This window comes from Grampus griseus (genome assembly GCF_964374135.1).
Source record: "Grampus griseus genome assembly, chromosome: 14".
NCBI classification, from domain to species: domain Eukaryota; kingdom Metazoa; phylum Chordata; class Mammalia; order Artiodactyla; family Delphinidae; genus Grampus; species Grampus griseus.
This window is the reverse complement of record NC_139008.1, coordinates 77,057,505-77,200,488: the sequence shown is the minus strand read 5'-3', so window position 1 is coordinate 77,200,488 and position 142,984 is coordinate 77,057,505. Positions and strand designations below refer to the sequence as shown.

Sequence of the window (142,984 nt, the reverse complement as noted above, 5' to 3'; positions counted from 1 at the left end):
CAGGGCTGGCCCCATTGCTCACATCCAGAGGCCAGGCAAATTGTATGTAGTGGTCTTTCCCAGGCCATTCCATTCCAGGTAGGAGACTGGAAGAATCTTCTCCAGAAAATCTGGCTAGACTCAGAGGAATCACCTAAAGATATTTTAACATCAGGGGGGTTCCCAACTGACACTGACAGTTCAGTGTCAACAGCCCACTTCCCAATATATACAATGATCAGCTTCTTGGTCCCCTACTCTTAAATATGAGCAGAAAATCAAGAAATATCAGACATCTGAGCGTACCCTCTTAAATGAAAAATCGAGAACAAAGCAAATAGAGAAAAGTAACTAAAGAAAACAGACAATGCAGGAAGGAAAAAAAAAACTAAAAAAAAAAAATCAAAAACAACTTTTCAGAGAGTTACCCTGAAGCAAGAACAAGATGCTATTAAAAATAGGAATATTTTGAGAACAAAGAGGGCTTCTTGGAAATTAAAAGCAGAGATATTAAAAATTTAATAAAAGAGATGGAAGATAAATGTGAGAGTTTGTCTCAGAAAGTAGGACAAAAAGACAAAGATAGAAAATAGGAGAGAAAAGATACATTGTTTCAGGGACTGGTCTAAAAAATCCCACATTTGAAAAATAGGCATTTTATCGAGAAAGAAGAGAAACAGGGTGGGGTGGGGGAATCATCAATAAAATAATTCACAAAAATTCTCCAAAACTAAAGGACATGTGTTTCCAGATTGAAAGTGTTTACTGAGTGCCCAGCATGCTGGAGAAAAATAGGTCCATAGCAAGGCACATCATTGTGAAATTTTGAAATACCAAGAACTAATTTGTGAAGAGAAGGAGAAATAGGTCACTTCAAAGTATCAAGAGCAGAATAACTTTGGACTTCTCCACCAAAATTCAGACATAAGAAGGTAGTGGATTAATGCCTTCAAAATTCTGAGGGAAAATGATTTCCAACATAGAATTCTATACCCAGCCAAACAATCATCAAGGGAGCAGATAGAATAAAACCATTTTCAGATATGGGAAGTTGAAAATTTTCTACTTCCCACACACCCTTTCTCAGGGACTTACTGGAGGCTGAACTTTTTGGCTACACCAAAAAGGGTGTGTGTTTGTGGTGAGACAAGGAAGAACAAGACACAGGAAACAGAAACACAGCACAGGGGAGAAGCAGGTGGAATCCCCAGATGATGGTGAACGGACATCCTAGGATGACAGCTGTGCACCAGAGTCGGTAACAGGTTAGATTCCAGCAGGTCTGAAGACTCCAGGGAGATTTCTTTAAGAAGGTGAACACATAGAGTTTCTGAGGCATTAGAAGGAGTTGAGAGGATACTTGCACCACTGGCACAGAGTTTGGAGTTGATAACAAATACTGAGAAAATTAGGTCAGCTTGGGTGGGGTCAGAGAACAAGACAATAATCAACTTTAAAAAAAAAACAAAAGTGGGACTCCCCTGGTGGCACAGTGGTTAAGAATCTGCCTGCCAATGCAGGGGACACGGGTTCGAGCCCTGGTCCGGGAAGATCCCACATGTCATGGAGCAACTAAGCCCAGGTGCCACAACTACTGAGCCTGCGCTCTAGAGCCCGTGCTCCACAAGTGAAGCCACTGCAATGAGAAGCCCACACACTGCAACGAAGAGTAGCCCACGCTCGCCGCAACTGGAGAAAGCCTGCGTGCAGCAGCAAAGACCCAATGCAGCAAAAAACAAAATAAATAAATAAACTAAAAAAACAAAACCAAACAAACAATATAAAAAACAAAAACGCTGTGGGGAAAAGCAAAAGGACATCATAGTTTACCATGGTGCTCAGTGGTGAATGTCACAATTATGTAATTAGTAAATATTGATCTCGCCAAAATTACCATATACCTATCATGAGAGGATGGGGGAGTGGGAAGGGCATATACATATGTGCTGGGGCCAAGTGTAGGGAAGGAAAGAGAGCAGATCCCTCAGATCCTAGAGAGGGAAAGCAGTTCTGAAAACTGAAAAATTTAGAAGTGGCAATCAATAGAAGCATGTTATTTAGAGACATGGAATTAAATATAAAAAATTTAGCTTAAAGTAGTTGAAGTCATTGCCTTTGGGGAGGGGGAAATGGGAGGAAGAAGTGAAGTGGGGACTTCTGCTTTTAGAATATTTGACTTTTCAATTCATGTATAACCTTGATAAAATAAAATCTAAAACCAAAAAATAAAAAAGGACAGGCATACCAGATATTAAAATGTTATTTTGATAATGGCTGTCTCTGCATTGTGGACCATGGATAATTTCCCCCCTTTTTCTTACTTGTCATTATTTTAATAATTTTTGTCTGCAAATAACATATGGCATGAAGTGAGAAAAAAAATATTTTTTAAAGGGAGAAAGAAAAAAAGGTCTGCCCAGAGGCAGCCTGGAAACCAGTGTTTCCATCTGTCACCAGGTCTCAAAGTGAGGAGAGTGAAAAGGATACAAAGGTGACGCGGGGCGGGCAGGGAAGGAAGAATTGACAGAGCTTGGTGACTCACAGAATAGGGAGGTGAGGCAGTGTCACAGAGAGAAATATCAAAATAACCATGGCCTTGACTTCCTGTTTTTAAATAAATATGACAAGCTGGCATATTTCTAGTTTGTGAAAGATGACTGAATGTTCCTAGTCACAGCACGGTGTCAAAGGGTGTTACTTACGAATACATTTTATGCTTCTACTTTTACTCACCTGCTATTTACTTTACATAGCAGTCCAAGTGATCCTGTTTAAGCATTCATCAGATCACATTACTCTTTTGCTCAAAACCATCCCATGGCCCCTCATTTTCCTGTGAACAAAACCCAAAGTCCTCTTAGTTATCTACAGTGCCCAGTTTGGTCTGCCTCTTGCCGCTGCAGCGGTCTCTGACCTTCTCTTGTACCTTTTCCTCTGCACCCCAACTCAGTGGGCTTCAACTCATTGAATGTGGCAAGCTCATCCCCAGCTCAGCACCTTTGCACAGGCTGATCCTTCATTTCCCTTCCTCTAGATATTTATATAGTACCTCCTAGTCATAATTCAGGTTCCATCACAAGTGTCACTTCCTCAGAGGGGCCTTCAGGAACCACTCTGCCTGCTTACCCCAGCCAGCTACTATCTCTTGCAACATTTTACTTTCTTGTCTTCAATGCACATATCACCATGTGAAATTATCCTGGTTTTCTCTTTTTAAAGTGTTTTAAAATTATTGTTGAGATATAATTCATTTAACATAAAATTCAGCATTCAAAAGCATACAATTCAATGGCTTTTAATCTATTTATTATGTTGTACAACCATCACCACTGTCTGATTCCCAAACGTTTCCATCACCCCAACAAGAAACCCTGTACCTGTTAGCAGTCACTCTCCCCTGCCCCCATCCCTGGCAGTAGAAACCAACCTACTTTCTGTCTCTATGGATTAACTATTCTGAACATTTCATATAAATAGAATCATATACGTGGCCTTTTTGTGTCTGCCTTCTTTCACTTATCATAATATTCTGTTTCTTATAAAAATTTGCTTCCTTATTATCTATCATCCCCTTTAGACCCTCAGAAGCTCTAATACCTAGAATAGTGCCAGTATACGTCATTAAATATGGATTAAGCACCTATTAGGTGTTATGCACACAGTAGCACAAAAAATCCTCTCCAAGGAAACTCTCTCTAATCTTTATTTTTTCCTAAGTAGTCTTCAAGTCTTCCCTCATGCATCCCCAAGGAGGGTGATGGGCCAAGACTTAGTAGGCTGGTTTGGGGAAGTCTCCCCATTCTTGGCCCAGCAGACACGATCCAGCTCTCTCCAGAAAGGGACACCTCACACCAGCACAGAGGCCCCAACCAAGACTGAAACAAAAGATAAGTCCCAACTGAGCACCAGTTACTAAGGGGTTTCCCTGTCCCTTTGGTTCTTATTCAAGACAAATCTGTGTGACAGTTAAGATAGTCACCTTAAATAAAAAGTGGAAGGGACCATGGGACAAGGAATACGGGAAGCATCTAACTGCACAGAGAATAGCCTCCATGACCAAAAAGCAAGGAAATCAGGACCTCAGTCCTACAACCACAAGGAACTGAATTCTGCCAACAACCTAAATGAGCCTGGAAGTGGATTCTTCCCAGAGCCTCCAGATAAGGATTTAGACAGGCTGCTGTCTAGACTTCAGCCTGTGAGACCCTGAGCATGGAACACAGCAGAGCCTGCATGGACTTAGGACCTAAGAACTCTGAGCTGGATGTAGTTTAAAAGACAAAAAAGGGCTTCCCTGGTGGCACAGTGGTTGAGAGTCCGCCTGCCGATGCAGGGGACACGGGTTCGTGCCCTGGTCCGGGAAGATCCCACATGCCGCAGAGCGGCTGCGCCCGTGAGCCATGGCCGCTGAGCCTGTGCGTCTGGAGCCTGTGCTCTGCAACGGGAGAGGCCACAACAGTGAGAGGCCCGCGTACCACAAAAAAAAAAAAAAAAAAAAGATATTCACCTTGCTGCCTGCAGTTTGCCACTAAATGCAGGCTTACTCTCAGGACCCCAGGGCTGGTTGGATCACTTGGGCCAGCTGGTAGACCGAGAGGCCGGTTAGAATAGGAGTTAAGAAACCAGATGCTGGAGTCAAATTTCCAGAGTCCAAACCCCAGCACCGCCACTTACTACCTCTGTCACCTGGGGCAAGTTACCCTCCCTGTGCCTCAGTTTCCCCAGAATGTATTTCAGAGTATTATTTTTAGATTAAATGAACTAATATTCATGAAGTCTTAGAATGATGCCAGGTACATATTTAGATGTTTCTCAAATTAAAATAACCCCTCCCCAGATAATATATGTATTCCTAATGGGGCAACTGCTTCCAAGTGATGCTGCACTCCTTTTTTTGCTTCTCCTGGGTTGGAAATACTGGTTGTTGTGACATCTAACCACAGTTTTGTTTTTTGTTTGTTTGTTTGTTTTTAACTTCATTTAAAGACCAAAAGGGTAATTCCTCTCTGTTTCCTAATAGGAGAAAAGTAGAAACATTCCAATTATTCGTTAATGGAAGAGTAAATGCAGACACTGAAAATGACTCACATGTATGGATATTAACTTAGGAAAGGGCCTGTGCTCTGCCTTGGTGATGTAGTATAGTGGTTAAGGTCATGGACCTTGAAGGCAGACCACCTATGTCTGAATCCCAGCTTGACTACCTATGGCTGTATGATGCTGGCTAAAACACTTAACCTCTCTGGGTCTCAGTTTCCTTATCTGTAAGGTAGGGTTAATAATAGTGCTTATCATATAGAGAACTATTGTTAGGATAAAATGAAGTAATACACCGAGAGCAACTAGCACAAGCATTGTAAGTATTCATTAAGCCTTAGCTGTTACTGTTTAATTTAAAAAAAAAAAAGCACAAATGGACTTTAGGATTTAAACATTTCTATGCATTGAAAAAATCCGAGATAATTTATAAACTGCTCTAAAATTATAACTGTTTTTCACTCTCTTCTTCATGCTTTTCTGTATTGTCTGAAAAAAATTTTTCATAATAATAAGCCTATTATTACATACTACTTTTGTAACCAGAAAAAAAAATTTTAAGTTAATTCCATTTGGGGGTGGGGGAATTAATAAACAACTCCACCCTCCACTGCAGAGGCAATCAATGAGTTATTTGTCTGTCCTTGCCTTTTGTGTTTGAGGACTGTTTTTCCTGGGAAATTCTTGCTAGAACACGAAGTTACCCTTGTTTGCTTAACTTTTCTCTCTGTGAATCAGCCTGTTAAAGGCTGGGTGGGTTCTCCTTCCCCCTGTCTGACTTTGTTGCAGGGGAGGAGGTACTGACTCACAAAACCCCTGGTTCATCTGGCCATTTACTTCACTCACAGTCATTCAACAGAGTTGGGAAACAAACATGGCCCATCCAATCAACAGAATTCCATCGTTCGTCTCAAAGATCGAGACAGATTCATATCTATTACCCTGGAAAGATGTTTGTGATCACACCACTCAATGAAAATAAACAAACCAACTACAGAATGATATTTATTCAACAAGTAGGTATTGAATTCTTAGCCAGTCTGTTCAAGGCACTAGGGACACAGCAGTGGTGAGCGGAGAAAAACCCCTGCCCTGGTAGAGCAGAAATTCTGGAAGAAGAGAAAGAGAGAACAAGAAAACAAAGTTAATTTAGGTAATGAAAATTGCTATGATGCTGAAACAGGAGGGAAAGGGGCAGGGCACAACCTTTAAAAGAATAACAGCCTGAGGACAGGACATAAACTGATTAGAACCAAACAGGTCCAAGATGGCAGATGAATCAACTTCCACTAGACCTTGAGCCTCAGTATATGCTCATTGCAACACATCAGCAAGCGAAATGATACACCCACGGGCGCCATGACAGTTCCAAGGCCAACCATAAAGGTCAGAAAGTGGGCAGTGACCCAATTCCTGGGAATCTCCACCCCCTTCCCCAAAATAGCTGGAATAATCCTCCCACTCATTAGCCTGTGAAATTACCCACCCCTATAAAAACTGACAACCCCATACTCTGGTGCCACTCTCGCCTTCTGAGATGGCCCACGCTCTGTCTGTGGAGTGTGTTTCTCTCTAAATAAATCCACTTCTTATCTATCACTTTGTCTCTCACTGAATTTTTTCTGTGATGAGACATCAAGAACCTGAGCTTCATTAAGTCCTGAAAAGAGGCGTGTGATCTCAATTAAAAGACTGTGGGTTTTGGCTGGGTTCGAGTCCCAGCGTGTGGGTTCAAGTCCCAATCTGACGTCCACTGTTTTAATGCAAGAGAGTGGGAGGGAGGCGGAGCTACTTAGATGGGGTGGTCATGGAGGGCCTCTCTATGGAGGTGGTGTTTGAATTGAAAACATAGTGTGATTCCACTTTTGTAAAACATATTCCTCTATGTGTGTATATATGTCTGTTTACTATAAGCATAGAGGAAAAGTCCAGAGAGATACTCATCAGAATATTTCCGCTTTTAACTCCAGATATTTCTGGAGTTCTATTCTATGCATTGGCCTGGGAAAAATTCTCAAGACACTAAGCTGATTCAGGCAGGTATGGTCCAGCCCTCAGAGGACTATCTCCTTTTCTGATTCCCCACATAAGCCAAACCGGGCTGGACTCCAAACTCATCACTGCAAGTAACAGAACCTCAAACTAGTTTAAAGGAGAATTTATTGGCTCACATAAGGAAAAGTCCAGCGATATAATTGGTTCAGGCTTGGCTGTATTCAGGAGCTCAACAGTGTCAACAGGCCTGTGTCTCTCTTCATCTCCCATCTCTGCTTTCCCTTCTGTTGGCTTCACTCTCAGGCAGGCTCTTCCCATGAGGTGACCAAGACATCTTCAGCTTCTGTCCTCCCAGCTCAGCGATCCTAGGGAGAGAAGAGCACCCCTTTCCCTGGCAACACCAGCAGAGTATTAGAGCTACCTGTCATTGGTTCACTTTGGATCACATGCTTTCCCTGAGCCAGTCACAATGACTTGAGGGATGCAGGAATCCAGGTGAGGATAAGGCATCTGCTCCCGGAGACAAAAGGGAGTCTCCCTCACCTGGACCACATCTACTGAGGAGGGGAAAGGACCACCCAAGCTGCTACTGGGAAGGCCAAAAAAAAAACAATGCATGATTAACTTTTTGCCACACAGTAATGACACGGGATAGGAACACTTACCACTTCCATTTTACAGAGTAGATTTGAAGCTTAGCAGCTTTCATAAGACCACACAGCTAAGAAGTGGAGGAACTGGTGTTTAATCAAAGTCTGTCTAATGCCAAAGCCCCCAAATGATGATCATGATGTTGATAATTATTGTAATAAGAACTACTATTAGTTGAGCACCTACGGAGTGCTAGGTTTTGCAAGCACGATCTCATTTCATTCCCCCTGCAACCCTTTGAGGCAGGTGTAATGGACAGTTGTAGTTGACTCCTTGATATCCATTCTAGCTCAGCCACAGGCCTGGGACCCAATTAATGTAAGGCAATCATGGGAATTGCATCCCCTTGCCAGAGATTGGTTTGGGAATGGGCATGTGACCCAAGTCTGGCCAATGAGAAGTGAGGAGACGTTTGCCGGAGGCTTCTTGGAAAGTTGTTCCTCACTTTCAGGAGAGGGTCTGGAAGTGACCCTCTTTTCCTACCGGACATGAAAGAGAATGCCTGTAGCCCTGATAGCTCTTGACAGTCATCCTACGATGACAAGGAGAACCAGCCTTAGGCAGAAACCAATACTGTAGATGGAAGAACAGAGAGACGGAAAGAACCTGAGTCCTTGATGATATCATTAGGTTGCTAGAACTACCTCTGTCCTACAGTTGGCCTGACCTGGACATCCTGTGAGGGAAGCAGGATAGCCTGTTCTAGTTAAGCCAATTTGTGTTTTATTGGTTCCTTTTTTCTAGCAAAAGGCATGCTAATGGACTTAGAATGGATTTTTAAATCTTTATTTCACGGATGGGGAAACTGAAGCTCAGAGAGATCAAGTGAGTTGCTCAAGGTCACACAGCAAGCCAGGCTTTAATCCAGGGTTTGTATGATTCCGGACTCATTTCACAGTGTGGTTTCCCCACAGTAGTAGCCGTCCTCCTGCTAGATATTTTTTGAGCACCATGACGCTGGATCCTCCTAACTACCCTGTGAAATAAGTGCTTTTATTATCCCCATTTTGCAGATCAGAAACATTCACAAGGGAGGGGACGTTGTTTAGCAGAGAGGCTTTTGGATCTGAGGCTTTCCTTTCAAGTTTATGATTCAGAGCCAAGGGCAGATAATAGTCAAGTGGAGTGGGATTGGGGAGTAAGGAAATCCTGAAGGTTGCAAAATGCTAGGATCTTATTTCAGCACTGCTGAAGTATTGAGCCAGGAGGATTGGGAAATAGAACCCCAGAAACTCATTTGTCCTCTCAGGATTGGCTCTTAATTAATTTTAAATTTGGGTTAAAAAAATTCATGTAGGGAATACATCACCACTTTAGAAAAAAATTGGAAACATAGGCAGATAGTAAGATAACATAATTTTAAAATCTTACCAATACTCCAGCTGTATAATTGTTGACAATTATGCTTAATCCCTTCATGCCTCTATTTCCTCTGGGGAGTCAGGAAAGCCGTTCTGAGGTGGTGGCATTTGAGCCAAGGCAAGAAGGATGAGATGGAGCCACCACTGGAAGAGTGTTCCTGGCAGAGGGAATAGCATATGCAAAGGCCCTGAGGTGGGAGTGAAGATGGCTGACGGAAGGGATGGGACGATGGCCAGTGGGGTTCATGAGAAACAAGGGAAGGGGGAGTCGAAGGAGATGAGGTCAGGGAGGTAGACTAGAGTCAGATCACAAGAGGGGGAAATGGTTTTGGGGACAGGGAGCTGCTCATGTGCCCAAAACACAGATGATCAGCCAGTAATCCAAGCAGAAGTTTTATTACTTAGCATCCGGCTTCTAAGAGGAAGGGCAGGTGAGAGACACTACCAGGTAGTCAGTACATTTTTACCAAGTGGCTACTCTGTGCCAGGCCCTGCCTGGAGTTCTGGCTTCCAGGAACATTTGCTTTGAAGATCAGAAATTCAGGGGCAGCCAAGTCTATAAAGAGTCATTTTTCCAAAGAGGACACCTGACTAGCCAACAAATGGATGGCAAGAGCCTCAAGGTCCCTCCAAAGCAGGCAATGCAGGTTAAAACATTTAGAGACATTTCACAGCTGTGGACTGGCAACAATTTGAAAATCAAAACCCAGCAAACTGTAGAGGAGTGGTTAACAGCTCAGGCTCTGGAACCAGCTTCCTCGGGTTGGTACCATGCGCTGCCATTCCTAGCTGGGTGATTTGGGACTAGTTACTTCACCTCTCTGTGCCTCCGTTTCTCTATCTGTTGAATGGGGATGAGAATCGTCTTTAACTCAAAGTTTCTTAGGAGGGTTACATGAGCTATTTCATGTTAAATGTTGAGAAAGGTACTTGGCACAGACTTAGCGCCATATGTGATGGTGGTATTATTATTGGTGAGGAAGTGGGAAACAGAAACTTTCATAGACAGCAGTTTGGCATTTGAAAGGCATGCACCCTGTGACCAGCAATCCCACTTCCAGGTATTCACTGTAGAGAAGCTCTCACACCTGTAAGGATGGATAGCTTCACCCATAATAGACCAAAAGTGATATCGACAGTATAGGTGTCAGCAGGTGAGTGGATATAACAAACTGTGACATATCCCCAGAAAGGAATATCAGTGAGCAGCAAAAATGAATAAACTAGATCTAAAGAGGTCTTAAAAATATAATGTTGAATGAGAAAAGAAACTTTCAGAAGTAAACTCTTAGTATGATACCATTTATGTAAATATTAAAGTCACAAAACAACATTATATGTATAGTAATACCAGAGGTGATATTGAAATATGACCTGGGCACCAACTGATCAGAGCATAGGCTGACCATGTGGGCCTCAGTGGGTGGTCCAGAAATGGCTTCTCCATGCTCACTAGCACCTCCCAGCCTCCCCACCCCTGTTCCGTCCATTCTATTGCTTGTTAGCTGTATGATGTCAGGCAAGTTGATTAATCTCTCTGGGCATCCGCTTTTTCATCTGCAACAGGGGAACAATAGTTGCAAAAGCTAATACATACACAGTTCCCCGTGTGCCAAACCCTCATTATAATCCTCATAGTAACCGTTTGTGGTAAATTCTATTATTACTCCCATTGTGTATAAATGGAAACTGAGGCATAGAGAGGCAGAGAAACTTATGGTCATGGTCCGTAGAACTTAACCTATTGGATTATTGCAAATATATAGTAAATAATACATGTTAAGAGCTTAGGAAAAGGTTTAGTACTGAATAAGTGCTCAGTAAACATTAACAGTTATTTTTATGTCACTGCCCTGCTCAAAAGTCTTCAGTGGTTCACCATTGCCCCTAGGAGACAGTTTGAACTCCTCAACATGGGCTACAAGGTCATGGCCTTTTCCCTTCCCACCCCTCTATCTCGTTCCCCTGTTTCCCCCTGTTCTCTATTCTCCAATCAACTTTCCTTCTCTCAATTCCACCCATACCCCTCACCTTCCCTCCCACTGGGCCTTTGCACATTCTTTCCCTTTGCCTGAAATGCTGCTTCCTCCTGCTCTTATTTTACCTGGTTAGCCTCTAAACACCTTCACAGTCATATACAGTGACACCTCTTTCAGGAGACCCTGTAGGAATGGGTTAGGTCCTCCTGGTCTGTGTTCTCATAACTTTGAAAACATGTCCCTTAAGTAATGCTTCTCCCTCCTGGAATTAATTCTTTAGTGTTGGTCTGCCTCTCTCAACAGTGAGCTCTTGGGAAGCAGGGAACTCCTCTGACTTTATCACTGTTGGTGGCCTGTGGCAGGCATTACAGTCTGGCTCACTCAACACTTGTCCCAATCCCCTTGTAATGTGGCTTCTTGTACTGTAACAGCTAGAAAATGAAAAACTAGATTTCCCAGACTTCTTTGAAGCAGGAGTGATTCATGTGGTCCAGTCTCCCCTGGTAAGCCTTAGAGGCAAAAATAAGCTGTGGGGATGCCAAGTGGTAGAATCTTCTGGCAAGCACAACGGTGGAGATATCTGGTCCTTCTAGGGAATAATAGTGGAGTTCTAGCTGCCAGCCCCTAGCTCCCTAAGTCCTGAGCACGTAGCAGAGGCAGCAGAGATGTTTCTGTTGGAATAGTTCAGCAGTGAAGTTTTTTATTTCTCCTGGCTTTGATGCTCCTGGCTACAGTGGGGTTATTTAGCAACTGTGGTACCACCTAATACCTTTAAGAAATCCCTTGTTCCTTAAGCTAGCTCTAGTTGATTCTGTTGTTTGCAATTTAAAATGCCTTGTGCACGCACTCAATAAATATCGGTTGAATGAGTGAATGAATGATGACCTCTTAGGAACCTCCCTGTTCCCACTGCTTTTATCCCCAAGTGGTAACATCACAAGTCCTAGACGGTTATCTTTCTTTCAAAGGTCAGGGACAGGAAGATGACGTGGAATGTCTTATCACTGGCAGGCCTTGTAGATGAAAGAGAGTCCTAGGAAGGAACTGGGGCTATCTCCTAGGGCTGCCAGGGGAGCTGGCTGGGGCCTCGGAATGACTGGGCTTGGAGAAAGGATGTTGTGTGAGGGAGAGGGAGTGGGCAGGGTGGGTCACCGAGCTGTCCCGGGGCCATCAGGGCAGGGGTTCTCTTATTGGGGCCCACCATACATCAGTGCATGTACTGCCTTTCAGCTGAAAAGCACGTTGGAGAAATATAGTTATGAGCCAAAGATTTTCTAAGAAAGCTTAAACTGCATGTCAGCCAGAGCACTTTTGGCTGTGAGTGACAGAAAAACCGATCTTAGGAGATGCTTTGGTTGGGTTCCTGCAGAAGCAGATCTGAGATAAGGATTTGTGAGCAAGTAGTTCATTTGGGAGATGATCCTGGGAAGCGCTGATGAAGGAAGTGGTAAGTGAGACGGGGAAGGGAAAGAAGCCAATATAAGGGGAGTCACTGAGCAGGCAGTCACTTTAGGCGGCTGAGGCTCAACCCCATCATGGGACTCTGGGACACAGAGTAGAACACAATTCAGAACTGCCCACTCAGTGGGCAAGGGAGTCGGGGTATTTACCCACCGACTCCTGTCAGTCATTGGGGAGGGTGACCCCCCCCAGCATTCTCAGTTTGTTTGTACTAAATGCTCATGGGGGGCAAAGCCCTCAGACAGAGAGCACAGAGGCTGGGAATTGGAAGCCATTGAGTATCAAAACAATGATTGCCAAGGGGGTATGGGCAGAGGATCAACATCATCTGCTACAGTGACTTAAGCCAAAAAAAAAAAAAAAAAAAAAGAACATTTAGCTCATGGAGAATAGCATGTCCCAGGACATGCCGGCTTCATGTACAGCTAAATTCAGGGGCTCGTAAGTTATCAGGACTCAGTCTCTCTCTTACTCTCTCAATAGTGGCCACCTTTGAGCTTCAGGCTCTCTTCATACTGGTCTAGCCCAGCAGAAAGTAAGCAATGCTTTCCCAACGACTCCAGGAAAAACCTGAGGGTTGACTCATCGGTCCACCTGGGGCCCATGCCTATCCCTGAACCAGTCCCTGTGGGCAGAGGGATGAGGTATTGAGTGCCTGCTTTAGGGCATTTGTACTCCCTTGGAGCCGAGGATGGAATTAGCTCCATCTGTTTCATATGGACAGGGCGTAAGGAAGGGGCCTCCCGGGGAAGTCGGGGAAGGATGGGGAATTGGATACCGAGTAGATAAAGCCAAGAGGACAGATGTAGTCCAAGCTCTCCATGTGTAGATGAGAAGCAGCACCCCAGACAGGGGAAGGGACTTGCCCAAGGTCATTCAGTTAGGCAACAGCAACCTAGCTTCCTGTCTTAACCCAGCATCTTTCCACCAGGAGCCCGTGGCCTCTCAGTAAATCGGGTTGGCTTATCCAGTGCAAACCCTTTATATCCTCCCATCCTAGCTGCTTCTCTCGATCCATGAGAGCCGTGTGTGACTGTAACACATATCTCCCTGCTTTTATTAAATAAATATTTAATCCGTCATTTCCCAGGCAGAGAAACTGAGCGTTTTTAAAAAATGGTGTTAATTCAGGGGTTAGCAAGCTTTTTCTGTAAAGGGTCAAATAGTAAATCTTTTAGACTTTGTAGGCCACGTAAGTCCTCTTTTGCATATTCCTCTCCTCCTCCTCCTTCTCTTTTTTCTTCTCTGCCTATTCCTTCTCATTTCTTCAGCCCTTTAAAAATGTTAAAACCATTTTCAGCTGCAAGGGCCAACAGGCCACAGTTTGCCAATTCCCAGTATAATGAAAGAACAAAAGACTTGGTGTCCCAGGGCTTCCCTGGTGGCGCAGCCTGCCGATGCAGGGGACACGGGTTCGTGCCCTGGTCCGGGAAGATCCCACATGCCACGGAGCGGCTGGGCCCGTGAGCCATGGCTGCTGAGCCTGCGCGTCCGGAGCCTGTGCTCTGCAACGGGAGAGGCCTCGGCGGTGAGAGGCCCGCGTACTGCAAAAAAAAAAAAAGACTTGGTGTCCCAGAGGGTGGACTTTGGTGCTGATTTAGAGCAAATCACTTTGGCTCTGAGCCTCAGCCCCTCAACCATGAAGGAGAGACCATACTCCCTCTCTCTTGATGCTGATCTAAGAAATAAAGATTATGAACAGAAGATACTATATTATATTAAAGTACAAACTAGAGACCCCAAATAACCATGGCTTAACAAGGGAGAAGTTGTTTTTGTAATTGAGATAAAATACACATAATGCAAAATTCACCATTTTAACCACTCAAAAATGTATACTTCAGTGAAGAGAGCAGTTTTTAATTTCTTTTTTAAATCTATGTTGGATCTGAGGGGGTATGAGTGCTCCAGGGCCAGGATGGCTCCATGGGGTGGGGCCTAGGCTCCTACCTTGTTGCTCCTCCATCCCTAGAGAGGCATCCTTTCCACATGGTCCAAGACGGCTCCCCAACACCATGTCTGTCATTTCAGCCAGCTGGAAGGAAACAGTGAAGGGAAGAGCATTGCCCATTCCTTGTGAAGGTCACGACGCAGAAGTGGGTCCAGGGGATATGTAGCAGAGGAGCTTTCCATTAGCTACAACTTAGTCGCATGACTCCACCTTGCTGCAAAGAAGCCTGGGATATGTGGTAAAGCTGTGGGAAGCTGTGTGTCCAGCTAAGAGTCAGGTGTTCTCTTACTAGGGAAGAGGGGAAGGAACAGATATTGGGGGGAATCATTCATAATCTTTGCCCAAAGCATCTGGCTCAGAGAGGCTCTACAACTGCTATTGTTGTTGTCTCTTCTTTGAAAAACTCAGTAGGTGTATTTGAAAGATATACCTAAATACTGGATACTGATATCACCCTGCATTGGATTTTGGAATCAATACAGTAAGGTTTAAGTCTCTGTTTTCATGGCTATGTGATCTCTCCGAATCCTGTTTTCATCAGTCAAGCAGGGATAAAGGCATATTATTCATGCAGGGGCTGGGAAAATCAATGAGCGTAAAGCTCATGCACAATGTCCAGCCCAAAGGGGGTGCTCAGTAAAGGGTCATTTTATTGATAAGAAATGTGTATGATAGGTAAGAACATGATCTCAGAGATCAAACAGACCTGGGTTCAAATGTAGACTCTTCTACTTCCTAGCTGGGCAAACTATTTAACCTGGCTGTGCCTCAGTGCTCTCATCTGTGAAATGGGAGCGGTAACAGCTCCAGCCCACTAGATGGGTTTCAGGCTCCAAGGAATTGCTGGCACATTGAAACCAGCAGCGAGGTGAGTTATTATTAGGTCCCCTTTCCCAGTTTGAGCTTGTGGAGGAAGAGGCAGGGTCAAACGCTGTTGCTGCAAACCTAATGTTGTGCAAAGAAGTCATACATGAAAGAATTAATGCTGTATTGTGCCAACACACAGAGTTCAAAACAGGTAAAAATAACCATTGGTGTTGGAAATCAGGGTAATGGTTACCATTCAGGGTGGCAATAGAGGCTGGAAGGAGGCTTCTAGGGGACTGGACAATTTCTGTTCCTTGGTCTGGAGGCTAGTTACCCTAGTGTGTTGCCTCTGTGAAAACGTATTGAGCTGTCACTTGTGTATGTGCACTTTTCTGTATGTATGTTACACTTCAATAAAAATTTCCCTCTAAAAGATAGTTGTAGTGTATTAGAAAGCCAGCAGTGGCTGAGGGGCCAAAAGGCACAGGTCGGGGCATCCTTCCTTGCCAGCCACCACAGTTTCTGTTTCAGCTCGAGGTACAGGCGTCAGCTTCCCCTCCAAATGCTCAGCTTGGCATCTACCACTGGAGCCTCTGGCCACAAAGTTCCCCTTTCCCTGTGATGTGGCCTGATTACCACATCTGGGTCCAGTCTGGTGCCAGCCAGCCTGACTGCCCATGTTATCAGCTCCTGGACCTTGGGAGAGACTTGTTTAGACAGGGGAACTTCCATAAGTCACTGGAACAGCAGCCTCATTTCATTGATCTTACAGCTGGGATTAGAGCTGTTCAATCTTCATTTCATTAATCCAGACACTATGTATGTAGCTCTTGACAAGGTTTGTGGTTGGTACAAAGATGTTTCATTCATTCATACAATAAATATTAATTAAGCACCTACGAGGCACTGTGCTGGGTACTGGGGATGCCTCTGTGTAGAAAACAGACATGGTCTCTGTTTACCTGGAGCTGACTTATTAGTGGAGGGAGATAGACAATAAATAAACAAATAAATATATAGTATGTTAGATGGTGATGGGTGCTATGGAGATGGAGATGGAGACAGAGATGGAGACACAGAGTGTAAGACAAGTTTGGGGACGGGGTTTGCAATTTTTAACAGTGTTCAGGGAATGCCTCCCTGAGAAGGTGACATTTAAGCAAAGACTTGAAGAAGAGGGAGTGGGCCAGGTGAGGATGGAAGGAAAGAATGTTCCAGCCAGAAAGGAGAGTAGGGAGCTGAGGTCAGAGAAATTGCAGGGAACCAGATCCTCTGCCTTGGGGGTCAGGGTAAGGATTTTGACTTTTACTCCAAGTGAGAAGGAAGCCATGGGGGGATTTGAGCAGAGAAGGGAGATGATCTGATTCTACCATAATGTTGGCTGCTGTTTTCAGAGTAAGTTATTGAGAAAAAAGGTGAAAGCAAGGAGACCGGTGAGGAGGCTGCTGCAATAATCTGGGTGAGAGATGATAGTAGCTTGGCCCGAGATGGTATCAACAGAGGAGTATGGATTCTGGATGTATTTTGAAAGTAGTGCCAAAAAAATTGCTGATGATTGGATGTAGGAGGCAGTGAGAGACAGAAAGGAATCCAAGATGGTGCTCACATTTTTGGCCTGAGCAAATAGAGGGATGAAGGAGACATTAACTAAGATGGTTAGAAACATGTTGGGGCAGTTTGGGTGGGGAGAAATTCAGGAGCTGGATTTGGGGCATACCCATTTTGAGATGGCTGTCAGATCTCTAAGTGGATATGTGGAAGGGGCAGATGGAGATCTGGGCCTGAGGTTCAGGACAGAGGTCTGGGCTGAAGCCATCCATTCAGGGAAGTCAGTGTTTAGATAGTATTTCAAGGCAGGAGAATAGATTGGAGAAGGTATCCAAGGACTAAGCTGTGGGGCACATCCAACACGGTCAAGGTCAGAGAGACAGGGAGAAAACCAGCAAAGGAATTGAACAGGAGCAACCATCATTAAAATAAAATTGATTCACCATTATTAAAATAATAACTACCCTTGGAAAAGATTGTATCAAGGTGGAATGCACTCCAAGATAAATTTTTACAAAAAATAAACAAATCCGGGCTTCCCTGGAGGTGCGGTGGTTGGGAGTCCGCCTGCCGATGCAGGGGACACGGGTTCGTGCCCTGGTCCGGGAGTATCCCACATGCCGCGGAGCGGCTGGACCCATGAGCCATGGCTGCTGAGCCTGTGCGTCCGGAGCCTCTGCTCCGCAACGGGAGAGGCCACAATAGTGAGAGGCCCGCGTACCACAAAAAAAAAAAAAAAAAAAAGAAAAAGAAAAAGAAAAAAATATACTAGTAATCAATAAATATATTCCCATGAAGAAAGAGAAGATGATAAAACAAAGGTGTCAAAATATTAAAAATTGGTGAATCTGGGGCTTCCCTGGTGGCGCAGTGGTTGAGAGACTTCCTGCCGATGCAGGGGACGCGGGTTCGTGCCCCGGTCCGGGAAGATCCCACATGCCGCGGAGCGGCTAGGCCCATGAGCCATGGCCGCTGAGCCTGCGCGTCCGGAGCCTGTGCTCTGCAACAGGAGAGGCCACAACAGTGAGAGGCCCGCGTACCGCAAAAAAAAAAAAAAAAAATTGGTGAATCTGGGTAAAGGGCGTACTGGAATTCTCTGAATTATTCTTACAGCATTTCTATAAATTTGAAACTGTCTTGTAACCCGTAATTGTGGTTGCGTCTTGGGTGGAAAAAGGAACATGGAGGAAGGAGCCCCACTTTTTCACCCTTCTGTAGTTTTTGGAAGTATTACCTGGTTAAATAAATAACTAAAAAGTGAAAAGTAACCAAAGTTCATTTATTAGACACATGTTCTAGGCACTGTGTTACTACTTACATGCTCCAGACCATTCTCATTTATTCCTCTCAACTATGCCCATTGCACAGAGGAGAAAATTTAGTCTCCAAGAAAGGAGGTGATTCACCCAAAGCAGAACTCAGAACCAGGAGTTAACCCAGGTCAGTCTCATCTCAGAGGCGTGAGTTTGGCAGGATCTTCATTGTTTAAAGGAAGAAAAAAAAAGCATCTGGCTCTTACTGTGTGGGTGTGGATTGTCCATTGTGAAGATTAATAAGGGGTGTAGCCATTTGACCAATTAGTCATTCAACAAACATTTATTGAAAAATCTTTATTGGGCTCAAATGCAGATTGACTATGATTTACGAGTACTGGGAGGTATTAGGAGTTCTAGAGTGTTCTGGGGTGAGTGAGGGGCAGCCAGGGTGCAATCGGGAAGTATTTCTGTGTAAACTGCCTAAAGAGATTCCAGAGGAAGGGGTCTTGACTCTCCAAGTATCCAGTAATTTGAGGTGAGTTATTTTTTTTCCTTGTCAATAAATATTTTCTTACCTATTTCATATTTATAGATTGTGTTCTTTTTCTAAAATTACATGAACTTCAAAACCCATAACCACTAAGAATCGAAGAGGGATCTCACAGTCTGGAGGAGTTGAGCAGTTACAACACAGTGGCAGGTGCACTGCTGGGGGAAGTAGAGGTACAGTAAGTAGCCCTGATCCAGTCACTCAGAAGTGCCCAGGCTGTCCTTCCCATTTCCTCACAGTTGCCCCCAAACTCCTGTTTGACCAGCAATTGATATTTTTATCATCTACTTTCTTGCTGTCCCAAAAGTGACACGGGTAACTGGCGATGGCTCTGTAGCATGTGTGTGATAGTATCAGATAATATAATGAATACTTGTCTGCTAGGCACCCCCCAGTCTGAATTTACTGAATTCATCTCATTTAAGCCTCAGAACAGTCCTATGAGGGACACACTATTATTATCTCCATTTTACAGACGAAGACATTGAGGCATGGAAAGGTTAAGTACTTTGCCCAGGTCACAGTGGCATGTGGAGGAAACAGGAATCAAACTTGGGCAGTGTAGTGTTGCCCAATACTGTGGGCATCTGCGGCTCATACCCGCCCAGAATCCCAACTTTCCTTTGGGGATTCACCCACTTCCACTTTGGACCATGTGGTTTGGGTGAAACTGACTATGCCCCTTGGCTCTGGGGTAGGTCATGTCATCAGTCCTGGCCCATCAAAGCTAGCCACGGTGATTAATTCAAAGGCGACCACAACCAGGTCAATGGGAACCCTCCCTCAAACCTTTATTAAAACTAGGTGAAAAACGTACTCCCCAGGGTGGTGGGGATGGTAAGAGAGAAGCAGCCTAGAGCTACTGAGACCTTCTTTGTCACCTGCTTGAGAAGGAAGGCAGTACAGGCGAATCTGAGCATGACAAAGCCCCACTGACATTGCTTGAGTCCTGGATCCAACCATACCTGAAATGCCTGTGGGCTTTTCCATGAAGTGAGCTAATATATTCTGTCCCCCTCCCCCCTTTTGTTGGCTCAGTTAAGCACATAGTAGGAGCAGATGTTCAAACAGCAGTTGTGGTTGCTGTCATAGTCACAGGTCCATCCCCTTACTTCTTTTTTAAAACTTTCTTTAACAGCTTTATTGAGATATAATTCACATACCACTTAATTCACCCATTTAAGGTGTCCAGTTCAATGGTGTTTAATATATTCAGAGCCATGCTGCCATCTCCATAATTTTAGAATATTTTTATCACCGTAAAAAGAAATCTCGTATCCATTATTAGTCACTACCCATTTCCCTCCAATCCCCCACACCACCCCAGACCTAGGCAACCAGTAATCTAACTTCTGTTTCTATACATTTGCCTATTCTAGACATTTCATATAAACGAAATCATATACTATGTGCTCCTTTGGGTCTTTCCCTTAGCACATTTTCAGGGTTCATCCATGCTGTAGCATGTGCCATTACTTCATTCCTTTTTATTGCTGAGTAAGATTCCCTTGTAAGGGTATACCACATTTTTTTTTCACATCTTTATTGGAGTATAATTGCTTTACAATGATGTGTTAGTTTCTGCTGTATAACAAAGTGAATCAGCTATACATATACATATATCCCCATATCTCTTCCCTCTTGCGTCTCCCTCCCTCCCACCCTCCCAATCCCATCCCTCTAGGTGGTCACAAAGCACTGAGCTGATCTCCCTGTGCTATGCAGCTGCTTCCCACTAGCTATCTATTTTACATTTGGTAGTGTATATATGTCCATGCCAATCTCTCACTTCGTCCCAGCTTACCTTTCCCCCTCCCCGTGTCCTCAAGTCCATTCTCTAATAGGTCTGCGTCTTTATTCCTCTGCTGCCCCTAGGTTCTTCATGACCTTTTTTTTTAGATTCCATATATAGGTGTTAGCATATGGTATTTGTTTTTCTCTTTCTGACTTACTTCACTGTGTATGACAGATTCTAGGTCCATCCACCTCACTACAAATAACTCAATTTCGTTTCCTTTTATGGCTGAGTAATATTCCATTGTATATATGTGCCACATCTTCTTTATCCATTCATCTGTCGATGGACACTTAGGTTGCTTCCATGTCCTGGCTATTGTAAATAGAGCTGCGATGAACATCGTGGTACATGACTCTTTTTGAATTATGGTTTTCTCAGGATATATGCCCAGTAGTGGGATTTCTGGGTTGTATGGTAGTTCTATTTTTAGTTTTTTAAGGAACCTCCATACTGTTCTCCATAGTGGCTGTATCAATTTACATTTCCACCAACAGTGCAAGAGGGTTCCCTTTTCTCCACACCCTCTCCAGCATTTATTGTTTGTAGACTTTTTGATGATGGCCATTCTGACTGGTGTGAGGTGATATCTCATTGTAGTTTTGATTTGCATTTCTCTAATGATTAGTGATGTTGAGCATTCTTTCATGTGTTTGTTGGCAATCTGTATATCTTCTTTGGAGAAATGTCTATTTAAGTCTTCTGCCCATTTTTGGATTGGGTTGTTTGTTTTTTTGATATTGAGCTACCTGAGCTACTTGTAAATTTTGGAGATTAATCCTTTGTCAGTTGCTTCATTTGCAAATATTTTCTCCCATTCTGAGGGTTGTCTTTTGGTCTTGTTTATGGTTTCCTTTGCTGTGCAAAAGCTTTTAAGTTTCATTAGGTCCCATTTGTTTATTTTTGTTTTTATTTGCATTTCTCTAGGAGGTGGATCTAAAAGGACCTTGCTGTGATTTATGTCATAGAGCGTTCTGCCTATGTTTTCCTCTAAGAGTTTTATAGTGTCTGGCCTTACATTTAGATCTTTAATCCATTTTGAGTTTATTTTTGTGTATGGTGTTAGGGAGTGTTCTAATTTCATTCTTTTACATGTAGCTGTCCAGTTTTCCCAGCACCACTTATTGAAGAGGCTGTCTTTCCTCCATTGTATATTCTTGCCTCCTTTATCAAAAATAAGTTGACCATACGTGGTGGGTTTATCTCTGGGCTTTCTATCTTTTTCCATTGATCTATATTTCTGTTTTTGTGCCAGTACCATACTGTCTTGATTACTGTAGCTTTGTAGTATAGTCTGAAGCCAGGGAGCCTGATTCCTCCAGCTCCGTTTTTCTTTCTCAAGATTGCATTGGCTGTTTGGAGTCTGTTGTGTTTCCATACAAATTGTGAAATTTTTTGTTCTAGTTCTGTGAAAAAGGTATATCACGTTTTATTTATCCATTCATCAGTTGTTGAGCATTTGGGTTGCTTCTACTCTTGGCTATAATAATAATGCTGCTATGAACCTATGTGTACATGTTTTTGTGTGGATGTGTGTTTTCTTTTCTTGGGTATATTCCTGGGAGTGGAATGACTGGGTGATATGGTAATGCTATGTTTAACCTTTATTATTATTATTATTAGTTTTTATTGGAGTACAGTTGCTTTACAATGTTGTGTTAGTTTCTGCAGTACAGCAAAAAGAATCAGTTATACATGTACATATAGCCACTCTTTTTTAGATTCCCTTCCCATTTAGGTCACCACAGAGCACTGAGTAGAGTTCCCTGCGCTATACAGTAGGTTCTCATTAGTTATCCATTTTATATAAGGTAGTGTATATATGTCAATCCCAATTTATTCCATCCCCCTTTCCCCCCTTGGTAACCATAAATTTGTTTTCTACATTTGTGACTCTATTTCTGCTTTGCAGATAAGTTCATCTGTGCCATTTTTCTAGATTCCACATATAAGTGATATTATACAATATTTGTCTTTCTCTTTCTGACTTACTTCACTCTGTATGACAATCTCTAGGTCCATCCGTGTTGCTGCAAATGGCATTACTTCCTTCTTTTTACATGTTTAACATTTTGAGGAACTGCCAAACTGGTTTTTTGAAAATGGCTGTACCATTTAACATTCCCACCTGCAATGTATGAGCCCCCCTACCCCACCTTACTTTTGCTGTGTAACTCTGGCAAATTGTTTCAATTCTCTGGGCCTCAGTTTTCCATATTTGAAATGGGAACACACCGTTGTGGGGATTAAAAAGAGATCATGCATATGAGATTTAGGGCAAATCTCTTAAGTTCTGAGCCTCAGTTCTCATCTGTGAAATGGGATAGCAAAAGCATTTCCTTCATAGGGTTTTTCTGAGGAGGAAAGGAGACAGCTGCTAGAGAACAGGACATAATCAATAAAAGGTGGCTGTACCCCTAGTTAGAATGTGATTCCCTCTTTCCAGTTGAGCAAATCTCTCCTGCACATCTGTGTGCTATGCACCGGACTGTATATGTATCAATGCTCCCTTGATTTTCTTTCTTTTTTTTTAAATTAATTAATTAATTTGTTTGTTTGTTTTTATTTTTGGCTGCGTTGGGTCTTCGTTGCTGTGCGTGGGCTTGCTCTAGTTGCAGTGAGCAGGGGCTACTCTTCGTTGCGGTGCGCGGGCTTCTCATTGCGGTGGCTTCTCTTGTTGAGGAGCACGGGCTCTAGGCATGCGGGCTTCAGTAGTTGTGGCACCCAGGCTCAGTAGTTGTGGTGCATGGGCTTAGTTGCTCCGCGGCATGTGGGATCTTCCTGGGCCAGGGCTCGAACCCGTGTCCCCTGCACTGGCAGGCGGATTCTTAACCACTGAGCCACCAGGGAAGCCCCTCCCTTGATTTTCAAGTTGGAATTCCTTTGTCTTGTGCAACCCTGGAAGATTTGTGGGCTAATCATTGATAATCGGCTGACATTCAGGAACCCACAGAGTGTTTCAGTGGGGTGACATGATCTGCTGATGAATGACACATCCCCTTAGATATAGAAACTGCCAAGCTTGAAGCAGGAAAGTGTGAAAACCCCATGACTGAGTCATGATCCCTGGAGTGGGATGGGGGTGGGGAGGTGGGGGAAGGAGTGGGAGGGGGCTGGATAAAATCGCTGTTCCCTAAAGGCATCCGGTCTTTCTCTCTGATCTCATCTCTTCCTCTCCCTCCTCCTACAGTACCCATCAGTCAGAGTAAACCCCTCACATTTTCTGGAACAAGGAGTGCTCTCCAGACCTTCGTACACGCTGTTCCCTCTGCCAGGAGCACCCTTTCTGCTCCTTACCTCCCTGTCACCTATCATAGTCCAGTTCATCCTTGAGTTTTCAGATTGGAGGTCAACTTCTCCAGGAAGCTTTCTGCAGTGGGGATCTTTTATCTTGCCTATGCAACGTTTGTTTCCTCTGGATCAGAAAACAGCATCTCAATTTTCCTTTGGGGAGCCACTGCCTCCCCAGCTTTTATCCATGGGGTTCAGATATGGGCCCCTGGCTCCACGGGTGAGCCTGGCCAATGAGCATATCCCATTCCCCTGGCCACAGTGATTGGCTCCTCGATGGGCACGTCATTCCAGGGAGGCCAATGAGACTCACTGGAGTTTTGTTGGAATTTTTGGGAGAGAGGATCTCCCTTCCCAGTGGGGTTGCCAGTTACAAGAATTAAGCAAGCTTGGAGTTGCTTGTGGCCATCTTTGGCACCAGGTGCAGAAAGCCTGTCTGAAAGCAAATCCAAAACAGAGGAAAGCAGAGCTGAAAGGTGGAGAGAGAGATGAAAGGAGAGACAGAGACATGTATTTTTTGATATTGTTCCAGTCCCTGGAGTCATGCCTCAAGGCAGTTTTACATCTTGATTTCTTATAACTTAGTAAGTCATCCTCTCCCACTTTTATTTCACTAGTTTGGTGGGTATTCTCTCACTTGCAACATAAATACACCTGACTAATACTCCCTGATTCCATACACACCCTTGAGCTGGGATGGATACCCTTTCTGGGCTCTCCCACAGCTCTGTTCCCTCCATTTTCATTGCATTTAATAGATTGTAGTATAATGATCTCTTTGTTCGGTTGTATCCCCCACGAGACGCAAGGAGCAGTTGTGCCTTGTTTACTGCGGTATCTCTAGGACCTAGCCACACCCAGCACATAATAGCACCTCAATAGATTCAATTTTCATTCCTTTTTTAAAAAATTACAGACTAATTCATAGAAGCATATATACACACACACAAAATGATTCTATAATTTTCTATGGGTCTGTATGGAAATGCACAAAAAAAGTTTGGAAAGCTACCACCCATGCATCATGGTGTAAGTTACCTCGCATCACGGTGGTCACAGGGCGAATGTGCTTATGTATCACTCATTATTAAAAATTAACTAAAGATGAAGCTTAACAAACAAAAGCGGCACAGGCTCTTTGTAATAACGAATGCAATCAATTCAAAAGTGTATAGTTAAAAAAAAAAAGTGTATAGTTAAAAGTGAGAGTTACCTAGCCTGTCCCAATTAATATCTGTTGAATTCAGGAATAAATGTCACAACTATAAATAGTTGATGAATGAATGATTAAATAAGCAAACAGTTCCGTCCAGAGAGACCTCAATTCAAGGTGACCTCCCTGTCGCCGCCCCCCGCCCAGCCCCTAAGAGGCCAGCTGGTTTCCCTGAAAGTCTGGGCCTTGGGCCAAGGTTTTAATTCTTTCTGGACTGGGCCCCCGTCTGGGAGTCCTTTTTCCCTGGAGCCTTGTAGAATGACTCACAGGGTTTTTTGTGGACAGAATCCCCTAGTGACCAGAGGGTCAGCTCCTATTCTTCAAGCAGGTGGGCTCTGAGTAGACTTCCCAAGGGCTGGGTTGGTGAAGGACAGGGGGTTCCTGAGTAACTGTGTGACCAGTGGCTGAGTGATGTTCCCTAGGAAACAGCCCCCAGTAGACAGTCCCCAGTTGTAACAGGCTGTGTGGAGAGACTGACAGCCCAGACAGTGGGCCCGAGGTCCAGTCCTGCCAGTTGACTTGTGGTGGGACCTTTCCCGTCCATGAAGTGAGGGAGGTATGCGGTGGACACTGGTGGTTGCCTAGCTAGTAACAGTCCTGCGCCTTCTTTCCTGCTCACAGACCCTCAGTGCGGGCGGTGGGGGAAGGGACTGGATTGCCATGTGTTTAAGGGGAAGGTTGGGCCTCTCCTTGTCCCCAATCCCCAATGTTTCTGTGTCCAAGTGAGTATGCACACACACATGTATCTTCGTGTACACACACACACACACGCACACACACACATGCACACACATGAATCTTAAATAGTCCAAGTGAATCATTTTAAGGCCGTAACATAGTAATGGGTTTAGCATGTCATAACACCTTCGGTGTGGTTTTGGACAAGTCACTTATTCTCTTTGTGCCTCAGTTTCTTCTTTAAAATGGGAAGAGTTCTTACTTTCCTATGTTTGTTGTGGGCCTTAAAATGAAGCCAGCTAAAGGGCCCAACGTCCAGCAGGAGTTAGAGTTAACAGTTCTTAGACAAACACTGTTGGCTTAATTCCCCGTTTGAGGACTTTTTGTTCTTTTCATAGGTGACAGCTAGTGACGATGACTTTATTAACTCCATTTGCTAGTCCTACTTGGAATATGTATGAATTATTATGTTAAAGGCGCATTTTGTTCAATGAGCAAGGTGATCTCATAACATTGGGGGTGTGAATGAGGAGAAATCTCTAAGGACAGAGGATGTAGGCGGTGAAATATGGAGATTTACTTGTGTCTGGAAATTGCTGATGTCTGGAAAGCCATCCTGTGGGAAATATGGAATGCTGGCCCCTTCTCTACAGGTCCAGATGCAGCGGGGCCTCTGTTAACAAGAATTTTATCAGTTGAAGAATTTGGGAAACCGTGGTTTTAGAGATTCATTCTAATCCCCGATTTTACCCTTTACCATCTGGGCAAGTCATCCTATTTCCATAAGCCCTGGATTCCTCATCTGTAAAATGGTAATGATATAACCAACCTCAGTGGTTTGTAGTAAGAGTTAACAGTGGTTCCCAGCTGGGGGTGATTTTGTCCCCCAGAGGACATGTGGCTGTTTAGAGACATTTTTGGTTGTCATAACTGGATTGGTGAAAGGAGGGTGCCACCGGCATCTAGTTGAGTAGAGGCCAGGGATGCTACTAAACGTCCTACGGTGCACAGTATAGCATCCACTACAGATAATTATCTGGTCCCAAATGTCAACAGTGCTGAGGCTGAGAAGCTCCAGGTTAAGTCTGTTAATGGGCCTACAGAGGGTGTAGGCCAAGAAGACTTTTTTAATTGCCTTAGGACAAACAAAGCTGCCCAGTAAAGCAGAGTTAAGTGCAGGGTGTAGATAAGGTTGGAGAGCCAGAGAGAGCTCCATTGTTCTGTGTGAGCTGTGGTGGGGAGAGTGGCAGCGGTGCCAGAATCTCTGTGTGTGACCCACTGGGAGAAGCCAACTGGCTGCCAGGGGTTGCCAGGGCCTTTACTCCAAGCTGCATTGTGTGGCGAGTTTGAGGTTTTTACATAGATGGTATCTACAGCTCAATGAAAGTGACTCTGTTTTCTGAAGTGGCTTGTTGTTACATTTTATATAATATTAAGAAAATATCAATGGTCCATATCAGTGGTTCTCAACCAGGAGTGATTTTTGTCTCCTGGAGGCCTTTGGCAATGCCTGGAGACAATTCTGATTGTCACAACAGTGGAGGAGGCTGCTGGCGTGTAGTGGGCGGAAGCCAGGGATGCTGCTAAACGTCCTGCAGCACAGAGGACAGTCCCTTCCTCCCTGCAAAGAATTATTTGGCCCCAAATGTCAATAGTGTGGATATTGAGAAACCCTGGGTTATATCAGGCTGTTGTTGGTATTGTGTATTGGGGTCTAAAAGCCACCCCAGCTGTTAGAGGATGGGGGAGGGCAGGTGTGATGGAGTGGAAATGATAAATTCTGTTTGGACAGGTCAGGTAGTTCCTGAGATCATTTGGGAGCCAGAGGGGGACCCTAGGGGGTATCTCACAGAGTGCTTCTTGAGTGTTTCTTTTTCATGCCATGTCCTCTGCCCTCTGCTGACCACAAGGACATCTTAGAGAGAGTTCATCTCAGCTCTGGAGAAATGTCTGGTCAGTTGAATGACAGGCACTAAGGATTTTGAGGGTACAGAAGGAAGAGCCCTGGGCTGGGAGTTCAAGTCCTGACTTTGTTTCAGTGAGACCAGCAAGAGCGTCTCTCCTGTCGAGCTCTGCAAGCCCTGGACTCTCAGGGGCTGAGATGATAGGGAAACAAGATGGCGGGGACACGGGGAACTTGGGAGGAGGATGGGCACCACTGGGGTTCCCAGGACACAGGACACAGTTGAGGACCAGGGAGGTCCAATAGTTAGGACTTAGTGTAAGCAGATGCAGGGCAGGGCAGAGGCCTAGCCACCTTTTAGCCAGAGAGGAAGCAATGAAGGGAAAGAGAAGGTTGTCAGGGGGAGGAGGTGGTGCAGAGGATACACCTCTCGAACTGGGTTAAGGTCTCAAGTCACATAGGGGTGGCTGCAGTTCCTGAAGTGGGTTTTAACACTGTGTCGCCAGAACCCCCTCAGTCCTAGGCAAACTGGGACAGTTGGGCACCCTGTTCAAGCTGCCCATTCCCAGTCCTCCTCCCTCTTGCCTTCCTCTACTAGAGAAGCCAGGAAGCTAAATATTTCATTTTCCTAGCCACCTTCTGGCCAGCGGAGACCATGAGACACAGTTCAGGCCAACCAGAAGTAAGCTGAAGTCCACTGGGAAGGCTTTCCTTCCGGAAAACAAAGACAAAGCCTTGCCAGGACAGGACGTTTGGACTTTCTCTTTCTTTTAGTAGCAAAATCCCTGAATTTTAGCCGGGTGGCCAAAGACTGCATTTCCCAGAACCCCTTGCAGATAGGAATGTCTGTGTGACTATGTCCTGGCCAATGGGATGTGAACAAAAGTGACATGCACAAACTGTGCTGAAGTTCCAACGTGCACTCTGATTGGACTAATTGAGGTCATGGCCTGTCTCAGAACCAATCACTGTCACTCAAGGGAGGCAATGCTTTGATTGTCCAGGACTGGTCACTTGTCTCTTGGGGTAGGGACAGTCTCACCTGAACCTCAGGGACTAGACATGGGGGAGGGGAAGTTCCCCAAAGAAATACTGGGTGCTGTGAGCAAACGATAGGGGGATGAATGCTGGACAGGCGAGGGGAATTGTTTTCTGTGTAGAATTCCTGTTCTAGGCCATATATCTCCCCTACGTGCCCAGGGGCTCTGGACTTCTTGGCACTGCTGTGCCAAGAAGGGTCCAAGCTGCCCTTTTGTCCAGATCACGAAAGGAGAACTAAGGCACTGACTTAGGAGACCATCAAAACCACGAAGCAGACTTTGTGGATTGCTTTATTCCCCTTCTTCCTTGCCAACAGAACCTAATTTTGTTGTTGAAGAGCAACATGCCAGGTCCAGAGAATGAATTCTGATTGGTCTAAGCCAGCCATAGCAATCCTGTCTCCCTTTGTCTTAGTCCCGGGGTAAGCTTGGGACCCAGTCCTGGCCAATGAGGCAGCAGGGAAAGTCTGCTGAGGGCTTCTGGGAAGGATTTTCCTTCTTGTTAAAAGAAAGAGAAGTTTTGTCCCCCAACCCCTTTTCTTTCACAGGTGTCTTGTTATAGCCTTTGGGTGTTGTTGTGACATTTGGAGCTGTAGCAGTCATTCTGAGACCATGAGAGAAAGACCAAGGGAATCCTCCAGAAGCTGACTCACTGCTCTAATACTGAGATGCTGAACTATCCAACCCTGAAACATTCCACCTGCCGGTTTATTGTTACCTGAGATTAAAAATGTCCTCATCATTTAAGGCCCTCTTAACTGAGTATACAGTTATCTTCAGCCCAAAGCACCCTAATGGATCTACCTTCAGCCTATAAATTTTAAGGCAAGGAGGTGGCCACTCCTCAGAGACTATTTGGTTCTAAAGCTGGTCAGGCCTCTCCTATTTTGCTCTCTGAATGTTCTATTATGAAGCTCTTGCACGTGATAAACATTAATAATTCAGGTTTCCCTCGTGGCTCAGTGGTTAAGAATCTGCCTGCCAATGCAGGGGACATGGGTTAAAGCCCTGGTCCAGGAAGATCCCACATGCTGCAGAGCAACAAAGCCCACGCGCCACAACTACTGAGCCTGCGCTCTACAGCCTGTGAGCCACAACTACTGAGCCCACGTGCCACAACTACTGAAGCCCACGGGCCTAGAGCCCGTGCTCCGCAACAAGAGAAGCCACCGCAATGAGAAGCCTGCATACCACAATGAAGAGTAGCCCCCGCTCGCTGCAACTAGAGAAAGCCCGCGCGCAGCAACAAAGACCCAATGCAGCCAGAAGTAAATGAATAAATAAATTTTTTTTTAAAAAAAACATTACTAACTCATCGGGACTCTCCCACCATGGACTGAGTATTGTACCTTCCTTGTAAGTCTCAAAGTTGCCTGAAGCTCTTTACAAGCATTCACAACACAGAGAGTAAGAGTGGGCTGGCCTGGGAGTCTGGTCTCTAACATTTTAATTTTTGTTTCTAATTTTTGAATTTGTTAATAATATCAAACCTACAGGAAAGTTAGTTGAATAAAAATAGAACAAAGTATATCTAGATACCCTTTACCCCAATGCACTTATTGTTAATATTTCTATAATTTCTTTATCATTTGTGTTCTCTCTCTTTCTGTCTCTGTGTTTACATAATTTTTTGAACCTTTTGATTGTAAGTCACATATATCATGGCCCCTCACCACTAAGTATTTCCTAAGAATAGGAATATTACCTTACATAAACCCAGTGCAGTTATCAACCTCAGTACCTTTAACATTGATAACGTTTTAATTTGTGTTCCAATTTTGTTAATTAATTGATCCAATAATGTCCTTAAGTTTTTTTTCTCTTCCAGTATAGGGAGGGTCCAGTTTAGGGTGACATATTGCATTTAGTTGTCATGTCTATTTAGTCTCCTTTAATCTGGAACACTTCACAGCCTTTGTCTTTTGTGACATTGACATTTTTCAGTAATACTTTGGTCTTTTTTTTTAAAACAATGTTTCTCATTTTGGATTTGTCCAATACTTCCTCATGATCAGACTCAGATTATGCATTCTCAACCTGGCCTTTAATTTTGATTCTAATAAAATCTGGCCATATGATCCTAAGCAAGTTATACCTCCTCTTTGAGCCTCAGTTCCCCTAAATGTAATAAAAAAGGGTTGATTAGAACCCCCTCCTAGGATTCTACTATCATTTTTCATATGACACCAACCCTGTAAATTCTTTCCTTCTTTTCTTCTAAAAGGAAAAAAATGAATAAAAGGAATTGATAAGAGAAGTATATAGCCACTGACAATTTGGGATTCATTCACTCAATAGATAGTTATTGTTCACCCATATTGACCAGGACTCTTTCAACTGGAAGGTACAGAAACTTAACTCATACTGGCTTGAACTACAAACAGAAGAAGCCCAGAGGAAGGTTTAGCTTCAGATAAAGGTGGGTACAGGTGATCAAGTGATGTCACATGGCGTCTGTGCCTCTCCCTTTCTTCATCCTGCTTTCTTTTCTGTTGACTTCATTCTCTGGCAGGCCCTCTCCTCATTGTGGGGAGCTGATCACCAGCAGCTCCAGGCTTGCAAACAACCAGCTCAGTAGCAGTAGTGGAAACGTTGCTTCTGCTTTCCCGTTGTTCTAGCATAAATCCTGGGGCGGGCTGTCATTGGCGAGGACTGGGTCAGGTGCCCATGCCTGAACCAATCACTGTGGATGGGAAAGTAGAATTATCTGGACGGGGGCCTGGATCATGTCTCCACCCAAAAGCCAGAAGATGGTGTCTGCCCTGGACTGTGTATCAATCAGCGGAGCAGAGCAGAGTCACTGTCAGTGACTATCCCATAGGATAAGGGATTTATTATAGGAAGTAGGTCCCCTACAATTGTGGGAGGAGTGGGGAAGTGAAGGCTTGGAAGAGAACTCAGCGGATCAAAATAACAGTCATCAATCAAATTGAGAGGCTAAGGCAGCTTTTGGTCAGCAGGGCCAGCAGTTAGGAAAAAGAGCTGGAAGTGGCATAGTGGAGAGCAAGAACAAGTCCACCAGTCATGAAAACAGACAATTACAATCTAGTTTGATAAGTGTTTTAACAGAGGAAAGCATAAGGTGCAATGGTACCCTAAGGGTTTACTGAATCCTGTCTAGAAATCAAGGAAGTCTTCCTGGAAGAGACAGCATTTGAGCTGCGACATGAAGAATAAAGAGAGGGCCACATGAAATGGGGGAAAGTAGAAGAATTAGCACATGCAAAAGGCTAGAGCCAAGATAGGATATTAAAGAACTAAAAGTAACTTAGTCTGGCTGGGGCCTAAATATGAAGTGAGGAGGGTCAGGGGTGATGCCAGGAGGACAGCAGGGGCCAGATTGCAGGTCCTTACAATGAGAATTTTGAACTCCTAAGAGCAATGGTGAGTCGTGGGAGGATTTGAAGCAACAGAGAAGTAACTGTCATATTTAGGCGCTGGCAATTTGGAGACGGGTGGATTTTCTAAACATCGTTCCAGGAAAAGTCCAAATACCTCAGCTGGAACTCTGAGCTCTGTACCTTCAAGGGTTTGCTAGGTTTGGTTTCCTTCCTTGCAATTTGGGCAATAGGGCAGGGGTCCCCAACCAGCAGGCCGTAGACCAGTACCGGTTGGTGGCCTGTTAGGAACAGGGCCGCACAGCAGGAGGTGAGCGGCAGGCGAGTGAAGCTTCATCTGTATTTACAGCTGCTCCCCATCGCTCGCATTACCGCCTGAGCTCTGCCTCCAGTCAGATCAGTGGCGGCATTAGATTCTCATAGGAGCACGAACCCTACTGTGAACTGCCCATGCCGTGCAAGGGATCTAGGTTACGTGCTCTTTATGAGAATCTAATGCCTGATGATCTGAGGTGGAGCTGAGGTGGTGATGCTAGTGCTGGGGAGTGGATGCAAATACAGATTATCATTAGCAGAGAGGTTTGACTGCACCGAGACCATAATAAATCAACTGCTTGCAGACTCATCTAAACCCTATCAGCGGGACTTCCCTGGTGGTGCAGCGGTTGAGAATCTGCCTGCTAATGCAGGGGACACGGGTTCAGTCCCTGGTCTGGGAAGATCCCACATGCCACGGAGCAGCTAAGCCCGTGCGCCACAGCTACTGAGCCTGTGCTCTAGAGTCCGTGAGCCACAACTACTGAGCCTGTGCGCCACAACTACTAAAGCCCGTGTGCCTAGAGCCCGTGCTCCACAACGAGAGAAGCCACCGCAATGAGAAGCCCGCGCACCGCAACAAACAGTAGCCCCTGCTCGCCACAACTAGAGAAAGCCCACGCGCAGCAACGAAGACCCAACACAGCCAAAAATAAATAAATAAAATTAAAAAAAAAAAAAAAAACCTGTCAGTGAGTGGCAAGGAAAACAAGCTCAGGGCTCCCACTGATTCTGCATAATGGTGAGTTGTATAATTATTTACTGTATATTACAATGTAATAATAATAGAAATGCACGATAAATGTAATGTGCATTTAAATGTAAGTGCACATTAAATGTAATGAGCTTGAATCATCCCGAAACCATCTCCCCACCCCGCCCCTCCCTGGTCCGTGGAACAATTGTCTTCCACCAAACCGGTCCCTGACACCAGAAATGTTGAGGACCGCTGCAATAGGGCATTGGGAAGGTGACTGCATTGGTTATGATATTTTCAACTGTAAGTGACAGCATGCCTGACTCATAGTGGCTTAAGCAAAGAAAAAATGTTGTTACCTTTTATAACAAAATGTCTGGAGGTTGGCAGCTCCAAAGATGTTGCAGTGGCTTGATGGTGTTCTCAGGGACCCAGGCTCTTCTCATCTTTCTTCTCTGTCATCTCCAGCAGTTGGCTTTAGTTCTCAGACATATCACCCATGACAGCTGCTTCCAGTGCCCCACATCATGTGATCACAAGACACTGATCAAAGCAGGAAGGAAGGGGCAGGGGCAAAAGGCTCTCACTTCCTGAAGTTCTATGTTATTAATGAAGTTAATCCCCAGATTTCCCCTGACCTTCCATTGGGGTGAAGAGCTGGATCATGTGCCCATCCTGGACCAATCATTGCTGAAGGGGAATAGGATTACTGCTCTTACTTAAGATGAATCATGATTTATCAGCTGGGGTTGGAGAACAACCTATCTTTCAGAGATCAAGGGATTTCTGCCTCTTAGCTGAGCCCCAAATCAAGGTTCTTTGGTGAGGGAAGATGTAGAAGTGGAATGGGAATGCCTGTGGGGTAGCAAAGCGTGGTGTGTCCGTTCGGGTGCTCTGTGAAGCAGATGCTAAAGTGGAGTTAGGAATGCAAGAGGTTTATAGTGGGTGGGAGGAGTGTTATACTTATGAAAGATAAAACATGGGAGAAAGCAGAATTGATCAAGGGAGCTTCAGACTTCAATACAGATCTGACAAAGTCTTCATCAACAATGTGGGGAGCTCCAGAGCAAAGGCCGTTGGTTAGAGGAGCCCCATGTTGGGCGGAAATGGCTGGCCCAAGTTCCCCACTATACTCAGTCATTGCCTGGGGGCTACTCAGGAAGAGGCTGGCCTTGGCTTGAAGTTTAGACAGATCCCAAAGATGCTGCAGCTGGAGGCTGTCAGCTAACTGCACTCTTCACAGGAGAATAGCAAATTCTTTCTTGAAGTGGTGCCCCTCCAGGACTGTTGTAGGGCGCCCAGCATCTGGCCTGGCTGTGTCCAAGGAAGTCAACTTTGAGGTGACAAATCTATTTCTGCCCAGATCAGCGTCAGCCTTTACAGAAGAAGTGAGAACAATTGAGAGATTAGGCTCAGTTCAGAAATTGAGTTTCATTTTCAGACAACATTTTTTCCCACACATAGGCTATTTTCATTATAGTAAAATTAGAAATTGCACATATGCACAAAGAAGACAAAAGTCAGTTGTAATTCTTGCACCATTGATGAGGATGATATTAACAAGATAATAACAGCTAACATTTATGGAGTAAGGATTATGTGCCAGGCGCTGTGATAAACAATTCATATTCATCACTTCATTTAATCCCAACTCTGCTGCTTGAGTGAGTTGCTTAGCCACTCTGTGCCTCAGTGTGCTCATCTGCCTAATGGGGATATATGATAATATCAACCACATGGGGTTGTTCTGTGGATTCAACGAAGTTAATCCATGTGAAGTGCTTGGAACATGACCTGGCTCAAAAAATGCTCAATAAATATTAGCTGTTATTTTCATTACAAATCCTCATTCTTTTATCCACAATTCTGAATTTTTTTAAGTTATGAAAACCAACAGTTTCCCAAAAGTCTGGTGCCAAAGCTCATCTGGGAACAAACCCTGATGATCTGAGGTTATGTGTAGGCTTGTTGAACCCACTTAGTGTGAGTTTTCATGTGTCTCATATCAATGAGTTTGATTACTTTTCTGAAATGTAAAAATTTCTAAATTTTGAAACACTGATTTCTGATAATGGATTGTAGTCTTGTGCTTTCAATCCTCGTGACAACTCTGTGAGGTGGGTACTAGTAATATCCTTGTTTTATTTTATTTTATTTTTATTTATTTATTTTTTGGGGGGGTGGTGTGCGCAGCATGGCTTACAGGATCTTAGTTCCCTGACCAGGGATCGAACCCGTGCCCCCTGCAGTGGAAGCGTGGAGTCCTAACCGCTGAACCACCAGGGAAGTCCCAATATCCTCATTATACAGACGAGGAAGCTGAGGGTCAGGGTCATTATGTGCATTGCCCAACCCTCCTGGCTAGTAGGTGAAACAGTGAGATTTGAACACAGACAGACTGACTCCAGAACTTCTGTTTGGGGGAAATTTTTTTTTTTTATAGTTTCCTTTACTGCAAGACTTTCCAGAGGCTTTAATCTGCTAACATGCTCTATAAATCTCCAGGAGGGGCCTACAGAAAGTGGCAATCCCCAAACTTATAGACGTCAAGGTCACTTTTTCACAGGGGATTTCCCAGTGCTAACACTGAGAACACTGAGGGAGTCCCCTCGGAGCAGATAAGGAACCTGGGCTGACCAGGATCATCAAGGGGCCAAAGCAAGTGAACATGGGCAAGCAGGGAATCCTCGGCAACTCCCACCCTGTCACCAATTGACTGTGTGTGACCTTGAAAAAAAATCCTACTTCCTGACTTGTAAAACAGATGAGGGTTTTGTCCAGTCTTTGAAGGAGAGGAGGCAGACTAATGCATCTGAAGTATACATTCAAAAAGAACTTCAAGGAGGTGCAGCTCATTCCAGCCTCCTGGAAATCCTTTGAAACACTAGGCGGGGCTGGTTGAACTGCTCAGTGGCAGGAAAGCAGGCAGGAGAAATTCCGAGCGTCCCTCGAGCTCTGCAGTGCTGAGTCCCAGATCACCTTCCAACCCCTTAACAACTGAATTTGTCAACATTTCTGTTTTGGCTGTCCTACCAGCCTCTCTCAGATTATATCGGTAAGGACCAGGCTTGCCAGATTAAATTTATTTATTTCATGCCTTTAAAAGAAATGTAAAACTCAATTGTTCCACTGGCTTTTGAAGTTTTATTTTCTAGTTTTTGAAATGGTAAAAAGCTGACCTGAGATAAACAAAATTTAAGCAGAATGAAAATATCCAGAAAAAGTAAGTCTTCCTCTCATCCTCTTCCTACTGCCTCCTGCCCCCTTCCCAAGAGCCATTCATTGCCACCACTTTTACGTATCTCCTTCCATGTAAACTTGAGACATACACAAGCATATATTGTTTTATCTATTGAGATGCTTTGGGCTGCAAAACACCCAACCTACAAACATATGATTTACTTATAAGACGTCTGGATGTAGAAACATTTTAAAGTTGGTTCATTTAAGGGACCAATGATATCATCAAGGGTCCAGGTTCTTTCCTTCTTACTGCTTAGGCCTTGGCAGTATGACCTCTGGCCCTGCACCTTTGAGTCTTGATACTGGGTGAGTCAGAATGTGGGCAGCCAGAATATTCTGGAAGCCACTCCTATGCCAGGACAGCAGGCAGTATTTTCACTATGCATGGAAGAGCTTGTGAGTTCCGTGATCACATCCACTGAACCCAGACTGAATGTATCCCCAGTTCAGCTTCTCTTTAGCTGGTCCCCCCCAGTGCCTGTGCTTCCCCAGTGCCACCTGATGCCAGGGCAGGAAATGGGAGGAGGTGGAGAGACAGCGGTCTTGATGATTACAGTTAAAATTCCTTACTTTGCAGATGTTACAGAACCACAGGACCCTGTGGACACATTGAAAGGGCTGTGCGGCTGAGGGACCCTGAACTTTTCCTTCATTCTCTTCATGGTAGAGCTACCTCTAGATTTATAGGAAAGCCAGACAGGACTGAGTGATGGATTGGATGTAAAAAGTGAATGAAAGGCAAAAGTTGAGAGTGATTCTAATGAGCTTCTTAGCTTGAGCAACCAGATGTTCAGTAAGGGAGAAGTAGGTTTTAGAGGGTCAGAAATCAAAAGTTCAATTCTGACCGTATAATGTTTGAAATTTCTATTAGACATCAATAAGTAACAGTTGCACACATGTGACAGGCCTTTATTGTCTCCAGACTTCTTGATAAGTAAATCATACATTTGTAGGTTATTATTTTGTACTTGCAGCCAAAAACATCCCAGCAGATACAATATATGCATATATATATGTGTGTGTATATGTATATTAGGTATAGGTATACATATATACATCTAAATATATATACATCAATCTATTTCTTTCTCTCTCTCAAATTTACCTGGAAGGTGTTATATGAACCTAGGAACAGTGCATGCATTCTGGGGATGGGGAAGCTGGGGGCAGCAGGATGGACACGGGAGAGAGCTGAGAGACTTACTTCTCCTGCTTGAACAAGGTAATGGAGGCTCAGATGTAACTTGCCTGAGGTCTCACAGCAAGTGGGTGACAGAGCTGCCATTTGAAATGAGCTTGGCCTGTCCCTGGAGTCCAAGCTCTTTCTATGCTGACAGACTCACTCTGTTTTTTTGGCCATGCCTCGTGGCATGTGGGATCTTAGTTCCACTGCCGGGGATCGAACCTGCGTCCCTGCAGTGGAAGCACGGAGTCTTAACCACTGGACTGCCAGGGAAGTCCAGACTCACTCTTAATGGAAACGGAAGTGAGTGGCTTCAGGACACATGCTGGTCTTCTCACCTGCCTCTCCCAGGGCTGGCTCCTTCGTATGTCTCACTCTGGCACCTCCTGCGGTTGAACATCAGTAACTGACTGCCTGAGAGGATTCCTGTCTGTGACCAGGAAAGGCTTTGTGCTCTCTTCTCCCCTCTTTTATGGAAACCACAAAGCCTGTGGCTACAGATGCAAGTGAAAATAATCCTGGAAGGCACCCAGACTACACACCTTCCCCAAATGGATGAATTTCTCCTGCCTTCCTTTACTTAAGGATTAGAGCTGCTTGGGATTCTGGTTGGAGAGGTCTAACATCAGTTCTACCACTGCTGGTGGAGCTGTGTGTCCTTGGGCAAGTTACTTATCTTCTCTGTGCCTCAGTTTCCTCATCTGCAAAATGACACTGAAAATAGTAGCTACCTCATAGGATTGTTGTAAGGGTTCACTGAGTCAGCAGATGTATTATAAATTGCATGGTTCTCCGCCTACCTGGGTCACCATTAGTCCACCTACATCTCTCCTGCCTCACCTACTCCCGTCCCCTACAGGGCCTTAGCACATGCTGTTCCCTCTGCCTGCAATGCTTTTCCCTTTCCTCTTTGCCTAATTAATGGCTATTTGTCCTTCAGATCCTCCAACATTTGACCATAACCTTCTTGAGGGCAGGATCATTTTTGCCCTCCACTGTGGTCCCAACACTCAGGACACACGTATTTGGCATATAGTCAGCATTCATTAAATATTTGTTCAGAGAGTGAGTAAATGACTAAACGAATAAATGAGGCAAATGATCTGTTAATGCTAATTCAGTCAACAAATGTTCGGTAAATGGGGAAAATAGGTACCTACCTCATTGTGTCACTGTGAGGATTAACAACATTTTGCATGGGACTTCCCTACTGGTTCAGTGGGTAAGACTTCGCCTTCTAATGCAGGGGGTGCGGGCTCGATCCCTGGTCAGGGAGCTAAGATCCCACATGCCTTGTGGCCAAAAAACCAAAACATAAAATAGAAGCAATATTGTAACAAATTCAATAAAGACTTTAAAAATGGTCCACATCAAAAAAACTTAAAAAAAATAGTTAGGCATTTAAAGTACCTAGAGTGATGCCTGGTAGTGGTGCCGAAGAAGGATTACTAGTAGCACTGTTTTGTATTGTTGTCATGATTATTATTTCCTGCAGGTGTTCTTGTGACTTCCTGGTGGGATCAGGCTCTCTTGGCCCTGTTCTGATTGGATGCTCCTCTGGGGACCCTGTGGAGCTCCACCGCAACAGCTGGGTCCACTTGTCCATCCAGGCAGCTTCATCCATTCCCCAGAGGCAAGAATTTGTCCTGTCCTAAGGAAACACAGTCTTGGTTTCCACACTGCTTCTGCAACTTGGCTTCAATCTCTTTGTACATCACCTCATCGGGATACAGAGCATCATGGACACATCATGTGGTACCTGCCCAGTCCATTGGTGACCTCTCTCTTTGAAACAGGTGTGGGCACCTCAGGAAGCCATGCTTACAACTACACGACGCTGTCCTCCAGCCAGAGTTGACTGGATAAAGATGGGTGCCTGATTACATGAGCCAATCAGATCCTTTCTCCTGTGAATCTGGGATTATGACCTAGTGACTTTTGTGGGTAGTTGTTTAAAGGAAGGGGTCGTGCACTCAGTTGCTGTGAGGCAGCCATGTTTGGTCATGGGCTTGGGGAAGAGGAGGAGAGAGAGAGGGGGAAAAGGGAAACAGAGGTCAAGGAATCTGTGGGCAGGGTGATAAAGGGATGCAGAATATTGCTCCCACAATTCCTGGTGGTTTTTCAGATGCTATTTCCAGAAATATCTGAAGCTACTGCTCTTCCTGCCCTTGTGTTCGATATGATAACAGTGGTTCTAACATAAGGATAGCTGGGTGATGTAGTGGACACCTATTGTCTTAGCTTTTCAGGTCTTGATATTCCCCCTTCTTCCAGAAATAGCACCTTGATTTTCCCAGGGGAACTACCCCCCTTTTACTTCCTGTCCATGGTGTTCAGCAAAGCTGATTCCATCTTCACCTGACTCTAAGCTGGCCCCGTCATAGCATTTTATCCCCTGAGGGTGATAAGTGGTTCATAAATGGACACATGACCCAGTTAGAACTGATGAGGACTCCATTCTGGGAGTGAGAAGACAGTGAGAAGACAGACTCTATTGGTCCTGTGGTTGCTGAGAGGGCTGGAGCCACTGGTGCCATATTGTTCCCAGGAGGAGAGGCTCACTGCTGAGGTGGAGAGAATGTACCTGGACCATCATTTAAGCCTTAGATCCAGCTGTGCCTGAAGCTGGCACTCATCCTGGTCTTTTAAATTAAGTGAGCCAAATGACTTCTCTTTTTGCTTAACCCAATTTTAGTTGGTTTCTTCTGTCACTTACAAAGGAAATGCTCCTCTCTAATACTCCACACAGTAAGCTCCTCCTTTTCACTTGAGCTAGTTTGAGTGGGTTCTGTTACTTACGATCTAAAGATGTTGGACTAAGATTAGGATTGAGTTTCTATTCTGATGACCATGCTTCTACTCCTTTCCCAGTGACTGTTGGTTCTTTTTCCTTTCTCTTTTGAGAACCTGCCTGGGAAAAAGAGAAGTGGGAACGCCCATTCATCAAATGATTACAATTTTAATGGTAACTCTGAAGAAGGGATTGTAATCAGCCAGAAGTGAGCTGAGGATCAATGAAGGCAAGGCTGTACAGATGAGGAAGCTGAAGCTCAAACAGGTGAAGTGACTTGCCCCAAATTAGCCACGTAGTAAATCACTGATCGGGGATTTGAACCCTGATCTATATGACTTCAAAGCCTGGCCTTTAACCACCACCTGTTGCTGCTCAGCAACAAGAACACGCCCATGTACCACCACCTGCCAACATTATATGCATGGAAAGTCTCCAGGTTTATGCTCTTTGACCTGCAAATCCCATGTCAAAGTTCTATTTTAAGAACTGAAGATATGCTTCACAACTGAGAGTTGTGAGTGAAAACTGGAGACAACCTAAATGTCCCCAAATGGGGATTCGATCAAGTATGATATAATAAATTATGCTAGGGGGCTTCCCTGGTGGTGCAATGGTTGGGAGTCCGCCTGCCGATGCAGGGGACACGGGTTCGTGCCCCGGCCCGGGAAGATCCCACATGCCGCGGAGTGGCTGGGCCCGTGAGCCATGGCTGCTGAGCCTGAGCGTCTGGAGCCTGTGCTCCGCAACGGGAGAGGCCACAACAGTGAGAGGCCCGCATACCGCAAAAAAAATAAAAAAATAAATAAATAAATAAATTATGCTAGGAAAAGCTATATTTACATATATTACAGGGTTATGGTTAAGGTCATAGGCTCTGGAATCAGACCTTCTTGAGTTCAGATCCTAACTCTGCTGTTTACTAACCATACACTCTTAGTTAATTTACTTGATCGCTATGAGCTTCACTTTCCTCTTCTATAAAATGGGTATAATAATAGTCCCCACCACAGAGCATTCTCAGGAAAGATTAAATGAGTTAAAACAGAGACTGCCTAGAAATATCACTGAGCGTAAGTAAATGTGGGCTCTGGAACTAGACTCTCTGGGTGAGGGTTCTAGCCCTGCTGTTTACTTAACCTCTCTTCTTTCCCCATCTGTAAAATGGGCCTAAGGATAGGAATATTGTGAAAAGTGAACACATACATACAAGTAAAGTGCTTTGGACAAGGCCTGGCGTATAGCAAGGACTTAATAAATGTTAGCTGTCCTGTGGGGCAGGGTCCTGGCTCCTCCTCAACGGATATACATAACAATGTGGTACATATCTCTGAGTTCTACAGGAACTAAGGCCCCCACCCAGGTGGAGGATGGTAGCTGCAGGCTGAGCACAAGCACTGGACCCCAGATTGGTTGGAACCAGAAGGCTGATGATTGAGATTCCTGGAACACCGCCCTGTTTCTTCACCACCAACCAATCAGAGGAAGGTCACACACCCTGCAGACCTCCCCTCAGATTTTGCCTATAAACACCGTTCCCTGAGAAACCATCGGGGAGTTCAGGTCTTTTGAGCACAAGCCACCTGTACTCCTTGCATGGTCCTTGCAATAAACCTTTCTCTGCTCTAAAAAAATTTTTTTGAAAAATAAATGTTAGCTATTATTATTTTACCTGTTAAAGTCTTACAGAGTCACCTGTATCTACTTTTTACAAATTCTATGTGTTACTCTCAATATGATAATTGCTAATGTTCTGGAGCACTTATATGTGCCAGATACTGTGTTAAACTCTGTCCTAAGCCCACTGCCTGTTTGTTTGTTTGTTTTCCTAGATGGGCAATTCATATTTTGTTTCTCCAGTGACATATTTATAGTTGAATATATATTAAAGGCCTCCTTGCACACCAAAGCCAGGTCCTTTGGGTGGACCTCACCTGTTTTTGTATGCCCATAGAGCTCAGATTTGTTTTTTACATTTTTTAATGGTTTAAAAAAATCAAAAACTGGGAGTTACCTGGTGCCCTAGTGGTTAGGATTCCAGACTTTCACTGCTCTGGCCCAGGTTCAATCCCTGACTGGTTAACTGAGATCCTGCAAGCCACTAGGTGAGGCCAAAAAAAAAAACAAAAAAAAAATCAAAATTCGGTACCACATGAAAATTATATGAAACTCAAATTTCAGTGTACAAAAATAAAGTTTTGTTGGCGCACAGCCGTACCCATTTGTTTTTTTGTTGTCTGTGGATGCTTTGGCCTCTGATGGCAGAGCTGAGCAGTTGTGGCAGAGACTGTATGGCCCTCAGAGCTTAAGATATTTACTAAGTGACTTTTCCTAAAAGTTTTGTGGACCTCTGTCTTATTTGAGTCTTATAATGTTTTTATCCCCTTTGTACTAATCCCATTTTAATCTACTATCCCATTTTTATTCCCTTTCTATTAAGGAGAAGAACGAGAGGTTATGCCACGCCCAGGGTTATGCAGCAGGAAAAGCTCGTCTTGGAACACAGGTATCCTAGCTTCTGAGTTCTGGGCCTGCCCATTGGCCTAGAATCCTCCTCGTTAGCTGTGCCTGAGACTCACCCTGGGGAACCCCCAGCCTGTGGCCCATCATCCTGGTTACAGCAGAGGCTGGTCCAGCATGAGAGACTGCAGTGTCTCCTCAGATGGCCTCACGGGGCACCTCGCCAGGCCCTTTTTCCCTCTGGAGCTCGGCCTAGCTCACACAGGCTGCTCTGTGAGGCTGTGGGCAGGAGACCTCTCTTGCGAGCTGTGTGCAGTTACCCCAGTGACATTCAATTGTTCCTAGGGGAGGAGGCCCATTTTTGGCAGCTCCTAGACCTGGATTCCAGGAAGTTCTGCCCGACTCATTTTCTGTTTGTTTCCAATCAGCAAGTCGGCCTGTATCACTTTCCACTGGGTTGCGTAAGTCCGCCTGCCGCTCTCACTCTCTCTCTTGCTGTCATCTTTATTTATGCCACTCTGAGCTCACTGCCGGTCAGGGAGGAATACCTGGGGCCTATACGGGGAGGGGACAAGATGCAGGGTGCCTCAGCAGGAGTTTATTGCTGCCCAGATAAACCCAAATGGCAGCTTGACCGAGCCCCAACATTTCCAGGGATGCATGTCTTACCCTAGACAGAGGAACCCAGGCTCTCAGCCCTGAGAAGAGATCCCTGAGGTGGCAGCTCAGCCCTGCAGGTGAAGAACCCATGTCTGTGTGTACACTGATATAGCCCCTCTACCCTCTGCATGGTAGTGTGGCAGGAGCTTAGAAAACTCCAGGTTGAACACACAACCCCAGAGGCAACTGTCCAAGTACAGATTCTAGCTCTGCCACTCATTGGCTGTGTGACTTTGGGCAAATTACTGAGCTTCTCTGTGCCTCAGTTGCTATATCTGTACTATGGAGATAATAATAAAACCTCCCTTATTAGACTGTAATAAGAATTGAATCAGTTAATACATGTAGAGGACTTAGTACTATGCCTTGCACATAATAAAGGCTCAATAAATGTAAGTGATTTTACTATAATTACAATAATAATAATTATTGCTATTCACCAGAGAGAAAAGTTCCTATTTGTGCCCAAGGAGATATGAACAGTAACATTTATTGAAGCACTGTTTTTAATAATGGTAAATTGAAAGCCATCTAAGTACCTCTCAGTAGAGAATGGCTAAACAAATCATGGTACACCCACACTGTGGATTTCTGTGCAGCAGTTAAAAAGAAAGGGGCAGATTAATATGGCCTGAGGTGTTTTCACTTCCAAAATATAGCATTCAGTGACAAAAAGCAAGAAGCTGAAGGATTTACAGACTTGAACACTGATGTAAAACACAAAAATGCAAAGCAGTGTGTGAGTAATATATATATGTAAATGCACACGGAACAATGTCTGGGACAGCACCGTCTGATACGGTTGTCACTAGCCTCACATAGCTATTTACATTTAAAGGTAAAAGTTTACTTATTTATTTTTGAATTTTACTTATTTATTTAAGTGTAAACGTTTATTTAAAATTAAATAAACAATTCAGTTTCTCAGTGGCATCAGTCACACGTCAAGGGCTCAGTAGTCACATGTGGCTAGTGGCTAGTGTATTGGACAGTGCAGATACAGCCTACCTCCATTACTGTAGAACGTTCTATCGGATGGTACTGGTCTAAATGGTTGAAAAAGCCAAACTGATAATAATGGTTAACTTGGCATGGAGGGGGCAAGGATGGCAGGGTATCATTTATTCTTTTAACAGGTATCTACTGAGCACTAACTCTGTGCCAGGCACAGAGTGGTCCTTACACAGGGACCACGGTTATGAGTAAATCACTGAACTCCCTGCCCTCTTGGAGTTTTCGTTCCAGTGGGTGGTATGTCAAGTGGAAACTGGTGCTTTGGTGAAAAATAGAGCAGGCTCGTGGATAAAGAATGTTGGCAGGTGGCACAGGGTGGTCATTAAAGACATGTTTTACATTCACCTGCATTTTTTAAAAAGGAGGAGACTGCCTTACTTGTGTAATTAAAAACTGATAAAAGGAAACAAAAGTACCTCAGCCCTGGAGAGAGGAAACCTGGGTTCCTGCCCCAGTTCTGTCCCTAACCCTTGTGCCCTGTGCCTAGTGGTTTCAGCTTTCTGGTCCCCCAGTTCTGTATCTCGATGTGCATTAGATGAGGGCTCTGAGGCCCCATCAACCCCTCCATCCTGTGGTTGGATGTTTGCACGAGTCTCTTCATCTGTCCAGGAAGCCCATGGATCACTGGTGTCCTTTGGAAGTGTTAACATGTAAAGACTCTGCACGAACCTGTTGCAAGAATCATAACAAACCAAGGAGGAAAAGGACAGAGAAGAGGAGGAGGACAGGATGGCGGAGTGGGGGAGAGACAGGAAAGTGGGGAGACCTCCTGCCGTCAGCAGAGGCTTGGATTTTCAGCAAACTCAGCCTGAGAGCTGCTTCTGCATAGCCAGGTTAAATTAACACAGAGTTCTTATTATAGTAGTGCAGACAGACACTTTATAATCATAGCTAATGTTTATTGAGATTGATCATGCTGCAGGCACACTTTACGTGGATTAACTCCTTTAATCCTCACTACAGCTCTATGGAGGTCAGTACAGTTTATCAACCGCATTTTACAGATGAAAAACCTGAGGTTCCAACAAACTAAATAACACCCGATTGTTAGGTGGAGAGGGATGGACTTCAACCCCAGAGGTCTTATCCACCATGCTTCAGCTCTTGTGGCTTATAGTCAACTAGAACATGAAAGAGAAGTAAAGGCTTTTGCTTGTTGAAAGCAGTCCATGCGTGTGTTCTGGGGGCATAGACCAAATGGGGATTAATTCTGATTGAGGGTGTTGGGTCTTCTTACTTCTGCCCTTGCTAGCCACTCCCCAAAAGCTAAAGGAATCTTAAGTCAGATCCTGTCCCTCTGCACAAAATCTCCCACGGCTCCCAGCTCATTCAGAGTAAAAGCCTTTCTTTGATCAGCAAGGCCTTCTGTGATGGCCCCCACCCATGTTACCTCTGACCTCGGTCCTCCTGCACCCCCCCCCCCCCGCAGCCCACTCCAGCCACACTGGCTGCCTCCCTGCTGTTCCACCTGGCAGGGTGTGTAGGCGTATTTAGCCTCAGAGAGTGGGAAAGGGAGGGGAGGTTTTCAGGGAAAAGGGGTGTGTGTTGGGGGAGAGAGGGGGGCAGGGCTCATGCAAGGGACATAAAGAAAACCAGTGACGTCCATGTTCCTGAGAAAAGAGACTGAGTGGAAAAAGGTGGAGGAGGAATGACAGGTGCCCAGAGATCAGTTCATGCAGGTCTTGGCAAATGTTAAGAATATTTGGATTCTCTCTTGAGGGCAATGGGGAGCTATGGAAAAAGGTTTGAGCAGAGGAAGGACACATTTGAATTTGCTTTTCCCCAGTTCACTCAGTCCTTCCTGGGGGCACGTTGCTGCTCATGGTTGGCTACAGGTGACCCTCAGTTTCACCTCCATCAGTAACTCAAACAATATATATATTTTAAAATTGTGTCTTTTTCCCCCTTGAGGAATGTGTTTGTGTACGTGTCAATTGTTTATTTTATTTTTTTAGTGCAGTTTTAGGTTTACAACAAAATTGAAAGGAAGGTACAGAGATTTCCACATAACCTCCCCCCTCCACCGTGCATAACCTTGCCCATTGTCAATATCACTCACCAGAATGGTACATTTTTTTAAAATCAAAGATGAACCTACATGGACACATCATAATCACCCAAAGTCTACAGTTTACCTTAGCCTTGTATGTTCACTCTTGTACATTCCATGACTTTGGAGAAATGTGTAATGACCTATATACACCATCATAATATCATAAAGATTATTTTCACTGCTCTAAAACTCCTCTGCACTCCGCCTATTCATCTTTCCCCCTGCCCCCATCCCTGGCAACTACTGATCCTTATCTTGTCTCCATAGTTTTGCCTTTTCCAGAATGTCATATAACTGAGATCATACAGTATGCAGTCCTTTCAGATTTGTTTCTTTCACTTAGTAATATGCATTTAAGTTTTCCGTTTTTGGGCTTTTATGACTAATGCTGCTATGACCACTCATGTACAAATTTTTGTGTGGACGCATATTTTCATATATTTTTTGTGTATACCTCAGAGTAAAACTTCTGGGTTATGTGGTAACTCTATGTTTAACTGCTTGAGGAACTACCAGATTGTTTTCCAAAGTGGCTGCGCCATTCTGCATTCCCACCAGCAGTGTATGAGGGTTCCAGTTTTTTGATACCTTTTTATACTTTTTGTTTTTTTCAGTCACACAACCATATGAACATATAGAGAAAGAGGTGAAGAAAGGTGAGGATAGGGTGACCAGAGGGGGTTAGAGAGGATGGCTGGTTGGTACCTGATCCTTCTGGGTCTGTAGGCCTCAGTGAGGTGTTGACTTTTATTATTATTTCAGGGCATGGCTCTTGGAAGTTTTTAAGCAGGGAAGAAGCATAAACTGATTTGCATGTGTGTGTATATGTATGTGCACTTTCATTGTTTCAACATTTAATTCCTAAATGAGTAATGAATGATTCATATGGTTCCCTCCCCCTGCAACAGGTAATTACTATTTTATTTTTGTATGTGTTCATTTAGAGTATCTTTTTTTTTTTTTTTTTGCCATACTCGGGCCTCTCACTGCTGTGGCCTCTCCCGTTGCGGAGCACAGGCTCCAAACGCGCAGGCTCAGCAGCCATGGCTCACGGGCCCAGCCACTCCGCGGCATGTGGGATCTTCCCAGACCGGGGCACGAACCTGTGTCCCCTGCATCAGCAGGCGGACTCCCAACCACTGCGCCACCAGGGAAGCCCCATTTAGAGTATCTTTTTGAATACATGTGCAAATACAAACATACAGTCTTGTTTTCCTACAGTTTTTATACAAGGTAGGTATCATCACACTTATTTTTTCCCATAACAATGTATTTTAGAGACTTTTCCATATCAGTACATAGAGAGCTTCATCATTCTTTTTTTTTTTTAACTGCTGCGTCGTATTCTGTTATTTGATGGATCACAGTTTACTTTATTAGTCTCCTCTCAATGGACAATGGGTTTTTGTTTCCTTTTTTTTTTTTTTCTATTATGGCCCATGTTTTTGTTAAATAATTTCATACAAATGTCATCTTTCACATATGCAGGGTTATTTGTAGGACAAATTCCTAGAAATGAACTTGCTGGATCAAAATGTATATGCATTTATCATTTTGATAGATTTTGCCAAATTGTCCTTCAGAGAGGTTGGGCCAATTTATACCCCAGCAGGAATTGAAGGTTCCTGTTGCCTCAAACTCTTATCACTCAGCATGTTATCAAGCTTCTGGAACTTTGCCAAAGTGATAGATGGACCATGGAGATTCCTATAGTTTTAACTTGCATTTCTTAGAATGAGAGAGGCTAAGCAGCTTTTCATATGTTTAACAGCCATTCGAATTTCCTTTTCTATGAACTGTATGTTTATATTCTTTGTTCGTTTTTCTATTGGGTTTTGTCCATTTTTCTTATCTGTCTCTATGAGCTCTTCTTACATGAGGGAGAGTAGCTCTTTGTGGGATGAGTTGCAAGAATTTTTCTCTGGCTTGTCATTTGTGTGGTTTTTTTTGTTTGTTGTTTTTTGTTGGCCACTTTGGGTCTTCATTGCTGCGCATGGGCTTTCTCTAGTTGAGGCGAGTATGGGGGGCTACCCTTCATTGTGGTGCACAGACCTCTCATTGAGGTGGCTTCTCTTGTTGCGGACCACGGGCTCTAGGCGTGTGGGCTTCAGTAGTTGTGGCACGCGGGCTAAGTAGTTGTGGCTTGCGGGCTCTAGAGCGCAGGCTCAGTAGTTGTGGTGCACGGGCTTAGTTGCTCCGTGGCATGTGGGATCTTCCCAGACCAGGGATCGAACCCGTGTCCCCTGCATTGGCAGGGGGATTCTTAACCACTGAGCCACCAGGGATGTCCTGTCATTTGTGGGTTTTCTCTCTCTCTCTCTCTCTTTTTTTGCCGTAAGTTTTTATTTTAACATAGTCAGATTTATCAGTCCTTTATGGCTTCTGGTCATTGAATCATAATTAGAAAGCCCTCTTTCATATTTTCTTTTAGTATTTATAGTTTCATTGTTTATATGTTTTAAATTCAGCCTAATGTTATCCCCCTGTATGTCTCATTTTGTAGCTTGCTGTTCTCTCACATTATTGATATATAGAGAAGCTTTAGTTCATTCATTTTAACTGTTGCATGGTATGCCATCATGTGACAAATAAAACCAGTTTTTCCCCCGTTCCCCTAATAATGGTTTTAGGTTGCCTGTAATTTTTCACTGTTACACTCTATGCTGCAATCAACACCCTTGTATATATCCCCTTATGCTCACTTGCCAGAATTTCTTTGGAGTACATATCTAGAAGTAGAATTTCTGTCAATCTCTGGATGTAAAACAGTATCTGATTCTGGTTTTAGTTTGTATTTCCCTGATTAATCCTGACACTGGGCACCTTTCCATATGTTTACGGGTTACTTCTTCTCACAGAAATGCCTTTTAAAACCCTCTAGTCCTTTTTCATTGGGGTGATTGTCTTTTGTCTTATTGATCTGTAAGAGTTCTTTATAAATTCTGGATATAATCTCTTTGTTATATTGGTTGTGAGTATCTTCTCTGGCTTGTCCTTGTCTTTTCCCTTTGCGAGGTCTTTTGTCATTGAGGGATATTCAATTTTGATGTAGTCCAATTGGTTAATCTTGTCCTTTATACTTTGTGCTTTTCGTGCTTGGTTTAGGAAATCCTTTTCTCTCCAAGGTCATAAAGATATTCTTCTGTGTGTTCTTTAATCATTTTAGAGTTAGAGGGAAAAAATTTCTTTTGAAATCGAAATGATGCCAAAGGAGACTGAGGTGCTTTTATGTTCATTGAAGGCGGGGTATGGGTTCAGAAAATGGAAGAACAGAGCTCTAACCTCTGCCCATCCTGTGGCCTCTAGCTCAGGGCAATATTACATTTGCTGTCGTATGGGCTGATTGATTATAGCCGGGCTCTGGGATGTTTAGACCCTAGACTCAGACGTTCTCTCACTGCCTTTGGTCAACATTCCTGATTCCTGCCTGTGACCCTGGGGCTTAGCTGCCACCACAGCTCCTTCCTCTGACCCCCATTACTCTGCTGGGAGTCATGCTGCGGGCTCAGAGGATGGGAGGGGGAGAAGCAGACACAGCTGTTTTTCCTTCCTGATACCATGACAATATCTGATTGCTCCAGGCACATGCCACAACATAATGTCCTTGGCTCACTGGCTTTCCCTGTTGCGGACATGGGCAGCCTTTCCTCCAATCAGTGGGTGATATTTGGAGCCCTGTCCGTCCCTTGGGAGTTGGGATATTTTCTTACCCCAGCAGAGAATGAACTGAGCCCAGCTCTGGAATGTCAGCGTTCTGCTCAGGAGCTGGGCTGGTAGGGGCAGCAAGTGGCTTGGAGATGAGAGTCCTCTAACCTTCCCACGGGAACGTTCCAGCAACTTCTCCATCTAGGGTCATTTTAGGATATTCCTGGGCCTCTGGCATTGTTACTTTGTAAGGCTGCATCCACATCATATTAAGCATAACAAAATGCATCCCCATGGCTCAGTAGATACAGTTAGATGCAATCGTGTGAGTTCAGAGGTAGATGACTAGCTGACCTAACATTATATTTTGTAGATGTTTTTATTAAACTTAGACTAATTTCAATTTTTGCAGTTTCCTTTTTATATTTTGGAGTCAGTATTGGTCTCAAACATCTTTATGTGCACTTGAAGCATTTAGAGACTCTGGGCTCTGGCCTTTGGGGTCCATTGATAGAACTGCCCATCCCACAGCTTTCCTTTGTAAGATCAGATTTGCCAAGCCCACTACAGCCCACAGAATTCCCAAGCACTTGCCAAGCACTCTCCTGTGTATTAAGTAATGAACTGCTTCCAAATCCTCTTCCTGTATGTAACATCGAGGGACATTTGTAGGGATTCTTTGTCTTCTCAGCAGAATCAAGGAGTGTTTGCTGGACTCCCTTCATCTGTGTAAAATCTTGGAATGTGTTCCGAACCCTCTCCTACATATAAAATCACGAGATATTTGCAGACTGCCCCTCCTCTGTGTGAAATCAAGGAATATTTACAGAATACCCTCCTATCTGTAGTATCATTAACTGCACACAGAGTTTCCTACGTTTGGTACCGTGGAATCTTTACAGAGCATTCCTGTTCTCAGTAGAATCAGGGAAATGAACACCCTCTTCTGAGTAGAATCATTAATTGTTTGTAGATCCCTCTCCAGGATCACCAACTGTTTGCAAAACACCTTGGAAAATCAAGGAAGACTCACACAGCCCTTTTTTATCTATAGAATTATGTAATATTTGTAAGTCTCTTCCTAGGTATAAAATCATAAAATGTTTACAGAGCACTCCCTGAGTATAGAATTTTAGGGTGTTTGATCAACTTTTCCTTCCTGTATATAGAATTATGAACTATTTTTGAGGAACACTCTTATATGTACAGAATCATGGAATGTTTGCAGAACCCCTTTTTGTGGCTTAAATCTTGTACTGTTTGCAGGACACCTGCTTCTATAAAATCATTGAATGTTTGCAGAGCCTCTTTGCTTATCATTATGGAATGTCTACAGAGCTTCCTCGTCTGTATAGACCCAAGGAATGTTAGCTGAACCCACTTCTTTTTTTTTTGGCTGTGTTGCGTCTTTGTTGCTGTGTGTGGGCTTTCTCTAGTTGTGGCGAGTGGGGGCTACTCTGTGTTGTGGTGCACGGGCTTCTTATTGCGGAGGCTTCTCTTGTTGTGGAGCATGGGCTCTAGGCATGCGGGCTTCAGTAGTTGCAGCACGTGGGCTCAGTAGTTGCAGCACATGGGCCCTAGAGTGCATGGGCTTCAGTAGTTGCAGTGCATGGGCTCAGTAGTTGCGGCGCGCGGTCTTCAGTAGTTGTGGCTCATGGCCTCTAGAGTGCAGGCTCAGTAGTTGTGGTACACGGGCTTAGTTGCTCTGTGGCATGTGGGATCTTCCTGGACCAGGGATTGAACCCGTGTCCCCTGCATTGTCAGGCGGATTCTTAACCACTGTGCCACGAGGGAAGCCCTGAACCCCCTTCTTCTGTGTAGAGTCATGGAATGTTGACTGAGCCCTGTACGGTGTAGAATCATGGAATGTTACTAAGCACACTCCTCAGTATAGAACCTGAAATACTTATTCTCTATCCCCACTTACATGTTGGAGAGAAGTAAGTGATACAAATGGTCATGGCCAGGTCATGGAGGGTCTTGAAGGTCAAATGAAGATTATGCTTTCTTCTATAAGCTATAGAGAGCCACCAAAGTTTTTGATAAGAAGAGTGACATGATGAAAATTATGTGCCAGGAAGTTTAATATACTGAAGGAAGTAAATGGGATAAGCTGAAGGGTGGTAGCTTAAAAAGTAATTTTTCAAAACAAAGTAAAAATTAAGGTACTGATGGATTTTACTAAGTGCAATAATCTGTAGTAAATACTTTGATACAACAGAGACTCATTCTCTAGTGCAGGGGTTAGCAAACTACAACTCATGGGCCAAATCTGGCCTACTGCCTATCTTTGAAAATAAAGTTTTATTGGAACACAGCTGCATGTCTATGGCTGTTTTTGTGCTACACTAGCAGAATTAGGTGGTTGTGACAGAGATTGTATGGCCTGCAAAACTAAAAATAGTTGCTATTTGGCCCTTTACAAAAGAAGTTTACTTACCCATGCTCTAGTGGGAAAAGAAATACCTTGAAACATTTTTTAATGATTGGACTTTGAGGGGGAATTTTTTTGTTTTCTTACAGTAGACTCAGATGAATTCATAAACATTTTATTCATGCATTCGTTTAACCAATATTTGCCAAATATCTACCATGTGCCAGGCCTTGATTTAGGCACAAAGGGTGCAAAGATGAAAAAGAGACATTTTCTTGCCCTCAAGGAAATGTATAATCCAGCCATAACTGACGCATAACTTATATATTAAAAAAAACCAGCTGTGTGACTTTGGGCAAGTTCCTTAATCCTTCTACACTTCAGTTTCTTCATCTGTGAATGAGGGTGGTGATAATACCTCCCTCAAGATGTTGCTGTAAGCCTTAAGTAAAACGCTTAGAACAGTGCCTGATGCAGCGTAAGTGCTATTTAATTGCTTGTTTTATTATGTACACATGTGAAAATACACCCATATGTATGTACGTACACATAAAGCAGTGTAATTGGTGCTCTCACAGAGGTGTCTACGATTATTCTACATCAGAGAATTTTATGTCAGGATGTAGTTCAGGAAATAGAAACCACTCCAGGTACTTTAGTCAAAACAGGATTTGATACAGGATTTAGGTGCTTGCAAAGTCACCAGAAGGGGTGGAAGAGTGATCGGAGTGACCATTCTGGACTTTTCTCTCTCTTTTTTTTTTTTTTTTTTGGCCATGCTGTGTGGCATGTGGGATCTTAGTTCCTTGATCAGGAATCAAAACCGAGCCCCCTGCAGTGGAAGTGCAGAGTCCTAACCAGTGGACTGCCAGGGAAGTCCCCATTTTGGACTTTTGATGTTAAGGTTCCTCCACTTTAAGGTTCCTTCTGGTCATGCTTAAGTCACCAAACTGCTGCTGCTCCTGCCATCACCACTGCCACATCCTCCTGCCTCACACCCTTCAAACTGGGGACTAGACGGAGGACTCCACTGCCAGTGCTCCTCCCATCTTCCAGGACTGGCTGGTCAGGGGCCACAGCCACAGGAAGAGGACCACTGCCTCCCTCCCACCCTTCAGATCTCATGCAAATGCATCTAGTTGACAGAACTTAATTTACCACTGGCCTCCTTGCTGCAAGGGAGCCTGGGGAATGTCATTTTAAGCTTTTGAGCCTCTTCCAGTAGAAGGAGAGTGAAATGGAGGTCAAGAGCACCCATCTGAGTATCCAGACCAAGAATTCTGGGAGATATCACACTGGGGAAAAATATTTGAGCTGGGTCTTAAAGGATGAAGAGAAATGAGAACCCAGGGTTTCCAGGTAGCAGAAACAGAGTATGTAAAGTCATGAAAGCATAAAAAAAGCTTGGTATGGTCCACAAACGTCTATTGTTTTTGCCTACCCAGCATCTATTCCACTGGAGTAACTGCACCTTGGTCTCCCTTTGGGGAGTCAGCCTTTCCACTATCAGTCAGGTAGTTCATATGAAGTTCCTCTTGCCCCCTGGCTCTGGGTGTAGGCATGTGACCAGGTCCAGCCAATCAGCACACTCCATTCCCTTAGTCCCTGATTGGTTCAGGGATGGCCATGTGACTGAAACCAAGCCAATGAGACTTGATCATGAACACTTTTTTTTTTTTTTTTTTTTTGCGGTACGCTGGCCACTCAGTGTTGTGGCCTTTCCCGTTGTGGAGCACAGGCTCTGGACGCGCAGGCTCAGCCGCCATGGCTGACGGGCCCAGCCGCTCCGCGGCATGTGGGATCCTCCCGGACTGGGGCAGGAACCCACGTCCCCTGCATCGGCAGGCAGACTCTCAACCACTGCGCCACCAGGGAAGCCCTGAACACTCTTTTTTTGGCAGGGATTCCTTAGGTGTGGGGACCACCTCCTTAGGGGGAGCAGGTGAATCTGATGAAGCCAACCCAAAGGAAAGCAGAGCTAAGATATGGAGAGAAATTGCCTGCTGATATTACATGAGCCCTTGGACTCAGCTATGCCTGAAGCCATGTAACCTTGCTTCAGGCCATTATAGTCATTTAAGGCAATAAATTTCATTTTTGTTTAAGCCAGTTTGAGTTGAAAGTCCTAACTAATACGTTATGTCAAGAGAGTAGTTTACTAGTACGAGAGCCACTACACTAAAGACTTTACAGCAGCATTATTCATAGCAGTCTCCAGCTAAAAACTGCACAAATGCCTGGTAACAGTTGACCGGAAAATAAAATGTGGTATAGTCACACGATGGAATACTATGCAGCAGTTAAAATGAGTGACTTACAACTCCACTCCTCAATATGACTGAATCTCACAAACATAATGCTGAACAAAAGAAGTCAGACATAAAAGAATATATGATTCTATTTGTACAAAGTGAGTGCCAGTGATGTGCTGCTTCTTTATGTGAGTGCTTGTTAAATGGGTATATTCAGTTCTAAATATTCAGTGAGCTATACACTTGTGATATGTGTATGTTTCTGTATGTTATACTTCAATTAAAAATAAAACAAAACAGAAAAAGTTCAGCAGGTAGAAAACTTGGTGTGTGTGTGGGGGGGTGGGGGGTGGGGCGGAAAGAATGGCAGGCTAGGACTAGATGGATCCAGGACTCAAGTTATGTCATCAGGACTCGATTTCTCTTTGTTGCTTGCATCAGTTTCTTTCCATGTGCCGGCTTCATCCCCAGGCTCCACACGTGGATAAAATGGCTGCCATTGCGTCAGCCTCACAACCTTTCATATTTATATCTAGCATGAAAGAGAAAGTTGGCTTCTCCAAAAGCACAAATTTAAATGTTTGAGAATTGAGTCTCATTGGCTCTGACTGGTCTACCCAACCCTGAATCAATTACTATTACCAGAGGAATACAATGTTCTGACTCGCCAGGCTGGCTCACCTAACAAGTCTGGAGGCAGAAATGGAGTCAACAACCTCAGAGAACCCCACAGACTGAAAGCAGAGGAGGAGGAAATTGGAACTATTGCAGAAGTGAGTGGAAGTTAAATATCTAAAAAAGTCCAATAAATATCTGGTACCTATACTTCTTCTCCTCCTCCTCTTCTTTCTTTTCTTAGCATTTTGAAAAATGCCTGGCACCCACTTTGGTAGATATAAATACTTGCTGAATGAGAGAATCACTTCCATCAGTTGATACTCCCTAGGAGCCACCTGGTCATGCCCTAGGCCTTCCTGTCCAGGATAGAAAAGATAGTGTCAGAATTTAGAAAAGGGATATAAATCAGTCTTTTGACTGCAAAGCCATAGGTCTCTGTAGAATCAATGCTCTTGAAGGTCTTTTGCTAACTTTTTATGCCAGTTCCTCATATCTTACTCTCTTTCTTCGGAGGGGCTTCGTGGCAGAGAGACAGAGGCCTGGAAAAGTCTCATCATTAGCAGCCACGGTTGAGGCAGGAAGTCCTTGTTCACTGCTGCAGAGAGTGTAAATTGGCACACTCATTTCAGAGAACAATTGGGAAACAGTCAGTTAAACAGAAGATGTGCATATCCTACTGCTCAGCAAATGCACTCTTGTATGTTTGTGCTCTGGAGAAACTTTTGCCCTGGTGCGCAGGATATATACAGAAGAGCACTGTTGTAGGTACTATTGCTGCGTAGCAAACCACCCCAGACTTAGCGGTGTAAACAAGAGCCATTTTATTATGCTCATGGATTTGGAAAGGGCACAGTGAGGACTGCTTGCCTGGGGCTTCAGCTAGGAAGGGTTGAAGGTGGAGGATGACTTGACAGCTGGGGGCTAGACTGTTTAAAGGTTTGCTGTCTCACGTGTCTGGTGATTGATGCTGGCTGTCAGCTGGGACCTCTGCTGGGGCCTTGACCAGAGCACCTGGACGTGGCCTCTCCATGTGGCCTGGGCTTCCTCACAGTGTGGTGGCTAAAGGCTCTTAAGGTGGATGGTCCAACCAACAAGTCAGAAGCTGCATTTCCTCAGAAGTTGTGCATTGGCATTTCCACTACTTTTTATTGGCTATAAGTGATTCACAATCCCACCAGGTTCAAAGGGAGAGGAATTAAAGTAAGTTCCAGAAGAACATGGGAATGGGAAATATTGTTGAGGCCATCTTTGTAAATGACATTCTGCAAGAGATGTTCATTGCAGCAACGTTTTTACTGGGCCACCATCCCTCATCCAAACCCCTTTGGGGCCAGATATGTTTTGAAATTAAAAAAAAAAAGTCTCAGAATTTTGAAAGGTAACATGGTACATACACTGAATATTTATATAACACCCCTTGAGAGGAATGGGTCACCCTGTAAGTAAAAATCTAAATATTTTCTCAGTGGAACATATGATTATTCATATTAAGTATGATAAAGATTATAGATAGCTTTCTGTCTATTGAGGTCAAGTTTTGCCACCAAAGAAGTTCAGGTCAGGTCAGGTCGTAACTGACAAATAAATTATGAAAAAGCATTTAGGTTTCAGATTTTTTAGATTTTGAATTGTGGCTAAGGATCTATGGACCAGTAATAGAAAAAAAAAAAAGAAACAAATTAACATCATCAAGAAATGAATAAACCTCAGTTACATGTTTCATTGCGGCTATACCTTATAAAAATATATTGAGGGAAAGCATGACGCACGCATATGCGTCATGAAAGCATATATTCATGACGCAAGAGTATATTTGTGATCAGTTAGGATAAGCCAGGTTATGTTGTAGTAAAATAAACAGTAAAATCAGATGCTTAAAACCAAGTTTTATTTCTTGCTCATGCTATATGTTCATCACTGGCCTGATGGGCTCGGGGGAATTTTCTCCTCCCTTTGGGACTCAGCTGGTGGGGCAGCTGCTCTGTGGAACATTGATGGTCACGTGGTAGAGGGATAAGAGGACACACCGGCTCTTAAAGCTTCTGCTCTGAGCCTCAGTTTCCTCTGAAAGGACTGCCTGGCTGGAGTTTACCAGGGTGAACGTCACAGTCAATACTCAGTCAACAGGAGTTTCTGGCACCAGAAGTAATCAATGCCAAGTCTCCTGGGGCCTGGAAAGCAGTTATGAAATGTCAACGACATTTATCTACTCACTGCCTCTGGGAGTTTGAATTCAGATAGTCACTGCTTTGTAATATTATCACAATACTGGTGATTGGCATTTATGGATTGTGCAATGGCTTCCTCGGGGCAGGTGCCTGGAACAGGAGAGTTTGAGGGGTTGGGGAGGGCATAGTGTTATTTCTGACTTACTTCAGGCTCTGGATCCTTTTCTTCGCGTGTTTTACTTGGGCTAGTCTGTAATTGAGTGTTGACAAGCATGTGAGGCCCAATTCATGCTCTCTTGGAATTTCTCAAGGGACCACCCCCCCACACACACACCTTTCTTTAGGCCACTCCTCTCCTCTAAAGCCTTCAAGGGCTCCCTATGGCCCACAGGAGAAAGTGTAAGAATAGGACAGCTCCCATTGATTGAGCGCCTGCTACATGCCAGGCACTTTATAGGTACTATCTCTAGTCCTCACAGCAACCCCAGGAGGAAAAACTATGATCCACATTTTACAGATGTGGAAATGGAGGCTCAGAGAGGTGAAATGACTTGCCAAGGTCACAGAGCGAGAGTGAGGAAGAGGCAGGACTGGTTGGTCATCAGATCTTTCTGACTCTGGGGCCCCTACTGAACTATAGGGTTAAGGCCCCTCTGATCTCACCCCATCCCTTTTCCTTTTCCTTGGAGTCACCAGCTGCTCCAGGCAGGCTGGCCTCCTCTCACTGCCCCTCGAGCAAGCATGTCTCACCTCCCTTTCAAAGGCCATCTAAAATCTCACAGGACACTTCCCCAGACTGCTGATCATATGAGTCTTGCCCTCATCGCCCTGTACCACAGTTACTCACTTTCCTGTCAGTCCTGCCAGTGGGCTGCAGGCACCTCCTCTCGGTCACCTCTGCATTTGCCATGCCCAGATGTGCTCAATGCACATCTGCTATTCATTCAGCATTCCTTCAATAATTACTGAGCACCTGCTGTATGCCAGGCACACTGCTAGATGCAAGGATTCAGCAGAGAATGAAACAGAATCCCTGACTGCATGGAGCTTATGTTCGATACAGGAGACAGAAAAGGAATAAATAAACACATACATGTATAATATAATGTCAGGGATGAAAAGTGACGTTGGTCTCATGCACAAAGGCAGAGGCATCTCTTCCCTCAGCTTCCAGAGCCCTCTGTTTCCTTGGCAGAGGCATAATTTTTGGCTCTGCCATTCAAGGTGGACTTCCTCCAGGCTCGGCTCTAGGCACTCCCTGTTATCCTCTGAATCAGCAGCCCACAGATGGTATTGAGGTGTGGTTTTAATTTGCATTTTTCAGAGGACAAATGAACGCAAGCAACTTTATGTGTGCTTATTGGCCACTTGCATATCTTCTTCTATGAAATGTGTGTTCAAGCCTTTCCTTTTTTTCCCTTATTGGTTTGTTGGTCTTTATAAACCTGCGTGTGTTTTTAAACAATATTCTGGATATGAATTCTTTATCAGCCACATATTTCTAGTTCTTCTACTGTGCGGCCTATGCTTCCCCTTAAAGGTGTCTTTGGATGAAGAGAAATTCTTATTTTAATGTAGCCCAACTTATCAAAATTTTCCTTTTTGGCTGGTGTTTGATGAATCTTTGCCTACCCCAAGGACAGGAAGATATTCTTCGATGTTTTCATCTAAAAGCTTTTGTTCTTTTGTTTTATCGTTCGTACTTAGATTTACAATCCATCTTAAACTGATTTCATGGATAGTGTGAGGTAGGAGTGGTGTCTTTTTTTTTTTCCCATATGGAAGTCCAACTGACCCAGCACCAATTGTTTTGTTTCAATTAAACAAAACATTGAATGGTGGTGTATGGGTGTTTATGGTACCATTCTTTCAACTTCCCAATGGGTTTAAAAGTGTTTTAAATAACATATTGGGGGAGGGATGATGAAAAAAAAGGTAGAGGGACTATGGTAGATAAACAAATACTATGGAAATAATTTCAAATGCAATGTGTAAACCCTGATTTGATACTGTTAAAAAAAAAGCTATAAAAGACATTTTTTAAAGCAAAGGGTAAATTTGGGAATGGACTGGGTATTACAGGTCATTGTGGTATGATTGTTCATTTTCTTAGGTGTGATAATGTTATTGTGGTTATGTAGGAGAATGTACTTTTTCTTAGGATTTCTGTGGAAGTATTGAAGCATGAAGTACCAATAAGGCAGCAACTAATTTAAATAATTCAGAAAAAAACTGTACATATGAATATAGATAGATAAATCTGAAAAAATAGGGGGAGGGGCAATATAGGGATGAAGAAGTGAGAGGTACAACCTATTAGATGTAAGATAGGCTCAAGGATGTATTGTATGACATAGGGAATATAGCCTATATTTTGTAATAACTGTAAATGGAAAGTAACATTTAAAAATTGTATAAAAAATTTAAAAAGCTGGAAAAATATCAATCCAAGTGGAGAGTGTACAGGTACTCCTTGTACTAGTCTTTGAACTTTTCTGTATGTTTGAAAATATTTGTTAAAGACAGAGCTGGGCAGGAGGCGGGAGCCATTGTATGGTCCAAACAAAAGTAGTGGCAGGTCAGATTATTCCAGCTAGTTTGAGATTTCTGGTCTAAGGCCTCACCTCTGCTATCTCACTTACTCTGCGTCACATCCCTATGGGGTAGGCAACACTGGGCCCATTTCACAGGTAATGAATAGAAGCTCAGAGGGTGAAGTGACTTGCTCAAGGTCACACAGCCAGTTGAGACCAAGCTAAGATTTGAACTCACATCTGCCTGAGTCAAAATTATTTGCTTTTCTTTTTTGTTGTTTAAGCCTCTTCTCTCCCATTCCGTTTCCCAGGGGTGTTGGTCAGCTGAGAGCCTGTGTGCATGTATTACTCAAATTCTCACAACAACCCGATGCAGTCATTACTAATAATACATGTCATTTTACTGAGAGGCCGAGAGGTTAAGTAACTTGCTTAAGGTCACTCAGCTAAGAATGGAAGAGACAGGAACAGGGAACAATGAACAGGAACAAGGAACCAGGACAGTCTGGCTCTAGAGCCCGAATATAAAGAGTCAAAGAAACACCATAAAAAGATAAATCACTTCAGGAATACAAAGCAGGATTATTGCTGGTTCTCACAGAATCCCTGCAAAGTCCTTTCTTCTCCTGACTGCTATGGCATTCCAAGGGGACACTTGCCTCCCCAGTTCAGCTGGCAACTTCTTGAGTTGAGGCCGAGGCAGGTTCTATTGGCCCTCACCTGAGTCTCTAGTTACTGCCTACTGCCATCAGAGGTCTTCTGGCCTGGGGCTGATCTTAAACCATTGTTTTGGATATGGCCGCACACTATCCTACGGAGCAGGGTACCGATTTGTCTGCAGGATGGAAATTAGGGTTCAGATGGAATGCTGAGGCACTTACAGCCTAGTGGTCAAGGGTGCCTTGGGAGACAGGTCATTTTTTATTTAAGCCCTTATTGCAAGGCTTGGGTGGATTACTTCTCCATCTAGGAGCCTCAGTCTCCTCAGCTGTACAATAAGAATAATAAGAGCACACATCTCAGGCCTGTTGGGGTAATTTAATGAGGTAGGTAAAGCCCAGTGTCTCTCAAGGGCAAGTCTTCATATTGATAACTGTTATCATTAAGCTCCTTAGGAATCTTTGGGATATGGAACCTGCCCAGAGCTACAACCTCATCCCTGTCGCTCTCCCTGCCCCACTGGATTGTATCCATGCTGGCCTTGAGTTAAGCTGGGGTCAGATCAGGCTTTTTAACCTCAGGACCTTTGCATCTGATGTTCACTGTTTTATGTCACCCCTCAGTGAGGCCTTCCCTGACCACATTAGTCCGCCTCAAACATATTCTCCTGTTTTATTGTATTCATATCACTTATCAGTACCTGACATTATGAACTGATTCGTTTCTTTTTCTCCTCCCATTTGAATGTTATGTTCAAGAAGACAGAGATTTTGTCTGTTTTGTTCTATGTAGCATCCCCAGCGCCAAGAACGGTGTCTGGCATATGTCTGGCTTTCAATAAATGGTGAACTGAATGAATGAATGAATGAATGAATGGAGGTGTATACCGAGCCCTCATGCCTACAATCCCTGCTCTTCTGTCGCAGTGGGTGGCCAGCCGAGTCAGACATTGCATACGGCCCCTTGACTCCCAGGTTGGGGGCGTCCAAGAGCGGACCGACGGGCACTTGAGCGACGTTCCCCAAAAGCCAGGGCGGTGGCCGCGCCGGTAGAGGGGCTGTCGCCATTTGGCGACTTTCCCTGCGGGCCACTGCGCCGCCGCGGGGGCCAAACAGGGGATCGCTCTGTGAGCGCGCGCGCGCGGGTCTTTTGCGACGGTGCCCGGCGGCGCTAGCCCCGCCCCCTCCCCGCCCCCGCGGCCCGCCCCGCCCCGCCCCGCCCCCGCCGCTGCGCTCTCTACCGGGCCGCTCAGGCCCCCGCCCGCTTCATGTGGCCGGGCCAGCGGCGGCCGGCGGCTGGGAGCGGCGAGGCGGCGGCGAGCGGCGGCCGGCGAGGCCCGGGAGGTGGCGGAGGCCCAGGCGGCGGCGGCGGCGGCCAAGGAGGCGGCGCACGGAGAGCGGCGGGAGCAGGCCCGGCCCGGCCCTCGAGCGGCCGCCTGGCTGCAGCATGCGCGTCCGCCGGGGGCTGCTGCGGCTGCCGCGCCGCTCGCTGCTCGCCGCGCTCTTCTTCTTCTCGCTCTCGTCCTCGCTGCTCTACTTCGTCTATGTGGCGCCCGGCATAGGTAGGAAGGGGGCCTGGGACCTTGGGGGTGCCTCTCTGGCCTCAAGGGGACCCCGGGAACCCCCGCCCCGCCCTGAGGGGACCCTGGCTTTCAGAAGACACCCGGCTGGGAGGCGACCCCGAGCCTGGCCCTCAGAAGACTACGGGGACTCCGGCCCGACCCTCGGGAGATCCCACGCCTGGCCCTCGGGGGGCTCCAGGACATTCCAGTACCCTGCACCCCGACGGGCTCCAGAACCCCCCTCCCCCCGCCAGCCTCCCGCCCACCCCCTGCCCTCCTTTAACCCCTTCCCCGCGGGAACCCGACCATGCCTTCACACACACACACACACACACACACACACACACACACGCGAGCGCGCGCGCGTGCTGGGACGCCCCCTTTCTTGCCCTGGCCTCCCTAGAACCCCCACTTAACGCTCCTCGGCTCGAGAACTGGCGCTCTCCCTCCTCCGGGGTCTCCTCCAGCCCCGGTTCCGGGCATTCCTCGGCCCCCGAACCTCCGCGGCCCGCCCTCCCCTCCTCGCGGAGCCCCTGTGCTGGGGTCTCCAGGAGTCCCACCTTCCTGGTTCCCATCCATCCTTCCCCTCTCTTCTCCCTGGTGACTCCACCGTTTCCTGCTCTCCCTCCTACCCTTTCTTCCCTCGACTTTCCCTTGTTACATCCACCTTCAGGTCCTCCTCCCCAACACACACATTCTCCTCTTCCAAGTGGCCAGATCCCTTTCCTAGCAGGGTGGCATCCCCCACCCCCCAGGGAGGTCCACCCCCTCCATTCAGTCTACGAACCCCTGAGTGTGCCACGCCTCCTCTCCATCCCCTCCCCCTGCCCCGCCTACCCCCAAGGGCACTCCCTGTCATCTCCTCTCCCTTATCTCCTATCCTTCCCCGAATCCTCACCACCCCCCTCTGGTCCTCAGGCACAGTTTCTTTCTGATTGAAGACTTGGGGAAGGGGTGCTGTCTGGGCTCTTCCTTTCTCCCCTTTCTTTAACTTCTGCTCTCTCCTAGCCTTGAGGGTAGAAGGTGGCCCTTCAGTAGTATCCTATGGGGCCGGGGGTGTGTACATTTAAATTGGTCCTAGAGGAGGAGATATGACAAGGGCCTTGGGGAAATGGTGCAGGTGGGAAGGAGCATGGAGAAAAGGTGGAATGGGGACTCATTCTTCTCAAAGGCATGTCCTTTAAAGGAAAGACAGCCCTGGAGAAACTGAACCCTGACCAAGCATAGGCTGTCTAAGAGCATAGAGCAGACATTTAGGATGTGAAGAAACATTAGAAGGAAATAACAGCATGAGGGTTAAGGTCAGAGGACATGGAGGTCAGATTTGGATTCTAATCGCTGCCCTTTATGACCTTGAGCAAGTTACTAAGCCTCACCTTTTCTTCTCTGTAAAATGGGGGTACTCATCCTAACCTTATAGGGTTTTAAGGATGGAAGTAGATAAGTTCCCTTTTAAAGCACTTATCATTGTACCTGATGCTTAGAGAGTTTTCAAAAAAAAAAAAAGCTATTATATGTAGCTTTCAAGAAAGAAGGGAGGGAGTAGATGGAAGGTTTAAGGTATGTATTTGCCTGACTTGGCATCACCATGAGGCCCTAGAGAAAACCTCAGTTTAAGGTGAAAAATGATCAGAAAATGCTGTTGGGGGTGGGGCAAGGAGAGTAAATTTTGCTGTAAAAAGTCTGGATCATTTGGATGTTAGGAAAGGGTTGATGGTTTAACTCTAGGGAAATACCCTTTAGGATTGTAGTAATGATTAGTGCCATTCTCTGTTGACCTGTCAACACTGAACTAGCTGAATAGAGAAATTTCCAGATAGAGCTGGAGATTGTCTCCTGATTTTTTTTTAAAAATAAATTTATTTATTTTATTTATTTATTTTTGGATGTGTTGGGTCTTCATTGCTGCGCTCGGGCTTTCTCTAGTTGCGGCGAGCGGGCTTCTCACTGCGGTGTCTTCTCTTGCTGCAGAGCACGGGCTCTTGGCGTGCGGGCTTCAGTAGTTGTGGCATGCAGGCTCAGTAGTTGTGTCTCGTGGGCTCCAGAGAGCAGGCTCAGTAGTTGTGGCACACAGGCTTAGTTGCTCCGCGGCATGTGGGATCTTCCCAGACCAGGGCTTGAACCCATGTCCTCTACATTGGCAGGCGGATTCTTAACCACTGCACCACCAGGGAAGTCCTCTCCTGATTGTTTTTTTTAAAGAGCATATTTCATTTGATGGTAAATATTGATGATTTGTAGTACAAACTAGATCTAGTTTGTACTACAAAGATAGAACAGGTAGTATCCTACTGCCGTAACATTTTATGAAATGTCTTAGGAAAAGCATCCCTCTGGGAAGGTGTTGTATGTGGCCTGATGGATCAGATGAGGGGATAGGAGTCTGGGCAGAATAAGAACAGGTGAGTAATTAGTGGAATTAATTGAGAAAAGAGTTCATTAGCATATTGGATATTAGGCTAATAAAAATGGGTGTGAAATGATGGATTTGAACCTAGAGGCAGTCTTGAAGCCATATCCCCTTTTGTGAAAGTGATGGGTTTTTTCTGGTGTGGGTGCATAAATAAGCTATGTCGAAATGGAAAAATATATCCCACTGGGATAGTAAACACCCTCTTTTTTTTTTTTTTTTTTTTGCTGTATGTGGGCCTCTCACTGTTGTGGCCTCTCCCGTTGCGGAGCACAGGCTCTGGACGCGCAGGCTCAGCGGCCATGGCTCACGGGCCTAGCCGCTCCGCGGCATGTGGGATCTTCCCAGACCGGGGTACGAACCCGTGTACCCTGCATCGGCAGGCGGACTCTCAACCACTGTGCCACCAGGGAAGCCCCTAAACACCCTCTTGATTAGAAAGATCAGAAGCCAGATTCTAAAACAGAGATGGAACGTAACAACTTAATTAAAACTCTTCAGCAGTAGATTTTTAGGTCAGTGGAACCCCAGTGAAAGGCAGTGGGCTTGGGGCTTCCCTGGTGGTGCAGTGGTTAAGAATCCGCCTGCCAATGCAGGGGACATGGGTTTGATCCCTGGTCTGGGAAGATCCCACATGCTGCGGAGCAGCTAAGCCTGTGTGCCACAACTACTGAGCCTGTGCTCTAGAGCCCGCGAGCCACAACTACTGAAGCCTGCGCACCTAGAGCCTGTGCTCTGCAACAAGAGAAGCCACCGCAATGAGAAGCCCCGCACTGCAACGAAGAGTAGCCCCCACTCCTGCAACTAGAGAAAGCCCGCGCGCAGCAACGAAGACCCAACGCAGCCAAAAATAAATAAATAAGTAAATTTAAAAAAAATAATAAAGCAATGGGCTTCTACCACACTTAGATTCCTACATCACTGATAACTGAGAAAGATGCAAAGCACTTAAATATTCACTAATTTCTTCTTAAATGTGGGTCTTCTAAAGGGCAGATCTACTTAAGATTCACTTCTGTTAGTTGGAAAGGGGAGTGGTGGGAAGGATGTGAAGTGGTTTTAGAAGGATACATTGAGCAGTTTGGTGATTTTATTTATCTTGGCTTTCCTGTTTAGGAGCTTAATTTTTTAAATAATCAGCTTTGGACAGAGGGTGGCAAATCTTTTCAAAAAGTTAAGGCAGTCTAGAGAAATAGAAGGTTTTATATGCCTTGGATTATGAAGACCTTATTTGAGACAATTGTTAAAATGAGCTTAGAAAATAATACTGGGTTGAACCACATGAAATTTCCATTTTTTGCAGGTCAAAACCAGTTGTATATTGGCAGTTTGATATATAGCTCAATCTAATACATTTCCAAATAATGACAATCCTGTTTTCTGGCATAATGGGAAGTGTCAGACTTGTATTTCCTTCCAGGTTTAATATTTTTCCAGTCCTGCTTTTGATTTACTTTGTATACCCTGTGGCCACGCTGTGCTCTACGGCTAAAGAGAAATCATCAACCTGAGAGTGTGTTACAGCTATATTTGGAATTATGTAGACTTGAATTTGAGATATGAGAAAAACCATGTTAGTTTTAAATGTTTTAAAGTTGCTCATGTGTAATATAGCCCAGCTACAATTTCAACCTAACTATTGTTGGTATTTTTGAGATCTAATGCTAGCTCTTAATGTTAGTGTCCCATAGTCTAACAGCAAAGGGAAATTTTCCTGGACTTGAGGGTCATCTGAAATGGAGGTAGTGGTACCATTTGGCTTAGAAAATTGGATGTGAGGAATATTACTAAATCTGACTATAATGTGTTTGTAACAAATACAAAGTGCGCTTAGCTACTTAAATAAACCCCTGCCAATCCAGTTAAGTAATTTAAAAATATGACTTCATTGGCCATTATGTTTTTGTTATTAAATCAAAAGTAGTGTTTTATATCAGCAGTTTAAAAGTAGAAATGAAAAGGATGGGGCAGAAAGTGTGAGGGAGGTGGTGGATTTGAAAAAGGAAGAGGAAGGGAATATGGTTATAAAAATGCATACGTGGGCTTCCCTGGTGGCGCAGTGGTTGAGAGTCCGCCTGCTGATGCAGGGGACACGGGTTCGTGCCCCGGTCTGGGAGGATCCCACATGCCGCGGAGCGGCTGGGCCCGTGAGCCATGGCCTCTGAGCCTGCGCGTCCGGAGCCTGTGCTCCGCAACGGGAGAGGCCACAACAGTGAGAGGCCCGCGTACCACACACACACACACACACACACACAAATAAATGCATACGTGCCTCTTCTCTGTAGCACCCTGCCCTCCACAGCCTGAGTGATTATCGTTTATTTCATCACTTGTTTTACCTGCACTGTTGAAATATCCCTATTCCTTTCAGGGTTCCGAAGAGAACTTTGAACTTATTTATGATCCTTTAACTTAAAAAAAAAAAAAAAAAAAACTAAGAGCTTGGAGTACCTCCATGTTCCAGTCTGACCAGGTCTTTTAGAAGATAAGAGAAGTGAACTATTTACAGATGGACATACATTTGAAGGGCTGATTTTAAAAATCTTATTAACTTTATGGTGCTGTCACATGGCAAGGTTGTATAGAGGTTACTGACCTTTGCAAATTGTTTAGTTACTGATTTTAAGAGAGATGCCTGTGCATGGTTAGAGGCAGTAGTCTATATACTGATGAAATTTTATTAAAGTTCCACTATTTAAATTAATTTTTCTTTTGTCTTGATTATTGAGGAAAGGAAATGGGGAATGATTTTTCCCTTTTGTCCTGCTTAGTTCCAAGAAAAGTTTGATTCATGGCTGGCTTTTGGAAGACAGGAATCAGTAATTCTAATCCCACCTGATTTGACCAAATGACCTTGAGCAAATCACTTGATTCTCTGATCTTATACTTGGCCAGAAAACAAAGCTATTTGAAACACTAGAACTGCATCTTAGCCAAACTTTTAGTAAGAAGTTTTTTTTTTTTTATCTTTATTGGAGTATAATTGCTTTACAATGGTGTGTTAGTTTTTGCTTTATAACAAAGTGAATCAGTTATACATATACATATGTTCCCATATCTCTTCCCTCTTGTGTCTCCCTCCCTCCCACCCTCCCTATCCCACCCCTCTAGGTGGTCACAAAGCACTGAGTTGATCTCCCTGTGCTATGCGGCTGCTTCCCACTAGCTATCTTTTTTTTTTTTTTTTTTTTTGCGGTACGCGAGCCTCTCACTGTTGTGGCCTCTCCTGTTGCGGAGCACAGGCTCTGGACGCGCAGGCTCAGTGGCCATGACTCACGGGCCCAGCCGCTCCGCGGCATGTGGGATCTTCCCAGACCGGGGCACGAATCTGCGTCCCCTGCATCGGCAGGCGGACTCTCAACCACTGTGCCACCAGGGAAGCCCTAACTATCTATTTTACATTTGGTAGTGTATATATGTCCATGCCACTCTCTTGCTTTGTCACAGCTTAGCCTTCCCCGTCCCCATATCCTCAAGTCCATTCTCTAGTAGGTCTGTGTCTTTATTCCTGTCTTACTCCTAGGTTCTTCATGACATTTTTTTTCTTAAATTCCATATATATGTGTTAGCATAGTCAGAAGTATTTATGTATAGAAAGTTGATAATTCATTCACATCCTATGCAAATTTTGGACCTAAGATTTTAGATAAGATACATGTTTTAAATAACTGAATGCAACTTTCTCTAATAACCCCAGGAAAATTTCAGATTCCCCCCTTGTTTTAAATATATATATGTGTGTATATATATATATATTTTTTTGGCTGTGTTTGGTCTTTGTTGCTGCGCGCGGTCTTTCTCTAGTTGCGGCGAGTGGGGGCTACTGTTCGTTGTGGTGCGCGGGCTTCTCATTGCAGTGGCTTCTCTTGTTGCGGAGCACGGGCTCTAGGCGTGCAGGCTCGGTAGTTGTGGTAGTTGTGGCTCATGGGCTTAGTTGCTCCGCCGCATGTGGGCTCTTCCCAGACCAGGCCTCAAACCCGTGTCCCCTGCATTTGGCAGGCAGATTCTTAACCACTGTGCCACCAGGGAAGTCCCATCTCCCCCCTTGTTAAGTGTAGTATGAAAACAGCCTTTTTGTTGTTCCTCACATGAAAGTGTCCTCTAAATGCTTCAGTGCACTTAGTTTCTGAGCTTTTCTGGAGTGAAATATGTCATATTGTGAATGTGGGTTATTTTATTTTAGAAAATTAAAAAGCCTTACCCTGTTTAAGGACCCCCTTCTCCCCACGTGTGCCTGTACGGACTCACTCACTCACTCAGATGTTTCCTTTGAGTATTGCATCGTGTCAGTCTTCTTAGAAGGAAACCATATTTGGAGAACAGATTGAAGTTATAAAACTAAACAGCACCACTTTTGACCAGGATTTTGGTGATGTTTTATGTCCTTTCTGCCGCAGTTTGCTATGTCGGAAACAAAGTCTTGGGTTTGGAATTGAAGTCTCTTAACAGTGAAAATGTGCTAGTCTTGGACAGTCTTTGGAAGCAGCCGTTTGGCCAGTATCAGTTGCTGTTCCAAGGCATCGCTACTCTAGCCAGTAGATAATTCTGCCCCCAACCCTGACATTTCCCCCCAGAGCTTGACAGGCCAGTGAGAGCAGCGTATAACATCGTATAACATCGCCAGGAAGGAGGGTCTTCTTGTGTTGCCATGACTCTTTAGAGCTCTTTAAGAGAGGAAAAAGACGTAGAAGCCAAAGTGCTACTGACTTACTTGCTTCCCTAATTTTGCAGCATTTTAGATCATGGAAGATACGTTGTACACATCCAACTATATAAGCAAACAGAACTTTAGTAAGCAAGAAGTAGGCAATGTGATGCTGCAAAGGCCTGTCAAAGAACTAGAGAAAACTAGTGGTTAACATTGGTCAAGATAAAGGTTAATCAGAAGCAAACAGATTGGGTGTTGGCTTAGAAGAAGTTAAAGGAGTTATCGTGAGAAGAGGCAGGCCTGTGTGTACTATTAGTGAAAGGACAGTTATTCTTTAGTTTCTAATACTAGCTAAATAAGAGTATGCCTTCCTTTGCACACTGTGTGTATTTTTGTAGAAAGCTGTGAGAAAATTAAAGGAATTTAAGATCTGTGGGTCAATAATAATCCAGTATTTGAGTGTCTTCCTATCATGTTACCAGCTATGGGAGATATTTGGATTCTAGACTTTTGACTGCTGCTTTCATTTTACAGATGATTGTATAAGCCCAGGTTGAGTCATTAACTTGCCCAAAGTTGAGAATTATGAAATAGCTGTAAAAATAAATAAATAAATAAATAAATAAATAAATAAATAAGATAAAATACCTCTGCAGCATATACTATATGGTTGAAAATACAAGATTAATCATAAGAAATAACTAGAGAAAATAGAAAATAGTATGTAATCAATTGCTGACTTGTATGATACTGATCCTTAATGAGGTGAGAGATTCAGACACAGGCACTCATTCCTTTATTCAATAGGTAGTTTTTTTGGAGTGCCTCCTCTTGTCAGATACTCTTTTGGGTATCAGGCAATCTAGAAATGAGTAAGGCAGAATGTTTCTGCCATCCTGGTGATTTCATTCTAGTGGGACGTTTTTGCCCTTTGTGGTGTTTTAATTCTGATGGGGAGACAGCCAATATACAATATAATTTCAGACAGTGGTAGGAGTGACTGAGGGTCTATTTATTTATTTATTTATTTATTTATTTTTGGCTGTGTTGGGTCTTTGTGGCCGCGCACTGGCTTTCTCTAGTTCTGGCGAGTGGGGGCTACTCTTAGTAGTGGTGCGCGGGCTTCTCATTGCGGTGGCTTCTCTTGTTGTGGAGCATGGGCTCTAGGCGCGCGGGCTTCAGTAGTTGTGGTGCATGGGCTCAGTAGTTGCGGCACACAGGCCCTAGAGCACATGGGCTTCAGTAGTTGTGGTGTGCAGGCTCAGTAGTTGGGGCCCTCACGGGCTTAGTTGTTCCACGGCATGTGGGACCTTCCCAGACCAGGGCTCAAACCCGTGTCCCCTGCATTTACAGGTGGATTCTCAACCACTGCGCCACCAGGGTAGTCCCTGAGGGTCTGTTTTAGATAGGGTGGTTAGGGAAGGCTTCATTAATGAGGTGATATTTGACTTGAAGGGGTAGAACAGGTCACAGGTCTGGGGATTGGGATGGTGATGGGCGTGTCAAGCATACGTGAAGGTCTTGAGGCAGAAATGCACTTGAGGGAAGGTTGACTGGATTTTTATAAGTGAGAAATGGTAGGAAACGAGCTTAGAAAGATGGTAGGGGTCAGGCCTTGTAGGACCCTATAGGCCATGGTAAGGGCTGTAGGATAGGAGTGAACATTAACTTAGAAATCAGCCAGATCTGGGTTTGAATCAACTCTGACTGAGTGGGCACACTATTTTCAATTTTCTTATCTGCCCCGTGGAGGATACCATCTTTCTCAGGGTCGTTGTGAGAATTGAGTGGAATATGCCTTTAAGAGGGCTTAGCACAGAGCTTGACACAAAGCTCCATATGTTAATAATTATTATTTATAACCATAGGAGATGTCCTCTTGGCCTAATGCTAGTACTAAACTGAGAGGAGGATTGAGCTCCAGTCCAGCTTTACCAATAACTAGATGGAAACCTTTACTTCAGTTTTCTCATCTGTAAAATAAAGCAATGGACTAAAGTACAGATTCTAGGGTCCCTCTCAGATCTGAAGTTCCATGATTCTGAGCAAGTGTGAGTTGAACCTTGAAGGAGAAGAAGGAATAATGAGTTCTGTCAAGTAAAGACACCCCATTAAAAAAAATTCACATCTCCCATTCACTTAGTTTCCCACCTTTAGTGCAATACTGAGCCATGGATTCTGTGAAGTGTCGGTGTATAACCATCAGACTTAACAGTTTCACTCTGTAGGGTGAATGGAGAAATTCAGACTGTGCAATGCTATTGTTTGAGGACATTTGCCCTAAAAATGAGACAGACGTAGAATGTCTGCCTTGAAGTCTATCTTTGAAATCATTGTGTCAAAGAAACAACAAAAAAATGTGTGTTGTCTTGGTCAAAGGAAAAATACTAAAAGAATTTTATGGAAATATCTTTGGGATGTTGAGACTTTTTTTTTCCTCTTTCTTTCTCTGCTTTTTGTCCCCTGGGTAATCCTTTTAAGTTTTAACCTGCTAAATCAGTCTTTACTTCTAGCCTCACACTTTTGCTTTTAAGCATGAAATAGAGCCCTGGACTCATTAGCTCCTGCCCCATCTTCATTCCTCTAGGTAATTGGATGTTAAATGAGAAATGAATATTACATTTTGACCCAGTAATTCTTTTTCTTTTTTTTAACATCTTTATTGGAATATAATTGCTTTACAATGGTGTGTTAGTTTCTGGTTTATAACAAAGTGAAAAAGCTATACATATACACATATCCCCATATCTCCTCCCTCTTGCCTCTCCCTCCCACCCTCCCTAACCCACCCATCTAGGTGGTCACAAAGCACCGAACTGATCTCCCTCATCTCGCTGTGCTATGCGGCTGCTTCTCACTAGCTATTTTACATTTGGTAGTATATGTATGTCCATGCCACTATCTCACTTCATTGCAGCTTACCCTTCCCCCTCCCCGTGTCCTCAAGTCCATTCTCTACGTCTGCATCTTTATTACTGTCCTGCCCCTAGGTTCTTCAGAACCATTTTTTTTTTTTTAGATTCCATATATATGTGTTAGCATACGGTATTTATTTTTCTCTTTCTGACTTACTTCACTCTATATGACAGACTCTAGGTCCATCCACCTCACTACAAATAACTCAATTTCACTTCTTTTTATGGCTGAGTAATATTCCATTGTATATATGTGCCACATCTTCTTTATCCGTTCATCTGTCGATGGACACTTCGGTTGCTTCCACGTCCTGGCTATTGTAAATAGAGCTGCAATGAACATTGTGGTACATGACTCTTTTTGAATTATGGTTTTCTCACGGTACAGTAATTCTTTTTAATATTGTGGCTTATATGGAAGAGCATTCATACCTCCTCTAGTGATCCCATGAATCCAGGGTTTTCCCAAGCCTGGGAATCACATTGAATAATTTAAAGTGCTGTCTCTTCTTAGATTCCCTCCCCCCACCCCTTTTGTTAGTTTGAGTAATTATTAGACTATAAGTATTGTTCCGCCTCCTTCCCAGGTTACAAAGATAGCCAGGTACTTTGCAATGACTAGAAGGGAAGCTGGGCATTGTTTCTGAAGTACCTTAGTTACCATCATCAATTATGAACAGTTCTCTGAGGCTTATTAGTGGCATAATTATGATTATGAAAAATGTTGTGGAGTGACACGTACAGGGAAGTGTAGATTGTAGGAAAACTCAGTGTTGTGTTTTAAAACTTAAATTAGAGGTGTGCTAGTGAGCACAGCTGTTCATTATTTTTATTAAAGAGCTGTAAAACATTTAAATACCAGTAAAGAGGGAACTTTTTTCACCATCTAAAAGTGTGATTAATAGTCATTTAAACTTTTTGCTTAATTCTCATGTGTTGAACAACTGTATGCTTGGAAAAATGGAAAAGCAGGAGTATTTTTTTTACTCATAGAACTAGTTACCCCATTTTGAGGAGTTGTGCTTTTAGGCACTAAGCCTAAATTATACTCATGATTATAATGTATGTGTTTTCAGATTGGTAGACCATTGGCTTTTGAAGGCTAGAAAATAGTATTTTCCTAAATGCTGTGTTGGGGTCATGTTTGTGTAGTTAAAAAAAAAATTCTTTCTTCCATTGCAGAAAAATGAAAACATTGCCAACTTAGGGAAGTTAAATCAGATGGATCAGAGATGATAGTAGACTGACTTTCTTGATGTACTTATTATGAATCTTTATATTTTAAATAAAACCATTTAATCGTTTAACTTTTAAAGAAAAACTCATTTTATCCACATCATCATAATCTATAGAGTAATGATAGGGGAGTTCTCTGGGTTGTAATGTCCTTTTGCCTAGCACGTTATATGCACTTAAATATTTATTGAAATGAATGAAGAAACTATTGCCTGGTCAAGCTAGCCTCTTTGTTGTTGGATTGCATTTAATCTGGGGGAAGGATTGCTTCTTCTGTTAATCCTGATTTTGAAGTGATTTTGAATTCATTTTGCCCAAAACTACTTTGTCTTTTTTCCCCCTATTTCTTTGTGGTAAAATATTTATAGCATGAACTTTGCCATGTATTTTGGTAATTTAAATGTGCAACTCAGTGGCATTAATTACATTCACAATGTTTTGCAACCATTACAGCTATTTCCAAAAATTTCTATTGCCCCAAACAGAAAGTCTCTTCCCATTAAGCAGTAACTCCCCATCCATCACCCCCCCCCCAACTGCTAATCTACTTTCCATCCTGTAAGTTTGACTGCTCTAGGTACCTCATATAAGTGTAATCATACAATGTTTGTCCTTTTGTGTCTGCTCTATTTCACTTAGCAAAATGTTTCCAGGGTTCATTCATGTCATAGCATGTGTCAGAACTGTATTCTTTTTATGGATGAATAATATCCTATCTTGTATATACCACACTTTTTCTCATCTGTTGATGAACACTTGAGTTGCTTCTACCTTTTGGCTGTTGTAAATAGTGCTGCTATGAATGTTGGCATACAAGTATCTGTTTGAGTCCCTGCTTTCAATTCTTTGGGTATTTACCTGGGAGTGGAATTGCTAGGTCATATGGTAATTCTGTTTAATTTTTTGAGGAATTGCCAGACTTTCCACAGTGGCTGCACCATTTTACATTCTCACCAGCAATATATTCCACATCCTTGCAGCCAACACTTATTTTCTGAGTGTGTGTGTTTTTTTTTAAAGTGTAGGCATCCTCGTAGGTGTGAAATGGTAGCTCATTGTGGTTTTGGTTTGCATTTCCTTAATGACTAATGAGGTTGAGCATATTTTCATATGTTTATTGGCTATTTGTGTATCCTCTTTAGAGAACTGTCTATTCAGGTTCCTTTGCCCTTTTTAAATTGGATTGTCCGTTGTTAAGAGATCTTTATATTTTTTGAATATTAAACCACTACCAGATATATATGATTTGCAAGTATTTTCTCCCATCCTATGGGTTGTCTTTTCACTCTCTTGGTAGGGTCCTTTGATGCGCAAAAGCTTTTGACTTTAACGAGGTTCAATTTATTTATATTTTTCTTTTGTTTGTACTTTTTTTTTTTTTTTTTTTTTTTGCTGTACGCGGGCCTCTCACTGTTGTGGCCTCTCCCGTTGCGGAGCACAGGCTCCGGACGCGCAGGCTCAGCGGCCATGGCTCACGGGCCCAGCCGCTCCACGGCATGTGGGATCTTCCCGGACCAGGGCACCAACCCGTGTCCCCTGCATCGGCAGGCGGACTCCAACCACTGTGCCACCAGGGAAGCCCCTTTTGTTTGTACTTTAAAAAATATACTACTTGGTAAGTTTTTGACTGAACTTTTGCTCCCTACATTGTAGTCGTTTACTTTTTCTGCCCGTGAAAGTTTTCCCTAAGTTACTGATAGGCATATCTTACACAAGCTATTATTGAGCTGATTTCTGAGAAGCAGGAGGCAAGGTTTTTTGGTTTATCTTTCTCTCACTTGTTTAAGTTTGATGCTGGTTTCTTGATTTCTTTTTTTAAAAATTAATTAATTTATTTTTGGCTGCATTGGGTTTTCGTTCCTGTGCACCAGCTTTCTCTAGTTGCGGGGAGTGGGGGCTACTCTTCGTTGTGGCTCGCAGGGCTTCAGTAGTTGTGGCTTGTGAGCTCAGGAGTTGTGGCTCACGAGCTCTAGAGCGCAGGCTCAGTAGTTGTGGCGCACGGGCTTAGTTGCTCCGCGGCATGTGGGATCTTCCTGGACCAGGGCTTGAACCCGTGTCCCCTGCGTTGGCAGGCGGATTCTTAACCACTGAGCCACCGGTGGAGCCCTGATTCTTGGTCTTTAAAATGGTTACTGTCTTTGCCAAACTTGACATGCTCTGCAGATTCCATTAAATATTTCAAGTGTTTGAAGAGTCCAAATCTTATTGATGTCTTTGTTGATTATTTTGTTCAGTAGGACTGAAATGTAACTTAAATTTAAATGTTTTCTGTTTCTAATTGCAGTTCTCTGAAAGTCCATGTAAGACAGGGCCAGAAGTTGGCACACCAAATTTTTGTTGGGGACAATACAGTTTACTGATTAAACATATGATATAGAAGAGAAATTTAGAAAATATTATAGATTGATGAGTATAGTCCATGAAACACTGGACTTATTTTTTTTTTCCATACAGAAATTAAAGTATACGATGATTTTGAAGATAGGGAAAAGTATATATCACTTGGCATTTTGTTAGCCTCAAATCTCCATTAACCAGCACCTTTTATGTTTTGCTGTTTAATAAGTGGTGATACTTAGAATGTAGACCCGGATGCATGACTTTGAGTTTGGTGTTAAGTATGATTTTTTTCCTTCTGATTGTTTGAAACAGAGCACTCTGTTTCCCCATACCTCCCCAGGCCACCACAGGCACAGGATGGCAGGTAGTGATGAGAAACAGCTTGCTAAGATGGTGCCTGGCTGACTAGGAGGTGTGTGATGTGAACACAGGATTTGTTTTTTCCCCTTATAACATTTTTTAAAATTATTTTATAACATTTTCCCTTTATAACATTATCAGAAAGTGAAGAGAACGTTAAAGAACGAGGAAACAGAAAAGTCTAACGTGTAAAAACCTGCTGGACTTCTGCATCTGTGACATGGTAAAATTTGGCACTTTGATTTTTTTTCCCTGGTATCAGCTGAATTTCAAATGTATTTATCTAAATGTGAGTGATAATGGTAGTGATTAAAGACAGGTGGGTACTTAGAAAATGTTTGTGCTTTGGGGCCTGTGATAAAAGAAAAGATTTACAGACTTGCTTTGCATTTGCCTGTTTTGGCTGTTTTCTTAGAGCTAACTTAATCTTTATGTGTTAAACCCTTAGAGTGTGCTAGGTTTGGGGGTACAGTGATGGATGATGTGGACACCATACCTCTGTTATTTTTTAAGTCTTCAGCAAGGGAGCATGGCTTCATTTTAGTAAAAAATTTTCAGAATTTTGAGTGATTTTATATCCCCAGAAGATGTGTTTAATTGAGGGTCAGTTCAGTTGATGTTAACGTGCCTTAATTGCCAGGAATAACAGTGAATGTATTTTAATTGTAGACATTTAAGACAGCAAAAAAATTTTAAAGAAATTCTTGAAGAGTCATTTAGTTTAATTTTTTACCCCACTGGGCCCATTGGCTGTACATGTTCTTGGTGGTATTCATATTTACATGAATGTTTTTGCTGTTTATCTCCTGAACAGAGTCATGGCAATGGTGGTGAACAGTGACCTGAAGTTTCTTAGTAACATAGATGCTCTCTGGACCAGTGGCGGAAGGATGCATTTAGATGCTGAGGCCTCTTCCCTTCTACCTGGAAGAGTGTCTGTCTTAGAATAGAGGTCTGGCACTGGGCAGGTGCTCAGAGAGCATTTGTCAGACAGGATCAGTCTGTCTTCTACTCTTCAGTGGCTTTCATTGCTTTTAGGATAAAGTTCAGATTACTTATTGTAGTTTATAAGAATTTTTGTGATCTGACCTTTACCTCCCTCTCCAGCTTCATTTATGCCACTTCTCTCCCTCCAGACACATGGGCCTCCCCACCTGGTTTCCAGCATAGACTAGGCTCTATCCTTAAGCTTTTCACTAGCTAACTCAAATATCCCTGCCCATCCTCAGACTTCTAAATCAGTGGCAAATGCATGGGCCTCATTTCTTTTTTTTTTGCGGGCCTCTCACTGCTGTGGCCTCTCCCGTTGCGGAGCACAGGCTCCGGACGCGCAGGCTCAGTGGCCATGGCTCATGGGCCCAGCCGCTCCGTGGCATGTGGGATCTTCCCGGACCGGGACACGAACCCGTGTCCCCTGCATCAGCAGGCGGCCTCAACCACTGCGCCACCAGGGAAGCCCCAAGGGCCTCATTTCTTGTTCATTGTTGTATCCCTGCCTGGAACGCTGGTCTGGCACACTGTAGGTGCTCAATGAATATTTATTTGTTAAATCAGGGAAGTAAGGTGGAGGTGGACAGATCTGAGGTCCTGAAAAGTACAACTAGCCAATTCCCTGCTCATTTGGGTATGTTGAAGGTGCTGTGCTAACTGCTAGGACTTCAAGGTGAAGAACTAAAAAGGATCAAATAAAAACACAATGGATTTGTAAAAATATTAATTGTAATTGAAAGTATGATTCCTAGCTCAGTCTCAGATTAATTATGTCCAATCCAGTCAGATGTTTGTTTTTGTGGGGGCCTGGTTTGGTGGACAGATGACAAGTAGGAGTTTTAAAGTTTTACCCATTTAAGATTCAACATGGATTTTAACCCTTTTAAGTGCTTTTTGTATGTTACATAGTATGTGTATGATAATGCTTTGAAATTGCAGATCACAAATGAATGTATTAATGGTTAGTCTTGTTCCTCAACTTGAAATCTAGATGAAAAAATTGATAAACAAGGAATTCCCTGGCAGTTCAGTGGTTAGAACTCGGGACTTTCACTGCTGTGGGCCCAGGTTCAATACCTGGTTGGGGAACTAAGATCCTACAAGCCGTATGGGGTGGCCAAAAAAATAAATAAATAAAAATAAAATAAAAATTAATAAACAGGAAAACACTCAGTCCTGATTTAGGAAGAAGTAGGTACAATAATTCTTATATATTGCTAGGAACATTGTTTCTAATTTTTAATTAGACAGATATTTAGGTTAATGGTTTTGGTGTTTTCAAATTTATGATAAAAGCTATACTTTTATGTCTTGAATATGCTTGTCAGTCTTTAATTTGAGAGGTAGTCTTTGCCTAGGAAATGAGAAATTGTTGTATATTTTACTTCTTCCAAAGAGCAATGAGGAAGAAACAAATTCTGGAATTGGAAGACCATATGGATGGTATGGAAAGTAAGTCTGTTATTCATAAACAGCTAGTCTCTTGTGCTCTACGCTGTTGGATGGAAGGTGGACATAACCTTGCCTCTGTTGCTGAGATTATTTTTGAGCTGACTCGTGCTAGGCTGGCACCCATCAATTGCTTTGTCTGGAAGGGACAACTGGAATCCTTCATTTTGTGTATGTGTGTGTGAATGTGAGTGGGAGGAAGTGAAATGTTTGGTTTTGGTATTGGCTTGATTTTTCTGTTTCATTGTTGACTTGGCATGCCTGGCTTTTTCATTCTGCTTTTAAGTATTCAGAAATCTTAAGATATGTGTGAATTAGAAGATTTGGATTTATTTGAATTTCATTTGGCACTATGGGAAATTAGCTTTAGGTAAGAGCTACTTTTTGGGTTGGCTTTATGTTAAAGATAATTTTTTCCCTTAATTATTTTATTTTATTATAGAAAATTTCAAACACATACAAAAGTAGAGTGAATAGTATACTGGACTCCCATGAACAAAGGTATTTTGATATGACCTTTATATTTGTGAAAAATATAAATGTGAAAGGGCACATAGACAGCCCCCATTCCCCCAACAAAACAAAACAAAAGTACAAGCTTAGGCTAATTAATAACCTGTATTTTTAAAACCTTTGGATAATTGGATTTCATTTTTGTTCAGATGTTTTGCTGATCCATTTACCTCAATGAGAGTTTCTTAATATGTCAAAAGGGAAGACTAAAAGTATATAAACATAGGCTTATTGTGAGGATTAAAGGAGAGAGTATTTGTCAGATGTTTCCATGGCTTGGTACCAGTTAGATGCTCAACAGGTAAATGTCTCCTTGCCCTTTCACAGTTCCTCAATCGCAGTGCTCAATTGGAGTAGAGAGGGGAAGGGACACGTGGATGAACTGGTACACGGTAGAGAGTTGATTACGGCGAAGTTTCCAGAGGATTTATTTATTTTTTCTATTACCCTGTCCTTCATTTGAACCCTTGAAGTTTAGAGCTGGAAAAACAAGGGTCAGATGTTTGCCAAGAATAAACCTTTCTGTACTGTGGTGGTACCTCGAAGGCACTCCTTAGCTTGAGGAGCAGGTGCTCTGGCTGAGGATGCTGAAGTCTCCGAGGTGCCCTGGGAGCAGATGATTACTGCTCGAGTGTGTAACACCTGTGTTCTTTTGCTTCTCTTGGCCTATTTTTCTGAGAATATATTGCTGAATTCTGTCGCTATTTACATCAGCTTTGACCAAAGCCAAGTGCCAAGCTTGCAAGGGAAAGAATGGCAAAAATACCTCTTTTAGGATCTGTGTTGGCACAGATTTTTTGCTTTGTGTTTAGTAACAAGTGAACAACAACACTGATTTAATTTTAGTATTATTAGTTATATTAATTTATTAGTTCTATAATTAAAAAAGTAAAACAGTCTGCATAGATTGAAGCTATAGTTTCGGGTTGTATGTGTGAAAAACTCTCTCCATTGTGAATTTTGAACAAACTTACCAGTAGATTATTTATGTAAGCTTGTGTCATCAGAAGCATTCCAGAATGAATCATGTTTAGTTAGGATCTAACAAATGTTACCACCCTTGTTCTGTTAAGCAATATTTTTAAACTATTAAATCAACTTTAAGGATAATAAAGGAAATTACAGTAATTTATTCATAATCATCTTTTCCTCAGGTGTTTTCATTTCATTGTTTCCTTCTCATCTTTGTATACACACACAGATATTTGAAAGTTTTGTACCTTATAGGAATTGCTAGGCTGAGAGAATTGATGTTAGAAGGGTGGCAGCAATTTAGTAAACGCTGTGAGTGTTTGATTTAGAATAATCTTGTACAGTCTTTTTGCTGTAACATCTTTTCCTGGTTAGTTCTGTTCTCTTCACTATAACTAAACATTGTGTCTGTTTTTTTTGAATTTTTGAATTTTATTTTATTTTTATACAGCATGTTCTTATTAGTTATCTGTTTTATACACATCAGTGTATATATGTCAATCCCAATCTCCCAATTCATCCCACTGCCACCACCACCACCACCTTCCCCCCTTGGTGTCCATACGTTTGTTCTCTACATATGTGTCTCTATTTCTGCCTTGCAAACCGGTTCATCTGTACCATTTTTCTAGATTCCACATATATGTTAATATACGATATTTGTTTTTCTCTTTCTGACTTACTTCACTCTGTATGACAGTCTCTAGATCCATCAATTTCATTCCTTTTTATGGCTGAGTAATATTCCATTTTAATATATGTGCCACATCTTCTTTATCCATTCGTCTGTCGATGGGCATTTAGGTTGCTTCCATGACCTGGTTATTGTAAATAGTGCTGCAGTGAACATTGGGGTGCATGTATCTTTTTGAATTATGGTTTTCTCTGGATATACGCCCAGTAGTGGGATTGCTGGGTCATATGGTAATTCTATTTTTAGTTTTTTTTATTTTTATTTTTTATTATTATTATTTTTTTATTTTTAGTTTTTTAAGGAAACTCCATACTGTTCTCCATAGTGGCTGTATCAATTTACATTCCCACCAGCAGTGCAAGAGGGTTCCCTTTTCTCCACACCCTCTCCAGCATTTGTTGTTTTGAAGATTTTCTGATGATGCCCATTCTAACCGGTATGAGGTGATACCTCATTGTAGTTTTGATTTGCGTTTATCTAATAACTAGTGATGTTGAGCAGCTTTTCACATGCTTCTTGGCCATCTATATGTCTTCTTTGGAGAAATGTCTATTTAGGTCTTCTGCCCATTTTTGGATTGGGTTGTTTGTTCTAGCTCTGTAAAAAATGCCATTGGTAATTTGATAGGGATTGCATTGAATCTGTAGATTGCTTTGGGTGGTATAGTCATTTTCACAATATTGATTCTTCCAATCCAAGAACATGGTATATCTCTCCATCTATTTGTGCCTTCTTTGATTTCTTTCACCAGTGCCTTATAGTTTTCTGAGTACAGGTCTTTTACCACCTTAGGTAGGTTTATTCCTAGGTATTTTATTCTTTTTGTTGCAGTGGTGAATGGGATTGTTTCCTTAATTTCTCTATCTGATCTTTTGTTGTTAGTGTATAGGAATTTAAGAGATTTCTGTGCATTAATTTTGTATCCTACAACTTTACCAGATTCATTGATTAGCTCTAGTAGTTTTCTGGTGGCATCTTTAGGATTCTCTATGTATAGTATCATGTCATCTGCAAACAGTGACAGTTTTACTTCTTTTCCAATTTGTATTCCTTTTATTTCTTTTTCTTCCCTGATTGCCGTGGCTAGGACTTCCAAAACTATGTTGAATAATAGTGGTGAGAGTGGACATCCTTGTCTTGTTCCTGATCTTAGAGGAAATGCTTTCAGTTTTTCACCATTGAGAATGATGTTTGCTGTGGGTGTGTCATATATTGCCTTTATTATGTTGAGGTAGTTTCCCTCTATGCCCACTTTCTGGAGAGTTTTTATCATAAATGGATGTTGAATTTTGTCAAAAGCTTTTTCTGCATCTATTGAGATGATCGTATGGTTTTTCTTCTTCAATTTGTTAATATGGTGTATCACATTGATTGATTTGCATATATTGAAGAATCCTTGCATCCCTGGGATAAATCCCACTTGATCATGGTGTATGATCCTTTTAATGTGTTGTTGGATTCTGTTTGCTAGTATTTTGTTGAGGATTTTTGCATCTATATTCATCTGTGATAATTGGTCTGTAATTTTCTCTTTTTGTAGTATCTCTGTCTGGTTTTGGTATCAGGGTGATGGTGGCCTCGTAGAATGAGTTTGGGAGTGTTCCTTCCTCTGCAATTTTTTGGAAGAGTTTGAGAAGGATGGGTATTAGCTCTTCTGTAAATGTTTGATAGAATTCACCTGTGAAGCCATCTGGTCCTGGACTTTTGTTTGTTGGAAGATTTTTAATCACAGTTTCAGTTTCATTACTTGTGATTGGTCTGTTCATATTTTCTATTTCTTCCTGGTTCAGTCTTGGAAGGTTGTACCTTTCTAAGAATTTGTCCATTTCTTCCAGGTTGTCCATTTTATTGGCAGAGTTGCTTGTAGTAGTCTCTTAGGATGTTTTGTATTTCTGCAGTGTCCGTTGTAACTTCTCCTTTTTCACTTCTAATTTTATTGATTTGAGTCCTCTCTCTCTTTTTCTTGATGAGTCTGGCTAAAGGTTTATCAATTTTGTTTATCTTTTCAAAGAACCAGCTTTTAGTTTTATTGATCTTTGTTATTGTTTTCTTCATTTCTATTTCATTTATTTCTGCTCTGAACTTTATGATTTCTTTCCTTCTACTGACTTTGGGTTTTGTTTTGTTCTTCTTTCTCTACTTCCTTTCGGTGTAAGTTTAGATTGTTTAATTGAGATTTTTCTTGTTTCTTGAGGTAGGATTGTATTGCTATAAACATCCCTCTTAGAACTGCTTTTGCTGCATCCCATAGGTTTTGGATCGTCATGTTTTTATTGTCATTTGTCTCTAGGTATGTTTTGATTTCCCTTTGATTTCTTCAGGTGACTCTTGGTTATTTAATAATGTATTGTTTAGCTTCATGTGTTTGTGTTTTTTACGTTTTTTTCTTTGTAATTGATTTCTAATCTCATAGTGTTGTGGTCGGAAAAGATGCTTGATATGATTTCAGTTTTCTTAAATTTACCGAGGCTTGATTTGTGACTCAAGATGTGATCTATCCTGGAGAATGTTCTGTGTGCACTTGAGAAGAAAGTGTAATCTGCTGTTTTTGGATGGAATGTCCTATAAATATCAATTAAACATACCTGGTCTATTGTGTCATTTAAAGGTTGTGTTTCCTTATTAATTATCTGTTTGGATGATCTGTCCATTGGTGTGAGGTGTTAAAGTCCCCCAGTATTATTGTGTTACTGTTGATTTCCTCTTTTATAGCTGTTAGCAGTTGCCTTATGTATTGAGGTGCTCCTATGTTGGGTGCATATATATTTATAATTGTTATGTCTTTTTGGATTGATCCCTTGATGGTTATGTAGTGTCCTTGTCTCTTGTAACATTCTTTATTTTAAAGTCTATTTTATCTGATATGAGTATTGCTGCTCCAGCTTTCTTTTGATTTCTGTTTGCATGGAATATCTTTTTCCATCCCCTCACTTTCAGTCTGTATGTGTCCCTAGGTCTGAATGGGGTCTCTTGTAGACAGTGTATATATGGGTCTTGTTTTTGTCCATTCAGCGAGCCTGTGTCTTTTGGTTGGAGCATTTAATCCATTCACGTTTAAGGTAATTATCGCTATGTATGTTCCTATTACCATTTTCTTAATTGTTATGGGTTTGTTTTTGTAGGTCCTTTTCTTTTGTTGTGTTTCCCACTTAGAGAAGTTCCTTTAGCATTTGTTGTAGAGCTGGTTTTGTGGTGCTGAATTCTCTTAGCTTTTGCTTGTCTGTAAAGCTTTTGATTTCTCCTTCGAATCTGAATGAGATCCTTGCTGGGTAGAGTAATCTTGGTTGTAGGTTCTTTCCTTTCATCACTTTAAATATATCATGCCACTCCCTTCTGGCTTGTAGCGTTTCTGCTGAGAAATCAGCTGCTAACCTAATGAGAGTTCCCTTGTATGTTACTTGTCATTTTTCCCTTGTTGCTTTCAATAATTTTTCTTTGTCTTGAATTTTTGTCAATTTGATTACTATGTGTCTTGGGGGTGTTTCTCCTTGGGTTTATCCTGCCTGGGACTCTCTGCACTTCCTGGACTTGGGTGGCTATTTCCTTCCCCATGTTAGGGAATTTTTCAACTATAATCTCTTCAAATATTTTCTGGGGTCCTCTCTCTCTCTCTTCTCCTTTTGGGACCCCTGTGATATGAATGTTGTTGTGTTTAATGTTGTCCCAGAGGTCTCTTAGGCTGTCTTCATTTCTTTTCATTCTTTTTTCTTTATTCTGTTCCGTGGCAGTGAGTTCCACCATTCTGTCTTCCAGGTCACTTATCCATTCTTCTGCCTCAGTTATTCTGCTATTGATTCCTTCTAGTGTATTTTTCATTTCAGTTATTGTATTGTTCATCTCTGTTTGTTTGTTCTTTAATTCTTCTAGGTGTTTGTTAAACATTTCTTGCATCTTCTCGATCTTTGCCTCCATTCTTTTTCCGAGGTCCTGGATCATCTTCGTTATCATCATTCTGAATTCTTTTTCTGGAAGGTTGCCTATCTCCACTTCATTTAGTTGTTTTTCTGGGGTTTTATGTTGTTCCTTCTTCTGGAGCGTAGTCCTCTGCCTTTTCATTTCGTATGTCTTTCTGTGAATGTGGTTTTCATTACACAGCCTGCAGAATTGTGGTTCTTCTTCTGCTGTCTGCCCTCTGGTGGATGAGGCTATCTAAGAGGCTTGTGCAAGCTTCCTGATGGGAGGGACTGGTGGTGGGTAGAGTTGGGTGTTGCTCTGGTGGGCAGAGCTCAGTAAAACTTTAATCTGCTTGTCTGCTGATGGGTGGGGCTGGGTTCCCTCCCTGTTGGTTGTCTGGCCTGAGGCGACCCAGCACTAGAGCTTACTCAGCTCTTTGGTGGGGCTAATGGCACCTCTGCAGGAGACCCTCCAACACCAGCAGGTAGGTCTGGTTCAGTCACCTATGGGGTCACTGCTCCTAGCCCTGGGTCCCGATGCACACACTACTTTGTGTGTGCCCTCCAAGAGTGGAGTCTCTGTTTCCCCCAGTCCTATCGAAGTCCTGCAATCAAATCCTGCTAGCCTTCAAAGTCTGATTCTGTAGGAATTCCTCCTCCCATTGCCGGCACCCCAGGTTGGGAAGCCTGATGCGGGGCTCAGAACCTTCACTACAGTGGGTGGACTTTTGTGGTATTAATGTTCTCCAGTTTGTGAGTCACCCACCCAGAGGTTCTGGGATTTGATTTTATTGTGATTTCACCCCTCCTACCATCTTATTGCGGCTTCTCCTTTGTCTTTGGACATGGGGTATATTTTTTGGTGAGTTCCAGTGTCTTCCTGTCAATGATTGTTCAGCAGTTAGTTATGATTCTGGTGTTCTTGCAAAAGGGAGTCTAAACGTAGTGTCTTGATATAAGATTATTTCTGGCAAGGGACTCTTGAAATGAAAGCTCTAAAGAAAACCTACTTGCTTTCTTTACCAATATGTGGAAAACTTGATGGGAAATTCTAGCCCTTATGGCGTCAAGTCAATATAATCTCATTCTTAAATACTATTAATAATGTTAAATAGAAGAACCTTAAGTTTTATTAAATGTTATAACAGTGTGGCTAATCTAATGTGAGAGTGTAGTATTTGATCTGTCTCCTCCCTTGATTGGATTCCACAAAGTAGAAATAAAGTCTTTCTCAGAAACCTATTTGTACTTAGTGGTTATTTTTCTCCAGTCTGATATTTTTTTCTCCAGTTTGTCAAGAGTAACTAAACTTTGAATGAGTAAGAAACTGTTCAAAGACGGATCAGATCAACTGAGCAGAAACCAAAGTGGGTAGGTTGGACTGCCGTGGCCACACTATAATTATATACATTATTGCCATTATTTTCTTTGTTTTTCAAGTGTAAGCTGTGTGACACAGCTTGCACTCTATATCTATAGTTAAAGGAATTAAATATGTAAAGTTAGTTTGTATGGCCTTCTCTAGATTGACCTGGGCTTCCTTTAGCCCTTTGGAAGATCCCACCTGGGAGATCCCCATACCTATATGTACAGAAGGGGGACACCATTGATGTCATGCAATTTATTCTTTTCTGTAAAGGTGATTATATCAAATGCAATTAGCTCTGCTCTGACATGACTTAAGTGTTTCTAAAAATCACTGTGCTGTACAAAATTGTTGAATAAAAACCTAGAGCTTATGGGAAAAATGGGGTTAAGCACACAACACTTAAAAACTAAATTAGTGTCCTATTAAAAAAGAAAAAAAAAAAGGAACCTAATGAAACCAGTACAGTTTTACACATGTTAAATGGTTAAGAAACACCATAAGTAGGGCAGTTTATGTTGATAAAGACCTGAAGTTTGCTTGTGGAAGTGGGCATCAGAAGGATTGCAACTTGTGGGTTATTGTGGAGGAAGGAGAGTTGTTCTAAAATAGTACTGGATGTTGTAATATCCAGATGTGTATGGGATACTCACTTGGTGAACTGAGGTCACTGGTAGACATTTGAAGTATGTGCATAGGTGTGTGTCTGTTCAGCGAGTTGTAGTTTTCTGGGTGTCACTCATGGGTGGAATTGCACATAAGCAGATGCAAGTCCACTTACGCTCAGATTGTTCCCAAATATGTCAGTTGTGTTGGAACAAATGTGTACTTCCAAAATAAGCGTTATAGCGTAACTGACTGTGAGACAAAATATGATGTAATTTGTATAAATATGTGAAACTTAAAAAATATGATTAAAAAACGTTTTGAAATCTCAAGCTTACGGAAAAGTTGCACAGGTAGTCCCGTGACTTTTTCTTGAACCATGTGGTGACATTATGCCCCTCACCCCCAAATATTAGAGTGTGTTTTTCAACAAAGAAGGATATTGCAACCAAGGACAATACAACCATTAATGTTAACATTGATACTTCACCTTTATGGCCATCTAATCCTCTGACCTCCATTCAAGTTTTGCCAGTTGCCCCAGTAATGTCTTTTATGTCAAAAGGATCCAGTTCAGAATCGCCCATTGTGTTTGTTGTAATGTTTCTTTAGTCTCCTTCAGGAAAATTTGGAAAAGTTCCTCAGTCTCTCTTTGAGTTTCATGACCTTGACACTTTTGAGGATGACAGGCTAGCTCCTTTGTAGCATGTCCCTTACTTTGAGTTTGTGTGATGTTTCCTTACAGTTCGATTCAGGTTATGCATCTTTGGCAGCAAAATCACAGAAGTGTATTACATCCTTCCAATGCATGTCAGGTGACACAGGATTGTGATTTGTCCCATTGCTGAGGATGTTTGCTCTGATCACTTGACTGAGGAGGTATCTGCCTCGTGTTTCCACCATAAAGTGACTCTTTTCCCTTCTGTAATCAGTATGTATTTTGTGGAGAGGTACTTTAAAACTATAAAAATATCTTTTTCTTCATCAGACTTTTCAGTGTATTTATTTATTTATACCCATGCTTTTTAAAGAGTTTATTATTACCAGCATGGGCTTGTGGTTTTAATCTGTTTACTGTCATCATCTTCATGCTCAACTGTCCTCATTAGGCCAATGGGAACCCCTTTGCCCTGGCATCTGTCCTTTTGTCCCTCTCATTCTTTTTTTTTTCTTTTTAAAAATTATTTATTTATTTTTGGCTGTGTTGGGTCTTTGTTGCTACACACGGGCTTTCTCTAGTTGCAGGAGCAGGGGCTATTCTTCGTTGCAGTGTGCGGGCTGCTTATTGCGGTGGCTTCTCTTGTTGAGGAGCACGGGCTCTAGGTGCACGGGCTTCAGTAGTTGTGACTCGTGGGCTCTAGAGCACAGGCTCAGTAGTTGTGGCACACGGGCTTAGTTGCTCCGTGGCATGGGGGATCTTCCTAGACCAGGGCTTGAACCCATGTCCCCTGCATTGGCAGGCGGATTCTTAACCACTGAGCCACCAGGGAAGTCCCTGTCCCTCTCATTCTTGAACGCTTCCTTACTTTCTGGGATAGCAAGGTGTTCTAGGCACATTTTATGCTTTTTTTTTATCCCGGACCTGGAATCAGCTATTTCTCCAAAAAACTCTGATTCTTTTTAGTGGAGAATGGCTACTTAGAAGTCAAGATCCTGGTTCTGGATGTACTCATTGCTTTTGGAGTGTTGTGACTTCTAGGCTTTCTCATCAATGTATAGAGCTCTGGAATATATGTATGTATACACACACTCTTACACACCCACACATTACATCTATATTTATTTCTCCATTTATGTATATAGAAAATGGTGAGTTCACACCAATACCCACAATTTAAATCTGACAGCTAAGGGGTTCATTCTAGTTTTTTCCCTTTCCATATTTGTAATTCCTTTCTCTGACAATGAGAATCCTAACTCCCATTTTCCTTCCTGTATTTACTTATTTGATTAATTTCCCCATACGTAAGCATGCTGCTCTTGTCCAGTCCCTGTTTGGGCATGTTTCTCACCCCAAATGTAGTTCAACTCTCTTAGCTGGGCTGTCTTCCCTCTTCATCCCACTTGGGTTCCTACAAGCCTGCACCAGGCTACTCCGTCCTCCCTGTGTGGCTCCTCCTCTCACCCCTGCTTCAACTCTGGAACTCCACCGTGGCATCCCCTCTTCCCTGTTGCATGCTTTTCTCACCCTTCCTGGCTCTGACACTCCATGCAGGCCAGCCCCTATCCTGCTGTGCTCAGACATACGTCCGTGTCTCCCCTGTCTACCCCTGGCACGGACATCTACCTAGCTTGGTCCCACCTAATAGCTTCCTTTAGGACTGAAAAATAAAAATTTTTTTTTTTTTCAGAAAGAAAGGAAAAGGGGAAGGCACTATATAAAACTTCTTGATAAGTAAATTCACATGTGGGGGGAAAATTTTATTTGCCCTGACCGTGTCACCTAGTTTTGCATTCTGAAAGTAGAGTCACCATAGCTGTCTGAAGTTCTTTTTAGGCTATTTTCTGTGTCTCCTGATGCACAGGTTACTCTTGATTTCTTCCTATAGACTCCACATTTTTCACTAACTAGATGGTGACAAAGTGACATTTAGCCCACATAATTATGATGACTCTTCCTTCCCTCTTGAGTCTTAGGGACTGGTATGTGAGAAACCCTATTTCCCAGAAGTGATTATCTCAGTGAGTAGTTTGTGTTCCGTCTCCCCTTCTTCTAGCTCAGCAGTCTTCCTCTGTCTCCCAAGGAGACAGTGGCAGCAGGTGCTGCTTCCATTTGTTGAGCCTTTCTAGAAGTGTTTTTCATATTTTATCCTATTAACACCCTAGCTCTGTGAGACCTAGATGTTTTATAGATGAGGAGACCAAGGCTTGGAGAAGTTAAACTGTTCAAGGTCACAGAGCTTGACTGTATTACTGGAATAGGCCCAAAGAAGTGGTAGGTGTGAAGCCTAGATAAACCCTTCCCCACCCCCACCCCACCCCCACCCCTATCTGGGCACAGTTCATCTCTTTGTACTTAGAAAAGGCACTTTGCAGTATGAGGATCAGAGCTTTTTGAACTTCTTTTGGGAAACTAATGTGAAAATTAAGGTCTTAAAAATTATACTTAGGGACTTCCCTGGTGGTCCAGTGGTTGAGACTTCGCCTTCCAATGCAGGGGGTGCAGGTTCAATCCCTGGTCAGGGAGCTAAGATGCCACCAAAAAACCAAAACATAAAGCAGAAGCAATATTGTAACAAATTCAGTAGAGACTTTTAAAATGGTCCACATCAAAAAAAAAATAAAGTATACTTAAGCTGTCTGTTGCTTTTTTAAGGAAGAGCAGTTTAGACGTCTGCTTATTTATCAGCCCATCCAGTGCCATCATTTTTTGGTGAATGGAATGATGTGGCTAATTGTTATGTTTTATTGTTGGGTTTTTTTTTTTCAGCTCCAGAATTTCTACCTGGTTTGTTTAAAAATTGTCTATCTCTTTTTTGATATTCTCATTTTGTTCATACATCATTTTTCCTGCTTTCCCGTAGTTTTTTTTTGGCTGCATTGGGTCTTCGTTGCTGCCCGCGGGCTTTTTCTAGTTGCAGGGAGTGGGGGGGGCTACTCTTCATTGAGGTGCGTGGGCTTCTTACTGCAGTGGCTTCTCTTGTTGCAAAGCACGGGCTGTAGGCACGCGGGCTCAGTAGCTGTGGCTCGTGGGCTCTAGAGCGCAGGCTCAGTAGTTGTGGCGCACGGGCTTAGTTGCTCCCTGGCATGTGGGATCTTCCCGGACCAGGGATCACACCCGTGTCCCCTGCATTGGCAGGCAGATTCTTAACCACTGTGCCATCAGGGAAGTCCTAATTGTTATGTTGAAAGTGGGTTTCCATCATGTGGTTTTCAGTTATTTTCCAGGTACAGAGACAATTGCTTTGTGCCTTTGTCCCCCTTTACATCAGCTCTCCCTTGTGACTGGTGTGAGGCAGCTGTCAGGAATTGGGGAACTTCCCCCCAGGCTACTCCTTATGCAAAGAGTTGTTCTCTATGCAAAGCTGCAGGACTGCATTTGTGCTGCTCTCTAACCATGGAACTGAGCTAATCATATCTGAGCATAAACACAGTCAAGTCAGTCAGGCTTTTTGAAACTGGTGAGGAAAGTAAACTTGTTTCTTGATGATGTATAACCATGAGAATAATAAGGATGTTTATACTTAGAATTCCTAGAGTCCTAAAAATCAGAGGTATAGGATTCTTTCTTTCCTTTCTCTCTCTCTCTCCCCCCCTTTCCTTCCTCCCTCCCTGCCTCCCTGTCTCTTTCTGTATCGTCAGTCAATCATCTGGCTTGCAGGCCTTTTAGAAACACAAGTTATGTTGTACTGGCCCATTGTGCTCTATTTAGGACAAGGGGAATTCGCCTGCCCCTGGGAGATGTAAACCCGCAATAAGTTCTGGAGTCACACCTTCTGAGCTCATGTCCCATCTCTGCAGTTTGCTGGTTTTGTGACTTCAGGCAAGTTTACTGAACCATTCTGTACCTACTTCAGTTTCCTCATGGGATAATATCAGTTCCTACCCTATAGTGAAGTGCTTAGCAAGGTCCCCGGCAATGGTGAGCATGCCCAGTAAATGTTAGCTGCTACTATGATTGATAGTCTGCCTATTGGGAGATTGTAATCTTAGATGTGTTTTCAGGACTAAGTCACACATACAGGATCACAGCTTAAGAGAAGAGGATATTCAGGGTTACTGGAACAAACTCTGTATTGTACAGGTGGGGAAATGGAATCTGAGAGATGTTACAGGATTTACTCAGTCTCCCAGGCAATACCAAGACTAGAGCTGGTTCCCAGTCTGGTTGTACTACCAGGGATTTTCACCAGTCTTATCAGGAATTCTTATAAAGTTGGCCTTGAATGATGATGATACCAGGATTTTTTTTTTTTTGGTTGGGGATAAGGCAGAGAGACATTTGTGTATAAATAGAAAAAGCACACTCAACATACCTATTGTTTTTATAATGCAGACTACAGCGAATAAGTTTAAAAAAAAAACTTGGCAGGTGGGAATATACCAAAGATAGTGAGAAAGCATGATTGTAGGGGGCATAGGTTTAAAACAGTTGAATTACCATCTGTTGTCCTTACAAACATGGGGTAAGTGGGATGTCAAGGTGCTTTGCTGCTGGGAGAACCAGGTTATATGCATCTTTGGGGTGAGCAGAAAGATAAAACAGGTACAAAGGGCACTGTAATCAATGAGATGGGGATCATTACAGGTCAGTTGCTGCTAGGGTTTTTGTATTATTTTTTATTTTTTTAAGTATGTATTTTGGATTATAAAACTAATACATTCACTGTTTAAATTTGGAAAATACAGCAAAAGAAATATATAGAAAGAATATATATATATAAAAGAATATAAAAAAAGAATATATATATATAAAAATATATATATAAAGAATATATATATAAAGAAAATAAAGACAGCTTAAAATCTCAACCCAAAGATAATTTGCTATTAACATTTTGGTGCTCTTTCTTTCTTCTCTTTCTTTTTTTTGGTATGTGTGTAATTTTTCAAAAACATAATTGAGCTCACATTATGTACAGTTTTACATAATTAAAGTGTTAAAACAATCTAGAGGCAAAGTGACTGTCACATTTTCAGTCCTGTAAGAAAATCTGGACTTTACCATATGCCATAGAAGAACGTTCTTTGGTGTGTGTTTCATGCAGTAGTAATGCCTAAAGCAGGCTGATTGTGATGCACCTTCACTTTTATCAGAAGGACTCATATTTCCCCACCTATAGGAAATCTCAGAAATGAAAAGAATAGTAATTAATTCTCAAGGAAGTTTTGCCTGGTTCAGCCAGCACCATTTGATCACTTACTTACTTAGATCTTATCTGCTATCTGTCTAATAATATTCTAGGACCAGAATACAGGCATAATCTGTTAATTTGTGTTAAATTAACTGGTTGCTAGATAATGCCAGGTAACTACAGTTCACAGCAGAGAGAGCAATCCATTCTTGCCAAGAAAGATTCACTTTGGTCATATGCAGAAAGGAAAGCCAGATATTCAAGGAATGTAAATTACAGATAACATGGAAGTCTGAAAGTAAGGATTCTTCCCTAGAATATTTTGTGCTTCCATGAATTCATAAAAGTAGAATTTCAGAAAACAAGAACAGTTGTTAAATAATGGCTACATATGTTGGACATACCAATCAATGTGCCTTCTTCAGAGCTAAATATTATCACATTGAAAGATACTGGCAGTAAATTAGCTATTACTAATACCACACTTTAAGTCGGTTTATAGGAATTGAAAGATGTCACTTTCTTTCCTACTTTACATGTATAGATACATTAAATTTAACTTCAGGAATGTGCTTCCACTTAATATTTTATAATGAAAATGCTTGTCCTTTTTTTTTTTTTAACATCTTTATTGGGGTATAATTACTTTACAATGGTGTGTTAGTTTCTGCTTTATAACAAAGTGAATCAGTTATACATATACATATGTTCCCATGTCTCTTCCCTCTTGCGTCTCCCTCCCTCCCACCCTCCCTATCCCACCCCTCCAGGCTGTCACAAAGCACCGAGCCAATAGCTTGTCCTTTTTAAACATGACTTTTCTAAGATTCACTCTTTACACTAGAGACTTGAAAATGTTTAAAATGCAGTTCTGTAACATAGTGGGTTAAAAGTAACACTTGTTCTGGGAGGGGGAAGTGATCATGGAGATTGACTAGGAGGGGGCTTGAGAAACTTTCAGGGGTGACGGTTGTATTTCATATCTTGATAGGGATTTGGGTTACACAGGTGTGTGCATTCGTCAAAACTCAGCAAATGTATACTTGTTCATTTTATGGAATTTTACACCAAAAGGGGAGTATTTATACGGATATCGGTCTCTTATTAATGATATGTATGTTGAAGTATTTAGAAGGCAATATAGTGATCTCTGCAATTTGCTTGGAAATGCATGAAAAAATAAGATGAATTGATGGGTAGATAGATGGATGTATTTTTGATGAGAAAGTTAAGATGAGGATTGGTTTGGGCGTTTGGGATTAGCAGACACAAACTAATATATATGGAATGGATAAACAACAAGATCCTATTGTATAGCACAGAGAACTATATTCAGTATCCTATAATAAACCATAATGGAAAAGAATATGAAAAATAATATGTATAACTGAATCACTTTGCTGTACTCTAGAAACTAACACAACATTGTAAATCAACTATACTTCAATTAAAAAAAAAAGTTGAGTTGAATCAAGATGGTGAGTATATGGGTGTTCACTGTAAAATTCTTTAAACTTTGCTATATGTTTGAAATTTTTCATAGTATAATATTGGTTAAAAATGTTATAAATTAGTATCTTTTTTTTTTTTTTGGCTGCACTGCTGTGCATGTGGGATCTTAGTTCCCCAACCAGGGATCGAACCTGTGCCCCCTGCATTGGAAGGCAGGGTCTTAACCACTGGACCTCCAGGGAAGTCCCATAAATTAGTATCTTTAAGATTCTAGTTACCATAGGGCAGAAGTGGAGCCATTTGAATCTGACCACTGACTTGATCATTTTAACTTTGAGATTGATAGAGAGCAAGCTAAGAATTGTTATATTCTCCATCTTTACTGTGTTAAAGCTCTCACAGTCTTTCTCTTTAAGTCCAAAGATTATTTTTCTGATTATTATACTGTCTTGGATGTGAGCAAGTAACATAAATCCTGTATAATTGTCAAAGGTAGCATCTGTGTTCGTTTCTACATACAGTATCCAGTGGGTACATAAACACTACTTTGCCACGGCACTTTCTAAGGCTAGTGCTCAGTACAAACCTGTAGTTTTCTATTCTCCTCCCCTACTCTACAAACTTCAATCTGGATGTTTTCTATTGTCCTGACTTCTAGTTCACTAATTCTCCTTTTGTTTTTGCTATGTCTAATCCAATATTAAACCTGTCTACTAAATTCTTAATTTCTTAGCTCTTGAATTTTTATCTGATACTTTTTTTTTAAAAATTTTTGGCTGCGTTGGGTCTTCATTGCTGCACGCGGGCTTTCTCTAGCTGCGGTGAGTAGGGACCACGCTTCGTTGCGGAGTGTGGGCTTCTCAGCGTGCGGGCTTCAGTAGTTGTGGCTCACGGGCTCTAGAGTGCAGGCTCAGTAGTTGTGGCGCACAGGCTTAGTTGCTCTGTGGCATGTGGGACCTTCCCATACCAGGGCTCGAACCCGTGTCCCCTGCGTTGGCAGGCAGATTCTTAACCACTGCACCACCAGGGAAGTCCCAATACTTTTTTATAGATTCCATTTATGGTGAAATTCTTCTTTTTTCTCCCCATCTTTTTTCTTAATTTTTTTCCTCTCTTTTCTCGAATGTACTTATTTTTAAAGCCCATGAGTGATAACTCCAATACCTGGATCACCTGTGGGTCTTTTCCTATTGTCTGGTTCTTCTTTTGATATTCAGTCATCTGGTGTCCTGCCACTTGGCATGCCTGGTAATTTTGATTGAAAACTGGATGTTGTGTATAAAAAATTGTAGTTGGCCTTACATGATTTTATTCTTTTCTAGAGAAGGCTCACTTCACTTGCTACACAAATAGGATGAGAGCTGATCCCATTTATCCTATTGGGCAGACCAAAGCTAGGGTGTGGTTTTTGTAAGGCTCCATTTACTTCTGCTTTGCCTGCTCTTAGGGAGTAGCCCTGCAGGAGTTACAGCTGAGAACCTGGGCTGTTTACCATGGCCCTTCCTCCATGGTGTGTCCTGAACTTTAATCTTTGTCTCCTCAGCACGTGGGATGGATAAAAAAACCCAGCTGTGCTCTTCAGAGGCTTTCGGCTTGGTTTCTTAGCCCCCTGACCTATGCAGTGTTGGGATTCTACAAAATCTCGTAAAGGGAAAACTGGCTCAGTTCTTTTCATTAGGATACTGACCCCTTAAGTCTCCATTTTTGTTTCTTAGACCTGAGATAACTGCCAAAAGCTCTCCTGGTTTCTCTGCCTCTTAGTAGTGGCTTCAGTCCTGTGCCCAGACTGTTTGCCTGCTTCTTCAGCCTTGTTCTTGGTACCCAGAACTGGTGAACACCTGGAGGAACAAACCAACTGCAGTGTGTGGCTCACCGCCAAGGGTTTCTCCCTTCTCCAGGATTTTGTCTCCTCAAGTCCTGGTTGCCTCAGCAACTCTCCAAAGTCTTCAAACTTTTTTCTTTTTGTATTTTATTTGGCTTTTCTAGTTGTTCTCTGAGGAATCCCTGGTCTACAGTAAGCTACTCAGTAATAGTCAGAAGCAGACACTACTTTATATAAATCTTGCTCATGTGCTTTTTCCTTACGTTGTAGAAAAGATGGTATTAGTCTTTGCTTCATTTATAAAGGAAGACATGTTCAGTTCAAAGGGAATTGAAAAGAAATATGATCTGTTTATTAATCTAAAAGTGGGGGCTTCCCTGGTGGCACAGTGGTTAAGAATCCGCCTGCCAGTGCAGGGGATACGAGTTCGAGCTCTGGTGCTGGAAGATCCCACGTGCCGCGGAGCAACTAAGCCCGTGCGCCACAACTACTGAGCCTGCGCTCTAGAGCCCATGAGCCACAACTACTGAAGCCTGCGTGCCTAGAGCCAGTGCTCTGCAACAAGAGAAGCCACCGCAATGAGAAGGCTGCACACCGCAATGAAGAGTAGCCCCCGCTCGCCGCAACTAGAGAAAGCCCATGCACAGCAATGAAGACCCAACGCAGCCAAACAAATACAAAATAAATAAATTAATTAATTTAAAAAAAATCTAAGAGCGAACCAGACATTAATAAACTTACTTGTACATTACTACTATGCTTTTTGTCTAAAAATATTAATGGTTAATTTAAAAGTAAGTGTTAGGCACAAACAAATTAAATGATTTGTCTGAGGCAGAGTTTCTCAATACCGGCACTAGTGACATATCGGGTTGAGTAATTCTTTGTCGCTGGTGGCTATCCTGTGCAGTGTGGAGCGTTTAGCAGTATCCCTGGCCTTTTACCCATGAGATCCTATAGCACCCCCTCCCTCAGCTGTGACAACCAAAAATGTCTCCAGATACTGCCAGCTGTCCCCTGGGGAGCAAAGTCACCCCTGGTTGAGAGCCACTGGTCTAAGAGGAGGGATTAGTTTTCCTAATTGGATATATTACCAGAGAAGTGGAATTGAATTTTGAGTTACCCGTTATTGTCTTTCACCACTGGACTAATTTCCAACTTCATTCTTGCCTGCTCATTTGATGGTAGACACTGGGGCCTTAAAACCGTTATAAGAGTAAATAGATTTTGCCACCATTAGCTTGCCTGCTGTGAATTTGGAGCTTAGGTCACATGAGAAGACAGACTTGGCTTTCAGGTGGTAGTAACTGTCCAGCCCGTGTGTGGTGTCTCCTTGGGCTTCTGCAGAGCAGTACTGTTGCCCTCTGGTTTCACGGTGATCTAACACATGTACAGTCTAATCTTGACAGGAGCAAATTAACACAGAGAAGTCCACTCAGAATGTAAATAACCACTGGGAATTTAAGGGACACAGGGCATAAAGAGATCAGAATTAGGACTAAAGCTAAGGGTTAAAAGTGGAAAAGACAGCTTAGAAGAAAAGTGAGTTGGAGTGGACATTTCTGACACTGGCAAAAATGATTTAAGCTGTTTGCTACTCTTTCTCTGCAGACATTTCCCTGTTTTCCAAATCATTCTGCTTTGATGCCAAGGCTCTTATTAATAATGCATGGCTTTTTTATGGTACTCCCATCGTGCCTCTTAGGTGCTGAGTCAGAGAAGATTGTTATAGCAGCAGCTCAGCACCGGTGAAGAGGAGAAACCCCGCTGCAGTGCTCAAATGCTGCCATCTTTCATGCACGCACATCTTGTAGCAGCTTTTCCACCTTAATTACTCTAAAGCTTCAATTCAGAGGGTGCCTTTTTCTTACTCTTAAAGGCTTTAAAAACTCCAGAAACGTCTATGACATAAGGTTTTTGAGAGCTCTTAAAAGTGGGTCTGAAAAATTGGTCTGAATGTTAGTGTGAACTGCATTCAATTTCTGGGACAATAGCTGTTGTTTTCCCACTTTTCTAGCTATTGTCTGGATACGTCTCTTCTGAGCTCCCTAATTTCTATTTTGTAAAATTTAAAATGATATTTTTCACATTACCTTTATGATAGGCAGCTGCTAGGAGTCAGATATAAGAGAATAGAACAAGTAATTCATTGCTCCGTGAGCACTAGGGTCCAGGCTTGGAGCCAACATTTTTCTCCCCTGCCTTTGCCAGCCCACAGCCTTCTGGATGGCCACTCAGAGTCTGACCTTCAAGAGCCCAGCCGCTGCTGTGCCTGCTGTTTTCAAATGCAGGTCTGTTTGGGCCACAGAGTTTTATTTCTGGTTGGTTAGGAAGTAACTATGTTAGGATGGGCCCTGGAGAAAAAAGGAATTTTTGAAGCCATTGGGTTTGTGGTATGGGTTGAGGGGATACCCCGCACACCTGCTGAAGCTCCTGTTGGAGATGGTCACGTGGAGAACGTGTAGCGAGGTCTGTGGTGAGCATCATAGCCTCTTACTCAGGTCAGCCTTTAAACCATGACACATCTTAACAAACTTGTGAAATCAGTTTATTGATGTGCTGTGGTGCTTTGAGCGCTTAAATCGGGATTTTCCCAGAGTGGTAGTCCTCATTGTTGCCATGGGTTTTCAAGGTAGCCTAGAAGCTATTTACCTCTCTTCACGATCAGAATAACAATATGGATAAAAAAGAAAAATTGTATGGGAACTCTTTGTAATATCGTCACAATTTTTCTGTAAAATTATTCTAAAACAAAAGGCTCATGAAAATAATAATAACTGTGACTCAGCAAAGGGCCACTTTGTTCTAATCACTAACTTTTGGGTCTGACATTTGTTATATCCAACCTTCACAAGACTGTGAGAAGTTCAGTCTTGATCTTAAGACCACACTGCTGTGCAGGGTCCAGACTCAGACCTTGGTCTTATATGAGTGAAAGACTAATCCTACCCCATTTCGCTTCCTCTCTGTTTACCGGGGAATGAGGATAGAATTATTCGAACAAGTGGCTCTTCAGTGTGTCATTTAAGTCTACACATAAGCCTTGATTTTTTTCTGTTACAGCGCCACTAATATTGCATGGCACATAATTGATTTGCATGCTCATGTTCTCGGTATGTGGCCTCCATCAGTTCAGGGACCAACTTTTTCTTTTTTTCTTTTCTAATTAAAATTAATTCTAAGCTAACATGTGAGTGCTAGCCATACACAAGGTCCTGTTCTTAGAGCTTTGCATTTGTTACTCATTTTCCTTAGCCGATGAGGTAGGTGGTGTTATTTCCCTCATTTTATAGGTGAGGAAATTGAGGTACAGAGAGTCTAAGTAACCTGACCAAGGTTCTTCAGTTACCATGTGATGAAGCCAGCACTCAAGCCCAGGTAGTCTTATTCTGGAGGCCAGGCTCTTAAACACTAAGCTGTAGTCCCATTTTAATGTCTTTGGATCCCCATTGCTTCGTAGTAGACACGTAAATGTTGATGGGTGGTTAGATTAATAAATTAATGAATATAAAAGCAACTCCTTGGAGGGTGGAAACAATGAAATTCTGATTTTATAATGTATTTTCCTTTTTCAGTTTAGATCAGAGGGTATAAACTCAAAGGCTGGTGTCTGTAAGCACTAGACAGGCCCTGGTGAGGATTAGAGTCAACTAAAAAGGTGTTTTCTGTTAAAAGGAGAGAGCCACTAGGCTACTCAGCACCTGATGATTGCATTAAGGTGGGAATTGCATGTCCATTTTTGCTAGATCTTCCAATATTTCAAGAAAATCTAGAAATCTGGACTTTTCTGTGAATAATAATAGCAAATATTTAAGTAAATATAGTGCTTATTATGTTCTAGGCTTTATTTTTAGTATGTGACGAATATTAACTCATTTCATCCTAAATGAGGTAGGGATATTGATATCCCCATTTTATGGATGAAGAAACCGAGGCACAGAATGGTTAAGTAATTTGCCCAAGGTCATTCAGCTGACTAGGATTTATCCCTAGGTAGTTGCTCCAAAATTGATACTTTTAACCACTAAACTCTCTGGCAGTTAATTCACAGTTTGAAAGTGAAAGGAAAACCGGAAGACACCTGATAGGCCAAACAAAACACATTTGTGTGTAGTTTGCAACTTCTCATCTGAACGTTAGCTATTTGTGAGATGAAAACAATTTATTTCTAGGATAATTGCTTCATTAATCATTTTCAGTTGAGAGTTTTTATCTGCTGTATACAAACTTATTTCTATATCATTTCTCTATATCTTTATTTTTCTCTTACAAAGGAATATAAGGTTACATAAAATGCAAACATTATAGAAATATATAATCTTAAAAAGTCAAAAATTCTGCGTAATCCCACCTGTTGCTCCAGGTAACCTCTATTTAAACAGCCTGCTACATGTTCTTCTAAGCTTTTTTCTAAACAAAAACTAATGTGTTATTAGTTTCTGAGCCATTTCAGGTATACTAGTGTTGTTAAATATCAAAATTGTATTTGTTAAACTCTCTGCCTGTAGGGCTGGTTTGTTACTTGGTAAATTCAAAACCTGGAGTTCTTACAGATTTCCTTTCAGGTTTTCTTGGTATTCTTGGTAGTGGGGCAAACAATTTACTATCATTCTAACATCCTTCACTTTACTTGCATGATACATTTTTCTTCTTTAAAATATTGCTTATAAAAACTAGAGTTGCCAATTTTGTTAGCACATGGTTGGTTGGTTTTATTTTGCAAACATATCATTTCTTTAACCTACTTCATCAAAGCAGGAGTTGTTTTTACTACTTCTGGTCTTTTCAGCTAAGAGGGTAATATGAAAAGCAGTATTAATGGGATATTGGAATAGAATAATAGGAAATGTATCGAATATTAATTAAAATGTCAACTTTTGAAGATTAAAAATAAAGTTCAGTAGGATATGAATAAATTGGAGATTACAGCTTAAAACAGGTTTCGCATTGTGGGCACATATGATATTTATTACTTAATTGCAACTCTAGACTGGTGTTTGATTTTTTAATTGAGAAATTTAACTGTATTTGGATGTGTTAGAAGCCAAAATTGTGTTTTCAGATTCTTTTAAAGTACAGATCCTAGTTTTTCGCATCTCTTTTGTTAATCATTTGATTTTTACTCCCTACGATTAGAATAGAAATCTTGAATTTAGCCTTAGGCTCACAAACTATACCATGCATACTCTTTGAACTATATTTAACAAATTTATTGGGCTGTTACAGTATGCCAGGCACTGTTCTAGGCACTGGGATACATGAACAAAAAATACAGAAATCTCTGCCCTCATGGAACTAATATTCTAATGTACTGAGGTCAAGTCAGACAAAAAAGAAAATTACGTACCGTAATAGGTGATTGGTGCTATGGAGAAAGATAAACTGAGAGGGGGAAGATAAACTGGAGGGTGGGGCAAGGGCTGCAGTTTGAAATATAGTTGGGTTAGGGAAGGTTTTGCTCTAGTTGCACAAGCAAAACCGTGCCATTGTCTGCGGAAGAGCAGCCCCGTGTGGGCGGTGGCCTTGAGGTGCTAGCTTGCCTGGGGTACCCGCGGAACAGCAAGGAAGCCGCGGTGGCTAACGCAGAGTGAGTGAGGCAGACAGTGGAAAGAGATGCCGGCAAAGGGGCGAGGAGAGGTGCAAATCATTGCGAGCAGGGGAAGACAGACTGACGCTGTAAAGGGCCAGCTGTAAATGTTTTAGCCCTTATAGTCTCTATAGCAACCACTCAGCTCCGCCCGCCCTGTAACTTGTAGCGCTGAAGCAGCCATAGACAATACTTAAACCAGTGGGAACGGCAGTGTTCCAATAATACTTTGTTTACAAAAATAGGCAGTGGACAGGATCTGGCCTCCAACGTTTGCTGACTCCTGATTTAGAGCCTTGTAGGCCATTGTCCAGAGTTTAACTTTACTCTGAGAGAGATGAGAATTCATTGGAGGGTTTGAAGAGGGAGGAGTGAGACCATTTGACTTCTGTTTCAAAAGGATGCTGCTGGCTGCCTGGTTGAGAATGACTGTAAAAGGGGGTGAGAGTGAAAGGGTAGAGTTACCACTAACCAGGACAGGACAACTACAGTGGAGCAGGTTTGTGGGCGGGAAGGACAGTGATTTGGCTTTTGACCAGTTAAGTTTGGGAGGACTGTTGGACATCCAAGTGGAGATGTGGAGGATGCAGTTGGTATACAGACAGGGTGTTTGGGGAGAGGTCCAGGCTGGCCTTACAAACCTGGGAGTCATCAGCATAGATGTGGTACGTAAAGTCCTGAGACTGGATGAGAGAAGCAGGGGAGCAGCGGTAGCTTTGTCTGCACTGTTTTGGCGCTTTGGGAGTGTTGATCCTTCTGACTCTTAAGTGGATTTTATTTATTTATTTTAATTTTAATAAAAATATTTTTTTGTTGAGGTGTAGTTGATTTACAATATCATGTAGGTGTCAGGTGTACAGCACAGTGATTCATTTATACATGTATGTGTATACTTTTTGAAATTCTTTTCTTGTATAATATTGAGTATAGTTCCCTGTGGTATACAGTAGGTCCTTGTTGGTTATCTTAAATGGATTTTAAATACAGAACTTTTATGCCCCTTTGGTTAGGTTTATTATTTATCACCTGTAATTTTATTGTTATAATTCTAGTTTTTACATACAGCTTTTAAAAAATTGTGGTAACATAAGCAAACTTAAAATTTCCCATTGTAACCACTTTAAGTATACAATCTAGTGGCATTAAGTACCTTCACACATTGTGCAACCATCACCACTGTCCATATCCAGAACCTTTTCATCATCCCAAACAGAAACTGCACTCCTTAAGCAACAATTCCCCAGTTCCCCTTTCTCCTGGCCTTTGGTCATCACATTTCTACTTTCTGTTTCTATGAATTTTCCTGTTCTAGGTACCGCATGTGAGTGGAATCATACAATATTTGTGCTTTTGTGTCTGATTTAGCATGTTTTCAAGATTCATCCATGTTGTAGCAAGTGTCAGTGCTTTTATTACTTTTTAAAACTTCTTTGAATAATTAATATCTCTTATACTGAGTCTTATTTCTAAGAGGAGTTCTTCGCTACAGAGCAACCTCAATAACCCAGCCTTGTGTCCCAAAATACTCATGGTCTGTGTGTCTGGAAAGCTTTAAGAGTTTGTGAAGTGCCTCTTCAGCCCATGCATCCTTCTTTCTTGCTTGTGCAGCTAGTGAAACAATGGTGTTGATACTGAGGAGCCGGATGACTTACTCTCTGGCCTACATGACTTGATGGATTTTCTGATATTATACGGCATGTTTAATCAAAGGATAAGCTTGTCTCATTTGGGATAGATAGAAAACCTGAAAAAATGGCAGCTTAAAGGCAGCAACCAAGTCAGAATAGATTCCTTCTGGTAATGGGCGGAGAGGTATTTGGGGGAGCGTAATTTTACGCCGGCTCATTTGACAAATTGCTGAGCTTGGGGCAAAGTCCTGTAAGTTTGCCTCTCCCTTCAAAGCAATTACAGTGTTATTTGCCATATCTCCTAAATAACCTCTTCACTCTGCTTGATAGCAGCAGTGTTTATGGCAGTGAGTGCATTGAGGAAAAATCTGGCTCTCCTTTGGGCTTGGGGATTGAGTCTGCTGCAACCTTAGCTGACATGTGAGCATGGTGATGTTTGTTTAACCAACATTCCGTCTCATAGGCAAGACTCAGTGATGTTCCTGCCTGGAGTGAGAGAATGACTAAGGATAGAATGAAAATTAATGTTCAGCTTCACTTCGGGACTGGCAATTGCAGAAAAATCTTTGTTAGTTAAAAAATAAAATAAATTAACAAAATTGGAGGCAAGAAGTCTTTTTCAAGACGCAGTCCCCGTTTAGTCATTACCAGTGGGCCTTTCAGGTCATTTCCCATAGTTCACTGAGCCATCCCAGCAGTGCTGAAAACAGTCAGCTGTGATGAGAGTTGAAAAGGAAGATCAAAGTATCCATTGTTCTCTCCTTTTGAATTGTGGTTGGCTTTGGGTCTTGGCCCTAGGTTTTATTTTTTTTTAATAAATTTATTTATTTATTTATTTATTTTTGGCTGCGTTGGGTCTTCGTTGCTGTGCATGGGCTTCCTCTAGTTGCGGCGAGCTGGGGGCTACCGTTTTTTTTTTTTTACCCTTTGTTGCAGTGCGCGGGTTTCTCATTGCGGTGGCTTCTCTTGTTGTGGAGCACGGGCTCTAGGCATGCAGGCTTCAGTAGTTGCGGCACGCGGGCTCAGTAGTTGTGGCTCACGGGCTCTAGAGCACAGGCTCAGTAGTTGTGGCACACGGGCTTAGTTGCTCTGCGGCATGTGGGATCTTCCCGGACCAGGGCTTGAACCCGGTGTCCCCTGCATTGGCAGGCGGATTCTTAACCACTGCGACACCAGGGTAGCCCTGTTTTTTTATAAAATGGAAATAATAATACTTCATCAAAATTAAATGAAACCCCTTGTCTCTTAATTTTCTTCTCCATCAAGGCTTGTGCTAGGACGAAGTTTGAGAGGAGTGTGTCCTTGTTACACTGTTATATCTGTCTCACTTTGTCCTTCCAAAGACCTGGTGAGCTCCTGGATGGCTTCCAGGGCTCAGCGATTATGTATCTTATCAAGTACACATTGGTAGGCATTTTTCAAGACCTCATGGCCAGCTGATTATAAGTCTTGTCCTTCAGAGGTAGTGCCCGCCTATACCAGAGGGTGTATCCACTTAAGGACTCCTGGCTGGTGTCTAGCTTGTGGCTACAATAGGAAGGCATTTGCATTCTTTGAACAGTAGATGAATAAGTCAGGAAAGGGCCTAAACTCTTGTCCAGCCAAATTATTACCCAGCTGTCCTGGGCTATAAATAATGCTATGATATGCATTTAATCCTATTTGAGTCCCAGGGTTGGTTCTGCTTTTCTGTCTTGCTTCCCTTGGGCTGTCTCTGGGAGATTAGTAACCAAGTTGACCTTCATCTTCTAATTTAGCCCAGGAGCCCTAGGCTGTATCTGATTGGCATCTGAGGAGGGGTGAGATCTAGGCTCTCTTCCAATGTCATCTGATTCTCCACCTTGCCATTCTCCTCTGCTCTGAAGAAATAAAATTTGTTTACCCTGAGTCCTAAGATGGAAAATGTCTTTAGAGCATATGCTAACATTTGATTTAAAAGATATTTCACCTACCACGTTAGCCAAATCCATATGTAATTTTGGAGAGTATGACTCTTGTATTGTGTTCTGGTTATATTTAATTTTTGTTTTATCTGTTCAGCTGCATCATAAAAAAAGCAGTTTCAGCTCTTTTCCTCTGCAGAGAATTCCACTTCAGAAATCAGATAAAGATCAAATAGAATTTAAAAAGCCTGACTTTAACATAATCACCAAGGGTTTGCACCTAGCATTTGGGATTAGAGATTTGTGTGTTTACAGTCTAAATGGTGTGAAAGGGAATTAAAAAAAAAAAAAGAAATAATAGTACACTTTAGCCAGTGTTGAAGTTTCAGTGGATTCAAGATCGTGCTGTCCTGGAAATGCTGCTTTGGGGAAACTGGAGTGGAGGTGTGGTGCTGAGCAGGTCGGGGGAGGTGGGGTAGAAGGAGATTGTGAGCATTTTACCCTATTCAGTGTCTAAGGTGTGATCTTAGGGCCAGACTTTGGGGAGGGAGATTACTTTAAGACTTCTCATACTCAGGGTGAACTTGTACTTGAGTGGGGATCATCTTTGCATGATAGGTGGTGAGGCTGTGGTTATCCATGAAGGCTTGTGGTTCCCCTTCTAGCCCACGCTCCCTGACTGACATCAGAAAGTTGTAGCACTTTCTGGCTAATACTCTTAAGGTTCTTCTGAAAAGATTGCAGAAATGCCTCCAGGAACAAAGAAGTTATCAACACTGTAGCACCTTTTAAAAGCTAGGCACACACCTCATAGGGTGCTTTTAGGATACCGGAGTCCCATAATTAGAATGATGATGGCTTTTATGTTGTAGAGGAACACAGAAGTAACTCTTTGTTTCTCAGGATGACTCCCCTTCCTTACTCACCAGAAAGCAGCAGCAGCTAGTCATGTTAAACACAGAGGATGAATGTCATTGAACCTTATTCTTTTAAAGAGTGAAAACTATTGTTTGGTTTTTTCTCTGTCCTTCCCTCGAGATGGGCCAGGACAGGCCGTTCACAGTCTTCTGTCCCTTGTGCCTCCCCTGCCTTCAGCTGGCTTCCTACTAGTTTTATGTGTGCCAGCTCTAGTCCTAGTACCAGGAGGCCTTCACAGACTTCACAGCCACTGCACAACTGCCAAGTGCAAAAAGTGTGCCCAGAAGAGCAGCAGGGCTTTTTAAAGAAGGAAGAGATCAATTGGCAGGTACATTTGCACAGGGTCTTGAAGGGACTCATTCATCCTTCTCTCTCTTTTTGGTTGGGGGGAAGAATGAGGTTGGCACAGTCTTCAATTAATAGCTTAACTTCATCTCCGCTTTTATTACTGCTCCCAGCATAAATTATTTAGCACAAACACAGGCATAATCTCATAAAATTACTTAGTATTAGTGTCCTGCTGTGAGCATCATTTTCTTGTGTTGTGCTCTAACCACAAATTAGCAAAAGACACTTCAAGACAGTCTTCTGTGGATCCACTTAGAGGGGTCATGTGGGTAGAAGGTTATGGTTGGTGCTGCCTGATCTTTTTTTTTTCTTTTAGGTGAATTTTTCTATTATTCTTATGTACTTCACAGCTCTCCTAGAACAGTTTTTTTCTTTTTAACTCACTTTTTAACCTGATAATATTTCAGTTCCTTAAAAATTTGCCAATGACCCCATCAGTAGACTGAGTCATTTTATGAGCAGGGATCCAGAAAGTGCCAGGCTTTGTTTGAGGAGCTAGAGTTGGGGTGCGGGGGAGAGGCAGTAATAAAACTCTAGCCAGAAGCCTCAGGGCCTACAGTTGAGTTCAAGAACTAGGTTTGTTTTAGGGTGGCCTCAGAGTACAGCAACCCTACTCTAAAGATGAGTCACTCACTCACCCCTTTAATGATTTGCTCGATCGTCGAAGTAAAGTCTAGAGCTGAAAATTTTGCTCCTCTTTAATAGTGATCTAATTGTGAAAAGCACAGATGGCCACCGACAGTTTATGAATGTTACGCGTTTGCTGATTTTATTTTATTTTATTTTTTGAATATTTATTTATTTGGCTGCATTAGGTCTTAGTTGCGGCACGCGGGATGTTCGTTGCAACATGTGGGATCTTCTGTTGTGGTGCACGGGCTTCTCTCTAGTTGTGGTGCACGGGCTTAGTTGCCTCACAGCATGTGGGATCTTAGTTCCCTGACCAGGGATCGAACCCGTGTCCCCTGCATTGGAAGGCAGATTTTTAACCACTGGACCACCAGGAAGTCCCGGCATTTGCTGATTTTAAAAATAACTGTGAGAAGGGAAAACCAAGGTGAGAAGAGAGACTAAAAATCAAATGGCTGCGTTAGATTGTGGATTGTCAGCAAAAGACAAAAAACAAAATCTGGGCAATTCTAAATTTGCTCAGGTAGTTATTTCTAATAGTTCAGGTTTTCCTCCCTGTACACTGAGCCCCTAGTACATTCATCGTAATAGGTTATTGGTCAGAGGCACCTGCTGACAAACCCACAGGGTTGTATGCAACTTTGAACCCTGGAGAGCAGAGTTGTTGGGCGTGGTGAGAAATGTTAATTGGCCTCTGATAGGATTCTTATCCCTTGATAAACTTACTCCCTCTGGCAGTCTTGTTAATACTTAAAAATAAAGTGCTAAATCTATTACAAAGGACCGTAATTTAATTTTTTGACATTTCAGTGCTGTATGGTTGCCGGCAGAGGGTCAGTGTCATAAGGTCTTTGGACGTACTGTAGTGTTTTTGATTGTGGGGTGTGCAGGCCTAGGAATTGTCTTTTGTCTGTTAATAAATCCAATCTCAGGAATTAGCCATTTTTCTTTTGGCCACCCTACAACTGTAATTGAAGAGAACTGCAAACAAGCCAACCTAAGGAATATGTGAAGGGAGAGGGAGGCACAGCTGGGTTTGGTCTTCGCTGGAATCTTTTCTCCTCTCCTCTATTTTCATCCCAAGCACATGCTTTTTCTGTGATAGTTGATTTCTCCTGGGAAGCCTTCCTTGTTTTCGTGCCTTTAAGATCCAGGCAGTAGGAGCAGAGTTGTCTGAGATCCTGGAGAACTGCTGACGTCCATTGTGGCTGGAATTGGGGAGTGGCAAGATCTGAAATTGCAGAGACAGGGGAGAGGTTTTATGGACTCAAAAGTCATGCTAAGCATGAGGAATTTGAACTTGACCTTGAAGGTGGTAGAAAGCCATTCAAAGATTAAGTGAGGGAGCAGGAAGATTTATTTATAATTTCTCTTCAGCTTTCCTGAGGAAAAGAGTAAATGCAACTTTTGTTTCCAAAAAGAAAGTAAAGAATTAAGGAGGGGGGCATAGAATAGCCACTGAGGGGCTTCCCTGGTGGTGCAGTGGTTAAGAATCCACCTGCCAATGCAGGGGACACGGGTTCGACCCCTGGTCCGGGAAGATCCCACATGATGCAGAGCAGCTAAGCCCGTGCGCCACAACTACTGAGCCTGTGCTCTAGCGCCCACGAGCCACAACTACTGAAGCCCGCAAGCCTAGAGCCTGTGCTCCGCAACAAGAGAAGGCACTGCAGTGAGAAGCCCCTGCACCGCAACGGAGAGTAGCCCCCACTCACCGCAACTAGAGAAAGCCCACATGCAGCCAAAAATAAATAAATAAATAAAATAAATTTAAAAAAAAGAATAGCCAATGAATGCTTTAAGTTTTTATGTGACCATCACTAAGGGTATTTACTCCCTGTATTATAATTTTTGACCCACTTACAGAATCTTAGTATAGCATTAGTATACTTTAATTTAGATGTAGTTGGCAGTTGAGATACATCCAAAATCAGACTTCGCCCCCAAATTTTTATTATGAAAAAATTCAGACATACAGAAAAGTATACAGAATAACACAGTGAACACATTACCCTCCATCTAGAGTCAACAGTTATTACCACTTCGCTTTATTTATTTTAACTCTGGCTTTCTTTTTTCTTTTTCCTCTGAGCCATGTACAATTAAATTGTAAGTAGACATCAAGTTTTTTTTGTTTGTTTGTTTTGCCGTGCCGTGCGGCTTGCGGGATCTTAGTTCCTGGATGGAACCTGCGCCCTTGGCAGTGAAAGTGTGGCATGCTAACCATTGGACTGCCAGGGAATTCCCAGCATCAAGATATTTAACTCTAAATACCTCAGCAGGCATCTCTTTAAAATATAAGGATATTCTCCTGTATAACCACAATACTGTTATTGCAACTAACAAAATTAACTGTACTTTCATAATGTCTTCTAATATCCAGTCCATATCCCAATTTCCCCAGTGGTGCTGAAAATGTTACTTATAGCTTTCCTCCCCCCAACTCACATTATTATATCATTATATTTGACTATGTCTTTTTGGTCTCAGTCTGTAGCTGCTTGCCCGGTCCTCCAACCCCCCAGTAACTTTCTGAAGAGTCCAGGCCAATTGTTTCATAGACTGTCCTACAATGTGGAATTGCCTGGTTTGAGTTTGATGTCTTCCTTAATCCCCTGTATTTTTTGTAAACCAGAGATCTAAAATCTTGATTAGATGTAGGTTAAAAGTTTTTTGGCAGGAATTCTCTTGAAGGTAATGTTACCTTGTTTTAATGTTAGCAATGCCCAGTTTGATCCCTTGGTCAAGGATGCCTGTCTAATCTCCCCATTGTAAATGTGTACTTTGCCCTTGGCAATCAAGTAATCTGTGGGAAGAATTTGTTTTTAATGTTCCAGAGTAGTCTTATAAGTTTTGAATACGATTTACACTTTACAGCATTCCCTTGTAGAGTAGGTTGGCCCTTCTGTTTCTGTGGACTTGGTGGGCCTTGCATTGCTGTAACATGTGAGCATCACTTAGCTGAAGAAAGAAGAGTTATTGTCTGATCATTCTGGATCAAGTGAAAGGCAAAGCGATATTATAGATGACAGCAAATGAGTGGCTCAGAAGACCCCTTTCTAGGACTACAGTTTGATGTTTGCTAAAGACAAGCCATCTGGTCTGGAGGGAGGGTTTCATACCCACAGGGTGTTAAGGGAAGACCTTGTTTTGCTGAGTGTTTATGCCTCAGAGTCAAGACATTTTCAAGTGCTTTCTTTAGTAATTTTTGTCTTTCTGTAGAAATCATGGCTCTGATTTCATGTGTTTGACAACTGGGTTGCTAATTTCAGCTAGAATGATGCCTTCTGGAAACACTTAACTTCCTAAAGAGTAGATAACCCTATTAGTCTGTTACAATCTTCTAGGGTAAAAATAATATGATTATCATATATTATCCCCATAGGACATGGAGAATAATCTCCTTTCCAAAAGAGGATCAGGAGGGAGACCAAAGAGCTGTCTACGGAAAAATACTTTGGGATCGTGGGATGGATGGAGAAAACTTGCTTGATGAAGTTACAACTAGAAGCACCAGAAGTTTTAGGATAATTATGAATCATATGGGGGTAGGTGGAAGTAGAATAATGGTTTGGGGTTGGGGAAATTATTGGGGTCTGGAGCAGTAAAGAGGGGGGGATCCTTAAGAAGGCAAAAGCTCGGATGTGTTTTTGTGTCCCTCCCCCATATAAAAATGTATGATCATTGTTTAAAAAGATGAAAACATCATTGTTTAAAAAAATGAAAAAGACCATGTCCTAAGGCAGCATTCCTAGAGTTTGTTCCTAGATATTAAAAATAGGTGCTGTGTGAAAAAGGCATTCTTAGTAATTCTGGAAACTTTGAAATTTTGGATCAACTCAAACAGATTTGGTTACTGCAAGAATTTCCACTGCTGGAACAGAGACTCTCTTTATCATACAAGGGTTTTCTGACTGTCATGGAAATGCTGCCTCGTAACAGCAAAGGAACTATAGAAGACCCATAATTCTACTGAGCAGAAATGACACTGTGAACTTCTTGATGTACAATTTCCAAAATTGTTTTATGCATGTATTTTCCTCTGTGTCTTTTACTTTAACACAAATGTGATGTCCCGTATACATTGTTACACAATATGATTTCTTTTCATGAAGTAATGATTGCTTAGTTTTCCATGGTATGACTCTGCCACAGTTTTTTCCTCTAGTCCTTTTGTTGCTCATTTAGGTAGGTTTGTGTTTTGCTTTTATAAATAATACTGAGATAAACATCCTTGGACATACTTCATATTTGTCAAGTTATTTCTTTAGGATGAATACCTGAAAGTGGGTTTAAAGAGAGTGATCATTTCACTTTGACATAGTACATCGCCAGGTTGCCCTCTATGGGTTATATCAATTGATGTTCCCTTCAGCAAGGTAGGAGACACCTATTCTGCCACATCCTCACCAACATTCATTATTGTCAGTCTTTTGAATCCTTTAGACAAGCAACTTTTAGCCTGATCCTAAAATCTTATGTTATATATTTGCAAAGGGATAGAAGAAACTGAGTTGTAGGCAGATAGCATTTGAGTTAAAGAAATTCAGCTCTTTACTATAGAATTGTTTTCTTTTAAATCATCATGAAAATGCAATTTTTCAACATGGTCAGGGAGGAAGAGAGGAAATATAGGGAATTAGAAGCCCTGTGTGGACCCATGTTCCCTCTAGATCACTCCAGTGTGTATGGAGAAGGCAGTGGCTCTGGGAATGTGCTTTCCCATCTCATTCAGGGTCCACTCCCAGCTTTATCATGAAGAGGGCTAAAGCACCGTTGTTCTGGAAAGGAAGGCCGGGGTGTAAGGACAGCCAAACCCTACTCCCTATGGAAAAGAAGGAGTGAGAAGGTAGACAAATGTAAATCTGAGGTGTTTGTAAGTCAGTTTTTCCCAAATGAAGAGAGGAGAAGACAGTGAGTTTATAATTGTGGTATTTTGAGCTGAAAGAGACTTTGCAGTCTAGTGATTCTCAAGATCCAAAGGGAAGGGAGAAGAATCAGAATTTACAGGGGTTTGTGTGATTTGCAAAAGCACATTCAATATTATGTAAGTTTATGTCTTGAAGATATTCAGTGTAAATATAAACATTTTTATTTGCAGAAGATCTCCTATGTATATCAATGATGGGGGTCAGGCTTGGTAGAAAAGGATAAGGAAACTGTATCCAGTTCAGTAATGCCATTGTACAGATGGGGTGGTCAAGGTCCGGAGAGGACCACAGAGCCAGCCAGGGACAGGACTCGAACCTCTACTTTTTTCCCTTAGAATATGAGGGGTTTCTTCTCCTTCCCCTCAGGTCTGTTGTTTGTGCAGTGTAGATATACTCTACTCCCAAGAGAGAAAACTAGAACACCTTGTCCATGCGTAAATTCTTGGTTTCTGTAGGCAATTCTAGTCTAAGAAGCTCTCCTGGCCTTCAAGGTAGGGAAGACTTAAGGAGAATGTGGCAGCCATTATTGGCAACCTTTCTAAAACAGAATGTGGATGTGGAGATAGTTCAAGTGTGGCAGCTGCGCACTTTATACACCTACCTACCCCCTCTCCCATTAGCCTGACAAGCAAAGAACGGAATTGTGAATATCTTGTTTATAAATGTCATGTTAGATAAAGTCAGTCTGGCTGGAGGAATCCTTTATTTTTCCCTACTGTATATTAACAACAACAACAAAAAGCTGTTACAGAGAAAATAGGAAAAACAGAAGAAGGAAAAGTCAATTCATATCAATGTTACCCCCTACCATCTAAGCATATTAGTAAATTTGCTTCTAGTCATTTTTTGCCTTATGCATGTGCTTATTCTTTAGCAATAATTACCATAATATAACAGAACTTTTTTTCATATTCTTAAGAGTATGATAGTCTATGCTAGGTGTTCCACATTTATTCTGTTTATAAGGTTTCATGGCTTTTGCTTGTAAAGTTGTATAAGATTCTACCAGGAAAATGTATTACTGTTAACCTATCTGTTCTTTAATTGTTGCTTTTGAGTTGTTTCCCAAGTTTTTGTTTTTAGGAATAATTTAATTAAAAACTTCGTGCATAGAATGTCCTCATATTTAGGATAATTTCCTTGAAATTGCTAGACCAGAGGATACGGGTATTTTTATGGCTCTTTGTTGAATTTGCAAATAGTTTCCCCAAAAGGTTATACTTTACACTTACACCAGAAAAGTTAGTCAAGTATCAGTTTCACTATGCTGTCTTCTGGCTTATAGAATCTTTCTTGTATGGTTGCAGAAAAAATAGTCTACTTCTCATTTGAGAAAACAAGGCTCACCTCCACCAAATGGCCATAACAGCATGCTGTGTGCTGAGCTGTAATTCAGTAATTTAATAAGTAGCTAAGTGTCTACTGTTTATCAGATATTGTAGATGAAAAAAAGAGTAAGACAGTCTGTACTCGTGAGGAGTTTACAGCCTGCTGGAAGAGATAGGCTCACATTTATAGGGGTCATGGTAAGAGTTTATCAGCTGGGAAAGAGTCAAGACAGTTCTAATCTTGGGGGTGGGATGATATCAGGAAAAGCCATGAAAAGAGCCATTAAAGCTTAGTATGAACAGGTGTCACCAGAAAGCATTCGTACAGAGGAGTGTGAAAATTGTCACACAGTTGCTCCAGAACGTTAAAATAGATGTGCCGAAGGGTGTAAATTTATTGTCAAAAAATTCCTTGCATCTTAAAAAAAAAACCCAAACAGCTTTCTTTTTTTCTTCAATGTTTGTCACTGTGTACCCACACCTTGGGTCTTCATCTCTCTCTGTATAGTATGAGTATCCAACATTTTAAGTAGATCTGAAATGCAGAAATTTGTGATTCATACTAAAGCTTCAAACTGATAAAATTTTAATAAAATTCTAGGGATGTACCAGACTATACCATGATCATTGGCACCACCACTGAAGTGGAATATTGGAGGCCAATCATGTATGAATTCAAGGTAAAGATTCAGATGAAAGGAATCAGCGAGCAGAGTGTGGTGATGACAGCTGTGGGTTCACAGGACTCCTGGGCATCCAGAACCAGGGAGATGATAGAACATATTTGTTAAAAACCTGGACTCTGGAAACAAAGACCTGTTGGGAAATCTTGGCTCCAAATAGTGAAGTTACTTATATCAAGACTCAGTCCCCTCATCTATAAAATGAGAGTAATGACCTACCTCTCGGTTTATTGTGAGGATGAAATGGGATAACGCAGAAGGTATTTAGAAAGGCACTGGCACATAGGGGACTCAAGAAATGCATTGCTTTTTACAGGAATCTGTCTCTTTATAAGCAGAATAAGTGGGTTCATTCTTTACAGAACACCTATTGTGCGGAACAGTGAACACTGATAATCTCTGATTTGGGGAGTAGAGATCAGTTATTTTTCAGGTTCTGGTATTTCTCAGAAAATATTGGTCCAAAAAAGCCATGCAGGTTTTTCAGATATTCTAGCATGGCAGAAATCAAACTTCAACATTCCTATGACATATTCTGTTCGTTGTTTCCCCTTGATTTTTATTATATCTCATTGGTGTATTTTATATATGGGGGCAGGAGGAGAGAGTGAGCAGCCTTCCTGTTTTCTTCTATTTATTCCTTTTCTACTTCTGTTCCTTTTATATGCTCTCCCTTTCCCCATCCTTTATTTTATTTTGAAATCATATGAATGTGAATGGTGTATAATCCTTGGTCCATTGATTTGTTCCATTGTTTTCCTGGAATGTACTTGACCCTGTTAGAAATCATACATTGTTTGGCCTGTAGGGGGTGTTCAGAACAAAGATACCAGATGTGAGTCAATCCCAGGAAAGAACACCTACTCTGATGGGCCCACTGAATGCCAGGCCCACCTTTGCCCGCCCCTGCCCCAGCTCTCCCCGGCTGTGTATCAGTAGTACTGGCTTTATATCTTGATGTCTTTCACTCCATCTGCTTGCTTCAAGATTTGGCAGACAGGGCATTCCTCCTGCTGCTTCATGTAGAGCGAAAATACAGTCTTTGGTAAGATTTGGCACCCAGCTTGTAGTAACCAAATGGGATTCTACGTACAGCACCTTATTCAGTTCATCCAAAGAAGTTTCTCCCTTTAAGGAACTTGGGTCTGGATACTAAAACGCTCAGTCTTTTATCTGGAGCCCTGAAATTGAGTAGGGGTGTATTCACTTGTTTTGATTGATTCCTACTAGTTGGCCCACCTGAAATCTGATCCTGGACTGTTTCTTCCATGTCACGCCCCTAAGTATAGCACATAAAGCCCTTAGTGTTCCTGCGCCCCTCTGCTTTTCTAACTCCATCCCCACCCCACCGCGTCCTCGCATTTTGGCCATACATACCCTTCATTCCAGCCATACCCGACTGCTTTTAGTTCCTCAAATGTATTTTCTCCCTTTGTGCCCCTTCATTTGCTCTTCCCTTTCCTATTTCAGCGCTCTTCTTTCAAGACCATATCCTAGAGTCACCTCTTCTTTAGAGTATTTTCTGATCCCCCGCGTCACTATATGAGTTACAGCCACTCTCCTGTTCCCCCTTACAGACAGCACTGGCTACAGTCTCCTTGTCTGGCTCTTTGACTGAAGATAGTGACAAGATCTGTATCTTATTTATAATTATCATTTTATTCACAGAGTGAAGGGCAGTTCCTGGCACACAATAGGTGTATAATGAATGTTTACCTGGTTTGCCTTTCCCGTTTCTTCCTATAAAAATATGTGTATAAAATTTCACCTTATGTCTTGAACAGCCAGCATAACACACACACACACACACACACACACACACACACACACGTGCGTGCGCGCGCGCGCGCGCACACACACACACACACACACACACATACTATTGATCTTTGCTTTTTTCCAGTTAACAATATATCCTGGGAATTAGTTCATAGATTTTCCTCATTCTTTTTTTTTTTTTTTTGGTAAATGTTATGGAAGTATAGCATACATATTAAAATGTGCACAAGTCAGTGAGCAGCTTGATGACTTTTTCCAAAATGAATATACCTATGAAACCAGTATCCAGGTCAAGAAATAAAAGATGACCAGAAGCCCCCTTTCCAACCCTCCTCCCCTGCCCCACAGATAACTCTTCCCTGGCTTCTGACACTACAGGTTAGTCGTGCCTCTTCTGGGGCCCTGTGTACGTAGAATTACGCCATCTGTGCCCTTTGGTGTCTTTGTTCCATGTGATGTATGAGACTCATCCATGTGGTTGCATATAGTTGCAGTTTGTCTCTTCCGGTTGCTGTATAGTTTTCCAAGATTCAAATAGGCTACACATTCTTAATCTGTTCTACTATAGATGGACGTCTGGGTTCTTGCCAGTTTGGAGCTATTTTGAATGGTTCCTCATTCTTTTGTGTAGCTTCACGGTACTCCATCCATGTGGATGTACAGTAATTTATTCAACCAGTCTCCTTTGGGTGACATTTAGGTTTTTTCCCCATTGTTTTCCTATTACAAATAATATTGCACAAGGTTTTGAATAAACTTGTGTGTTATATTAAGGAACATTAAAAAAACAAACAACTTCGTGACGAGTGAGAGTACCAGAGAACATTTTTAGGGAAAAGCTAATCTATTTGGCAGCTCTGCTCGGTTGATGAAAAGGAATTGCTGAACTTTTCTTAAGAACAGTTTCGTGCAATGAAGCTGGTTAACTCAAAGCATTTTGAGTTCCTCTCATAAAGGAGAGAGAAAGGCTTGGAATCCCATATCCACGCCTTCTTGGGCACAGCTGAGTTTGGAGGTCTCCACTGTTCATTGTCCTGACTTAGATACTCATTTATTCGAGTGTTCACTGTGCATCTTCTGTGTTCCAGACACACTGTTCTAGCCACCAGGGGCATAGATCCTTGCCCTCATGGAGCTCACATTCTAGAGGGTGATAACAAGACAAATAAGAAAAGGTGTAATAGAAAAATAAAGCCGGGAGTGTCTGGGTGTTGGTGTTAAGACAGATTTTAGACAGTGCTCAGGAAAGGAATGGCTTTCTTTTTCTACTTCTTAATGCTGTTTTAGCTTACCAAGCCAGATGTAACAAACATTAAGGATACACATGTTTAGGTTAAAACAAATTGTGAACTCTCAAGTATATAGAATCTTCTAATTGTCATTTCCTCCTGGGTTCAGTTGTGTCAAATGATTCTGCTCCTAATCGGGAATGTCAGATTTCATTACCTAGTGAGGAATTTTTTATGAGTCAGAGTCATTTATTAATGTGTGTGTTCAAGTGAAAATCGTGTTACTTGATTCATAGGGATATGGAAGCTGACTGGAATTCTGATGGAGAGAGGAGATGGTTGCCTTCCTGTTAGGAGGCCTGGTGCTTTGCTCCCGGAAACTCTCCAGTTAAAGCCATGGCCCAAGGCTGCTTACATTGGCATCTGGACGGAAATTTCCAATTATGTAAACCTGAATGGGGCTTATTTTTCTCAGCTAAGTTATGATCATAAGAGATGCCTCAATCTAGAAACAGGGGCTGGATAATAATTACCATTTCTCGTGAAAGTGTAAAAAAGCTACTGGTAAGCCTGAATTGGTAGTAAATGTTATTTTAGCATTTATCACACTGCATTATACCTTCTTATTTAATTGTGTCTGTACCTTATTCTGTGTTGTTCTGCTCATCCTTGGCCCACAGTGGCCTAGAATTGTGTGTAAAAAAAATAAAAAGCACACAGGAAAGTAGGGGCTCAGTAGGTACTTGTTGACACAATTAAGGATTTAACAACCATGTGCCAATTAAAATTTTTTTTTTCTGTGATTCAGCTACAGTTGATCAGGAACACATTATTGGAAAGTGCCGTTTTTCAAAGGAACGTTCATCAAAGTGGTATGGAACACCTAACCTCACCTCTCTCTGTTTTTGACTTCACTAACCATGTGACCTTAGGTAAATGACTTCTGGAGGACTTTACATCTTTATCTTAAATAGGAAATCAAGATGATATCTACTTCACAAAGATGTGACTTTTAAATGAGATCATTTAGATTGAAAGCAGCGCACATATACACTTCCTAGTTTAGGCCAGAACCATGGGCTAAATTTAGTAACAAGACTTTTAATAGGGACACTTGTAAAGGTCCTACAGTTTGATCTCTATAACCAACTGCATGAGCACAGAACAGAGGAAGTGTAGCTTAGCAGCTAAAAAGATTGAGTACTTTGCCTCTAGCAAGCTTAATGTGAATCAGTAATATGGTGTGACTGCTATTTACTAACAACACTCAGCAATTATCGATCGATTATCTACCATGTAATGGAAGTTTTAAATTCTATTAATAAAAATACCCAAAACAGAATTGCCCAAAGTGAGTTCTGCAGAGAATCACTTGATGCTACTAGTTATATTATGTGGGGGAAAAGGGGCTGGTTTGGGAAATGGTGGATTAGATTATTCAGCCTCTCCCCTGTAGGATTTCTTTGGCCTTGAGTTATTGTGCATTTGCATCTCCAAGAGGAGGCTTTAGTTGACAGCGCTTTGGTAACAGATGGAATAGGGCTGCTGGTAGTTCTGCTTGTTTCTGGGCCCATCAGACTGCACCTGGACCACTGTCAGCCTGGGCACCACTCTTTGTCAAAGTGTAGACCACTGGGCGGGTATTCAGAGGACAGCAGCCAGGATGGGGAGGGAAGGTGTGGTGATGGCAAGGGCAGGGGGCTCACAGAGGAAGTGGGGCTATCTAGCATGGGGTTGCAGGAGGAGGTTAGGTGGGGTAGAGGTGAGGGTGGGGGGAGGTTGAAAATGCCTGTCTTCCAATATCTGAAGTGTGGGAAAGGGACTTTACTGTTCTGTCAAGGGGCAGGATGAGAACCAGTGGGTAAAAGTGGCTGGAAAACATTTTGGACCCAACCCAAAGTAGAATTTTCTTTGAAGATGGCTTTATTTTACTTATGATTCTGTGTTCTTGGAAGGCATAGTTTTTGGGTGGTGTATGAGGAGGTATTGAAAAGTGTTCTTTAAAATCCCATCCAACCCTGAGTCTGTGAATTTGTGATTATTTTCTTTTGTTTGGCAAAATTTATGTCTTCAGCCTTTTGTTTTTTCAGCCTTGTGCTAATTCCTGTGGATAATTAGAAAAAGCATTGATAATACATGGTTTGTGTAAATTTGTTAATTGAATGACAAGACTAACACACGAGACAGTTAGCAAACTAAGACAAAATGTAAACAAAAGGCAAAATTTTGACAATCTTTAACAGTACCACAGACATTCTAGAAGGGGAAGACTGGAGAATTATATAAACTGGGGTTTGAAGGATTAATGAGATTTGGATGGCAGAAAGGAGAGCAGAAGCATTGCAGATCAACAGAAGCCCAGGCATGCAGGCAAGAGACGTAGCGGGCTTTTGAGGAGCAGTGTGGCTAAATCTGTAATTAGGAAAGATCCACCGGGCTTCCCTGGTGGCGCAGAGTCTGCCTGCCGATGCAGGGGACGCGGGTTCGTGCCCCGGTCCGGGAAGATCCCACCTGCCGCGGAGTGGCTAGGCCTGTGAGCCATGGCCGCTGAGCCTGTGCGTCCGGAGCCTGTGCTCCGCAACGGGAGAGGCCACAACAGTGAGAGGCCCACGTACCGCAAAAAAAAAAAAAAAAAAAAATCTCCTTAAGAGCAATCATTTAAGTCATGTAGGTGTGTGAAATCTTTGAGGGACAGGTTGTGGCTAGAATATGGATGAGCAAGTTCTTAAGTTCAGTGGTTAGAGCGTAGGTCCACCTGGTTCAAATCCATCCCTCAGTGACCTTGGTGAAGCAAGGTGGAGAAACTGAAGCCTAGAAGTTGACTCTAAGTTGGATGGTATTACTTGCCTCTTAGGTTATGAGGATTAAACAAGATAAAGAATTAGGTAATTAAGTGCTCAATAAATGTTACTCACTATTATTTATTAGGTAGCTGAAGTCTCCCTAGAGCCTTGGTTCTGGAAGTGTGGTCCTCTGACCAGCCACACTGGTATCACCTGTGAGCTTGTTACAAGTGCAAATTCATGGGCCCCACTCAGACTTACTGAATCAGGGTCTCTGGGGGTGGGAGGCGTAGAAGCAGGCTTCAGAAAGCTCTCCAGGCAATAGGCAGGGAAAGGTTTGAGAACTGCCCTAGAGGAATCCTACAGAACTAAGAAAGGGAGGGAATTTTTAAAAGAGGGGCTAACAACATTGCCCTTTACAGTGTAGAAGATAAAAAGCTCAGAGAAGATGAAATTCGGGAGAAAAGAGGTAGTGTATTTTTTGCAGTGCCTGACAGCTTTACACACAATGTTCAATAAATATTTGTTTCTATGTTATTGAAGACAACTGGTTTAAGTAGTATGTTGGGGATAGAAGGAAGATTTAATATAATATGTATAATATACATAAGTCTAAGTGATTAAAAAATATAGTACAGAACCATATTAGAAATATGATATTGGAAGAAGTTTAAATCTTAGGCTTAACTACCTACCTACCTACTATGACCGGGCACAGTGCTCTCTGCTGTAAATAGAAAATGAGATGCTACTGTTGTTTTCAGAGGCTTCACAGCATGGTACTTTCTTTAAGGATTTGAAGCTAATTTTTTTTCCTGTAACTTTTTCTTGCTACAGAGAGTAAACACTGTATCTGATCTATTCTCAGCCAGTGCCAGGAGTTAAGCATGCAGTTGTCTTCCAGTCACAGCCGGGCCTAATCTGAAACTGCTCCCTCATTTCTGAACATTGATTTCTTTTGTTAATTATTTTACGGCTCTGGATTTATCTTAGAGATGATTAGAAATCTTTTGAAAGAGTTTATGTCCCCGTTTAATGTGGGCCACCTGATGTTTTCCACATTGAGAATTGTGCCATTTGATTTGTCCCTGTCCCCACCCCCATCACAAGTACAAGCACCACACACAATAGCTTGAAATAAAGTAAATAGACTTCTAAGCTTCATCCATTTAGTCGTTATTTACTGCCCATTATGTGCAGGACACTGTGATAATAATGATGAGACAGTGTCCACAAAATATGTCTTGCTGAAGAACCAGGACCGCCCGAGGCTGGGTGTATTGAGTCTGGAGGAGTGGCCCAGCCTCTCTGCTGCATACCTGCCTGGGGCCTGGTTAGAGGTCAGTCAAGTGTTCAGATGATCCCTAGCACACGCCAGAGTTTAGACTTGTAAATGTGCCACCCCTGAGATTGCTTTCCAAAGATGACGATGATTGGGCGGTTAATGTGGTTAAGAATATGGGTTTTTTTGTTTCGCTTTGTTTTTATTGAGATATAACTTGCATATAACATTATTTTAGTGTCAGGTGCGCAACATAATGATTGGATATTTGTATGTATCATGAAGGGAATATGTTTTAACTGACACCTGGACCAAGCCCCCTGCTCCTTTCCCATTGCTTTGAACTTTGGGGCTGAGGTGGGTGGGTAGTGAGGACTGCTAACATTCTTTCGTTATTTTCTTCTTCTCTCCAAATAAAGCAAAGAAAAAGAGCTGGAACCTTCATCACCACTTTCGAAAGATAGCCAGGACCAGACCTACATCTAAGTGTTTCCAGAAGGCAGGGCAATTGGTGGTTTCCTTTCTCTGAGAATAGCGATTGAGTATTGAGAATGTGAACTTAAAGAGAGCGGAGATCTTTTTCAGAATGTTTTAACTGATCCATAAAGGTCTTTCTGATCATAACGGTGCTAGAATACAGCTTGGGTATTTGAAGACCAGGTAGAATATAATTTTTTTTTCATTTATGGTTTTTCTAAAACTGCTGAATATGGACAGAAATACCCCTAAGTTCTACTAGCTACCCAAGGAATATTGGTGTCCTGAAAACATAGAACCCAGTATGGAAAATAGAAGTTACAGCATTTGTAGGGTTTTAGAACTGAAAGAGGTTTCAAAAAGAAAAGGGGATAAAAAAGAAAGAAACCCAAAGTTATGTGGGGTTTTCTGTGTGTTTTACATTACTGATTGCTTTTGAATTAACCTCTTTTCCCTCCCCGTCTGTTTCCTGCAGTGAACACCTACCTCTTCATGATGCAGGCTCAAGGCATTCTCATCCGGGACAACATGAGAACGATCGGCGCTCAGGTTTACGAGCAGGTGGTTCGGAGCGCTTATGCCAAGAGGAACAGCAGCGTGAATGACTCAGGTATATTTTTAGTAAAGAGGTGGTCTGCTCAGAGGGCCTCCTCCCAGGAGTTCAGCTAAGCGGTAATGATGGACCCAGGAGTGAACATTTCTGCCTCAGTCTTTGGAGCTTTTACCTGTAACTTTTATTATCTTATAAGCACTAAGTATATAAAGAGGGGAAAAGAACATCGAGGTTAGATGGCTTTGCCCGACATTATATTGTAAGAACTTGTTCCCGAATCGTAGTTTTCACTTTAACTACTTTTACAAAAGACTGTACATAGCAAGTTCTTCACCTTTGAGAGGAGGCTGTCTTTTTTATGTCTCTCTTTTTAACTCTTCCAAAAGTTGAACAGAGGAAGTATTTCCAGATGGTTAAATGAGTCTGTTGTGAAGCCTCTCCAGTCTCCAGCCAGGGATGGTTTTTATTTAGAAAACAGATTCTGAGATTTCATTTTGCTTCGCATTCATGATTTGCCACTTCTTTCTTTAACTGAGGACTAATGTGCTTCCCCTGTGGCTTCTTAGTGATTTCACTCAAGCCTAGTATTATAAAATATGTATATTTTTAAAAATATTCTTTCCTCCAAATCAATCCTTTTTTCTTCTCGAGTAAGTTCTAAGATTGTCCAGAGCTCACCGTAGAATGTGAAATTGCTTTGCAACCGTTGCAAGTGAGAATTATTCTGGGGTGTTGGGATATCAAGAGAAAGCATTGCCTCTGAAAGGGAAGTTAAATCCTGAGAGGAACTGACCACGCCCTAATTTATCAGTCTGTCCTGCTGGCCAGTTTAGCAGCAACCAAGCACTACAGTTAGCAAACCCATAAGCTTTGGTACTTACTTCCTTTCTTCTTGTTCGCAAAGAGCGAACGATCAACTTTTCAGAGCTTTTCAGCCAAATTGTGGCCTCACGGGACAAACTGCCTGAGCTCTGTACCGTACCTGGAAGAGGAGTCCCTGCAGCTCCTGAAGTCAAGGGAGGAGGCCAAGCAGATTTTTGTTTCCTAATTCATCCTGTGTGGTGTTCAGTTTTAACAGATGATCCCACACACAGTGTCTCACTTGACTCGGATATGGCTCCATCGGGTAGGCAGGATTTTGTTACTTCCGTTTTTCACATGTACAGGTAATCTTGGGGGTGTTGGAGTGGCTTGGTCATGTGACTTTCCCTAAACCCCGCCCGAACCTGCTTCTAGTTGGGTGATAAAACTCAGGAATACTTTGACCGCCATTCAGAGCTCTTTCCCCTGTATCACTCCAGATAAAGGAGCATGTGTGCTGTCATGACCTTTACCCAGTCCATGTGTTCATGCCTCTCCAAGGTTAGAGGTTGCTGGGGCTTCTCTCTGGGCCATTGGCGAGGTAGCCTGTTTTCTCTCAAAGTTAGAGGGTGCGCAGCAGGTCTCCATCCCTGCACCACTGCTGGTCTTGCAACACAGGTCATGCTAATTCCCTGAGGGGTTATTGTCCCTGAAAGTTGAGCAGAGAGTGAGTTGCACCCTTGGAAGTCCTATCCAGGGACCCATTGTTACTTGAATTTGCATGTGTTTATCCTCAAATTATCATACACTAAAATAATTCTTCCCAGCATCCCTCTGGTTGGACTAGTTGATCATCCATTTTGTGTTTAATGTGTCTCTCTTCCTCATAAATCGGAAGTCTTTGCTGTCGGGGCCTGCTTATGATGGGGTAGATGATTTTTTTTTTTTTTTAACTTGGAATCTTTATTCTTTATGATTTTGTAATAGCTTATCCTTAGTTTGGTTAAGCAAACTCTAATTTGGCTATGAGAACTCTTTCAAATTTGCTAAAGGAACTATGATGATAAAATTATACAACAAGTTGGGAAAAATACCCGTGAAATAACACAACTTTTTATAAAATTGTCAGGTTTCAATTCCAGTAACCCATAAGACAGGGCCTAAAGCCAATTCATAGTCACATCATTCCAGAATGAGGGGCTATTGCCAGAAACTTTTTATGGGGTGGGAAAAGGAATAAAAGATGGTCAGTGCTGATAAATACAGGTTTAATGATACAGTGCTCTCCACAGACAGCTACAGAGACTATAAACTATTATCCAGAAACTTACAACCATACAACACAGATCACTTAGCCAGATCTAAAATAAACTGGCTTCTTGTAAATACTACAGCCCTTCTTCCATCCAAAAATGACCCTAATCTCACATGAAAACAGTTACTGTAGGGGAACCAGAAACCCAGCTTTGTGGCCCAAAGTAAAAACCAAAGGAAAAATAGCGATTCAGTGGCTAGCTGGTGAAAATGGGAGATCTGATGCCCTTCACTGCGCTGCTTTGCTCTTCTTACTCTTTTTGTCCCCCTTCTCCAGCCCACCCATGTTAGCTCTCAGTAGGCTTGAACAAGCCATCTGAAACTGAATCATTTCTTCGGAGCTCACCACAGTGCTGATCTTCCTTTTCCCATCAGTAGCTCTTAACGGACACTTGTCATCTGAGGACTCAAAGCCCTCCACAGAACCCTTCCTTGGAACGGCTTTATTAGTTCTATCATCATCTGCTCGCTCTCCAGCGGCACCATCCTGGCGCTGCTGGCTCCGCTCCGTCAGCATAAACGCCCTGGGGTAGATGATTTGCTTGCATTATCTCATAGGCTCCTCACAAGAACTCAGTAAGATAATGACTGTGTCCCCCTTTCAGGGATGAAGGGGTCGGAGTTATAGGATTCTCTGCAGCAGTGGGGTTGGGACTTGCTGACCTCTGAACCCCAGCAGCGCTCCTCATTGCCTGTGTTGCCTTTGTACTACCCCTGGTACCTGGTACACTGCCTAGCACATAGGAGGCATAGAGTAAATGATGTTTGAGTGTGTGAGTGGATAGATTTAACAAGAAAACACATTTTAAGTGTTGTAACCTAGTTCTGAGATTACCATCTTGATTGGCTTTTATTTTATTGGCACATCCTTGGTGAGTAAGTGTTGAAGAGGAAACATCATTTCATTGGAAGTTATCCAGTAAAAACCAACTATTTTTATTCATTTCAAAGTAATTTTCTGCCTAGCACAGTCAGAAAGAGCATTTGGGGCCTAAAGCTGCTGAGATAGCCAGATGACCACCACCGCTGACCCCGGCCACTCCCGCCAGGAGCACCGTGGGTTTGGTAAGAGTAGCCTGGACTGAGGTAGTTCATGAACTGTGTTGCCCCGCTCTGGAAAAAAAGTGCTGTGGCACACACCCATGTTCAAAGGCCTTCAGGAGGCCAAGGGTAGCTAAAAAGCTAGTGTGTCGTTTAAGTAATGCTAGCTTTCTTTATCCTTGAAAGCTAAAATGGCTACTGCCTAAAAAGAAAGTACTTTGAGGGACCAGGACTGTGACCTGGAATTAAGCCTGAAATAATGACCTGGAGAAGCTTCTTGTCACTGAAAGCCTTTGGTATGTGAAATTGTGAGTCCTGTAAAATTTACCCAGAGCACCGGGGGGAGACGCTCAAGAGAATATTGGCATCAGAAGAGAATCCCTGGGTTAATCCAGTCCAGCCACTTAGTTGTATATTTGAGGTGAGTGGTTGGGTGGCCTGGCGTTTCTCATTCCTAAGTACGAATTTCCAGGTGTCATTCTATGCAGTCACTTTTACCCAGAGGGAGATTTCTTCCCTCTGTATTCACGTGCATATGCACACAAACCTTCCCGTGCTGATGGCCTCAGTCCCCTTCTGGTCACATACTCAGGAAAGTATCCTGTTGCCCACATCCTTCAAAACAGGTCTGTTGTGGTAGACAAATAAAATGAACTGAGTCACTGCCAGTACGTTTCATACTTTATTCCGTGAGGTCGATGTTCTTTCTTAACCTCTTTCTCTCTGGTTTTTGCCTGCTCAGCCCATAGTTGTCTCGTCGTCTCCTCTCCCAGCAGGTGGTCAGCCTTAAGCGAGCTAACTCTCGAAGAATGCAAATTCTTTATATTTTACAAATGCTTGTCCTGATGGCATCTTTCTAATATATATATATTTCCACTTTTTTTCAGTCAAGAGAGGCAAGGGTTTGGCCTTTTCTCAAATGGGAGGAGAAAGTAGTGATTCTTCCTGGCATCTGTTACTCAGCACTTTTCAGTCCCCGCTCAGCTGGATTTGGTAATTTGAGGGAGAAAGCAGAATTTTCCCACCACCGTGGACTGGGGTAGCCGTGTCAACCTGGAAGCACACTGGACTCCCCTGGGCAGCTTTACAAGATGCTGATGCCTGCCCCCACCCCCGACCCCCAGAGGGTCTTATTTAATTAGTCTGGGGTATATCCTGGGCATAAGGATTTTTAAAAAGCTTCCTAGATGATTCTAGTATGCAGCCAAGGCTGCTGAACCGCTGATGTAAAGCAAAGTTGACCGAGCAGGCCATTTGGATCTGCAGGTAGGAAGGATGTCTGTTGTGGTCCCATGTTATAAATGTAAAAGCAGCTGCCTTCTTTGCCGTCTACCTCCCTTGCTGGAAGAACATGTCCTGATTCGAAATGGATTAGATTTAAATTAAAGAGTAAAACCGTGACCATAGAAATTCAGCAGGCTGGCTTTTTCTCTCAGCAGTTCCCTCATTCAGTAGGGTTGTGCTTTAGAAGACTAAGAAATGGGTGTTTGGGGCTTCCCTGGTGGTGCAGTGGTTGGGAGTCCGCCTGCCGATGCAGGGGACGTGGGTTCGTGCCCCGGTCTGGGAGGATCCCACATGCCGCGGAGCGGCTGGGCCCGTGAGCCATGGCCGCTGGGCCTGCACGTCCGGAGCCTGTGCTCCGCGACGGGAGAGGCCACAGCAGTGAGAGGCCCGCGTACCGAAAAAAAAAAAAAAAGAAATGGGTGTTTGGAACCCCTGAAGAGAGTATGCAGTATAGTCTCCCATTTCTAGGCGGCTGAGGAGAGCTAGGGCTCCACAATAACTAGGCACAGTTTTACCAGGTTGTGAGCAATTAATTTCCTCTGCCTTTTCCAGTTTAAAAGGCTTCTGCTACTAGTGGAAAGGTAGATTTTGTTTAAATTTTTATGTAAAGAATTTAAAATTAGAAATGAGGAAATTTGTGTTTGTTGGGGGTGGGTGTTCTCCACGGTGTAGGGCAAGGTTATGGAGGACTTTCACTTAGGAGTTGTGTGTTTCAGGTTTTCTTTTTTAAAAATGACATTATTAATTTAGTAACCAGAAGAAAAGAATAAGTGGTGTTTTGTTTCATGCTAGCTGCTAACGAAACAGGAGGGAAGGGGGCAGGGCACAACCTTTAAAAGAATGACATAGCCCTTGGGATATGACATAAACTGGTTAGAACCAACTAGGTCCAAGATGGCGGAAGATTCGACTTCCAGTAGACCTTGAGCCTCATAATATACTCTCCGTAATACATTAGCTAAATGACACACCCACAGGCGCATGACAGTTCCGAGGCTGACCGTAAAAGGTCAAAAATTAGGCGGTGGCCCAATTCCTGGAAATTCTGCGCCTTCCCCCCAAAAGTTGGAATTATCCTCCCACTAGTTAGCCTATGAAGTTACCCGGCTCAGAAAGACTAACAACAACCCCGTATTTCGAGGCCTCGCACCTTCTGAGATGGTCCACACTCTGTCTGTGGTGTGTGTTTCTTCCAAGGCCATTCTCGCCTTTTGCAATGGACTGCATTCTTCTGCCTATGGAATGTGTATCTCTAAACAAATCCACTTCTTACCTATCACTTTGTCTGTCACCGAATTTGAATTTCTGTGCTGAGACATAACCTGAGCTTCAGTAAGTCCTGAGACCAGGTGTGTGATCTCTGTTAAAAGACAGTAGGTTCATGGGACTTCCTGGTGGTCCAGTGGTTAAGACTCCACGCTTCCAATGCAGGGGGTGCGGGTTCGATCCCTGGTCAGGGAACTAAGATCCCACATGCTATGGGAGTGGCCAAAAAAAAAAGACAAAAGACAGTGGGTTCAAGTCCCAATCTGGGTTGCACAGTTTCACTACCAGGCCTATTATACATATATCAGTGTTGGAAGGAAGTAGAAAGGAATTTATCTGTGTCCCCAAACAGACCCCCAAAGTAGGATCATTAAGGTTAGACGGTGTCTTATCTCCTCTCCCACATGTTTTTTTAACTTCTTGTTCCCTACTTAGGTTGTAGCTCTAAGGCTTGGTTCTGTCTTTGCCCAGAATTATTATTCTGTTTTTGTTGATTTGCTTATGAAAATGCCTGTTGTAATACTTCTGGGAATTTCTTTGCCTAATTACTGTGATGCCGTTTCTTTTTTTTTCCCTTAAAAAGTATTTATGTATGTATTTATTTCACACACACACACACACACACACACACTGTATTTTATTTTTACAAGAGATAAATAAACTGACACCAAGCATTGTAAATGGATGACCACAACAGAAGCAAAAATGATTGCAATTACCAAACACGAAACACACTCACACTATGTCATAATATTGACATTCAGTCCAGGAATCCTCCACAGTAACAGTGCCTTTACTTTGCAGTGAAAATTGATTTGTATATTTGACATGGGACTGAGTGAACTGATGAGGATGACTGTAATTTTTGTGATGACGTTTCTAACCAGCTTCTCCCTCCACACATGCACACATCACAGACATACACGTTTTCTAGAACACATGAAAACTGCTAATTTTTTTTCTTAAAAAGAATCATTTTATGTACAAAAAAATATGTGTGTATATATATGTATACAATTAAGCAAAATGAGAATCACCCAGAGTAATGATTAGCATTGGAGGTTCTTGATGTAGCTTTTTGAAATGTTAATACCTTCAGAAAGGGCTGGACTTAGGATGGATTTGCATGTGTGAACTGAGGACTTTGGGCTAATTTCTGTGTAAATGTAATTTTACCTTTAGTGTTCATGCTGACTTGGTTTATGTCTTTATATAAATGCAAGCTTATTGTTTTTCAGGAAAGCTGCAACTAAAAAGGACAGAAAGCATTCTGTCCTTTCCTGCCCTGTTAAGAGACTTAAATATTATTGTATTTACGAGATGATATGAAACCTATTATATATATATGAATCCTTGTATTCAGCCATATTTATAATAAATACTCATAATATAAAAAAAAAAGAGACTTCAAATTCTCTTCAAGTTGCCTCTCATTGAGTTTCGTCCTCCGAGTACTTGTAGAATAGGCAGCCATGTGTCTGTATAAAAGGACTCACTGTATTAGCCATTTGATTCTTGGAAGCCTTTTCATAGTGCTTTTTAAAAACTATCCATGTTGAAGATTCTAGAATTCCAGGGTGCAAAGTGAATGTGAATAGGAAGTTTTAATTTTCATAGAATCAGCATGAATCCAAAAGGACTGGAGAAAGAGATTTTCATACTCTGAAAAAATAGGGCAGTGTAATGGAAAGAGTTCAGTCGGGTCTCTGTTATGCACTAGCCAGGTCTCCTTGTACAAGTTGTGTATACGGTGCCTCACTTTCTTTATCTGTCAAAAGATAAAGAGGTTGGAGGACCCCCTTCATACCTCCCCCTAGGAAAAAGGCCTCTGCTTTACTCTTTAACACATCACTAAAATGACAGTAGATTTTGTGTGTGTGTGTGTGTGTGTGTGTGTGTGTGTGTGTGTGTTTAATGGCGTAAACCCCTGTAAATGAGAACAAGAAAGGAGACCACAGCAAAAAATTTTGCAACTTGGAAAGCAGATGGACCAGTGATAAAGGACTTAATGGACCCAAGAAAACTGACTGCTAATGTGGCAGCAAGGAAAGCCAGCAACCACTGCAGTTTATACCCCAGAATCCCTCAGAAGCTCAGGAATCAGCAACATCAAGTACTTTTGGAGATAAGAATAAAGGTGGCAACTAAGATAAAGGTTGGTTGAAAGCTGTTTAGAAAGCAGTCAGATACCCAGATTCCTTCCCCCGTCCTGGCAAAGTACGAGAGACTTGATAACCTCCAGAGATGGCAAAATAGAGGGTCCTTCAACCGGGGGGACCTGGCTTGGTTTAGGGTACCCTAGCCTTTTCCTCTTCCTCAGTTTTAGGGTGCTTGCAGCAAAGAGCATGTGATTCTGGCAGGAGATTAGAATAGACTTCTCTGGGGAACCTGACTGGACCAAGAGGAAAGACCCAAAGATATTGACACCGGAGGTTTCCAAACCAAACTTTTGGCCAGAACACCCTCCGATGAAGAACCTCAGTCCAGACCCTTCCAGTTAGCTTTCGTTCCCCACTCCTAAATATTAGCAGATGGCCAGGGATCACTGTGCTAGAGACCAAAACAGATAAGAAGCAGCAAATTGAAAGAAACAGAATATACTGGGAGGAAGAAACTTAACTATCACATATGTTCTCAAGGGTCAGAGGAAAAGGATTGCAAACATGGAACAAGACATTGAAAAAAAAATGAACATTCAGAAAATTAAAGGGACACTTTGAAATAAAAACTCTAACAGCAGAAAATGATAATTAGAAGAAGGACTGGGTAAACTTGAGGAACTCTCTCAAGGTAGAGCAGAAGAACAGCAAGATGGAAAGTCGTTAGAAAAGATGAGAACATTGTAGGGCCAGGAAGCCCAGCATCTGAGTCCTATCTTCTGTTCTCCAGAAAGGTAGCACAATACAGAGGGGAGGAAATCATCATCACAGTAATACCTCCTCCTCACCCCAAAATTTTAGAACAGAAAATGAATTTCCAAACTTTAAAAGCCCACCAAAAGGTCAACACGGTGGGCTAGGCACACCAGTGTGAAATTTCCTGAAGAGAAAGTTCTTCACACTTCCAGAAAGAAATTACTTCACCTTTTACAAAGATAAAGAATGGGAATGGCTTCGGACTTAACAGGCACAGGGGAATCTAGAAGGCAGTGGGAAAGCACCTTTACAATTATTTCCAGCCTTGAATTCTATAAAACCAACCAACCGTGTATCAAGGAGGAAGAATGAAAATAATCAGCTATACAGGGTTTCAAAATCACTGCCCTTTCCCCCTTCTTAGGAAGCCACTGGAAGAATGTGCTCTACCAAGTGAGAACAAGGGAGAAGCTGAACTTAGGAAAACTGAGGTTCGATACTATAGGAAGATGAAGGGACTCCCCAGGACACTGAGGAAGGGAGATCCCAGAGTAGCATGTGCACATCAGGCTCACAGGAAAGCCTGTCCAAACTGGAGTGGATCGGGAGGTGCTGGACCTTCTTAAGGAAGAGGAAATTGAGGGAAGACCTGATGCCTGTGTCTTCAGGGGAAATGAAGTGGCAAAGGGCATGACGTCAAGTTGTCATCATTTCACATAAAACTAAGCAAACAGGAAAACAAGACAGTCGCTCCAGGAAAAAATAATTATGCAGGAAAGGAAAAGTAATCGTAACTTTCCACATTTCTCAGCTACAGCGATCGTCATAATATAAATACTGAAGTTTGTCCTAACCACGATTATCATATTTGACTGGAGGGAGACTGGAGGATGGAAAGCGTATGTGTGTGGCGGGGGCAGGGGAGGGAGGGAGCGCAGTCTTCAGCTCCCGCAGTGAGAAGTCAACAGATGGACCTAAAACCGAAGCATCGAGGTTGGGTGTGCAGGCTGACGGAGATAAATGCTGAGGTAGTAGGTGAGGAAGTGAGAGCGGCTCCTTTAGAGAAAGACATGCGAGGGGGCCCTGTGTTTTTTTTTTTTAATTATGTTGTAAGGTTATTTGACTGTGAACTGCCTGCATATAAAGCTATAACAACAGTAAGAATAGAAACACTGGTAAACTAGTATCATCTGGTTAACATTTTTATTGACAGGTTCAGATTTTAGCTGAAGAGCTAGGCCAGCGGCCTGCCTCCCCAAAAGATGATATCTAAGAAAAATACTCCTTTGGTAGGCATCGAAGAGTTGTAGGAGTGATGACGTGTACCAGTCTGAGTTGCCTTTTTTTCTTACCTCTCTAGATTATCCTCTTGACTTGAACCACAGCGAAACCTTCCTACAAACCACAACTTTTCTTCCTGAAGACTTCACCTACTTTGCAAACCATACCTGCCCCGAAAGGCTCCCTTCCATGAGTGAGTAGAGCTCTTGCTTATCTTCCTCTGCTTTTGAAACTGATGCCTTCTCATTTGAGTAAACTAAAAGGGAGAGTGTTCTTGAGCTGTCGATGTCTACTTACACAGAGATTGTAAACGCCTCCCGGATGTTGGGAACGGGGATTCTGAAAGTTACTTGTGCCCTGGCTCCTCTTCAGCTCTTCTGTAGGGTGGCCTGTGTTCCTGGTGCCATTTTCTACCACATTTTTCACTCTCTGCTTTACACATGCCCCCCTCCTTTGTAACTCGGGGTCTGTTAAGATGTCCTAGAGAAAGTGTAGGCAACCAGCTTTGTCTTTTAGTATAAATCTCACACTGATTATATGACTTGCTCGCTACGAGGGAAGTTATTTTCTTAACAAAGTGCTAGTTTAGGAAATTCTTGGATCTTTTCTTTCTCTTCCTTTTTCTTCTTCCTCTCCCCTTCCTCTTCCCCTTTCCTTTCCTTTCCTTCTTAGAATCTCATGTATAATCTGAAACAATGACAATGTACTGTTACACCTTTTCTGTACTTTGGGGCTTCTTGGACAGTCCTCTTCTGGACTTGAGTCCGAGACGATGAGAGTTCTGAGTTTGGACGTGACCAGTCGGGGTCACTGATCAATGAATTGGGATAGTGTGTCTATACATGCCTCGGGAGCACACAGCGACGGTGCCAAGCTCAGCTACTTTCCTCCTTCCATTTTCAGAAGTTCAGCTGCTGTACACCCTTGGCAGAAGCAGAACTCAAAGGCTCAATTTCTTGATTTGCTGCTTTACACAGTAATAGTAATAGTGATTTGCTGAAATGCAATGAGTTGGAAAGCAGAGGAAGGGACCCCCATCCCTGTTAAAAACACCACCCACTGAAAAAGCACTGAACTGCTCCAGAGATTACAACCCTGAACATAGGAATAAGAATACCATTTTCTGGCCTCTTAATTATTATTTTTTTCCCTCCTCTGTTCAGAGGGCCCCATAGCCATAAACATGAGTGAAATTGGAATGGATGCCATCCATGAACTCTTCTCTAAAGACCCAACCATCAAGCTCGGAGGTCACTGGAAGCCATCGGATTGCATTCCTCGATGGAAGGTAGGGGGTGAGGTCAGACCCCAAGTGCTGGAAGCCTACCTGCCATCATCTGAATCACCATGGGTTTCACTCTGACCTTTTGTAATTTGCACCCTACTTACTACTTAATGCAAAATATTTGCATTTGATGGGAACATACTGGAGGAATGGATTTCCCTGAGGACTCTTCTGTAGCCACAGAAATTCACATTGTTTTGATGACTGAGCCAGGACCCTTTTTCTTCCTTACAGGAATATTGGCTAAGCAGGGGGTAGGGGGTGGTAGGTCTCTTGTGACACATTTGCAGAAGCCATCTTCACAAATTCAGTGCTTCATGCCCTATTTGGCATTGTTGCCGTGAGTCTAGTGGAATAAAAAGTGGAGTTATCTAGCCTGACACTGAGAATTGTTTAGTTTTTTTCTGCGTGACTCTAATCAGGAGACATCGGTAGTGTGGATCAAGCTTATGGCACTGGCTTAAGTCCATTCTTTCAACAAGTATTTAGTAAAGTGCCTGTTCTGTGCCAGCCCTATGAGATGCTGTGGTGCAGCAGTGATCAAAGCACGTCTGGAACAGATCAGTGTTTCCAGCCCATCACTGGGTTGTAAAATCAATTTAATGAGCAGCATTTAAAAAAATTTATGTATATATATAAAAGTGCATTGCATGTTTTAAGGGGAAGTACTGTTCTGTGAAGCGTGTTTTAGTTGTATGTCTCTATATTTGTGTACTGGGTCACAGTGAATATGAATGTATGTCTTTCTCTGGGTTGTGGTCTCGAATTCATTTGCAGGCCCACTGTGTACATGGTATGGCACATGTAAGAACGAGGTCCACTTACTTCCAAGGGTCGACTTGCCACCATAGGTCTTCATTTAGAGAAGCTGAGGATAAGACAGCTCCCAGAACTCCCCAAGAGCTGGTCCCCGATTCTGCAGAAGTGCCCTGCTGCAAAGCAACAGATGAGGGGACCAACAGGGCGGCCTCTTTTGCTGTGACCCATTGCAGGTGGCAATCCTTATCCCCTTCCGGAACCGCCATGAGCACCTCCCGGTCCTGCTCCGACACCTGATTCCCATGCTCCAACGCCAGCGCCTACAGTTTGCATTTTATGTGGTGGAGCAAGTAAGTGGTCCTTCTCTCTTCTTTCTCTTCTGAGACAGCAGTTTAGAGAGCTTCAAGCTAATGCATCCTTGGTGTAAAGATCCAGTAAAACTGAAAGCTCACAGTCGACTGAGTCGCCCTGCGGCAGGAAGGGGAGCAGAGAGCAGTCCTGCTTCTGGTTTGAGATGTTGCTCAATATCAGCAGATTTGAGTGCAGCCTGGAACTTGTTTACCCTGAACAAAGGCCTCTTGTGGGCTGCTTTTGCTAGAGCTGCTTTAAGTGTTGTCTTTAGGCCCCAGACCCAGGAAATTCCCCTTAAGATAAGGAGCCACAGGTCGAAATGGCAGTGTTGTTATTCCTTCCGTATATGGGGCTGGGTACCCTTCTAAATGCTGTTACATGGCTGACCGTCTGCCTTTACAACAGCCTTGGGAGAGAGGAGCTTGGGTTTATCTTTATCACCCCTTTTTATTTCCGAGGAAGTCAAGGCCAGAGGTCAAGTGATTGTGAGTCAGTGATGAGCTGGGCAGGACCCACCTCCCTTCTGGCCCAGGATCTCTCAATAAGCTCTCCCTTAGGCAGGGCTGAGGCAGCAAAGATTGTGCTTCAAGAGTCCTTTTAAAAATAAAGGTCTGCTTCTTTTAGGTTGGCACCCAGCCCTTTAATCGAGCCATGCTTTTTAATGTGGGTTTTCAAGAAGCAATGAAGGACTTGGACTGGGACTGTCTTATCTTTCATGATGTGGATCATATACCAGAAAGCGATCGTAACTATTATGGATGTGGACAGATGCCAAGGCACTTTGCAACTAAACTGGATAAGTATATGTATCTGTGAGTATCATTTCCCCTTAATTAAAGAGGTTAAATCTAAAAGGATGGTGAGAGATGCAAAGATGCCAAAATCCAATTAGCTCCAACCTGAATGGCAATCAACTGATGAATGGATAAACAAAATGTAGTATATGCATCCATACAATGGAATGCTATTTGGCAATAAGAAGGAATGAAGTACTGATATATGTGACAACATGACGAACCTAGAAAACATTATGCTCAGTGAAAGAAGCTAACTACTAAAGACTGCATGTTATATGATTCCATTTATATGAAATGTCCAGAATAGGCAAATCTGTAGAGACAGAAAGGAGAATAGTGGTTGCATAGGGTTGAGGGGAATAGGGGGAAATGAGTGACTGTTGATGGTGGGTACAAGGCTTCTTTCAGGAGGGTGATGAAATTAATTAAAATTGTTGGTGGCCATGGTTGCACAGCTCCATGAATATACTAAAAACCATTGAATTATACACTTTTAATGGGTGAATTATATGGTATGTCAATTCTGCGTCAATAAACCTGTTATTAAAATAATCAATTAGGAAAAAGTTCAATTAGCTACTCAGATTGATGCGTCTCGTCCTGAGGAAACAGTTTCAGGTGGTTCAGGGCAGTAGCACAGAGAGTATTGTTTTACTTAAGACTTAGTTCTCCAGTGAGATGGCCTGTTCTAGGAGAAAAAAATCACCCTTTAATGCACAGATGATTGATACCATACATCTCCTTTTAGGCTTCCTTATACTGAGTTCTTTGGTGGAGTGAGCGGCTTAACAGTGGAACAGTTTCGGAAAATCAATGGCTTTCCTAATGCTTTCTGGGGTTGGGGTGGAGAAGATGACGACCTGTGGAACAGGTACTACCTTCTTCTGATGTCTTCTAGAAATGTTACCTTAGACTCTCCAGACTATCACTGTCTAATAGGAATATGATGTACTAAGCCATGTATGTAAATTTCAGTGTTCTAGTAGCTACATTTAAAAAGGTTAAAAAAGGAAAAGGTGAAATTAATTTATTATATTAATAAAAATATTTTTTAAATTATATTTATCATAGTATATCCAAAATAATACCATTTCAACATGTAATCAATATAAACTATTAATGAGATATTCTACATTCATTTTTTTCTGACTAAATCATAGAAATCTGGTGTGTACTTTACACTCACAGCACATTTTACTGAAACCTCCGCAAACCAGAGGTCAGATGTTTGTTATGTGTACACAGATTTGTCCATGCCATCAGATAAGGCTTGTATTATGTAAGTTTGTATGAACAATCCTGTGTGTGATCAGTGTAAAGTAGTATTTTTACAGAGTAAGTAACTAGTAACCTAATAAGGAACAAATAACCAAAAGAATTTCTACCTTGTATCCACTTTCTATCTCAGCTTTGAAAAAAGAAAGGGTGTGTTGGTTGTTAATACAAAATAATATTTTCGGGTAAAAATTCAGATGATACAGATGTGTCTAAGCCAGGGAGTATAAGTCTTAATCCCCATTGTTACCCTGTTTCCTTCCCAGGAAGTAGCCATTTGAACAAGCTGTTTCTTTCTATAGACTTCTTTCTATTCATACATAAACAACCCAGACACATCCCTTCTCCCCTTCCAACCATGTTAGAGAGCCACTTCATTATTTTTAACAATTGCATGGTATTTCTTTATGTAGATAGAAAACAATTTATTTTAATCCTCTCTTGTTGATGAACATTGTTTAATTTTGAACATGTTTTGTTCACATGTGCAAATATATCTTTAGATTAAATTCTTAGTTGCAGAACTGCAGAGTCAAGAAGTAAATGCACTTTTTAAAAAAAATTTTTTTTTATTAATTAATTTATTTTTGGCTGTGTTGGGTCTTTGTTGCTGTGCGTGGGCTTTCTCTAGTTGCAGTGAGCAGGAACTACTCTTTGACGCAGTGCGAGGACTTCTCACTGCGGTGGCTTCTCTTGTTGTGGAGCACGGGCTCTAGGCACATGGGCTTCAGTAGTTGTGGCATGCGGGCTCAGTACTTGTGGCTTGCAGGCTATAGAGCGCAGGCTCAGTAGCTGTGGCACACGGGCTTAGTTGCTCCGCGGCATGGGGGGTCTTCCCGGACCAGGGCTTGAACCCGTGTCCACTGCATTGGCAGGCAGATTCTTAACCACTGCGCCACCAGGGAAGTCCCAAGAAGTAAATGCACTTTTAAATTTTGATAGTTATTGTCACATTTTCCTCCAGAAAAGATTGCAAAAATATTCTGACCAACAGCACATTAGCGTACAAATTTTCTTACACCACCAGCAACATTGGATGTAAACAACCTTTTCAATGTGTGCCGTGTTTCAGCTCTGTAGTAGCTCCATGTGGCTTGTGGCTGCTGTTAGGCAAAGCAGCTCCAGACAGTTCTTTCTCAGTCTGTTAGGTAGAAGTGGCATCTCATCCTTTTAACTTGGGTTTCTTAGGAACCTAGTGAGGATGAACAGCTTTTCCAGACATTTAACTAAGTTTGACTGGTTTTTGAATCCAGTTGAGCTCCCCCAGGATATCTGCCATAACTCTCGTCTTGCTCTTTCCTCAGCTCAGCAAGGAGCCCCTCAGTGCAGGAACCTACAGCTGGTTTTCCCCAGCGCCCCGCACAATTCCAGACACACAGTAGGCATTTCATATATATTTATCAAGTGAGAGTGAGAACACATCTTCACACAGTCGGCCCTCCGTACCCATGGGTTCTGAAGTTGAGGATTCAACCAACTACGGAATGAAAATATTAAAAAAAAAAATTACAGGAAGTTTCAAAACGCAAACCTTGGATTTGCCACATGCTGGCACCTATTCTCATAGCATTGTATTAGGTGTGATAAGTTAGCTAGGTTTGGTTTAAGGTATCCTGGAGGATGTGAGTGGATTATATGCAAATACTATGCCATGTTACATAAGGGACTCGAGCATCCACGGATTTTAATATCTGTGGGCCCAGTGCTGGAACCAGTCCCCCACCCAGAGACTGAGGGCTGACTATATATCAAAATGAGAGTATAATTTGGAGTCGAGGAGGATGTTGAAGTATGAAAATGATCATAAATATCGCATAGATATCCAAAGTCTACCCCATGTATTCCGTATTTCTTGGAGTCCTATCAAGTTTCCAGTAAACCCAGCCTGGGAAATCTTATATTTATCATGTTAAGAATAAATATCCTGAACACCTCCTCTAAATTCTTCTTCCCTCATGGTGACTTTTCATAAATTGTGAAGTTTTATATCTATATCGGAGGACATCATATAAATTAGCTCATCCCCCTGGTGATGGGGGAGGTGGGCGGAGACATAAGGTCTCTCTAGGGGGGACACACGGTGACTCTGACTTTGCTGACTTGCTCTGTGGTAGGTCATGGAAGACAGGTGTGCCCACCGGGGAGAACATGTTTCTGATAGGACCCAAACAAGCCGGCCCAGAGGGAGTGTGGTTGTACCTGACACGGAGACCCTGTGTCACACCTCAAGAATTTTGAATTTCTTTTTGAATTTCAAATTTCTTTTTGAATTTCAAATTTCTTTCCTTCTTCAAAACGTTTTTGTATTGTAGACTTCTTTTCTAAAGCTGTGAACTTATCCAGAGGGGAAGCAACATGAATATTTAGATGCAGAAGTTCTGTTGTTCAGCTTGGGGTCCTTCAGCCTCGGGATGGGTTTGGTCACCTATGGGACTTGATCGTTTTACCCAAAAGCCCACCCTCTTTGTCTTGGACAGAGTGCAGAATGCAGGCTATTCTGTGAGTCGGCCAGAAGGTGACGCGGGGAAGTACAAGTCCATTCCTCATCACCACCGCGGAGAAGTCCAGTTTCTTGGAAGGTTGGTGCAGTTTATTTATTCCTTGTACAAATATCCTGTGTACTTTGCATTTCCAGGTGTCCCCGAGCACTGCAGCCCCTGTCTTGCTCCCCACCCCTCTCCAGGGTCTTGTTCGGACAGCTGTTTTAGAGTTCCTATATATATTTTAATTTAAGTGTGAGGCAGGCGTTTGGGGGCAAAATCATACCATTGGTGAAAATTTTTGACAGTAAGATCTTTTAAGGAAATCACTCATTCTGTGTCTTAAGCTTTGTCGTCTCCTCTGTAGCCTTCAGGGAGTTGGGGAAGAATCCACTCCGGTAAAGGTTTCTGTGTAACTCACAGTCACATGACAGAAAGTTTGGCACCCTCTCTGCAAGCTCTGGTTCTGGAAGGGTGTCCCTCAGCTTCTGTTTGCGTGGTTGCAGCTGCTTTATTACCCTCTGTACGTTCAATAAAGAAATTCCTGATCGGACTGAGCGGGGCATGTGGGTGGAGTACGTCTCTGCGTCCTCAGGAGTGGCTCTTTGTGTCTTTTGTTAGTAGTGGGGAGCACTATTCTCTAGACAGTCGATCTGGCTGCGTGAACTCTGTTTTCATGGGAGTAAGCAGGCACTGAATACAGACTGAACTTTCTCATCCCATGTGTTTAGCAGCTTACCTCCCACTTCCCCACTCTGTGGTTTTGGGAAAACCAGTTAATATTGAGAGCCTTGGTTTCCTCATCTGCCAAGGGGCAGGCACATTAAATGAAATAATGCTGTAAGTAAAACACCTCGCATGAAATAGGACGTGTTTCTAATTCTAATGATGACGTGTAGCCTGGAGGAGCTGAACGGCCAGTCACCGCCATGTGGGGCAGGAACATCGTTTGGGTTGTGCCGCCTCCTGTGGTCTGCCCTGCCCCGTCCGTGTCGTGAGGAGCTTGGACCCTCGCTCAGAGCCACCCCTCTGTTCTCTGCTTAACAGGTACGCGTTGCTGAGGAAGTCCAAAGAGCGGCAAGGGCTGGACGGCCTCAACAACTTGCACTACTTTGCAAACGTCACGTGTGACGCCTTGTATAAAAACATTACTGTCAATTTGACACCCGAGCTGGCTCAGGTGACCGAGTACTGAGACGAGGGGAGAATATATGTTTGCTTCACCCCCCGCCCCCAAGAAAGCAGCCTGACGCCATGTCTCGGGGCTCCGCAGAGGAAGAAAACAGAAATCCAGTGTGGATCCATGAGGGATCACAGGGTTCAAGGAAAAAATGTGAACAGAGCACACGCACATAACGCCTTCACCGTTTGGACCCACTGGACTTGAGGGAGTCAGCCGGGAACTGACTTGCTCTTTTCACAAGACAGACGTCTGTCCTGCTGCGCTTCTCCCTCATCTTCTGCCCTGACGTCCCATCTCCTCCACAATCTGCAGAACCGGAACTGTGATCCGCCACCGTCCCGCCACGAATGGCCTTGGGAGCTTCTTGCCCTTCAGAGCAGAGGCAGACCCACCACAGGGCAGCTGTGTTTTAGGAAGAGCAAAGGCAACTCCACACAGCCATTCCTCTACATCTCTGGTGTTCTCTTTGGTTTCATTAAAAAAAAAAAAAATTACCTGCTTTGGGTGGGGATGAGGGGGGAGTGGGGGGGGGATTGGGGAAGATAAATAGACATATAACAATCACTTCTTGAAGAAGTATAATTGTAAATAAGCCATGTAAAATGCCTTTTTTAAATTTAATTTTCTAGCTGGCTCCAATTCAAACCGAGGGTTTATAAATTAGATCCCGTATTTGTTTGGCAGATGCAGGAACTCAGCTCAAGTGGAATAACATCGTCTCCCAAATTGCTGTCACTCTGGAAGGGAGTGGTTATAGGGCATGTCACAGGAGAGCAAAACAGTCCAATCTTTATCACCGGTAGCTAACTTCTTGTGCCCCCACCCCGTCCCCTTTTCCAAAAGTCTTGCTCCCGACTTTGGCTCTGGAGTCTCTGCCCTGCTGGGCACGTCCACTCTCATCCCAGTCTTGTGCTGAACACGAAGCTGCTGTGTTAGAACACTGCTCTCCCGCTTGAAGCAAACCCGTCAGGTGGGCCCACTGTGCGCACACCCCTGGATCTCTGGACTTCCTGTCTTGTCCTTCCATCATCGTAAAGAGAGAGTGTGGGTGTTGTTTTTCCCTACTTCCGTCTCTCTCTCTCTCTTTCTCTCTCTCTCTCCTTCTTTCGCTTGCTCTTATGGAACTTGGCCACAGTTTCTGAAGTCTGTGCCTAAATTACCAACCAGCTTCAGCGATTCCTTTGAATATTTCCCATTTTGGTTTCTGGAAAGCTTTGTCGTTAACACTATTAACTAGGACATAGAATGATGAGCAACTGAATTATGAAGAATTCAGCCAGGGAGCAGGTGACACTCGTGTGCTATGGGTCAGCTGGGATCCAGGTTAGACCAAATCCAAGCTTTGGGATTAGACTAACAAAGCTGCCGGACGGCGGCCGCAGGAGCCCAAGTGCTCCATTCACACCCCCATGTGCTTTCTGAAGTCAGATTCTCAATCACATTTGAAGTTGTGCCTTTGTGTTTTCGCCTGAGCCGAATCCCTCACCTCATAGTCCCCTTTGGCTTCTGCAGAATTCTGAAAAATGCCAGGTTTTTCCCCTCCTTTTCCATAAAACATATTTATATATCATTATTAGGAGTACTTTCTGAAGAGTACTTCATGTTTTTTTTTAATTGCCTTGTTTGCCTTCAACTTCCTTAATTTTCATGGTTTACATGGGTGTGTGTAGAGGCTGTATTTGTTTATATACACATGGGTTGGGGGTTTATTCCATTGCATGTGTTGGTTCCATGGACGTATGATCCCCACACGCTGTGGGAGTGATTGGCCAGGCCTTGTTTTTTTTGTTGTGTTTTTGTTCCTTCAAAGAGGAGAATGCTATTTAGAAAATAAACTGCATTGCAAAGCTCTTACCAGCTCATATGAGAGAGCAGACTCCTGCCCTTGAACACGCTGGTAAGTTGTATCATAATGTTTTAAAAGAGTTTTTTTTTGTTTTTTTTTTGAGCATTTCTTGCTTTAAAAGACCTTCACGAGGAACATGACACACAGACGTTCTTTTGGCTTTCCTTTGATGTATGGTGCAAATAGCAATAAAGATTTCTTTCCCCCCTTCCTTTGAGCACCCCCAGGCCTCTGGGCTAGCCTGGCCTCTTCTCTCTGAGGGCTGTGAGCTGCTTTCAGTGTGACAAAATTATGATGTCATTTGGAAGAATTTGCCAGGACAGACTGATTCTTGGTCAAGAATGGCTCGTGTACACTCGGCAGCATTGTAAACTGACATTGTTTGAAGCCTTTCATTAACACATTTACCATCAAGAACAAAATGTTGGCAAAAGGCTAACACCTGATTTGAAAAAGAAAATGCTGATTTGAGGACAAAAGGAAAAGTCTCTTTCCACTGCTCAAAGTAGGGTCATTTAAATCATCTTGCAGTCATGTGTGAGTTTGTTTTATTCATGTGAAATCTCTTGCTGTGCACTGTAAGTCATTTATCCACCAAGCTGAGTATCGTGTGGGGAAAGGTAAAAGTTAAAAACACAGCCAGGCCTGTGTGCTGTTAATAGTGTGAAATTCTCACGTTAAGAAAAAAAGAACAATAAGAACCAAATGTGACCTTGCATATATTTTGACAGCTGAAATTCTTTAAGGCTACCAACGAATGACCCCTTGAATCAGTCTTGTCTTTTGATTGCTGCGTATAGGAAGAAGTTTTCCTTTCACGCTGTTTTGTTTTGGGGGGGGTTATCAGCAAAACTATTCATTCTGACATTACAGGGCCTCTTGTGAGAGCCTCTCTACCACAGACGTTAAGAGCTAAGCAGCAGCACACGTACTGATTGTATCCACTCACCAATGACCATTACATTGAACGTAGCTCGCTTACTTCCATCACTACGAGTTTTTTGAGCTTGCTCTTATGTTTTAAGAGGTGCCAGGGGTACATTTTTGCACTGAAATCTAAAGATGTTTTAAAAAACACTTTTCACAGAAAATAGTCCTTTGTCATTACATTATTTACTCATGTGTTTGTACATTTTTGTATGTTAATTTATGAATGATTTTTTCAGTAAAAAATACATATTCAAGAACCAAACCTTGGTGGTTGTCTGTCTTTGTCTGGGACAGTTTGACTTCTTAGAGCCTTGGCTTCCACTTTGCCGGGCTAAGCTCCAGGTAGTCCTGAGAGAAGTACTGCCAGCCCGAGCCCTGCAGTCAGACCACTTGAGTGAAAAACGCTGCCCATGTAGCCAAAGCATCGAACCCCACTGTGCTACCAGGCATCCGCCCACACTTGGGTTTTCGTTCAAGAACTGGCCCAGGCGATGCCCATCAAGTCGAATAAGACACCTGGGCAAAGGGTGGGGTGAGGGTCGATGGAGTTTGCTTCCAGGAGGTCCTCTGGGGCCAGTCCACAGTTTGCCGTCTGCCTGATACTGCGTGGAGTATAATCGTAGCTTCTTTTTGTTGAATGTTTACCACTCACTAATATTTATTGCGTGGAAAGTT

The 142,984-nt window shown here is 42.7% G+C and overlaps 1 protein-coding gene across 1 annotated transcript; it reads left to right on the top strand.

Moving 5' to 3' along the window:
* Positions 1-61,946: 61,946 nt before the first annotated feature.
* B4GALT5 (beta-1,4-galactosyltransferase 5) lies at positions 61,947-142,497 on the top strand (the record flags this gene model as incomplete). Its single annotated transcript, XM_082671310.1, has 9 exons — positions 61,947-62,061; positions 121,484-121,618; positions 131,483-131,596; positions 132,567-132,691; positions 133,681-133,797; positions 134,423-134,610; positions 135,344-135,466; positions 138,348-138,449; positions 139,398-142,497. The coding sequence occupies 9 exons, from the start codon at positions 61,947-61,949 to the stop codon at positions 139,543-139,545; spliced, it is 1,167 nt and encodes a 388-aa protein (XP_082527436.1). The 3' UTR covers positions 139,546-142,497.
* Between the last annotated feature and the right edge of the window lie 487 nt (positions 142,498-142,984).